Source organism: Oryzias latipes, chromosome 17, assembly GCF_053564925.1.
Source record: "Oryzias latipes strain Hd-rR chromosome 17, Olatipes_Hd-rR_3.1".
Lineage (NCBI taxonomy): Eukaryota > Metazoa > Chordata > Actinopteri > Beloniformes > Adrianichthyidae > Oryzias > Oryzias latipes.
The window spans coordinates 32,687,505-32,827,578 of record NC_136253.1 but is presented as its reverse complement, the minus strand read 5'-3'; the positions used below and the strand labels follow the sequence as shown (position 1 = coordinate 32,827,578).

General features: G+C 37.4%; 5 protein-coding genes, 1 long non-coding RNA gene and 1 other non-coding gene across 17 annotated transcripts; 3 read left to right on the top strand and 4 right to left on the bottom strand.

Annotated features, from left to right (window-relative positions):
• Positions 1-2,307: 2,307 nt before the first annotated feature.
• Positions 2,308-4,963, bottom strand: myl13 (myosin, light chain 13). Its single transcript, XM_004079413.5, has 5 exons — positions 4,788-4,963; positions 3,406-3,433; positions 3,002-3,151; positions 2,723-2,896; positions 2,308-2,636 (listed from the first exon to the last, which is right to left on the bottom strand). The coding sequence occupies exons 1-5, from the start codon at positions 4,893-4,895 to the stop codon at positions 2,530-2,532; spliced, it is 567 nt and encodes a 188-aa protein (XP_004079461.1). The 5' UTR covers positions 4,896-4,963; the 3' UTR covers positions 2,308-2,529.
• Positions 4,964-20,150: 15,187 nt separating this feature from the next.
• Positions 20,151-91,064, top strand: pth1r (parathyroid hormone 1 receptor). The gene is made up of 13 exons (XM_023965192.2): positions 20,151-21,259; positions 53,642-53,744; positions 69,291-69,401; positions 69,550-69,671; positions 73,929-74,023; positions 75,297-75,483; positions 78,213-78,366; positions 78,696-78,756; positions 80,531-80,597; positions 80,731-80,825; positions 82,114-82,255; positions 82,523-82,564; positions 87,278-91,064. Exons 1-13 carry the CDS (start codon positions 21,191-21,193, stop codon positions 87,638-87,640), a joined length of 1,611 nt encoding a protein of 536 aa, XP_023820960.1. The 5' UTR covers positions 20,151-21,190; the 3' UTR covers positions 87,641-91,064.
• On the top strand, positions 78,518-78,602 carry mir460 (microRNA mir-460). Its single transcript, NR_107187.1, has one exon. It is a non-coding gene; the product is annotated as a microRNA mir-460 (primary transcript).
• On the bottom strand, positions 84,734-85,962 carry LOC144986644 (uncharacterized). Its single transcript, XR_013650475.1, has 2 exons — positions 85,730-85,962; positions 84,734-85,104 (listed from the first exon to the last, which is right to left on the bottom strand). It is a non-coding gene; the product is annotated as an uncharacterized LOC144986644 (long non-coding RNA).
• A 5-nt stretch (positions 91,065-91,069) lies between the features above and the next one.
• On the bottom strand, positions 91,070-123,641 carry ccdc13 (coiled-coil domain containing 13). Of its 11 annotated transcripts, none has more exons than XM_078934231.1 (17): positions 123,485-123,641; positions 121,654-121,820; positions 121,394-121,542; positions 121,131-121,273; positions 120,962-121,033; positions 120,766-120,882; positions 120,130-120,234; positions 119,860-120,030; positions 119,583-119,759; positions 119,068-119,265; positions 118,880-118,986; positions 118,331-118,393; positions 118,129-118,237; positions 116,947-117,057; positions 100,733-100,850; positions 98,284-98,433; positions 91,070-91,470 (listed from the first exon to the last, which is right to left on the bottom strand). In XM_078934231.1, the coding sequence occupies exons 1-17, from the start codon at positions 123,527-123,529 to the stop codon at positions 91,202-91,204; spliced, it is 2,271 nt and encodes a 756-aa protein (XP_078790357.1). In that variant the 5' UTR covers positions 123,530-123,641; the 3' UTR covers positions 91,070-91,201. The 11 variants fall into 11 exon arrangements, 9 of the variants coding, with proteins under 9 accessions (XP_078790357.1, XP_078790358.1, XP_078790361.1 ...); XM_078934232.1 differs by having other exon boundaries at positions 120,766-120,879; XM_078934235.1 differs by having other exon boundaries at positions 91,331-91,470; positions 118,106-118,237.
• A 4,123-nt stretch (positions 123,642-127,764) lies between these two features.
• On the bottom strand, positions 127,765-130,210 carry higd1a (HIG1 hypoxia inducible domain family, member 1A). The gene is made up of 4 exons (XM_011487009.3): positions 130,053-130,210; positions 129,500-129,577; positions 129,223-129,357; positions 127,765-128,799 (listed from the first exon to the last, which is right to left on the bottom strand). Exons 2-4 carry the CDS (start codon positions 129,570-129,572, stop codon positions 128,732-128,734), a joined length of 276 nt encoding a protein of 91 aa, XP_011485311.1. The 5' UTR covers positions 129,573-129,577; positions 130,053-130,210; the 3' UTR covers positions 127,765-128,731.
• Positions 130,211-133,343: 3,133 nt separating this feature from the next.
• Positions 133,344-136,928, top strand: LOC101157008 (5-beta-cholestane-3-alpha,7-alpha-diol 12-alpha-hydroxylase). The gene has a single exon (XM_004079412.5). The coding sequence runs from the start codon at positions 134,829-134,831 to the stop codon at positions 136,362-136,364; it is 1,536 nt and encodes a 511-aa protein (XP_004079460.1). The 5' UTR covers positions 133,344-134,828; the 3' UTR covers positions 136,365-136,928.
• Positions 136,929-140,074: the final 3,146 nt, after the last annotated feature.

Here is a 140,074-nt window from a genome sequence, read left to right as displayed (position 1 = left end):
TTGACAAGTTGTATATTCCTGAACAATGCGCAGAGACTCCGATGCAGCTTAATGAAAGCTCATATTACTGAGTAATCCTCTTAATTGTTCTGTGCAGCATGAAGAGCAGATGTCTTCCACGCTTTCCTTCACTGTGAGGTTTTTCACTGCCTGAATCTCCCAACGATCACACCTCAAACACTTCCAGGGTGACTCCTGGATTGAAAATGCGCAGCGTAAAGGCGGCTTGTTACTTTAAAAAGTCTTTTTGGCATCTTCTGCAGGGCTTCCTTACCTTTCCACCTAATATTTTGATTCAGCCAGAGAACTTTACAGATTTCATGTCAGGGGTGTCCAAACTTTATGCAAAGGGGGCTGATTTGGTGAAGTGATAATGTGGGAGGGCCAACCATTGACTGTAGAACTTGACAAAGTGACCCCTCCCCCCTAGCGTTCCAAACAAGAAGTACCTGCTGGCTCCAAGAAGCCAAAATCGACTTCTATAGAGAAATAAACAGCTGTTGCTCAGTCATTTCATTGGTCAGATTAGTTTGTTTTTTGCTCTGATACCTTTTTCTTCACATGTTCTTGCATGTTCGTGATATTTTGTTGTATTGCAAGTCACTCAAGTTATAAACTGACCAATCAGATGCCTCAGTAAAAGCATCTGGTGCTCGCTGGCCCCCAACTCGAACGTTTAAATGACAGAGTACCCTGAGCCTACTTTCAGCGGAAGGTGTGTGGACCTCAAACAAGCTCACTCCTGATGGGTGACAGTAGTTGCCATAGAAACATTGATTCAGACTAATCAGTGTCGTCTGGCTCCAACATGGCGACGTCCGTAGTGCGGAAAAATGGCGACTGGAGCCAGAGGCAAGGTGTGACGTCACACAGTATTAAATCTGGATACATGTGAAATGTTGCATGTTATTTATTATTAAATGCTCACAGTAAACTTCTAAATCACGTGAGCGGGAAAAAAACTCTAATAGCTTTTCGATACAGAGACCAATGGGGTTTCTTTAAATCATTTCTTTTGTTTGTCCCTGATGATTGGAGTTGGATTTTTGTTTGTCTTGACATCAAGTTGCCACATGTTCACAACATCTTAGAAGATTTTTGCCAATCACAATCTAGGAATTGTAATACTTACAAAGTGCTGGGGGCACATACTGACTTTATCCCAGGAATGTGGACAACATTTGACCCACGGTACGGACTTTGGACATTCGTATTTGCTAATAAACTGCTAACACATAGGCTAAAAAACAAAAAAGACATTTGTATATTTAGAGGATTTTAGAGTTTTTAAAAAATGTGTTTCAATTAAAACCAATAGTCTAATAGTCTTTCCACAATTTAATTATTTCTAAAAGAAACTGCAGTTTTCAGCCTTAAAAATATTGGGATAAATTCTCTGTCAGCCAACATCTGGGGAAATATATTCAGGTTAATTCCTGAAACAATTATCTTTGAGTATAAAGAGAGATAAAAAAAAAGCAACAATACAATAATTGCGTGCACACGTGGAGTCAGGAGTTTTGTAAACCTAACTTTGGGACTGTCATCAAAAATGCAATTAGTTTCTGCATTGGCCCCTAATGAACTGTCATCCTGGCAGGGGTGTTCTCTATCTGCTGCTCAATGACAGCAGGGGCGACTCTGTCTGAATCTGAACAGAACAAAGTGAATGAGTAGATTATAACACGTTCAGTGACAGCATGGCACAACTGGGATGTTGGATTGTGGCACCTTGGGGGTCAGTAAGGCCTCATTTGTGAGCTGGAAATAGGACTGAAGCTTTGAAACTGCATCTGCTGCGAAGCAAAGACCACAATCATGCTTTGAGGTTTTTCCATTCATTCCGCAAAGGAAGGGCATTTTACCTTAATCCTGCAGTATTTACAGAGTCGCTGTGGTTAGAATCAAACAGAGAAATTGTGAATCAACACCCCCCTCTGCTGGTTTAATAAGGGAAGTACCACTATTTTTGTCCTCAGTCTTGATCAGGAAAAAAAAACGGTAAAATTGAAAATCAATTAATCATTTGAAATTAGTAGAAAATGCTTAAAAAATGTGCTGCTTTTCACTCTTTGAGTTTATTTCAACATTTTCAAAATAAAATGTTAAATTTGATCAAATGAATTAACATCTCTGATTTCTATTTAACATGTGTGCTTAACTTGACAATTTTTAACAAAGTTCTTCAGAAAAAATAAAAAGCGAGTCTGTTTTTTTGTTCCTCCTCCTTTTAAATTACAACCTTAAACATTTATTTGGTATGGAGCATTTATCTGTTAAGCGTCAGAACATCAACCCAGCACACTATCTCAATAAATGTGTTTATTTTTCAGGATCAGCACGTGGATGGTCAGCACAAAGAGAATGAAGTGGCAATTTTTATGAGTTCATGATTTAAGATAAAAATCAACATGATGGGTTTTTACAGAATGAGATGAAAAAAATAGACTTTTTATCTCACCCTTGTTGGTTTTAAAATGTCCTGTCATGAAGCACCTGAATGTCAATCAGCTGGAAATTGACTCATTTTTAGGTTGCCATAATGTATTTTACAAAAGCTTCATAATTTATGCACCCGTTAGTATCCTCTTGGTTTTGCATCAGTTGCTCCACTTCATCCTCCCTCATCTTTTCACCTGAAAAGCAAGAGAAGCGTCAGCTCAGGCAGATTAGTTTTATGTAACTCAAGTAAACCGGCTTCCTTTAGAAATGAAGAACCTACCCAGTGTTGCCAGAACATGCCTGAGCTCTGCTCCCATGACGGTGCCATTCCCTTCCTTATCAAAAACCCTTAAGCCCTCCACAAAGTCTTCAAATGTACCGCGATCTTTGGCTTTGCAAATGTGCTGGTGAATGGGTAAGAACTGGTCAAAGTCCAGCATCTTGGTTTGCATGTCTGTGGTAAAAATGAAAACACAGATTAAAAAAAAAAGATAATTTCTCATAGCAGGTTTGCAGCTATCACTTAATTTCTTTTTTGTTCCTTCCTTTTGTAACCAACCTTCAGCTTTGGGCTTTCCAAGGACGTGCATGATCTCTGCGTTGGTTGGGTTCTGGCCCAAAGCTCTAATTAGGTCTCCGCACTGGGCATACGTGATCTTCATCTCGCTGGTTGGTGTTCGGTCAAACAGCTGGAAGGCATCTTTGAAGTCTGCAAGCAAAAAAAAAAGGGAAAATCTCTTCAACTCTAAGCACAGAAGAGTCAGCTTTCATTTAATGCACTTCAGGAGTTTTAAGGGATGGGGTCACTTCAAAATAAAATTCCCCTGATGTCATACATCACCAGCTGTTACAGGCTGTTTATGTCAGACGCAGAATGATGACATAAACGTTTCATTACCTCTATAAATAACCCACAGTCCATGCAACACAAATGACACATTTTAAGAGCCCTCCAAGCCTCACCCTCGATTTGTTCCGGGGTAAATTCCAGCTGAGGAAAGACGAAGCAAACAAAGCAGTTAGAGAGTGCCGATCATTCGTTTCAGCAGAGGAATATCAGAAATAAACACTCAAATCCAGGAGCTTTAAAAATAGAAAGATAGTCTTTCTGCAAAAAGCTTTAAAATCCTTTACTGTTTAAGACGTTTTTTTTTTTTAATTATTAAATCTGACAGTGCATACATTTGTTGATGGACTGTAAGTCAAAGCTGCGAGTGCTCTAAACTCTAAACTCTGGCAGCCCCTTAGTACAAAATAGTTTAATTGATGGGTGACTTACAATATAAATTAACTAAGTTATGCATTTACATTTTAAATATTAACAGAAAAAATACCAAACAGAAACATTGAAAATTTAATTTAAAAAAAGTTGGATGTATGAAGTGTTCTCCTTCAAGAAAACGTTTAGAATCTCTAGAAAAGTGGAATTTTTGTGCAAGTTCAATTGAAAAAAGCCTAAAAACAAATCTTTCTACAGTAAATGTGTGTGCTCCACACAGTCTGACTGCTCTCAAGTTTCTCCCAAATATCTGGTCATCAGCAAAACCCCAGATTGAAGTTTTGTGAAAACATTTCCCATGCTGTTTAAGCATGTTTAAAGATGGACGGAGATGCTGTAATTATCCATATTTTTCTTCCTTGAGGTTTTATATTTTTACCTCATTTTTTTCTGCCCTCTAAAGAACTTTGTGGGTGGTCCACTCTTCTCAGTCATAATGGAAATCATAATTCGTGGCTTCGTTCTAATCTAGCTGCTCGCTCAACCGTAGACACTTTTATCGACGGAGAGGGGTGCCGAGTCAGCAGAAGACGGGCTTTCCATGCTTTCCAGCGGCTAACTGGTCTGCTTGTGGACCGTCTCTAACGCAGACAGACTTCCTCTTTCACAGTTTAGTTTATGAAGACGCTGATGAGGATCACTCGGTGTTCAGTCAGCTGACAGGCTCTGTCAGGACTGCACTGCCAGCTTTAGGTCACTTGAGGTCTCTCGTGATCTGTAAAATCAGAGCTGAGCGTTTCCTATTGAATCCTCTCTAAATGTACCATCAACTGCATTTACTGAAAACACATATATGTATAACCCTTGTGCTATCTTAGATGACCCCACCCTTGCATTGACGTGTTCTCCTTACCACGACAAAGGTGGATAAAGGTGGAAAGATTACATGTAATCCATGGACATCAGTGAAGATCACAAACCATTGAAGAAAAAAGGTTCAGAGCTCTGTCTAGTGGGTCTAGATGACCCAACTCCCAATGTTAAAGTACCTAGGATAGCACAAGGGTTACACTAGATTGAAATCTCTGGTAAGCTTGGGCTGCAGTTTGTCTGGGAGCTGATTTACCGTCACTGATGTCGGGTCAAACTCGGGGGTCTTGGGGCGCTCGGGCTCTGGGGGTTTGGGCGCCGGCGCAGCAGCTGGTTTTGGCTCTTCCTTCTTCTTGGGGGCCATAGCAGGAGGCTCTGAGGACGGAGGCGGCAGAAGGGATCCTGCAACTGCCAGCAGAGGTGGGCAATTAAAGCCCCTTTATCCACTGTCCACAGGTGTCCCCTCCCACCCAGACTGCCAACAACAGAAGGACACTATAAAAGGAGATGCCTTTGTGCTTCTATTTAAGACAAAGGCCGTTGTTGCCGACTGCACGTGTGAGGGACAGTTTATGGACAATGGAAAGTGCGTGAGCTAAAGTCCCAGGCCTGGGACCTTCCTTCGATTAAAGCTATTTTAATCAGCTCAAGTGAGACCACCAGTGACCTCACCAATCTTCCACCGGTGACCTCCCTCTGTGAAGTGTGGACTTTGCTGAGTGGAGACTGAGGGAAACGGTGATTGCTGAATAAGAGGGGAGGTGTCTTACCTCTAGGGTCACAATGCGGTGTGATGAACTGCAATTATCCTTGATTATTATTAAAAGTTGCTAAAGTAAACTCACATCATGTGCCATAGGATTATCTCTCATCTAGCCTCATCATAGGGATTTGCAGCTCTCACACTAAAATCCGGCCCATAATAAAATGCCTGCCCCGTAATCTGGAGTGTCAACAAACTTCACTCATAGGTGGGTGACTGCACAAAAAAAAGTCTGTTCAAATCCATTCAATTTTATTTTATTTACATAGTCCAATATCACAATACAGTTGTCCCAATGGGCTTCACACCAATAATTGATCTAGAACAGGGGCGGGAACCTATGGCTCGCGAGCCATATATGGCTCTTTTGATGGTCACATGTGGCTCGCAGACAAATCTTTAATTATACTTTTTTTTCATTAGACCAGTCCTTCTCGGGCGCGATGCGATGCCAGAGGCGCGCAGTAGTAGCAGTACTTAGAGAGAGAAATCTGCGCCAGCGCTATCAGTTACTATTATCTATTATTTCACAGAGTTTGTACCAGCTGGAAACCTGTGAATTGACGTGCCTAAAACTACGCGCTCCCGTCTCTGAGAAAGAGCGCGCAGATGCGGGGACGGGATGTGTGAGGAAGAAAGCAGAGGGTGGGGGTGAGGGGTTGTGGGGACCGGCAGCAGGTGAATCGCGCAGGGATTGTAAAAACGTAAAACCCGCTTCCCGTCACTCACTGCAGCGTGTGAGTGTGTGTTTGGCTCCCCGTCTGCATGTGATCAGTCTTTGTCACATCTACAGAACATTCAGACCTACGATGACGTTTAAAGTCTCAACGCCTGCATGAAGCAGAAACTCACCACGTATCAACCAGACTAGACCATCAGCAAAACTACCACGAGAAATACTCATCATTTATTAGCAACAGAATAACAATGTTATTAAAAATAATCCACAGACTTATTGTACTTTAAAAATGTTGAAATTAAATCAAATGCACACATTCATTTGTATATTTAGTTTTAAACAAATTGTCGCGGACCGAGTTGGATGGCTGTTGGGCCGCGTTAAAAGTTCTGGAGTTCATTGATCGCATCAAGCAGAGATCTGATTGGCTCTCAGTTCTGTCGCTCAGCCTGTTGTTAGGTAGTTTGGACCAATGGGGTTCAGCTATGGGCCGAATAAGGGAAATGGGAGGGCTGCAGCGGGAGCAGGGGAATATAAAGTTGGGAGAAGCGCTCTCGTGTCGGCGGCAGTGTTGCCAGATTGGGCGGGTTTCCGCCCAATTGGGCTTCTTTTGGTTATGTTGGGCGGGTAAAATTGGCATTGGGCGGGTCTATAAAATTTGGGCTGCTTTTCAAAATATTTAGCGGTTTTATTGTCATTATTATTATTTTTCTTATTATTTAAAATATTAAGTAAAAGTATACTAATTAATATATAGCCTAAAAAAAGCATTGTGAATATATGAAACATTACAGTGGTCCAGCAACTGGCAGTGGCAGAAAGAGGGGGGCGCCATCAAAAGCCATCTAGAGTACACGATACGAGAAACCTATAACTGGATTTTCTGTACTTATTTTATAAAAAAATTTATTATAACAGACTTATTATATAATAATTTATTATTATTGCGTCATTTTTTATTAGGCTACGGCTATACTTTTACGTTCAACATTAGGTTTTTGCTAGGTTGAGATTTGGGCTTGCTTTTATTGAGGTGGGCGGGTTTTACGATGAGTTTGGGCTGGAAACTGTCACTCAGATCTGGCAACACTGGTCGGCGGGAGAGATTCAGGAGCTGCTGAATTAATTTACGGCATTTGTTGCGGTCTGCAGTAATCGGAATAAAGAACTTTAAAAGAGGTTAAGTCTCCGTGCCTCAGTGTGGGGAAGGGACACTACATTATTGTATGGCTCTTTCGAAATTACATTTCAAAATATGTGGCATTTATGGCTCTCTTGGCCAAAAAGGTTCCCGACCCCTGATCTAGAACATAGAATTAGTCACAAAATTTGAACAATAGCTGATTGCAAAATTAAACTATATAGACATCTCAACCTCTCACGCTACATTGCTTTTAAAATGTACGCATACATTTAACAGTTTTCTTACAAACACAGCAGTTTGTACGCATACTTCAAACTGCTTCACTGTTTTGTGTGAAACTTTATGAACGAGCCCTCAGATGAGCAGGAAAACACTTTATTAAACTGCAAAAGACTCATCTTGACCCAGACGTACTCTTCCCAGCTCCAGTGAATTTTTTAAAAAGCTAAATCCACGTAAAGAGGATCCTTTAATCCCTGAACAAAAACACTTAAAATTTGAAAACGCTTGTCTTGTCACCCGTAATCTGTCCATAACTGCAACTTTAAAAAGCAGTTATTCATTTAGTTATTTATACTTTGAGGACATCTCCATTCTCATTTTTACCATAATGCATGTTATTTGCTAGCTGCACGTTAGCATGTGTTCATCACTCCATTGTTAATTTTGTGTCTTTCAAAATCCCCAAAAGATGGGAGACAAAAAACGTTTAAAAAATGCTTTAAAACACTTTGGTCACCCAATAAAGAAGATCACAAACAGGAAATGATGATTGAAATGGTTTTGAATGATTTAAACGGTAGAAGTGAAAGTAGTGACATCAATTATTTCTGAAATAAGCTATTAAAAACTTCCAAAATAAAAAAGGATTGTTCTGAGTTTAGTTGATATTAGAATTTCTTAATATGTAACTGCTGTATTTAATAAAATAGAAGTGTTTTTTCTGATTATTTAAGGTTTAGTTCATTGTTTATTGTTGCCAGCAAAGACAAGTGACCAAATATTGTGCTAGCATGTTCTAATAATGTTCCCTTTGGATTATTTTGATGTTTGTACAAATATTTTATTTACTCTTGATTATCTTGCAGGAAATTCAAGGAATCCGGAAAATGTCACCTGCACTGTTCAGTACTCAGGTATTTATCTCTGAGTCACACTGGTTTTGGCTAAAGATGTCCTGGATCAATTTTAGGTGAGTCATATCGAAACAGCAACTGCAAATTATGATATGAACAGAATTGTTTTTAAATTTAATTGTTAGTGATCATGCAACCAAATAGCTAAAACCTGCTTAGACACTGCAGCTAAATATGTTTTAATATAAAAAACTCATAACTTATGGTCTTACATGAACCTAAAGTGCATCACTTGGAGCAACTCAGCTCTCAGAAACAGGATTTTTCTCTGGGATGCAAACAGACTTTTTTTTTAACCATTGCATGGTTGTCGTTGCAAACACATTTCCAAAAATATTCAGTGACAAATAAAAACCGAATGAGGAAAAGCAAACACACTAAATATTGAGGTCTGCTGTGACTCTCCTGTCAGACTGGGACCGTAAAGTCTCACATTAATTATCACATTGAAGAAATACTAAGTCACAGCTCCAGTTTGATCCTGTTGTTTTACCACATGAATAAGGATAAGCCACACAGAGTCACAAACAGAGACAGTCTATCTAAATGGGTATAAATGGCTGTGACCCGGTGTAGGTCATTCCCATCCCCCCTCTTTACATCCTGCCAGGTGACCGTCATTGATAGACAGCGGTAACAATCTGCGACATGACCGGCCGCAAACAGTCAGGAGCTTAAGCCATTCGAGACCTGTCCAGTTTGCTATTTTGGAGGGCGTCTGTCGTCCGGCTGGTATGTGGCTTGGACAGCCTCCAATCAGAGGACAAAGCCAATTGTTATTTGGACGGATCGGACGACCTTCAGTGCAGCTGTAGCCTTCGCCGAGTGGTGCCTGGATGAAAGCGAGGCTGCACTTAAAAAAAGAAAGTGGGTTGAATCAAAAGTGTGAATAGAGTCGTGCAAATAATAGGAGAAGTAATTCTGAGGCAATACTTTATCATCCCTGCATGGGTGCAATACTGGGGAAGAAGAATGAAATCCAGTCACATTCAGATGGTGAAGTATAATTGAAAGACACATGACTGGAGTTCTCAATGTGGCTTCTGTCCAAACAAACACTAATCCTGAATATAACCGCCCTGGGCACTTTTTATTTTTATTTTTTTAATTCAGTGCATGCATTTGCTTTGATTTGACAACTGTTGGCGATATGTTTTGTTAGTTTCATTAAAAATAAAAAGACTGCAAATGACTGTTTTAATCTTTTGCAGGTTTCAGCCTTCAGTGTGCACCAGGACATTATGGAGAAAATATGACAATGTGTAAAGTTTGTGCTGCAGCTGCGTGGCACCACGGCAACACTGCATGACTGCGCTCATTTATGAGCGTTGATGATACAGGTGTCTGTGCAAATATTAATACTAATGAGGTGGTTAAGACTCCAGCTGGATACCTGGAAGATGTGGGGGAACTGATTTTCAAGAGCATATGGTAATTAATGAAGGGAAATATGCATAGATGTAATAGAAGAAACAAGATCAAAGTTATATCTTGTTTGAGAAGTTTGAATATTTTCCAATCTGTCATTAAAAGTCCTACATAATTACTTTAATTTAAATTCAGATTTAAAAGAACAATAATACATTTTTTTTTTGTTGAAAATAATGGTCACAGGAGATGGTTGAAATCTGTGCTAAATGTATGAAGTCAATCGATAAATTTTTTTATTTTTATTTTAACGTTTTTTTCATACATGAAGTTGTCAGATTTCTGTAGAGCAGCTTCTGTGTTCAGATAAAAACATCAGGCTGGTGTACTAAGCTGTACTGCCCTCTAGAGGTCAAAGCTGGAACAAACTACAGTTGTTATTTTTCTAGTTTTATCCAGAAGGACTTGACAAGGATGTCAGCTCAAAAACATGTGTGATTTTCTTGTTAAAGACACTTAACACAAGTGAAAAACAACTCATACACCATAAGGATAATTAATATTAATAATAAAATACTTTCCTGAGTCAGCTTGCAGAAATAACTGTTGTTTTATTCTTTAATTTCCCTCCCTTTACGACAGCAGCAGGCTCTGTTAGTTGGTGAGTGTTATGGCCTTTCTGAAAGCTGACAGCGGCAGACTTAGTGTGACAGACCCTCATTTATTTTCAATAGAGGCACAGTGCAGAGACAGCATTGATGCACAAACAGACCTCTTAGCTCAGCTTTGCTGCTTGCAGTTGATCAGCTAAATGTCCTACTCTGCTCTGGCGTGATTAGGTTTGGTGACCAGAGACAGAAGATTGAAGCATTAGAGTCGATTATTTTGTTTTTTTCAAAAACATCAACATTTTTTTATTTTGAAGCTAGAAAACAAAATATTTTTTCAATATAACTAGATTTTAAATGATAAATGTTTGCATCTCTTAGACAATAAGTATTTTATGATGATTGTTAAGCGTTATGTCTATCCATACAGCCATCAAAGCTATTACAGGAGCTAAGGTCATAGGAGGGTTAAACTGCAGTCAAATGTTCACAGATCATAGACGTCATGTTTTAGCCAAATCTTTCCAGCGGCCGTGAAGAATTCAGTTTTAAATCAACTTATCTTTTTGCCTGTTATGGTGTCTACCAGCAGCTGAAAAAATATTCTCTCTGTGACGAAAATGGTGTTTTGGGTGTTTTTTCAATATGTTCTTGTGGCAGTTTTCTGATGATGGAGGACATATTTAAAGACAATTTAGCTTAAAATTGCATTTCTGAGTATTTCTTTATTTAAATTGTTGTGAAAGAGAAGCAAAGATGTTGTTTGAAAATATGTAGAAATTATGCCACAAGCTCCTTGCTCTGAGCTTTTGGCAAAGAGGAAGGGAATGGGGGCGGAGTTGTTTCATGCCAACGGTCCCGCCCATAACTCAGAGGTGAATTTCTAGTAAACCACAGCTGCTCTGCAGAAACTATGCATTTTTATTTATTTTTTTGGGCTAAAACAAAGGCATAATCATACTTAAAAGAGCACTGGGAATGCATTGAAAATAAAAAATAAAAAAATGACAGTGGGACCTTAAAGGATTTTTTGGTAAATTACTATTTTTGTTTTTGTCCATATTTTTGATTGATGGTCCTTCTTTAGTTTAGTCAACATCCAAAAGAGCTAAAATATGTGATTTATTCTGACACATTTTACCCACAAAAATGCTGTAGAAGATTTTAGTTTTCACCACTCACTGGAGATAAAAACACAGACTACTATGTTTCCCTTTAGGCTAATCAAACATATTTATACACAAACTCAAACTTTGTTTACTTTGTTAAATCAGCTTTAATTTCTGTGTTTTTTAATGTGTTCTGGCATAAGTGTCTTGGGGTTTTTTGCGAGTTTTTGTCAACAGTGTTGTCCTCTGGTGAAATGAATTGGTTCAATGTGCAGCATATGATGAAGAAATGAAAATGCCACAACAGATAACTTCAGGTCAGCCTGCAGCTCTTTTGGTTAGTGTATATTGGGTTTATTTTTATTTTTTTCACTCAAACCATCACTACCTTATGAACATTTTGCCCCTGAAGCTTCAGTTTTTATTTTTAGTTGAAGAAAGTTCCTCCCAGCAGATCAGGCTTGTCAAATTAGAATGCAATGTTGAGAGTAGCACGAATATTTGGGTTTTACCAAAAAGGTTTGCTTTCATAGTATGTGTGAGGATCTGCTTGATAAACATGGACCTAAATATAACTAAGCCCTAAGAAAATTAAAGCTTTACTAGTTGTCAAAGCGTTCCAAGTGTTTTTTTAATCATGATTATTCGCTCAAATAAAAAAAAAAAATCTGTCGTTTTCTGGGACATGGTTTCTGCAGAGCGGCAGGATTAGAAATTCACCTCTGAGTAAGCCCACCCCCCCTTCTTGTTTCTGAGAGCTCTCTGTTTACAAGCTCTCCTCCTAACTTACAGCCCCATCCTAATATACCAGTGCAACAAAACTGGCAAGCAGTTGTAGCATTACCACCATAGTTGAAGAGAATACACAACTAAATGACAGTTGAAATACTAATTTGAATAAAATCCACATTTGTTTGAAAACCATTGCTTTATTGTTTATATAAAAAGTGAGTATTTTGTGTCAGGTCACGTGATTACTGGAAGAAGTGGAAGGAGTCATCAGTTCGTGCATGGGTGTCAAACTCCAGGCCTCGAGAGCCGGACTTGACCAGAAACCCTGCCTTATCTGCTGCTGGTTACCTGGATCAGGTGTGTTTAGCCAACATGAGGCTTCAATGGCAGGTTGGTTGAAAGACATGTTGGCCACTGGCCCTCGAGACCTGGCTTCTTTCTGGCTGTCAACAAGGAGGAAATAAGCCGAAAAGTGTGGGGAAGGCGACGAAGAAATAAAAAGGATGACCTGAGCAAGAAATACAGATCAAGGGCGGAAACCGCCAGCACCCAAAGTCCACTTTTAATGAGATCATTCCATTTTTTGGGGGGACTTATGCTTCTTTGTGGAGTTACAGTTTTTGGAAATTGGAATTATGTTTGAATGCTGGAAAAGGACCAAGGAGAATGAAAACAATTAGTGGACATTTTTTAGTTTGTTTAAGGAATTTAGAAAAGATTTCGCTCACATGTTTGTCTTTAGTTTGTATTGATTAAAAAGAAAAATTAGTTGAACCTTAATCTCTGTAAAGAGTTTATTTCTTATAATTTGTTATGTTGGAGCAATCCAGTTGTACAATTTTAAACCAGATTCCAGCACAGACGAGGAAAACAAAGACGTAGATTGATCCATATGTCTGCAAGTGGATGCTTCAGATTGGAGCAGAGCTTGGTGCTTGTAGCTCGCCCAGCGTATTTTCTACGTCACAAATTGTTTTCAAATGGCATTTGTTCATCTGCTCCTTCCTCAAAAATATTCAAATAAAGAAATACTCAGAAATGCAGTTTAAAGCTGAATTTTCTTAAAATACGTTTCATCAGAAAAACGCCAGAAGAACATGTCAATAGAATCAAAAAACTGCATTTCCATCAGAATGGGTTTTAGGGAAAACATGCGACTCTGTGGGAATCTGATGACCTTTAGCCTTTAGCAATGTGAGGCTCATCTCTGTCTGGGTCAGTCTTACTTTAGTCCATGATTTGAACTGAATCTTTTAGATTTGGACTGTATTCATTACCAACGTTGAGTGTCATTAAAGCTATCTTTTTGAGCAAACCTCCATTGAGCAAACCTCTGAGTGGCAAAACTGTCAAGACAAAAAAACAAAAAACAGAGTTGCTTAAAGGAAGATGAGCGGACCCCAATCCAACTGGAAATAACTTCCCTGGAGGGGTAACTTTGAGACAAAAAAGAAGGTTATTGACTGTATGGAACGTGACATTTTCTGACTTGGAAAAAAAGTAAAGCAGGAAAAACAAAGTCAGCCCGATTGTGATGGGCTGCATGAAAAGGTGAAAACAAAACTGAGTTTAATGGGAATGAACATGCACCTGAGTGGACGCTTCCACCTGAAACTGTGAGCAGGTTTATCATTTTGGTGCTGCCGATGCTCTACCCACTGTGCTTTAAACACAGTTGTTAAACCAAAATCAAATGGATTATACCGTCTATGGTTACAATCTGTCCTTGGAGGGTTTTTTTGCTGGTGGTCATTAATCATGTCACAAGCAGTTAAGACTCATCTCTTCAAACAATCATACAGTTAATCCATTCAGTTGACATAACTTCATTTGTCTGTTTTCTATCCTGTTTTATGTTTTTATGTCTTTATGTTTTTTTATGTTTAACTCTGCTGATTTCTTATTGATGTTTGATTCTGTTTTTCTTATTTTTAACCATTGGGTGGCCTGAAAGGCGCTAGAAATAAAATGTACTATTATTATTATTATTATCATTTAAGGTGGTGTGTTCCTACATTTGGTGTAATTGTAGTTACACCTAGTTGTTTTTATAAAACAGAGCAAGACAAACAAACAGAGCCCTGACATGAAAATTGGAAATTAAGTGGAGATGTCATGAGATGTCAGCGTTTTTCAGTCTATTTTACCATTTCTCAGATTCCAATTCATAAATAATTATTAGGTTCTTCTAAAGTACAAAAATGTGTCGGTACAAAAATGGAAAACAATTTTACGAACTTACGTACACAGTCGGAATAAAACTAAAAAATAGAATAAAAAACAAGAAAAATGTTATTATGTTGCCTTTTTTCTTAACTGTCAGAGAGAAGAAGATATAAAAATAACCAAATTCTATCAGATAATCACTTTTAATCAATACCAGTCCTCAGACCCAGACCAGCCAGTAATTCATCACACAAGTCAGTTGTCTCATGCTGTGTTCACACCGGCATCGACAGCACACACTCAAGCAAGCCCTTCCAATGAAAAGTCTATGAAAATGCGCATAAATTCTGGGCTACGTAAACTTTTAAGTCTGTTTTCAAGCTCTTCTTACAAAACACAAGGCTTTTGAAACCGCGTTGAAAGTTAAAGAGGCTGAACTCTGACCAATCAGGGACTCCGATTTGGTGGCCATGTATGGCTGGTGTCCTTGTTATTTCCTGGAAGTCACAACCTACTCATTGAGGAGTAATTTCTGATGGCGGTTTGTGTTCAGTCAGAATTATTTGACACCAAGTCTTTCATTTTTCGGAATAGAGCCGAGAAAGAAAACGACAGAAACAAGATTATCATCACATGTCCGCTAGATACGTAGCTTTGTACCCAGTTACAACTTGTGTGTGATTCAAGAACCCGTGTTCAGTGTGTTCTTGAAGGTTGGTTCAATGCCAGCCGTGTACGTAGCTTTTCAGGAAGAAAAGCCAGTGCAGTAAACAGGGTTCCAACAAATGGCAGCAGTTTAGTGCAAAAGAAAAACTTGGCCAAGCAAAGGATTTTCTAACTTACAAAGATGTTTTATTTTCTTTCATTTCACAAATATTTAATCAAATATTTGCATAGTGGACTTCTAACTTTGTCGTCAAAGGTTTGGAAAAGCTTGAAAAAAATTGAACAAATCCCAGATCCATATCCCTGCTGGTCTGTATTAAACAGTAAATGGAAGCTTTCATGACATTATAACCATGTTAAGCTATAAAATTCTTTATTTTAACTTACCATGATTACATTTCCTTTCACACTCTTAGAGCAAAATGCAATTATAGGTTCAGTTGGATGCATTTGAGCAAACTTGGTTTCCTTGAACGATGTTCTTCAGATGCATTTTTTTAAGATCTGCAAATAATTATTTCTAAACTCTTGATGCACACATTTTTCATTTTCTTATTCACATCAACTTATATTGCACGTCTGCATATGTTTTTATACTTTCAAATAAAGAGTTTGGCTCAGATTTGGACAAAATACATTCTCAAAATGATATAAAAGCCACACAAATATGATAATGTTTGTCTTATTGAATGTTTGTAAGAGGACATGTATTGCTGTGAGGGTTTGTCTTTTTTTAACCCTGTCTTGCTAAAGTTCCTAAAGCCGCTGTCCATGCCAGGAGCAGTTTTATATCTGGGAAGACAGAGCTCCTGGGCTCCCTGCGACTCTGGCTTTTCTTCTGTCACAACCACCATGAAATTCATTTACATGAAGCCCGCTCCGTGGCATGCCTCAAGCATTGAGTTAACAACTTCCTCGCAGTGCCGCTTCTTCGACCAACAAGGCAGGACAGACTGCATCTTTTTTGGAAGTTGGGGTCTTAAAGTCCACTCAGAACTTACTGCGCATTCCCGACAGAGGCAGAGAGGTTCAGAAGGAGATTATTGAAATTATTTTGCCTTTGAAAGATTATCTTAATAACGCAATATCAACACAGCGAACGATTACGCAGCATAAGTCTTGGATGCCAAGGACCAGATTGTTTTCACAATTCTAATTTCTGATTGCACCAAACTCGCAAAAGTGGTGTTCCTCTGTTAGTTGCACATTTTTTACCGGAACATTGTGAACATTTAATGCATGTATTTTTCCCGCAGGCGTAAGGAAATGATATGACATACAATATGAATGTACTAAGAATGAAGGCGTGGTTAACAAAAAACAAACGGTTGCTACCGAGCTAAAACCAAAAAAAAAAAGTGTTCTTTTATGAAATTGTCGGGGCCCGGAGAGAGGGAGAGTCAGGGCCTGGAAGAAGCCACTCAGCCAATGAGGGCAGATGGTGCTGATGCTGGAAGGTGGCAAGGGCAGGTAGGGCTTTATTTATTATGATCTATTTAGCACTATAGTCAAAAATCCTCAGAGGAACACAGAAAGTGGTAAACGTAGTTTTGCAGCAGTCTGTAGGCTCAGACTGCTGGTAACAAATTCAAACAGTAACTGTAACATTTTATCTGTTTGCAATGAATCTGGACTGTTTTAAACAGCTTTACACATTTGAAGCATTTGAATAATAACCAGGTATTGTGGGATAAGGTCATTTTCTTTTTCACCAAGTCCACACTGCTTTTATGAATTCCCATTCAAATGCCGGTAAGTACAATTTGATTGAATGTTCTTTAGGTTCCATGTCACGTGTTGACATGATCACCGTAAAAACTGAGACTGCAGTGCTTTTGTTTAAACCCAGTGTGAGCGGCACGAGCAGATGGCCTTCAGGGACTTTCATGCTGAAATGTTATTCTCTTTAATAAAAAATGCAGCTGTTTCATTTCACAATAGTTGTTAATCTGTGTGTCAACAGTGAGGAAACTTGCTGTTTTCAGCGTGTGCCTGTTTGCTGATTGTTTAAGATGAATTCTAAACAGTAAACAAGAACCACAAACGCTGGATCGCACCACTTTTCTGCTCACTTGCACAGTTATAAATCTTCACATCTACTTGTTGTTTTTTTCTCTTCGTAGAAAGCTTCCATGTGTTAATTGTGTTCTCCACTGCTGATGAGCAGTCCTGATTATGGAAGGGGTTTAATATTTTGAAAAAGCTATAACAAGTGTAAATAAGCATGCATGATTCATCTGAGAGTTTACACACACCATAACAGCTTTGTCGGACAGATTTTACGGTCACAAAAATGAGGTATGTGGGTTTTTTTTAATCACCCGAGGTGTATATTTATAAACCATTATGGTGAGGCCAATACTTTATTTTTAACAACTGATGTTATTGTACTTTATGTTCCTTATATGGACAAGACAGTGGAGAGGTAGAGTGGAGGTGGCATATGGGTACAGAGAAAGACGGGGAATCACAGAAACACCAAATAGATGTGAAAAAAGAGCAACAAGTTGCATTATCAATTGCAACTGACCAGGTAAAAATTGTGCTCAAACACATGTGTACAAATGTAAACATTTTAGCAGAAATATTCCTTCTGATATCACTGGCCTTCATTGTCATGTTTCAAAAAACATGCAAAATCCAAAAAGATCTCACACGAATAAGCATGCATACATGCAAATGCATATCATTCAAATGTGTCATGCATGTAGATGATTGTATGTACCGTATTTTCCGGACTATAAGTCGCACTTTTTTTCATAGTTTGGCAAGGGGTGCGACTTATACTCCGCAGCGACTTATATTAGAAATAAATTGAAATGCAATAAAAGTGAAAACTGTTTCTACAAATACAGGATGAAAACAGAGTATTAGTTGGCCAATGATGCTTCATGAAAGGAATAAATAATTAAGTAAGAGAAAGAATTACTGTGAAATTATGAGATAAACAGTCTGCTATGATTGTGTCATATAAGGTTGTGAAAGTTAAAATGCGACTTATAGTCCAGTGCGACTTATCTGTGTTTTTTTCTACTTTATAATGCATTTTTGGGCTGGTGCGACTTATACTCCGGTGCGACTTATAGTCCGGAAAATACGGTATGTGCATGTGCAGTGAGTGTATGTTTATTGATACTACAGGCGGGTGCTCACATAGCCCTGCATTGAGCCAGCAGCACATTGTGTAACCCTTGTGCTATCCTACATACTTTAACATTGGGATTGGGGTCATCTAGACCCACCAGACAGTGCGTTGAACCTTTTTTCTTCAATGATTTGTGATCTTCACTGGTGTCCATGGATTACGTGAAATCTTTCCACCTTTATCCACCTTTGTCATGGTAGGAATTACACGTCAACGTAAGGGTGGGGTCATCTAAGATAGCACAAGGGTTAAAGGCAGTGGCAGTCTGGGCAAGCATGCAGGAACAGCCCGAGACGCTTCCACAACAGAAAAAACGAAACCAGGCACCCAGTCCAGGGCTTGGAGAATCACCACCGGAGCCCCCAGAACCAAACACACATAAGCACTAAGAGTCTACACCTGGGACCCACCTCCCACCACCCCCGGGGTCCAGTAAAAGCCCCATCCACTTGAAAGCCTGATGTTTACAAGGGATATTTATAACCAGTGTGATATCCTCACTGTGTTCTAAAAGTGTGACGCCGTGCTACAGACTACAGGGTATACTGTTCAGAGTACCCTGCCTTGGATACAGTGGCGGTTCTACACCAACTTACTCCCTGGGCGAGTATTGCATCGAATTTTTTGACTTGTCATGTTCCAAAGACCACCGCAAAGAGGTGTGGGCGCAAGTGTCTTGCAGCAGAGGGCGGTGGTCATGAGCACGTGGGGTCTGCTGTGTCGGAGCAGGGAATTGTGGGAAATAATCCTCATTGCCTGCTCTGGTCGAAATTGGGCTGAGAACGGGTTTTTCTTCTGCCTAATTCCTCTTCATGTGGCTGTTTTACGTTGTTTCACTCTTAGTTATTTCATCCTTTTATTTTTTTTTGCACCATAAGTGTGGAGAGGATAAAGAGATGGGTGCGATGTTCAGTGTCAGATGTGTCAAAAATTAAAGCACAAAGTGCTGGCTGTAGCAGGCATAGTTTAAGCCAATAGTCTCCTCTTAGACTGATTTACTTCCTTGTGCGTAATACTGTGGGTACGGAAAATGCAGCACCCTTTTGTGTGCTGGGCCACCGCCCACCTTGCCCAAATCAAAGACCGCCACTGCTAGGATGGACCTTGTTGAAGTATCTAGATTGCAAGCTTTTGCCAATAGGCCTATAGGTAAATGCTCTTTAGCTGTCAACAGCAGCTGTCATCTATTTTCAAAACCTCCCCAGTGGTCTTTCAATTATGATCATGCTGTTTTTAACCAAAATTTTAAAGAAAGAAAAATCAATGGGGTCATCTAAGATCGCACAAGGGTTAAATAAAAAAATTCTCAGAAATACAATTTTTAGCTTGCTTTTCTTCATAAATGTCCTCCATCATGAGAAATTGCCACAAGAACATGTTAAAAGCAGCAAATTGGATTGGGTTTTTAAAAAATTCCTTTTAAACTTACTATCCATGACTAAAATTTTTGTATTTAGTTTTACCTGAGATCACAGAATGACTGTGAATGTTTACCTGATCCCTTTTGGAGGTTAATATTATAAAGTTCTCATTTTTGTAATTTTTTTAATATCTTATGATGTTATAAATTAACTTGGTTTCAAGTTTTAACCTTTTGGTTTCAGCAGGTTGGAATAAGATTTCATACTTTGAATTGAACATCAGCTCTCGTTGCTCTATAGTGAGCGTCCTCCGCCTTGTGTTCGTGGAAACCTCCGAAACATTCATGGGACTTCACTGAAAGCAGGCCATTCATTCAATAAAACACTGTATAATCTTTTACTTCAGAGTTTTCTGAAGAAAACAGTCCCCTTCTGATGGTTAAATGCAAATGCTCGTTACGCACAAATACAGAGCCTCAGATAAATACGACATCTCCTGCATTATGTCTCGGAAATCCAATCCAACTAGATGTAACTTTTTGAGAGACTGCAGGGGGAAAAAGTGGTTTGGCACCGGCCCTGCGATCCGTTGAATGTGGAGTTTGTTTGAGGGGTGAGAAAATATGTCATTTCAGAGTCGTGGTTTGGTCCAACGTAAGAGGGGGCGCACCAATGAGAGGCTTTTACGCACCGCCCTACCTGCCTCCTTTCCGCCCCCCTTTTCCATCCACGGAGCCTCCTCACTACAGAACACGACCTGCTGCTTTCCACAAGCTGGGGACGCTTCCCAACACGACTAAACTCCAACATTTTGATTGACTTTGCACAAAAAACACTCGGGCGTTTGCGAGTTTTCTGTTCCCCTTCGGTTGTAAGTAGACAGTTTTTTTCCCCTATGTGTCCTCAGAGCGTTTTTGCATCCCCATTAGTAAACAAACCCCGTTTGACATCATCCATTCAGTAGCTGTTAGACTGCCACGCTCCAGCCCCACTTATGGAAACAAGTCAAGATTTCTGCTCACGGTTTCTGGAAAGACTCCAAGCCAGAGGAAGCGACGCGCGTTCGTGCGTAAATTGATTCGAATCACGCAAATCATACGAACACTTGTGTGAAAACAAAGTTTCAGGGCTCTGCTCTGTCACAAGGTTGCTATGTATGATTTATTTTGCTTCTAAATGCGAAAAGTAAACCCCGCGTGAGAGGGCTGCCGGTGCGCCGCCGTCCTGGGGGAGCCAACTTGCGAAATTCAACAACGCCCGGTGATGGAGTGACACGGTTTCTCCTTGACTCTCCTGAATCTACTCCTCTGCTCTCGCCCAGCTCTGATCTGACGTTTGGATGAGAGGAAACCAAGAGGCGCACAGCTCCATGCTGAAGTGTTTAAGTCAGTCTGAGGGGAAATTTAAAAGACCTAAAAATACAGCGTTGGTTTCTTCCCTGCAAAGAATCATTTGAACTTCCCACCGCAGAGGGAGCGCGCGACATAAATAGTTCTGACATGTGGATGTAATTTCAGAAGAGGAAAAAAGACAGATGCAGGGAAATAAAGCGCGCGGGCTGAGCTCGAGCATATAGTAGATTATAGGAAATTAAATCGAGGGCAGATTACAGAGTTATGATTTCACAAGCCGCCAGCAGCGTGGAGATGCCAGATGGAGTAAAAAGTCAGATCTCAGTCCTCTTTGAAGAGAGTTTAGCAGATTAAATAATTGCATCCGAGCTCCACCGTTACTTTGAGTCCTGCCAGGATTCTTGGAGGTAAGAGTTGCCTCACCTCAGGGATGGGATCCTCTCAGCTGCTCTACACTCTGGACTTTCTGCTCATCTCGCTGCTCAGCGTTTTTTGTCTGGTGAGTCATTTAATGATATCTTAAAAAATAAAATAAAAACCACTTACAGGCATTTATTCACAAGGTCATGGAAAGCAGTTCCTGTGAGCTGCTTTGGTCCAGAGGGACAGACTCTGTAAAGCGGCTATCAGCTGTTGCTGTTTTTAATTGGATTCCTTTCATTACAATTAAAAATGACCTTTTAGATGCATCTTTAAATGTTTACATCTTCTTTCTCATCATTTCCTTGCATCCTCACTTAACCCTTCGTTGTCCATTTTTTGAGCTTTTTTGTTTTACACTTTACAATTTAATTTATGTTTACACCTGGAGTTTTTGGTGGCAATTCTTGATAACAATTTTTAGCTACAACCCCAGCTTCTTTGTTTTTACAGCTATTTTCATTATATTACACAATAATTCCATACTGAACCTGAAATTGTCCCAAAAGCTCAACTTAAAGTTGTCAGTTTCGTCTTTTTTTTTACTGCAAACATCACAAAAATTGAGATCAAACTGTTTTAATGTTTTTTAGAGACAAACTAAAAATGCAAAATTCCAAAAAGAAAGCAAAGATAAGGTCAAAACTATGTAAAAAATCAGTTCCAAGGATTTACTCCAAGGGGCTAACACAATTATTTCTCATGTTTGTAACCAAAACCTTTGAAGCTAATTTTTTTGGGAACTTCATGTTGAATTTTTAATGAAACTATACTAATGGGGGAGTCTATGTCTTTCTTATGTCATTGTAAACATAGGAAGTGATTGGCAAACTGAATTCAGATACTATGTGGGTTAAAGTATTTCAGGCTACTGCTCCATCTAAGCTAAGGATACAATTGGAGGCTTAATTTTTCTTTTCTTTATTTTAGTTTCCTTGCTTAGCTGCATGCCACAAAACGATTAAATGAGCTGAGTTCCCATGACAGCCTTGAGGTCAAAACGAATCATTGCATTAATAACTTTGTAAATAAACAAGCAGGCGGCAAAAAGCTGGATTTTTCTCCGTTAAGTGCATCATCTCAACAAGAGTTTGTTTTCCTGCAATAGAGAGCCTATTATGTTCACCACAGAGGGATTTAGACCTGCAAAGCTGCTTGAAGTGAAGGAAAAACACAGCAAAACAATAATAATCTAACACTATTTTAATGATTTCTGCAGCCTTCAAACACTCCTGTTTTTCTTTTACCAGATATAGTAATTACACATTTTCAAATATTGTCATAGCTGTTGTGGGTGAGCCTTCTGAACACACACATGTGGATGGGCACACACACGCTCACACATCAAGCTGGTTCTGTGTGTTTTGGCTGAAGCTGTTGTGCATTCAACAGGCATTTCGCCCGGGCTCAGAGGTACTGAGCTTTTTCCCAGTGATGTGGTCCATCGCTGTACCGCAGTGGACCTCGAAGCTTAGTGGTTTCGATGGCAGAGGAATACAATTATGATATAGCGGTGTATACATAGCTGGATCAACATTTAGTCATTAACAACGCCTCTGTCTGTGAATCAAGTTTTTCTGAGTTTTGGTGTTCGCCTAGTTTTCCTGCAGATGTTGGCTTAATGGAGAGCTGCATTTACAAAAACTATAGGGAGATTGGAAACTCTTGTGTTTGTGTTGAAAGAGAAATATGAGGCTTTTAAACTTGAAACATCCAGGTTTTTTTTTTTAAACTGCAGGATCATTGTTTCCAGATGTTCTTCATTAAACTGGAAAAGCCCCATGCAACACAAACACAAACATAAACATCAGGAAACATTCTGGATGCGTTGAAGCCTGTGCATTAGCTGGATGGCCTGACACAAGCCAGGGAACACCTCCATTGTGTCTTGAAACGTTTGAGCCGGTGAGCTGCAGTGGCAAAAACAATCGACAGTAGCTCAGTGTGACGGGCTGCCTCGCTTATTCAGTTATTACATTTATGAAGAGGAAGCAGTTCTTCCAGGGGAAACTTCTGCAGGACTTAATTTCCACCTCATGACTGTGTTTTTGTCCGTCATGTCTCCTCATGTGCATCTGGCCGCTAGAGCCAAGGCTTGGTCATGTTTGTGGTGCACGTTAGGGATGCCACAATTCCTGGTCTGAAACTGAATTGTACGCTACGCCATTGAACTGAATCGTGGGGAAACTGACTTTTTGCATCGCTGCTTCATATTTTTGCATGTGTTTATGTTGAAAGTGTCAAACTCATGCGTTGTTAAATTTAGGAAGGATCTATTCAAGTTGAGTCATGGCAACTGGACTTTAAAAATCGATAGACTGGACATGAAACAACTTCAAGCAACACCACCCGGATGAATGAGAACCATTCTGACAATGGTTGTGTTATGTTTTTTGCTTACGAAATTACACCACACTGCAAAAACAGGCTGCCTAGAAATAAGTCAAACATTCCTAAAATTTGATAGAAAAACAAACGGAGAAAAATGGCATTGCCAATCATTAAAGATGTTTTCTTAAACTAAGATTATTTTGCTGTTGAAAGACTGTCTTGGTAAGATTCATTTTCTTACAAGACAGACAGTTTTCCTAAAAATAACGGTCTTTTTACTTTCTTAAGATTCAGTTTTTGCACTGGCTGGCTTAGTCTAAGCCAGCCAAAAGGGTTTTCTTCATTCTTCAGACTTGTTTATTATTACATTAAATCTAGATGTTTTGTATTTTCAGTTTTTGTATTGTAATACATAAATCATATATTGAACTGAGACAAAACTGTTGCATCCCTAATGCGCAAGGCAGTTTTTCTTTTCATACACTGAAAAAAATGATCCTTCTCAAACCAAGAGGCAAAATGCAAAATACAAGATTTTTTTTTTTCTTTTTATAAGTGAAAGAGATGTCATTGTAAAGAAAACTGCCAATATAAATAGCAGAATTTGTCTTATCTTAAAATAAGTTTTTGATGTCCTGATCTTATAAATTAAATGAGCTATAAACATTGATATCATGTTCTAAAATAAGCTTGTGTTGTTAATAAGGTTTTTTTTTTAAAGTAGGTACATTTATATACAAGTTAATACTCTTTCCCTGGAATAAATCCTATTTTAGCGCTAAACACAGTTCAACTATCCTTATTTATAAACCAATTCACATTTGACTAGAATTGCACATTTAAATAAAAAAGTTCTCAAAATTATATGTAAATCACAATTCATAAAATTGTTTGTTTAGAAATTGTACTCTAAAAGAGATTTTTTCTAGATGAAATGGATTAAAATGATACTCAAGGTACTGGAAATTTACTGCACTGAAAAAAACTGCATCTTAACTCTTTAACATCAGGTGATGTCGCTGGCGACATCTAAATAAAAATCTCTCTCTGAGATTCTGTAATTCTACGATCAATGTGAATCAGCTGATTTTTGATGTGGAGAAAAGCGGCTATTCTTATTGGTTTTGATGCAAGGTGTTGTATATTAGCACAAGCCTCCTTTCTCCTTAAGAGAATCAGCTGATTTACGTTAAATACGTAAGCACTTCACTACTGTAAAGTGTCACATTTCAGCACAAAGCTGCTTCTTTGCACTTTAGAATCTGCTAGAGTTTACTTAATTGCGTTACGGTAGTTAAAAGAATGTGAACACTTGAGCGAAAGCTCTGATTTGTTCAAAAGTTTAGAAAAAAAACCCTGCTTCAAGAAAAAAAAAGTCTAAATTTTTTGTCTTGCAAGAAAAATAATTTTAATAGGAAAGTTTTTCAACAATGCAGCAGTAATAATTATATTAAAAGGAAAACTTTTTTCTTACCCCTACCGCAGATTTGTATTTATTCTTTAAAGAAAGTTTTATATAATAAATATTTTTGACTTATTTCTAGGGCGCCTTTTTTTGCGATGTAGTAAGTTAGTTTTGTATCAGGTGTAAACAGATATTTAAGCTAAAAACTAGACAAAAAATGTTGGTGAGATTGTGTTTTTTCACTGTATTTCTGAAAATCGTCAGTTTGGAAACAAGCAGTTATCCAGGAGAATGGATCATAATACGACAGAACTGAAGATTTTATAACACTTCCATTGGTGGAGAATCTTTTTGACACCTCAGGATCACTCGGCTTAAACATATATGTTTCCAAATGCACAGACGCTTGCCCATAAGGATAACCGTGCTTTTTATTCCTCTGTCAGATTATCTTCTGTAGATTCTGCAGATTACAAAGCAGGATATTCTCTTCTCAATCTGTTCCAGGTAACTAGAGGCAAATATTGCCTTGTTAAAGTGGAAAACTGGTCGTCATTTGTCAACAGGCTGTAATATTGAAATTCAAATTCTGCTGTCCTCTTTGACTGAGATGTGATGCGACAGTATGATAATGTTTCTCCCACTTGCTCGTGCTTCTGGAGGGTGAGAAGTGTGGCACAGTAATGAATTTTACTATCGTAACTCTCACTCTGTGACTCCAGCTGAATGCCTAAAACTACAGTGGGTTTGATTACCTCTTTGCAGTATTTAGTTTGCATCTTCAGGCAGAGCTCATTAACAAACTCTTTGTAATGAGATATGGAGCAGTCTGCATGTTTAAATGAAATTCCGCACTGTTATTCGGTCGTGTCACCAATCAGAAAATATCATTATTTTTAATTCATATCATCATCTATAATAGAGTTCAATACATGTAAAGCATATTTTTTTAATGCAATCATGTCTGCATGATTAGTGATTTGCATCAAAACGGAAAATAATGAATGGAAATTTTGCTCTAATGTTCTGAATTTCTGCAGATTGAGCAGCTGCACATTTTCTTTGGACGTATGTTAGGGAATAACTTTGATTGGATAAAATCAATCAATTATTTTATGAAATGAATAAAGAGGCTTTAATTGCATTATAGTGATTAATTACATACTTTGATTCACCATCCCTTCTTGGACCCAGCAACAGCACATAGCAGTAAAATGTAATCTGGCTCTGATTTGATTTGCCACAACAGTTTGTGCTTCATTGCCTGTCATTTTCTACTAAACCGTATTTTTATCCCTCATCCAACAGCAGTGCTGTGTGCAGCAGGATAACATTTCTTATGCTGGTAATTTAATTTTCTGATGTAAATAGTTTGTGGAGACCTAAAACTGAGGATGGAGAGGAATCGTGCAGAGAGCTGCACCAGGAGGAGGGGCACACTTAGGGATGCACAATACGAGGAAAACTCCTGACATTACTGATCAATATTGCCATGAAGATATAACTTGTGATGCACAAACAAATAGCAAAACCACCAAAAACATAATTTTCGTTTTGCTGCAACAGTTTAATTTAAAAAAAAGAGTCAACATACCTTAGATAATTCTTTAAATGACACTAGTCTACTTAGGAGGCTAGCATCCAACACTAAAATTGGGCTTTTGGTAAAAAGTAAAAACACAAATAATAGACGGTACTTGATATGGAGTATTTTTAGGTTTTAACACAACAGCTGAGACCACAATAATATCTTAATGCATTTCTGCTGCTGAATATTAACAGATTTTGCTTTTCTTATAATTAACTAAACTAATTTGTTGCTTATTTTGGTTAATCAGAAGCACTTTGACATAAACTTAAATCCCCGTCAGCAGTTTCTTCTTTTTCTTACATCTCTAAGTCAAACAAGTCAATTACTGTAGAGTTTGTATGAACTACACATGAGCATTTATAAATATCTGAATTTATGCCTCAAAAGTAAAACAGGAACTATGTTCAGCATGTTTTGAACTCAAAATTGTTAGTTTATGCAAAGCTTTGTCTCTTTAAAGATCAATTTAAACAATTGCACATTTGAAATACATGGGTTGGATCAAAATATAACACATTTTCAGACTAATACAATGTTCAACCTGTTGGAAAACAGATTCTGTTTGCGTAGTCTGATCAAAACCGAGCATCTTTTGCGTTCCCAGTGGTCATTTATTATATTTGTGCAATGTTTAGCCCCTTTCCCCCCAGTTGCTGTGGGCTCTTTGTTTACACACTCTCCGGCTAGCTTACAGCCCCTCACGCCTTCAACCTAAAATTAGCAGTGCAACAAAAATGGAGAACAGTTTTGATCCAGATTCCAGCTCGGACGAAGAAAACCAAGACGTTCATGGATCTATTTGTCTACAAGTGGATACATCAGAATGAAGCAGAGCAGGGAGCTTGTGACCCACCCAGCGCATTTTCTGCATAACAAATACAATCTTTTTGCTCCTCATTTAAAAGGATTTGAATAAAGAAATACTCATAACAGCATTTTTTAGCTTAATTTTATTTATATGTGTCCTCCATTATCAGAAAAATGGTTGGAATACATGTTAAAGCACCATTCTAATTAAGGTGGGTCTTTGAATGGCTCTACTGTGTGTTCAGGTAGAATACTAATGTCGTTTTTCTTTAGAATTACCCCCCTTTTTCTGACAGCTTTCCATCAGAACTATTTCTCCACAAGTAATCCTTGTAATTGTTTGTCTTATTCCGTCAGAACAGGGAAATTCTGCCTTGAATGAGGGTCTAAGGACAGGGATGTGTAGGATCCGTCCAGTCTAGTTTAGCAATTAGCTACTGTTAGTATAATATAACTGATTTTTGTACAATTATAATGTAAAACCTGGGTTGTTTTGTTGAATTGAATTATTTTTGGGCTATAAAAGTAAAAAAAAAAAATGCAGTTTTGACTCATCCTGCTAACAAAAAGTCTTTTTATTCTTTAACAAACAACAGCCTTAAACTTTTATCAGAAATTCTATATGTCTTTATATCTTTGCCTTTGTTGTTCTGAATTGGATGTGTTTTATAAAGGTCAGGAGTAGAAGCTTAGTGTCTAATAGATATCTCCACAAAGACATCAAATATTCTTTGCTTGATGAATGGCCAGACTTCATTTTAAGATGTGAACTTTTATCAGCCAAAGTTTGTGTCAAGAATTTCTGACTCTTAATTCCCATTTTAACAGACTAAAAAAATGACTGGAAATGGGAAATGTGCTTCAGGTTTTCCACACAAAAACAGCTTTTATTTGAGAGAATTCCTAGCAGTTCCTTATTTTTGCCTTTTGCTCGACTAAACAGGATTTTCTCTGACTTGTGGTTATCCCAATAACTCTAACTGTGGCAGCATTTCAGTAATTGGACTGTTAATTTTTTTATTTAGCATGCAAAGCGCAGACAAAAGGGGACTATAATGGCTTCCACATTCTTAAGAGATTTTATATCCTTCTTGATCCTTTCAGCTTGACTTTGGCAGCGGTGGATCTGCGGAGCAGCAGATTGGTATTAATTGCAAACCTTGTGAAATTCTCATAAAGGGAACTTTAGGCCAGACCATCTGGCTGTGTCAGTCCCCCAAAATCCACACCAAGGAAAACAAACAGGCTTTAATAGTTATGCACTTGAGTCACCAACAGCATTATAAGCAATGCTGTCATAACTAAAGAGTTTTCTGTAAATATTGAGAATTTACACACCTGGACAAAACGATTTGTACCCCTCAGTTAATTAAAAAAAACCTTAGTAGTCACAGAAAAAAAGCAATAATAAAAATAAAAAATCCAGCAATAAAAATTACTCATACACAAACACTTTAGATGTTATGTCTGATTTCACCAAATAAATTCAATACATTTTAATTTCTTATTATTGAAAAAAAAAAACATGACTGTTTGGTCTTATTTTATGATCATTGTGTGTTTTTGGCCTTAAGAAAAATCTTAACAATTTGAGTAAATATTAAATTTGTTAAGTTAAGCACATATATTAATCAATGCTGCACAACAGCATCTAGTTGTCATAATGAAAGGAAATGCCATTTTTGACTTGTTCTTTTTTTTTCTTTTTGCAGCAGGAAGATCTAGTTTGAAACAGGATGTACTTTATTTTGAAAGGAACTTGTATGTGATACTGTTTAAAATAGTCTAAAAAGTTATTTATAGAAAATTTTAACACTAGTAACTTATTATAGTGAATATTTAACAGTCAAATCTACCAATGAATGTCTTAACTGCCACATAAACACAAATGAAGTGTATTTTCCTGGAAAGTTAAGTGAAACCAGGCCGCTGGGTTTTTGTCAGTAAGGAACTCAACCAAATGTGTTTTTAGTGTTAAAGGCTGCAGATCCCTGACTTAGAGGAAACAAATAAGTAAAAATAAAAAGATTACTAAAGTCATTCAAAAGAAAAATACATGTATGCAAGTTTAGGATTATTAATCCTGACTTGACTGGGGGGAAAAAATTTAGAGCAAAAAAAACCAAACTTGTCCATACATACATTCTTATACTCATACAAGTGATACTACTATAATTACTCTTAATCATAAAAAAACATATTTGCACTTATACATACAGTACATGACTCACTAAATTGCAATAAATATGAAGTTTGTCAAAAAAAGAGTCTGATTGCTTGAAAATGATAGGGAAGAAGCAGTTTTATTTAATCTCACCTCTGTTACGCTTTACTTAACTGTATTTTTTTTCACCGGTTCATAACTTCTGATTTAAGTTATTTATATTTTACCAGTCCAAGTACATTACAAATGTTATTTCTTTTTCTTTCGGCTTTATTTTGGTGTGCATCTCCATCTGAAACTGATGAGTTTATGAAAAAAAAGAAGACTGAAATGAAAGAAAAAAGTAGTTGTAGATAATAAATATTATGTCATATATTAATATATAATAATTCATTTGAGAGAGAAAAATCAAAACAAATATTTGAAATGCTTGAATTATTATTTATACATTCATTCAAAACTATCCTCTACAAGTATAGTGCCAGTGCAGCTTATAGTTTTTGCTGTCGCTGCGGTGAGACATCCGTATAATTACGACACATGTCAGCAGGTAAATGAACCAATTAAAGTTATTTATGGACTCTGAAAAAGGTCAGCCTGTGATGGGTGGAAACAGCATGTTCAGTTCATGATGGGGGACTCAGACCCCTAAAGTTCAGTGTCTTATGTTCAGCTGACAGTCCATCACAGGCTCTTCATGATGAGCCGCTAATGGAACCTAAAGCATTCGCTGCTTTCATCATGTTGCACAAAAACACAGAAATCCTTCAAATTTGCAGATGGAAAATGATGTTATAAAAATAAAAGTAAAAATAAAAGAAACTAGTTTATTGCTACTTTTAGTTTAGGAAATAAAAATTCATGCTGGCTAAATTACCTATAGATTTTTATTTAGTCCTTACAATTTCTTTGTTTTCATAATTATTTAAAAAAAGGCAATTTTTAAGTTGACTTAAGAGTTTTTATAAAACTTGTAAATTAAATTTGGCTCTAGGTGTTCATGTTGAAAGAGAACAACAACAATAAGTTATTTACACAGGTATTGCATTGTTATGTATGTGGAACTTGACGAACATGTAAAAGCATCTCTGTCAACGTTAGTGTTTGTCTGAACACCTGCCAGGGCTGCAGCTCCAATTAAACCTTTTCACCTTTTCCTTCCCCTGTTGAGTTGGAGAACATGCTGGCTTGAGCAACACATGTTTTTCTTCCAGTCATTGTTATGATCAGAGTGAGAAGGGGGCGTGGCTGACCTATTCCCCGGTGCCTCTCTACACTGCACACCTGATCCTCATCTCATCACATCACCATGTCTTTAAAAGCCTCCACCTTTCTCTTTCTCCCTGCCGGATTATTACTATTCAGTGGCTCTTAGCATCTGTCCTGTTTATTGGTCTAGCTCTGTGAATTTAGCATCCTGTCTGATTTAGTTTTTGTTCCTGAGGATTAAATTGTCAACCTGCGCTCGGCTTCAGTCTTCAGTCTCAGCTTTGGGATCCTTCCACTCAACCTAACAGTCATGTCAAGTTGTTTTCATTTCACTCACTACAGATGACTTTCACAGCATCACGCGTTTGTCCTGCACTTGGCTTTGGTGCTTTAGGCTTTACGGCATCTCCTTTTATGTTATTTAACAGCGTATCAGTTAGATAATTTTACACACATCAAGTGCAAAGTTTAAAACATGTTTTTTATTTTTATTTTAGAAAATAAATTCTATTTAAAAATGGAATCTGCGGACTTTGACACATCATTATTCTGTTCAAAGACTCACTCTGATGAAAGTTGTGTTTTTGGTGTTGGCTCTTGTTACATTTTCCTCATAATCCAGGACATAAATACAGTAAAGTTATCTGAAAAATGGCATTTCTGAGTGCAAACATTGTTGACTCAGAACAGCAGGTTGGGGCTGTACGCTAGCGGGAGAGCGTATAAACAGAGAGCTCTCAGTGACAGGGAGAGGAAGAGGGTGGGGTTGCTCTCTGACTATGTCCCACCAAAAATTCATAGGTGAATTTCTAATGAACTACTACCGCTCTGCAGAAACTATGTCCTACAAAATGACAGATTTCTTAACATTATTTTGGCTAAAAGTGGCATAAATATTATTTAAAGACCACTGGGAACGTTTTGAAAATATATTAAAAGATAAAAGTAGGGGGTCTTTAAAACAGTGACATAAAACTGTAAAACTTAAGTAATGCTACTTACAAAAGGATGATACATCTTTAAATTGGTTGCCCTAAATTCAGACAAAATTCAGTAACATTTGCAAGATTTTAGGGATATATTTTTCTCTCATATGTTGGTATCAAACCCTTACTATTTAAAAATGGAATCTGCAGACTTTGACACATATGAGAGAAAAAAATATCCATAAAATCTTGCAAATGTTACTGAATTTTGTCTGAATTTAAGGCAACCAATTTAAAGATGTACCATAGTGTAGTGAATTCTGATTATTGTGCCACAGTAAACAGAAGTTTTTCCTGTCTTTCTTCAGAATGCAGTTGTTCATGTCCTATTTCTGGTGTGCAAAATGTTACAAAAAAAGTGAAGTGCAATTGTGAATTAAACAAACATCCACTTAGTTAAACGGGTGAACTTGCATAAAAACGTGTTGTGGCAAACCGAAAGGACTAGCAGAAGGTCAAAGAAGCTTTTGACATTATATTTGGTCTTTGCATGGTGCTTCATCCAGAAGAAGCTCAGTGGTGATTATCCAAATGTCACATCGTGCTATCACTGAAAAAAACACAGCAGAAATGACATGTTTACATTCTCAGCCTTGAAAGGGTCATTTAAATGCGCTGCGAGGAAATGGAAACCATCAGAAGAGCAGAAAACGGAGCGATCCGAGAAGCATACGCAGTGATTATGCTCACCTTGGTTTAGATGAAGTTTCTCCATCCTAATAGGATTATGGGGCTGGCAGAGTTAAGACATCCACTTTTATCAGGTGCTGTCAAGTTAAGCCTCATGAAAGTGTGAACTTACAGCTGCTGTGCACGGTTGTTGCCTCAGATTGTGTGTCAACATCGGTTGCTTTAAATGTTTGCCAGAGTTTTTCAAGCCTTTGCGTGAGAGTCTTTTGACAAGAGGCGACTTCATACATATGCAGAAGTTCAGTTTTCCCCCGGAAACTCAGAAGCTGCTGAGACAATTCCTGAGATACCTGAACTGCAATCACATGTTTGGAATATTTTCAGAGACATCCCTGCTGCTGCTTGTTTATCTTCTTTTTTTTTTTCTCCCACCCATGTGCATCAGCCGACACATTGCTCTGTTTTTATGGGGCCTGTGAGTCAGATTCGTAACGCATGTGTTAAAAATGGAGACTTCAGTTTCAGCCGCGGAGTAAAGTTACACTATGGCTGTGTTTGACTCAGGAAAAGAGATGTTTTCTTGACTTACCGTGACCTCTGCCTTTTTTTTTTTCTTTTTTTCAGTTTTCCACTTGAAGAATGTGTAACTTGATGCCACTTTACACATCAGTGCAATTCAGACATTCGGAAGATGTCCTCTTGCTCTGGAAAATTAAGAACAAATATAAATAAAAATTCACAGTTTACTTATGAAACAGTAATTGTTTATTTTTTCCCTTTTTTGTCATACTATTTGAGCCACATTTTCTCAAGGATAAATAGAGTTCTAGCATTGAAATAAGACAATAGAACATCCAATTTAAAATGTGATAATGCATTACAGAAAAGTAGGAATTTGTGCAACAGAAACCAAGAAGTCACGAGCACACCAGTTGATATCCGTCAGGCTTTTGTCATTGTACCACTTCTGCTGATGTCTTGCTGCAGATTTCCTCACAAGATTTGAGGTTAGGAATCCCAGAGTTGCTCAGCTGGAGTTGACGCACACATTCCCAGCTATGCGGAGGCCTTCATCCTTTACGAACCGTTCAGCTCAGCCTCTCTCCTCACTGTTGGGTTTGAGCTTGAGGTGCAGAAGTTTGAGGTTTTAGATTAGTCCGAGTGAATTCCTTAATTATGAAGGGCAGGAAGAAAAGGATTTCACACATGTGATGTAGGTGTTTACGTAATTTGGAAGCAGCTCAAATTCTGGGCCGTATTGCTCCCCCGACACATGGCTTATGCCTGAGAGAAGGCCGGATTTGTTGAAAGGACCTTTATTAGTTTCGTAGCAAAACTCAGAGGCTTACGAGTTTGTGCAGCTTCAAACTTTCCAGCAATAAGTCAGAAACACTCTTAACTGCAGTGAAAATGCGGGCTAGTTTCAATTCAAAAAACCAGTGCAAACATTGGCTACACTTCACTGCATTTAGTTCTGAGCATTTAAAGTCAGGGATGGGGTGTACCATGGCTGTAACGTGACAGTTAGTCATTCCAGTCAACTGAGATTCCAAGTTTTGCATGAAAACTGCATTTTTCATTGTGTTTGTTCAGCTCGATATAGTGTCTCTAGTTTGTTACCCGTATACAACTAAAAACATCTTTAGTTATGATGAAACAATTAAGTTTTGAATGCACACAGTAAGATGTTTTACCCTGCTTTTAAATCTAATTTATGTTTTGCTCTAACTTGAGTTCATGATAAACAAAAAACTGGGATTTAGCTCATGTCTCCACTAACCTGATTGACAGCTCACACTGATCATGTGATCATGGAGTCTTCAGCACCAACATTTACTATGCAGGCTTTTCTTCAAGGCTCTTAATAAATGATATAAACGACATCAAAGGTTGGGATGTGGAGCAACATCTGTTTGCTCCACAAAAACAGGGCAACTTGCAATTAGGAAAAATAGTGAACTGTTAAAAGTAGATGATCATTAGTAATGAGAGAAACGTTGGTGACTGTAGTATCTTAAGAACCTTTTAAAATATGTAAAAATTGTTAAAAATTAAAAAGGATTTTCTTCCAAAATTACTAGTGTAGCATCAATGTTATGATGAGATGTCATGACTAGCTCATATCAATGTAACCCTTTATTAGTTTTGGTTGGTTTTGTGATATTATTGATCGTTTTTTCCACTGAGCTTGCATTTGGAGACGGTCCCTTTGCAACCATCTCACTTCCATCTCTTTGTAGGATTCTCATTGAAAAATAATCTAAAAAAAAGATTATTTCTTTTAAATTCCTTTAGAAGGTTGTTGTTGTCGTTAAGACAAATCAATAAATACACTGACTGTCATGACCGAACTGTTTTTGTGCGCTTCCTTCTCAAACTAGAGCTGTAATCTGCTGCGTTTTACGACCATAGAATATCATGATCTGTTTAAAATATGCAGACTTCTGTTAGGCCATTTATCTTTAATATTAAGCTTGTATGATGATCGGGATGCAACATCCAATTTCGATCCAATTGGAAAGTACGTGATCGGATCGGGACATCTTTCCCTCTTTTACCTCGCTGTATGCAGAGGTTCTGCTATCATAGAAGACTCAGAAAATGTTGATTCCTTTAACATTCAGTTAGTTTAACAGGGTCAGACTTTTTGTGTGAAGAGATGAGGCGCTTTAGGCGGTCCCAAACCTTGTGCCCTGTGCTAAATGTGTTTAAAGGTTTAATCTCCTTTCCTGTAATTGATTCAGAAATATATTCATGGTTTTCTTGTTTTCTTATTTTTTCAGTTGTTTAAGGAGTTTGACCTGCACTATTCTTTCTCATCTATTTCTGCCTCTTTTTTCTCTGCAGTCGTTTTTTCTTTTTTTCTTTTTTCTGTATGCTATTCTTTATAGACCTGGACTTCATTCCTTTAAAATATGGTTCAGAGACCGGTGCTCCACTGACCTTGAAGAAAGTGGAAACTGGAAGGTTTACGCTGACATTTCAGCCGCAGTTTTTCCAAATGCAGTTCACTGCGACCAGCGGACATGTCTGTTTGCATTTCCTTCATTCACGAGAACACTTAAACATCTTCCTCCTTGTCTGGATGCATTAACATTTGCTCATTGGACATAAAGTAAATCCCTTAAAGTATTAAAAATGTGATGTGTCTTTAGGCGTAATCCAGAATTATCTCTGGATGTCTTTGAGACGATTTACGGATCAATTTTGTGCAAATAATAAATAAATAAAGGATTGACTATTTCCTGGATCAACACGGAAAAAGAGCCCGCCTCATAACAGAAGCAGGAGTGGTTCGTCCTTAAAATCATGTTAAAACTCATACAATAACTCAAAGCAAGGAAAATAGTAAAAGAAATCCGTGGTATCTAAAATTCATTTCACCTCTTGTTGGATGTTATTATGTAAAACAGCAGCCTTCCTGGAGGACATTTTGTAAAAGAGCTTTGAAGGTATTCAGAAATGGGGATTTTTTTTTTTTTGAAGTTGTGGTATTTTGCAGTTCATTTTCTGCCCCGGGAGGATTGAACAGAGGCAACATTTTATCAAGCCCAGAGTGCGCTCTGGAGACAGCTGAAATAATTATAAATTCTCAATCTAGCACAACGCAGGGCGCTGCGACAGAGTCCAGGGCTCCAGGTTTACTGTGGGCTATCAAAAAGCCGTGGCAGACATGCAGTAGGGAGTGCAACTCTGCGTTCCCACAGATGGATACGTGGCTTCCTTTGCAGCATCCTCTTTTTTTTTTTTTTAAGAAGGGAAGATGAGTGCATACAAATCCCATCATCATTGTATAATGCTGATAAAAAAATAAGCTTTACAGCAAATTCATTGAAGATATAACAGGGCAGCCTTATCAAGAGAAAACAAAAGCCCATTTTTGAGCTAAGCTCTTTGCACAGATTATCAATATAGATACTAAAAGCATTTTTGTCTATTGCAAAGTCATTTGTGAGAAATGACTTCAAATGAATACTTTTTGAAATCAGCATAATAGGTTGAGCGTCAAAATGCCTCACTGTTATTTTTATATTTTAAGAATAAGTGTTTGGGTAAAATCATGTTTTCCTATGGTTCCTCATAGTCACCCTGACAACATTTAGAGTTTATTTTAATTAGGTAACTCAAATGTTAAAAACACTGTTTTCATCAGAGTAGGTCTTTAAAGATTCGACTTTCAAACCTCTTGTTATTTCAAAACTGTCTCTTAATCAAAACTCCAACACTGGCACCATGTATTATTAGCTTTAATTAAATGGGATCTAACATGTCAACAAAATAGTCAGGCAGTCCTTTCATTAATCTCCTTAAGGAGGAACGCCTTGCATACACAACGTTCCCATGAGTCTAATTTCCAGTTCCTTCATTTTGTTATGAAGGATTGATTTTATCTATTGGTGCATATCTGGAAATATCAGCTTTTGGGGGAGAAGTCTTTGCGTGTTAATCTGATATGTCATTGTTAATGTTATTTGAGAAAATACGTTGAATTATCCTGTTTACGTGGTCAATTGAAAATCCATTAACTACAGAAATCTGATAAGGGTCAGGATGTAAAGGAGGCTCAGTGTGGGTTCTAATTTGAAAATCTTAAAAGGTGTTTGAGATGTTAAAGCTGGTCACAGCTGTTTAGTAAAAGGACACATATGTTAAATATCAGGATAGAAATTTTTATACTGAATCATAGATAGAAAACAGAAAAAGTCACGTGTCTTAACTTTGGATCTCTTTTATCTTAAAATCAAAAAAATATATAGTATATATTATCATATTCATATATATTATTAGGGCGACTATTATGGCTCAGGTGGTTGAGCGGGTCGTCCAATGATCAAAGGGTTGGCGGTTCGATCCCCGCTCCCACCAGCCAAAATGTCATTGTGTCCTTGGGCAAGACACTTCACCCTCCTTGCCTCCAGTGTGGCTCCACTGGTGTGTGGATGTGTATGAATGATCCCGGTGATGGTCAGAGGGGCCGTAGGCGCGAAATGGCAGCCACGCCTCTGTCAGTCTGCCCCAGGGCAGCTGTGGCTACAACCATAGCTTACCATCACCAAGCATGAATGAGGAGTGAATGAATAATGGACACAATGTAAGCGCTTTGGGTGTCTTGAAAAGCGCAGATAAATCCAATCCATTATTATTATTATTATTATTATCATTGGTTTATTATAATATGAATGGCTGAAGCACTGAACTGTTGATATGTTTTAATAGGTTTTATTATTGCTTGTTGCATGCAATGCTTTTATTTTGCACTTTCCCTGAGAAATAAAATGTAAAATACTGGTACCACTTTTTACTAAAGAAGGACCATTATGGTATGATTTTTCTAACTTTTGTGATTCCAAAACATTGCTTTTGCAAAGCTCACATATTTTGGGGAAAAACATTTGGTTTTCATAAGAAAATGGGCCATGAAAACCTTTTTCCAAAATGATGTAAATGTTGACAGATGCCTTAATAAAAACAGCCAAAGGGATTTTAATGTGAAATGCTGACACAATAGATTTTAAACTGTCAGTTACTTTAAGTGTTGCATAAAACAGTATTTGAAAGGTATTGTGCACCAACTAGTAATTTGCAGAGGACTCTGATTCTGTATTTTTGCTACGTTCAGGCATTCACATAATTTTTTTCCCTCAATTATAAAGTGAATTCCTCAGGACGTCCTGTTTGCTGAAGCACAAACAGTTGCTTTTTTCAGGTGGCATAAAGAAAGTTTGCACAGTTTTATTTATTTTATGACGTAAACTGTGGATCCGGTTTTTCTTTTATGAAGAAGGAACTTTGGATTTAAAATATAATTCAAGATTGTTCTGGCAACAGCTAGAAGACAAAATTTGACATGAAAACAGTTTCTTGAGCAGAGCAGCCCGTTTACCTCTTACTTCTTATTGTAACATAGGGTTTTTTTTGTTCCCTTTTTCTCCGTTTGTTGCATGTTGGAATTTTGTTAATGGAGCTCTGCTGAAAACAAAATTTTCCCCTGGGAAATAACGTGTCGGGTTTAGAATAAAACTGTGTCGAGGTTTTATAAAACATCCAAAAACTTGATTTTATAAGACTTGTTTAAGCATTTCTTTTATATAATTGTCCAATTTTAAAGTAATTTATTGTAGGGCTTTAGCCAGCAATGCTGAATGAAGATCTTTCACTATGATACAGAACATGTGTAATCACACGTCATAAAAGTCGAGTTGAACTACAGTTCTACATGGGGTTTAAACATAATTTTCAGTTACAGTTACTACTGCTGTGTAACTGTGTATACCGCTCCAATGAAAATTGTGTTTTTAACATATTACTGCATTTTCTGATGGAGGAAATACAAAAGAATTTAAGATTAAAGCTACATTTCTGACTTTTTCTTTATTCAAATAGTGATGCATCAGGAGCAGAGAAAAACCCGCCATAATCATGAAAAATGAACTTTCTTTGAGCTTTTAGGTCTATAATAATGTTCCTCACTATAAACAACCCAAAGCTACATTTTGATCCATCCTTGCATCTCCGAGCATTTCTCTAAAACCCCGCTCTTTGAGCACCAGCCCCTCCCAATCCAGGAAAACAAGTGGGTTCTCACATTCATAATTATTAAAGTGAGGAAAAGCCCCTTCCAGGAAGAGTCTGCGCTGCCAGCACCACCCATAGGCGAACACACACTTTCTCTGCACGGCTAGCAGTGATTGGCAAAAAGATTTCCTTTTATATGCACAATATGCACATCTGTCTTTTCAAAAGTTCGGATTTTCCTTGGTGAAGCGCAGACGCGGCGCCGAGGCCGACTCTAGGTTGACAACATTAAATGGGCAGCGCCCACACAGAGCAAAAGGTGGAGCCACAGAGGTCAAGCCTTCTTACTTCCAGGTAGGAAAAAGGTAAAATTTGTACTTTAGAGCGTCACAGGTAATATATGATCATATATATTAGGGCTGCACGATATGAGGAAAACTCGCGATATGCGATATTGGTGATTAATAATGCGATAACGATATAATTTGCAGTATATAAACAAATAGCAAAACAAACAAAAACATAATTTCCATTTCACTGCAACAGTTTAAAAATTATACTCCAAATGACCCTTGTCGACGTAGGAGGCAAACATCAAACATAAAATGCCTCATCTGAATGATCATCAACGTAAACGGGTCCTTCCGATTGGTTAAATGCATAAAGGGATTTATTTCATTTGCTCAATATTTCAAGCTGCCATGAGTTTGTTTTAGCACATTTAAGGTAACCACTTATTGCGATTTTGATATTGCACAGCTTGATGTCGCGATAACGATACATTTGCGGTATATTGTGCAGGCCTAATATATATGTGTATAGCTTACTCTAAAACGCTTAGGAGATGCCTGATATAGGCCCTTTAAGATTTTTTTTTGAGTATTAAGTGTTTCTATGAAACTTTGCCTCTTTCTAAAACCTGAGACAAACGTTTTCGATTCTATTGGGGTTAGACAGGCTTCACTTAAGATGACCAAAGTTAACTCTAAGGAGCCTCTTAAATAAGCAAAAAAAAAGGGTGAGGAATGTAAGGGGCCACTAAGAAGCTGTTTGAGTAATTAGGCTGTGCCTAATTAGTCTACAATTTCCTGCTTTATTGGGAAAGAAGACACAATTAAGGCCCTTGTCCTTGTCCTGGTTCTTGGCAAACAGCAGAGTTTATGTGCCCCCTTTGGTTTACAGCAGAGAAGCTGATTGGAGTGTTCCTCTCTTCAAGTGTCAATTAACACTCGACTTTATCTTCACTTAAAGGTTGGACTGTTTTCAAGGCGCTGATTGCGATACATTAAGCGCGGCTCTCAGTGCTTGTAGCTCCAAGTATACAAATGTGAATGCTAATTGCTTATTTAAAACGGTTGGCCTAAGGTTATGTTGAAGATGTGATTTGAGTTAACCCTTGGTTGTTTATCAGTTAGCAAAGGTGACAAAGATGTGTCACATGGGTTTTGCATGAGAGTTTTGCTGAAAATAGCCATGTAGGATCCCTGCATTCTGGGTCACTATTTTTTCTGTGAACTACATTTTACTACATACATTTTGTGTGAGAAAATCATCACTTTCTATCCGGCAAAGGCGGATCGTGCATTTCACACCTGGGCCTTGAGTAGTGCTACGTCTGAATCACTCAAGCCCTCATTAATCAATTTTATGCCTCTAAATAAACTGAATAAACAAAATTGTAAACAATTCCCCCTATGCAATTACAGCTAGCACAAAACATTGAAAACAATTGCATAAATTTGTGATATAATTTATTATGATATTTATCATTTCACTCATCAGAACGTCGGATTATTTGAAGACAAAATCCATCCTCCTCGCTTTCCTCAAAAACATTTTTATCACCATGTCATGTAGATTATCGCGCTTCAGTTCAGTCAAGAAGTTCTTTTATATTGCCATCAAAGGCAGTACTGAGAGCCGAGTCTGTGCAGTTGTGTTTCTGCGTTGGTTTTAATTCGCTTTAGAGCCGAAAATGTCCGCTCGACAGAAGCAGTAGACACGGGGATGGTCAGAGCCAAACACACAAATCGGTACTGTGATTGGGAAACAGCTAATGTAATATTCAGTGTTAAAAACATGTTTTAAGTTGTGGGCATGTGTCTTAATTGCATTAAAATCCAGGACACTGGATGGTCCTGCACTATATGATGTAGTCTTTTAGGGGTTAGGGAGTAGTGGGTATATTTGGACAAAGCTATAGTCTTTGTCTCTGCAGTCTTTAAAGAAGTTTTTCCTCTCAGTTTCATGAAAGCTTTACCATAATGGCTAAATGCTCAAACCGTCTAGACTAGTTCCATTCTAGGAATGGGACCTCTACTTTTAAAAAAACATTTTGGTCTCACTGGCATTGTACCAGTCTACTAATGATCAGATCCTTCACTTAGTATCAAACTGTTTTTTTCAACTTAGTTTTGTTTTAGACTGTGACTGAGAATAATAATGATAAAAAGTTATACATTTGTCAACATCAGAAACACATACAGACCCACAATGCAGATCTGAACAAGCCTCTCCTGGTTTTTCCAAATAGTAACTCTTTTTGGTGGCAGCTGGCCACATGTTTGAACTCTGTAGTGCGGAGCATGTGGTTTATCACTGGCAGCACTTCTTGGTACTGACCCACTTTGTCCTCTGCTTCAACATCCTGGCTTTTTGTGGCAGCTCTTCATCTGTGGTTCGTCCTTATTCCCAGCTTTTGAAGTAGTCTCGTTTCAAAGACATGCGGGACCTTTTTGATCTTTTTCTTTTTATTATTCTTTACAATTTGCCCTGTTCATTTTTAATTTGAATTCAATTTTTTTGTGGAAGTGCTAGATATCCATTTTTTGTACAACCTCATCTTCTCTTTTTTTTATTATATTACACAATAATTCCACAATGAACACGAAACTGTCCAAAAGACCCAATTCAAAGTGTTAAATTTAGTCTTTGTTTTACTGTAAAAAAACAAAACAAAAAACCCAAAAAAAATTCAGATCTAACTGTTTTTAGGTTATATAGCAAAGATCAAACATGCAGAGACAAAATAAAATGTATAAATCATAAAACAAAGCAAATACAAGTTCAAAACAATGGGAAACATTTCTATAAATAGAGGCAAAGCTCAACTAAAATGTATACGACGTTCTATGGATTTATTCAAAAATGTATCTCAATGAGTAAAAATTTAGTTATGTTTGTTGTAAATCCCAAAATTCAGTGCTAAAAACTTTTTTAAAATTTAAATATATATAGTATTTATTAATCTAAAAATGATTTAAAGGCAATAAAAAGTCTGATGCATGAAGTTTAGCTTTGTGGTTCTTTTGTCTAACTGCACTTTATTGTCAGCACATGCTTAAGCACACACATCTGCCAGCCAAGAAAGCTGTTTGAAATTAAGTCAGGGTCAGTTCAAGAAGAAAAACTGTTTGCGCTCAGGTAATTTTTGCGCTGACAGCGCAGCACGCCGGGATGGTGGAACAAGGTGCTGCAAATAACAGAGGCCTGCTTTTAATTACAGGCTAGAAGAGAAACATTTGTAGCTGTGGTAAGCTTGTTGATACAACTGAAATCAAACTGCAGAGTGGACACTTCACCTGAACCGCTAAAGCCGCAGGACCTCACATGTGCTTCGCTGTCATTCATTCATGAGATCTTCTGTGTATAATAAAAAGATGCGTTAAGAGAGCTTTCAGAGGCTCACCACGTGATGGATAACAGCTACCTTTCCTTTTACAACCATCAATATGAAGACAACTGTCCCTTCAGAGTGAAGTTCAGACTGCTTTAGCTCAGGGGCTGCAAAAATTAAGCTTTGTGAGAAAACTTCTGAAACTAGGAGCGACGAGCCCTCGTCGGAAGAGAACAGCTCGACTCACCTTTTGGCATCCTCCTGCTGTTTCTGCCTGGATCGGGACACTCTCTTTGTGCATGGCCGGTTAGCCAGCGTCTAACTTCAGTGAGTGAAGTCTAGCGGCTTCGCCGGTGCAGCTTCCTTAGCCATCTCTCCACGGACCCTCTTGGAGTTTACTGCTGCTATGCCTCCTATGCTGGGGATTTATTCTGTTGTCTCACTGCTTTTCATCTAGACAACTTCTCCACAGACTGTTGGGATTTTATATGGGCTCGTTAATCTACCCGCTTCCATAGCTAGCGTCAGCCCAGTGCTAGCTACAGCCTGCCAGAACATGTTTCTGCAGCAAAATACTTGAACGTGTGGTGACCTCCCAGCTTAAATGTCATCTAAACTCAAATTATCAGTTTAAACCCTGGTTTTCGGCAACAACACAGCACTGAAAAAGCTCTGCTCAAAGTCTCCAATGACATCCTTCTCTCCTCCGACTCTGGACCGCTCTCTATCCTCATTCTCCTGGACCTCACTGCATCATTTAACACCATCAGTCACTCCACCCTGCTCTCCCGCCTCAAGAAGTCTCTCAATATTACCGGCTCTGCTCTGTCCTGGCTTCATTCCTACCTCACCAGCCGTCAACAGTTTATCAAGGGAAACAACTGCTCATCCACCACTGCTCCTCTGTTGCAAGGTGTTCCCCAAGGTTCGGTGCTTGGTCCACTCCTGTTCATCCCTTACCTTATTTCCCTTGGCAACATCATCCGTCAACATGGTCTAAATTTTCACTGTTATGCTGATGACATACAACTGTACATCACTAAATCCATCAGCTCCACAACTCACTTCACACTCAACCGCTGTCTAACAGACATCCAAACATGGCTTGAACACAATTGAACACAACTATGATAAGACAGACATAGTCTTAATTGGCCCCAACACCATCACAAAATCAATTCCAAATTTTCCGTTAAATTTCATCACCACCACACTTTCTCCATCCTCAGTAATCCGTAACCTTGGGTTTCTCTCAGACACCAATCTATCATTTGAACAACATGTTAACCAAAAAAACCCGTTCTGCCTTTTTCCACCAGAAAAACATTGCCCGCCCCCGCTCATCCCTCTCTTTTTCTGCTGCTGAAACCCTCATTCATGCCTTTATTACCTCTCGGTTAGATAACTGCAACAGCGTACTTTATGGTACATCCTCCAACAGACTGGACTGGTCCATCAACATGGATGCTCTGTAGACGAAGGGCCAGAGTCGCCTCCACCTGCTGAGGAGACTGATGTCCTTGGGGTGTGCAGACAGCTGCTAAGGACCTTTTATGACACTGTGGTGGCCTCAGTATCCTTTATGGAGTTGTGCGCTGGGCGGGGGGCAGTGCAGGCAGAGACATGAAGAGGCTTAACAAACTGGTTAGGAAGGCCGGCTCTGTCCTGGGCTGCACATTGGAGTCCATCGAGGAGGTGGCAGACAAGAGGACATCCATCATGGATAACCCCTCACACTCCCTGCACCAAACTGAGGCGCTGATCCGCTCCTTCAGCACGAGACAGTGCAAGAAGGAGCGCTACCGCAGGTCATTGCTCCCCACAGCCATCAGACTGTACAACACGGTGCTGCAGTGATACACTATGCAGCCATGCTGTGTTCCTTTTTTATTAATTTATTCTTTTATGTATATACTTTATTGCAGTTGTTGTTTCTCTGTTGTTTTTTTGTTCTTATGACTGCTGTTTTTTTGGTGTTTACTTTATCTTGTCACTTATTTTATCTAATTTAACTTGAAAACTGCACTGTTAAACCGAAAAACTTTTGGTCACTTTATTACTGGTCACTTTACTTTACCTGGTCACTTTACACTACTTGCTGTATGTCACTTTGCTGTTTTTCGGATGTCTTTTTTTCTGGCCTGCCGCTGACAAAAGGAATTTCCCCATCGTGGGATTGATAAAGTCTTCTAATATATACAAAATATAAATAAGCTGAAATACATTAGAACTCTGCTGCCTGTCTGCTCACACACACCTGTTCTCGTGAACACATCACCTCCGTCCTCCAGAACCGTCCCTGGCCCCCCATCGCTGAGCGTATCAAGTTCAAAGTTCTCCTCATCAAAGCCCTTCATAACCTGGCCCCACTCTACCTCACCTATCTGCTCCAGCGTCACACTCCATCCCGCTCTGTGCACTCATCTGATGCAAACCTTTTGTCCCTCCCCTGTCAGACAGAGCCTTCTCCATTGCTGCCCCGACCCTCTGGAACACTCTGCCTCAACATCTCAGAGACTACACTGACCTCCCAATTAAAAAAAATAAAATAAAATATTACTCAAACTCATCTTTTTAAAATTGCTTCTAATCTTTAATCTGTCATTTTTGTGTTTTGTACTCACATGTTGTAAAGAGTCTTTGTGAGCCATTTAAAGCGCGATACAGCGCTATAAAGTTTATTATTATTAGACATTTTAAAGCTCATCGTTTGCTCCTTACACTGCGAGTATATGCAAGTCTGATTTAAAAATGAATGAGTCCATTAGAATGTGTTAATAAATATTGCATTCACACCTATTTAGTGTCCTTGGTTACCATAGGTCAGCATTGTTTGGAGAGCTAGCGTAAGACAAAGCCAGAGCTTAAGCCTTTGATTTATGAGATTAAAGGTCATACATTGGTTATTCACAGAAGTCATAATTTGAGATTAAATGAATCTGTATCAACCTCAATAAAGGATTAAAAAATTAATTTTAAACTTTAATTCAAATTCTGACATAAAATCTACTGTTTTAGCCGTTTTATCCTACTGTTTAAGTCTGTTGCATTAAAGAAAAAACAAAACAAAAAACCCAACAATTTGTGGATCACATGTTTGTCTGAAAATATGGATTATTTACTTTAATTCCTCTAATCCGGGTATGAAATTACATTTATCTAAACTCCTTTTCATGGTATTGAAACCCAGAAACCCACAAACACCTTGCATCCGCTTCATTAAATGTTTTGTGACACCCATACATTTATAATGAAATGCTGAAAGCATCTGATTGTTACATAACTGTTGGTAGTTTTAAGCCTTTGATGGAAATTCAGACGGTGCATTTGCATTAATGTTCAGGAGCATCAGCCTTTACTCGCAGCATTAAATGCACTTACATAATGCCAGAGTCTTTTTTAATTTGAGAAAAGAAAACAATCAGAGCGATCTTATTTGTGAGCTACCTCACAGAGAACACATAATGTTTCCATCTGGAACAGAAGTGCTGTTCTTCAGGCTTATGACCAGACTAGGGTATAATTAGGATCTAAATGCTGCTTTAAGTCAGAATGTGGTCTGGAGGCATTTCCAAAGGACAACCAGTCTTGTGGTTTGTGGTTTTTATCATCAAATGTAAATTGCACAGTCGAAAAGGAGTGGCACTGACTCATAGAGTTTAGAATATCCAGGAACCTCATCCGCTAAAACACTCATGTGGTGCAATATGTCAAGAGAAACATATTCCTGCTTTTTTTCCAGATAGCGGACAGGCCGTTAAAACACTAGATTTGGTGAAGTTGTAATTTTCTAGACCCCACTGTTTGGCTAAAAACCTATAGGAAAGTCCTGTAGCCCCCCTCAGGAAAAATTCTGAAAATGTTCCAAAAAACAAGGAAGTGAGTGTTAGCCTTTGGTGTAAAGAATGGCAAATGACCAAGAAAAATACATAAAACAAACATTGCTCTGCATTCCCATAATAGAGGGGCTTTAGCTGCCACCAGAGTAAATATTATCCGTGTATTATTTATCATGCATGTGATGAAGTGTGATCTGGAAAGCTAAATTTCACTTTATGGCAGAAAGTTGTGTCCCCACTGGCATGTTCCTGAAGCAATAGATCCAAAAAATGTAAAAAAGACCCTGTGTTTTCAGTCAAACCTTATGAATAACTGCAGTTTTGCTTCGGTCAGTTTTGGGCGTCTAAATTCTGAATTACATGTTAACTGTAGTAATTTCAGGTTAACCTTTTAAAGGACATCACTTAATTCCAAATAATAATTAACCCTGGAAAACCAAGAACAAATTTCCTCTGGGCTTTTTACAGTAAATTTTAAAATTTTTAAAATTGATGGTTTATTTTGGGTAGCAGCAATTAACAGCAGCCAAAAAATAAATAAATATCTAAAATAAAAAACAGAAAAAAAACCACTGCGGACAAAATTGACCCTGTGGGTTGTCCAGGGTTAAAATACGTTGGTTGGAAAAGTACTTAAATATGTACCATTTGAAAGTTACAATACTATATTTGGGTAAACTTAATCATGTGTTTTTCTTTTTGGTTGAATTTTTTATCAGGAATTTATTCATTTTAAGCAGGTAAAAAAATACAAAACAATATCTCTCTCCCTCTTGCCATCTCCCTCTCTCTCTCTCTCTCAATAATTACTCATTATTTCATTGTAAGATAAATAATTTAAGTAAAAGAGACACATATCCATATACATCCACATACATATAAATTATGTCATTGTATTGACTCTTGATCATAAATAGATATTCTTATACATATACATGTAATCCAAAACACATCTAATATACATATCACATCTTAAGTATCAAAATGGATTGCTTTATAATCCCTTAATAAAGATTATTATTTGACATACTGTTATTACTCATCACAGTTCCCGTACGTAACCTGACATGACAGAACAGAAATATTGAACAAATTATCGTTAAGGTAGAGGAGACAATGACATTGAAGAGTCAACTTCATCTTGTTCCATTACGTTAAAATTGGAGCAGCTTTGTAAAGCCTAGCTGTTCTTTTATCAGTTATCAATATGAAAAGGTTTGTGACGATTTGCTGCTTTCATTTATTGTTTTTTGTTATTTGTTTGTGTGAATATGATTTGCACTTTGTGCTTCCACATGATAACTCTGCCAGAGTTTAACCTTTCTCTGTCATAACATTTTGTTTTAGCAATATAGGTCATAATCCTGCTGCAGAAGGGGAAAAAAACGTAGAATAGGAACATCAATTCCAGGTATTGATTTTTATAATAGATTTGCCAGTGTTCCGAGTTCAAATCTGTTTGTTTGTGAAGGGCTTAGCTAACCCCGTTCAGAGGGGTAACTGGAGGGTGGTGTTTATAGTGGACTGCTCAAAACAGGTTTTCCTGTTGCTTTAGAACTGGAATTATGAAGTTGGACCCAATATTTTAATTCTGGGATTTAATTTTCTAAAAGTAGAGTGAAAAAAAAGTTGAGCCCCTAAAGGGTTTTTTAAAACCACATCGTCAAGAACTGGTGGTGTGGGACCCAATATGCAGGAGACCAGGCAAGAAATGTAAATACCCAGGCCAATCATTTTGTAAATCTATTTTCATATTTTCATGGCGTCTTTTACATATGATTATGCCTTTTTTTTTCATTTGCAAAGATAATTTGTCATTTTGTAGGACATAGTTTCTGCAGAGCGGCAAAAGCTCATTAGAATTTTGCCTCCGAGTTGTTTATTTGAGCTATCCAGTTGTACAGTTTGGATCCAGATTTCAGCTCAGACGAGGAAAATAAAGGACTTTCATGGGGGGGGGGTGGGGGGTTGTCTGTGAGTGGACGCAATCAGAATGGAGCAGAGCAGGAAGCTTGTGGCCTGCCGATTGTAGCACTTACATCACAGCTACAAGCATTTTTTTCAATTTGCTCCAGATTCACAACAATTTGAAGAAAGAAATATGATTTTAATTATATTGATGTCCCTCCATTAGAGAGAACATGTTAAAAACAAAGTTTTCATCAGAGTGGGTCTTTAAACATTTAATAAATGAACAACAAGAAACCACATGGAGAAACCAAATAGATGACAAAGCAGACAAGCCGAAGAGCTGAACACCAGACACTTAAATACCCTAGGGGTAATTAACTCAAATGAGGACAGCTGTGGATGATCATCAACCTTTACCTGGTGTGACTGACGAAGGGACGGTTCAAAACCAAGAAAGAAAACTAAAAAGAATCTAATCCTGGAGAACAACTCTCACATGGATTCACTTTAGATGCAGACTGAACAGTTTTTTGTTTGTTTGTTTTATGATTTCTCATTTGTTCACAAAGACCACTCTGGGTTATTGCATGATTAATCAAAAATAGCTTTTATTTTATCAACAAAAAAAGCTATAAAAAAAAACCTGTTGTGTCGTCTTGGTGCTAGAAATTATAATATCCCATCTAAATATTTTTAAATCCAGGGGTGAAGTCATTTTTAAATGTACCTGTTTTACATGAGCTGTTATTTGTATTTATTTTTATGTTTTAAATGTTTACATTTTTAATGTAATTGTAATTTATTGTTTCCTGCTAGCCAAAACCCCCTTGAAAAAAAGATTCTTAATCTCAGTGGGCCATTTCCTGGGTAAATAAAGGTTAAATAAAAACAACAATAAATTAAAAAAAATAGAAAAATAAATCTTGGGCTTCTTAAAAAAAAAATTTTTTTTGCTATAATATTAATGAACAAAAAATATAAATATTAGTGCGAGAAAGTCATACAAAAATCAATTTGATCCAGAGGAAAAAATAACTAGATGCCAGATAAAAACTCAAGCCTATGAGTACATGCAGTTTTCCTCACACACTGTATAGTGTTAGTGTGAGCGGCTATGCACCGGTTTGACAGAGCGGGCTAAATGCAGTTGTCTCAATATTGGTTCTATATTCTTGTAGAGCGCTGCCGTTTTAGCCGTCAAGCCGCAGTTTGCAAAGACAAATACAAACTTGTGGTTTGTCCAAGTGGAGTTTGCATTCGAGCGAGCGGTGATGCAAACACACAAATACAGTAGAGGGTTGTGTATTTTTCTAATTTTCCTTTTGGCACACACTCAACAGCGTTTGACAAAAGGAATACTGTTTTTGAATGAAACGAAGTAAATAAGAATGTCCATGTGAGCGCTCCTCGTGAGCCTCGTGTTTACTTTGGAGGCTTGGCCTCTGGCCCGTGGACGTGGAATCGTTTTCAGGAATAATCAGGAGGCACCGTTATTTGGTTAGTATTCTCTGCTTCAAAACGGTGAATGATGCTAAACTTTGTCCCTGCTGGAGGTTTGCAGTCACTAACATGTCTCTTCTTTTTGCCTAAAATATTTTTTGCGTATGTCTGAAAACCAAAACCCCTTCAATGCAATCAGTTGGTCACTAAGTTACAGTTTTCTGGCGATACTCCCATCAAAAAAAGCGTGTCAAATTTGTGTTTTTTTTTATGTTTTTGTTTTTTTTAAAGAAAGGTGTTTCCTATCCCAGGACTAACAATGAAGCATTTTTATGCATATTAAAAAAACATTCCTGTTTTAAAATGTAAATGTGCACAAAATGTACTTGTGCAAACCCTGTAAACTGTTGGGCCCTGAATTATCAAATTCAAAACAAGCCTCAGGGGTAAAGAGCTTGCTTTTGCTTTCAGAAAATTTCCATAGAATAGTTGTTGTGTCATCATGTTGCTACTGAAATGAAATCTGTTATTTACCGGTATATACAGTGAGAGAAAAGGTCAGTTTATACCTATTCTGTTGTTTTTGTCTTTGGGATAAAATGAATTTAACACCAAAATCAGCAAGCCGTACAGCTTTTGAGAAACGAAGATTTGACCATACGGTTTTAAGAAATGTAAAAATCTTTTTTTTCTTCTGTAAATGTTGTTTATGTTTACATTATTGGCAGAGCCAGTCAAGAAAATTAGTTAATGTGCTGTTGAGACACCCCAATGAAACGTGACATTTCAGAGAGTCAGAGATGGATGATTGTGATCATTTTTTTAATTCAAATGTACGTTCTGCATCTCTTCCAATGTTCTTATTTCTTTTGGTTGAGCCTGAAGGAACACCAAGCAGTTATTCAGATGAAAATGGTGTGAACGTCTCAAGAGCTGTCAGTGGAATATTCTGTATTGGCATAGCTGGTAAAGTAAACAGGTAGTATCTATCCTTGTTCACCTGTGGTCAAATGTTGTTCCATCTGTGGTTGTTTACTGTGCAGAGCCATAAATGTCTTCATTCTGTGACTCTATTCAGCTCTCAGACTGGACATCCTTATTTCAGTTCTGAAAGTAATGAAAATATTGATGGATTGAGGTATTGTGGGCACACATGCAGCAAACCCACAACTACTTGGTATTTGCAGTTTATTTTTGAGCTCACTAAATGTCACACTTGGCATCAGAGACAATGTGTAGATGTCTCTGTTGCCCAGATACCCATGCCCTCTGCAGAAATGACATACACATATATATATATATATATATATATATATATATATATATATATATATATATATATATATATATATATATATATATATATATATATATATATATATATATATATTATCACCATGAGGCCGTAGCTAAAGAAACGATAAAAGAAGGAAGTGCACAGTCGCGGCAGCCACAAAAATGCACAACAGAGAAGAATAACATCATATATAAGTCGCACTGGAGTACAAGTTGTCCTTTTTTTGAGAAATGTATTTAACAAAGCACCGCAGACCAAGAACTGAAATTTCATTTTGACAGGCAAATCATAATAATGGAATAGATAACAAGAATAAACAATACATGCTTCACTACCGTAGTGCTATACACACTGGAGATGTGGTGTGCGTTTAAGGCTGTACTGAACACAGATTGTTTAATGCACTTTTAGCATATGGTGTTTACACTGGACTGGCACCACCTGATATTAGCGTATTCACTTACCGTCGGAAGAGGCTTGGTGCCAAATGTCAACGTGGTGCAAATCTGGCAAATCTTGCTCTGGGCTTTTTCTTTTACAGCTTGATTGCAATACATGAAAGACTTGGTGTCACACATTTCCAGCCGGGGACAAACCGCAATTAGTACATTTCTCCTCCATGATCAATTTTCAAACGGTTGGCATTTCCGCCAATTAAAAGGGACACCATCCACACGTCACTACCAAACCAGAGTCTCTGTTTGGTTAAAGTTCAACTGGTTTAACTTAAAAATGCATGTTCAATGGCTTCACGTTTTATAGGTAAAGCCAAAAAATGGTCTTGCAAAGCCATGAGTGAACACGAGAGTTTAGAAGGCAGAAGCCTGAAATGGACATGTATGTGTGTTTACTGTTCATTGGAAGTGATCGCTGGAGCACGCGTTTCCGTGGTCTGAGTATAGCATCAAACATTGGTTCATGAAACATAGGGAGGAATTTAGTATATTGGCACAACATATGAACACTTATTCAGACTTGCTAACAAGTCAACTAAACTCTTTAAATCACTCCAGATCACTAAATCCGTTGAATTCTTCATTCTTTGTGTCACTTTTGAACAACTCCGCCAAGTCCAGTGTCCTTAGTGGCGCCTCTTCTTCTGCGTGGCTGTCAGTAGCAAATACCGCGAATTATACTCCAAAAAACACGGTACTAACAATCATTTTTACTGCTGATTAGTGGAGTTAACATGTTAGCATCCCATTAACTGCTCTTTTTCGTATATCTGCATCGTTCAGTTGTTTACAAAATAAATATTTTTGATGGATCTGGAGCTCATGTTAAGAATTTTGGCTGTGTGTATCTGTGGTTACATTAAGCTTTCCTGTTATTGAGTTATGGGGAAAGTTGGTCTTGACATGCTTTCTCAAGAGTAAATGAAATAACCCAGTAAAATCCTAAACAAATTTAATTTCCGAAACATTTAGAACCACAATTTGTGTCTAAAAATGATTTACGCAGCTTTTGCCAACAAAGCAGAAGTCGTTTGTGTTCAATTTCTTTTGTGTAGCTTTTATGAGTGTCAAGTTGTTAAATTGCATAGAAATATGTTGTTCTGTTTATTTTTATCCTTTGAAATACTGGTGCCACGAACGAATTTAAGTCAAAATACAAAAAATTATTTTTAAAAATTGAAACAAATGAGTCAATAAATCCTTTTTTCTACTATTTAAAACGAGTTGCCATGTCCACCTGGAAAACCACAGTTTTATGGTTAGTTCAAAGTTGTTTTAAATGTGTGTCATTGTAAAAACAAGTGGACTTTCAGATGCTCTGGTGATTTTGGCATTGAGAAACACTGCAGTCAATTAAAGCCAAAAATTGGATTGAAAACAATCCTGGGATAGAAAATTAGGCATTGGGACATGCACACTCATAGTGCAGTGATTTGCTGCCAGCGCTTTGACAAACACACTGCTGGGCTTTGTAAGTTAGGAAGACCTCTGAGAGGCAACATGAAGAACTCTGATGCTCAGCACAAGTTTTACGCTTTCATTTCCACCTTTGTTGTGAAATCAATACAGTCGCATTTGCCATTGGTTTAAAGTGATCCATGCTTTTGGAACGAGCCGGCCAATGTGACCTACCAGAACAAGGAGCAGCGCCTGAGGGCTTCATGTCAGTCCCAAACCCAAACACAGAAAATCCTTTTTCTGTAAAAAGTAATACATTAAATAAAATCACTCCTTTAGATCCCCTTTTGTTTTAATTTTAATTTTAAACCCATGCTTTGACGAGTGCGTCAATGTGGTCAAAGCATGTTATTGTCTGAACTCCAACATCGGGAACAAGCTGTCTAACATCCCAGGCCACCATGTTATTCCGACTCTTTTTCCCTGGAAGAAAATTTTGGCATTTCAGCTCATGCTTCTCTGAGGACCAGGATCTTGATTGTTCTCCCGACAGCACTCAGAAGAGCAATGCATGGAGCTGCCACAGAGCTTTCATGCAGCTTTGAAAAACCATATATGGAGATCAGCCAATGAATTCATTTCATAGTGTGAAGGAAATTGTTTTATTATTATTATCAAATGTATTTGTTTAAATGTTTGTTTAAATGTTAACTCAGATTGACCTTTTTACCTTTTCTGAAAACAGCATGCTAATGCTGATGTCAAAAAAGGGTTTTTTTATGCGTTCATTCTGACATGGGTTGTGAATTTCACTTTTGCACAGCCATCAGTGTAAACATCTCCTTCGTATTTTTCCTGTTTTAAAGGTTCATTCTGATGATGTGCTGACAAAGGAGGAGCAGATTACCCAGTTGGTCATAGCCAAACATACCTGTGAAAATAACATCGCATCAAGGAGCAAAATCCCAAGTAAGTAAGCAAGTAAGCAGCTGCTCATAGAGGGATCAGCAAAAAGACTGGATTGTGTGCCAACGTGACCTTGTTTTGAGCACTCTACCGACTTTTAAGTAGTTCCCCCAATCCAATTTCAGAAGAGTGAAACATCCCTTAACCATGTTAAGTCAGAGTTAAGATGCTTCTAAGCACAGTTTGTCTAGCCACCCCTGTGTTGAGTACTTCCTCCAAAACTTTGGCAATGAGCGCCTGTGCCTTCCACATCCTCACTGAGTCCTTGTAAAATGCAAGTTTTTTGTCATAAATTATAGGTTTTTGTACCTCCAAAATTTAACTTTAGCCGTCCATAGTGAAAATGAACGCTGGTGTTTTTGGCAGTGTTAACATGCGTTATCACGTGGGTACCTCACCTTACATTTAAAATAAAATTGTATACATTTTTTATTTTAAGGGGACAATGGAAGTTTTTATTTTGAAACCTGCACCTATTTCCAGTTTTTCTGGATTTTTGCTGTGAAATTGATGCATCAAAGGACTGAAAATGCGTTGCAGAAGAACAGACATCAGACGTGACAGAGGCGATGTAAACCTTTAGACCGATTAATAAACGTTCTATTTTTATTTTTTATTTTTGGTGCCAATGCAACTCAACGGGGGCGCACCTGCCCTCACAACTGCCCTCATGGGCTGGTAAAAGGCACTCCATCAAAAAAATTGCACTGTAATTTCGTTGTACATGTACAATGACAAATAAAGATATTTCTATTTCTATTTATATTTCTATCAAAAACCGTTACAGGCCCTTGTAATTTGGTGCACCCTGTTATGGGAAAATACTTCAATACACTTACCACACACACACACACAACAATGGTACGTTCCCTTTTCACGATGTCCCTTGAGGTGGCCGTACGAGACTCAAGGGAACTGCCAGACACACTTGAGATACGTCTGCTCCTCTCTAAGACCCTCCACGTACAACCCAAAAACCAGCAGCACCCATGCGAGTGTATGTGACCTAAGCTGCTTTCACACCGAATGGATTTGCGCAGTAGAGGCTTCCAGGTCCTATGGTGCGATTTGAGCAACAGATTTGAGCATCACGGCACACCAGAATCTGAACTTTGGCGAGGGCAACGTGTCGCGTCAACCAATCAGAGACTCAGCTTTTGGCATGTGACGTGTTCAGTGACACAATCAGTGAGAGGAGTCCAAATCCATCAAGGGAGAGAATCTGATCATTCTTGTCCTGAACTTTATGATTTTTATTTTATTTCCTTCCAATTAATAAGCATGATCTCTCAACGCCATCAGTTTCTTCCATGTATCGTAAATGAGATGTACACAGACACCGCTCCTTGTAGCGATCAGACTAAAAACCTTTGGCAGTAGCTCCTCCCACACACATCTGGGGCGAAACTTATGAGGGTGTTTTTGGATGTCGAGGATGTCGAGCAGCGAATTTGCTGCGCACCAATGCAAATATGACACGCAAATCATGGTTGGGTGTGAACACAACATTAGTAGTTCACACGGTTCAGCATCAGTAGTCTGAAACATCCCATGATCCACGTCAAGTTATACTCGCCAAACCCACTCAGGGTTAAGATGCTTTCCAAGCTCAGGATCCCCAACACATCAGTAAATTATAATCACTAAATAAATGTCTTTGTTGACCTTAAAAAGACATTTGTTTATTGCTTGCACATAAAAAAAGTCCTCACACAGTTCTCAGCTGAAGCTGCTCCTTTTTTTTAATCTTCTGTGCCTTGACTGTAAACTGTTAAAAGGACAACAGCATAAATACAGTCGCATAATTGAAGGGAAGCTGCTTTGTTTTGCAACTTCCTGGTAAACAGAAACAATGGAATGAAAGAGTCGTTTTGCGGCAAAGTCCCCTTTTTTTTGTTGCCATTATTGGGTTACTAGACAGACTGTAGAGGACTATGTGAAAAATGAGCTTTTTACCGCATAACAATCATTTAATTTTTCAAAACAGGCTTTGCTGCTGAGGAAACCCTGTAATCCTCAATTAAATTAGTAGAATTGGCAGAGCAGATCTCATTGGGGGTGCAATAAATGCCCCCCAGGATTATGCCACACATGTGTATTTGAAATTTTTTGCATACAGACTCAGAATGCCATCCAACAAGAGAGATGTTTTCTAAAGAAGGAGGGAGAAAGATCAGTGTTCCCAGAGGGGTTGACTAAGTTCTCTGCAGATGGAAACTCAATAACAAACAGCAGCACATACTCAGACTGAAACACCACAAAACAACAACAAAAAAAACAGTATTACACTTAAAAACCGCTTTGTTTCTTTAAGAAAATGTGTTAGCTCAATTGAATAGCATCTCTCCTTTCGTTTTATTTAAGTATTAGGAAATAATAGAAGATGTGTTTTTTGCAGTCAGCACCTCATTTTGTCAATCATTTTTATAAATGTTGCTGATTTGACGGAATCGGCTTCACCATGATGGATACATTTAAAAATAGTTTTTTGTTTTTTTTTGTTTTCTGCCCCTCCATGTGGCTTTTCTGGGGCTGAGATTGAAGGGAAAGCTGATTCTCTGGTGTATTTCTGTATTTTTGGGACTACAAAGGGCTCTCAATTTTCCAGTTGGCCCCAGATTTCGCCGTATTTGTGGTTATTCCAGTTTTCCCGGATGATTGTGAAGGAAGGGGTTTTGGATTCCACAGCCAAACCCGTTGTGATTTCTTCTCTGCAGGCCCACTGTAATGTGGTTGCCTTGGATTCTTGGACCCTCAAAACCCATGCCATTCGTAAATTAAGCCTATAATTAAAGCAATTGTTAACTATTCCCTGCTGTCACATTCCTTGTGTGGTATTTTCCAACTTTTTATATGTTTTTTCTTTTTTTTAAAAGTTCATAAATTTTCAATTAAAGTAAGAAAAAAAGAGAAATTTCCTACCAGTGAGAATTCAAAGAGCTGAACTGCATCCATTGGTTGCTTATGTACCAACTCTGCGCGTTTCTCAACGTGTGCTTAACGAGATGCCCAAAGGTGCTAACGCACAGCAGAGCAATAAGTCCAACATGAGCAGCCCTCTCATATTAGAGAGTGCTGCTCATTCGACCAGCATCACCCGAGTACCTCGTCTCTGCTCCTGCTCCTACACCTGGCTGTGGTTCCTGTCTCCGGCTCGACTCGCGCCTTTGACTGTCCCCACAACCACGGCTGGATGAAGCTCGTCTGCTGGACTTTTATATTTGTAGTTGTAGATTTAGATAAGTTAATTCTTCTCTAAGAGTTCTGGTAAATCGCCTGTCCGTCCTGGGGGAGGATCCCTCCTTCATGTGGGCACCCCTGAGGTTTCTTCGTTTTTTCCGGAATCCGTTTTTTTTGGGAGTTTTTCCTTACCGCGAAGGGGGGTCTAAGGGCAGGGATGCCAGTATAGCTTAGTCAGTTTGTTAGTTCATTTTAGTATTTTTCTATTGAACTCTTTGTATTCGTGATCCTTTTGATTTCATGTTTTACTTCGAAGCCCATCGAGACAACTGTTGTTGTGATTTTGGGCTATACAAATAAAATTGAATTGAATTGAATTGAATTAATCCATTCTGGCACATCGAAGTGACTGAAACTTTGCATGTCACCTTACAACATGCACTGCTAAAAGCCTACAAGCCCTGCTTGTTTTTTATCCACAAGATCAGCCCCTGTTCAACTTTTTAAACCCCCGCTCCAATCATATTTTGATCTATTTCCACAGTGTTTCCAGTGGTCTTTTAAAAAAAATAAAAGTGTGTTATTTTTTCTAGGACATAGTTTCTGCAGAGTGGCAGGGGTTCATTAGAAATTCACCTCTGAGTTGTGGGCGGGACTGTTGGTGCTTAGTAGCCCCGCCCACCCTTCCTTCCCTGTTGCTATTCACATGCTCTCCCTCTAGCTTACAGCCGCACACGCCCTGTTATACCCATGTCTAAGGACTTAAAGAAGTAACATAAAGGTAGAAAAAAAAGTAATTAAATGCCCCAATGACCCAAAAACTCCCCCAAACAAGCCCAGGCTGCAAATAAGCTGGGATTTTTTTTTTTTTTTTACAGAAAAATGAGAACTATACAAAAAACAACCAAAATACAGGTACCAAAGTCAGCTGTTTGATAAAGATAGCAAACAGCTGGAGGTCCTGGTCCAATCAGCTGCCTGGACAATTTAGGCATCAATCTGCCAGTGGAGAAGAAAGAAAAAGACGGAGAACTGCCCAGTCCAGCAGAAAGAAAAAGAAACAGACTGAAAAATACTTGAAAAGTACACAAAAATAACAAAATTACAACCTCAGCCTTTACACATTTAACCTAGTTAAAGTCCATTAACTAAATAAATAAATACACGTCACATTACCTTAAATCAGGGATGTCCAAGGTCCTCAAGATGTAGCACCATGCCTGTTTTCCTGCTCTTCCTGCACTTCTTTCTGCTGTTTACCTGGATCAGAATAAAAATAAGAAGACACCTGAGTCAGGTGATCAGCAGAAAGCCGAGAGAAGTGGAAAACAGGCAGGATAATGGAGCTCGGGATTGGGCCTTAAATCGTCCTAAATCAATCAAAACTTTTGCTCTGATCCATTTGTTAATCATAAATAAAAACATATTTCTCATCATTGAATTTTGCTCTTGCTCATTTAGCAAAGAATCCCACAAGTGTACTTTATATTACTGCTGCATGTTAGTGTGTGAATGATGTTTGAGTGGATGTGAGGCATGCAGCTGTAAACGGTTTACAGCAACCAATGCTCTCCTTCTGCAACTGGACCATGTGAACGAGGTTCAACACCTTCTCACTGATATCTTCGGATATGAGCTCCAAATAGACCAGGTTCAATGCAGACAGTGGAGGAAAATACAGCATGGACCAAATTTATCAATTATTTACAGCCCAATGTACAACTCTTTTGTTGAACCCTACGGCCTTTGCCCTCTTTTCTTGTCGTTCTGCCATCTCCTCTTAGCTTAAGATGTGAGCAGAGGAGGCAAAGTTAAGGAAATTACAAGACAAAATAACAAGAGACGGGCAGCAACAGGAATAAGACATAATCTCTGGAGTTCTTATTGGAAAATACCATTAATATTTATGATGCTCTGCAAAACTTTTCTGTCCCTGGTGGTTTTACATTGGGCCTTTGAATAATTGTTGTAAGATCAGCATATGATAAGACATCTCATATGTTCAGCTCAGAATAGTGAATGATGTGTCACAGTTGTCGCTTGGGGTTCTCTCGTTGGTCACTTTTGTTTTCGCTTCTCTTTTTTTCCACCTTCTTGTGATTTCTGAGTCCCAGACAGACGACACAAAGTAGATCACAGGCAAACAGCCTTCTGACAGCCTGCTTAAAAAAAAACATGACTTTACTGAATTTCTAGGTCCATGCATGAAGGTAGACACAAACACTCCCTCCTTTCGCAGTCCCTGCTGAGTTAAATCAAAGCTTAGTAAACAAATCCCAACATTTGACAGACGTGTTTGTAAAAGCTATATTTTTACATTTCAAACGTCCCAAAAAGAACCAAATCGTCTAGATGAAATCTGTTTGGTGACAAAAATTGACAAGGATAACACATGACCAATTATTATTAAGGTTTCCAAAAACAAACACGTTTTTTCTTGCTCAGCCTATTTCCTATTTCTCGTAGTCTTTCTCCATCAGTTAGGGGGTGGAAGGTGTGAAAGAGGGGGGTTTGCAAATGATTAGCAACTCAGCACTTGTAAATCAGAAAATTAAAGCTCCAAAGTAATAAAAAATTAAACATTTAGGCAAGAACTAAGTTCCAGCTGTGTTTTCCATTATCTTTCTAACCTCTCTTAGCCAAATGAATAAGATCTGCATTAAAGCAGAAACACTTTCAACATTTATGGTTTACAGTTTGTAGTTTCAATAGTGAAAGCAGCAGCCATATCAGACAGGTTAAAAAAAATAACTCCAATCTTCCTTTTATAATAAGGTAATTCCTGCGTTGTCCTCATCCATGAAGAATGACAATTAACTGCTCATCTGAACTGATGAAAATAATTAAAACATTTTACATTTTCATACAAGATTGTCCCCACTAATGTAAAATTAAAAAAAGGTTAGATTCAGCACTTGTGCAGGGCACCATATTTGAATTTTTATTGGACTTTTTCTTTTTTTCCTGCCTCTACATCACATAAAGATCTGGACTTTTCTGTGCCCCAGGCAAGCATTATCAGAGTCTGCATTGCATGCAAAGAGACATTCTCATCAAGCCTCTAAGGTCATTTAAAAGCTTTAAAATATTGTTAGAAAAACAAGAACCATATACTAGCACAAAAGAGAACAAATGTTGCCCCTTCATAGAAAATTAATTATCTGAAAAGCTGAGTTAGGGTTTCTCAAAATAGAAAACTACAAACTAGTTCACTAAGTTCAATGGTGTTTATTTTTGTGCAACTTTTCAATTCTTGATTTTCTTTTTGCAAGAAATAAATGTAAAAAGCTAAAACAAAACTTGCCCACTTTACACTCTTTTATTCTCCTCTTCTACGTGGAAAATTAGAGATCACAAATTAGAGCTCACCCTAAAGAATTCGTACCCAAACTTTAGCCCAACAACAAAACACAAAAAAAAAATACGCTAAAACAAAAGATTTATTTTAATTAATGATATAAGCAACAATGACTGATGGAGGTGAAGCAAAAAAGCTTCTGGGTGAACCTTAAGGCCTGTTCACACCGGGACGAATTTCGCCCCCGATTTTCGCCGACGTTTAACGCCTCGTGACTAAACAAAGGGCACCAATGAGAGTGTGCACACCGACGCGAAAAAACGCCACGCGTCAAAGCGTCAAAAAAAAAACGCCTCGGGTTCGTTTTTTTTTTTTTTTTGACGCGTCACGTCGAAATCTATTCGACCAATGAGAATGGCGCTTTTGCACACGTGTCTGGAGCTTCTAAAGTTACAGTAAAACACAACTTGGGGGCGCTCAAACATAAAACTGCCTTGCTGAGCACACATACCAGCGAAGAAGATAGACGCCAAGTTGCATCTACACAGCCACGAAGAAATAATGACAGACATTCTAAAATATCCCCGAACCAAGCACCAGTTGGAGCTACTGGTGCTTGAAATATTAATGTTTTCTTTGTATGATTCTGACAAGTGCGTAAATACTTGCTCTCTTCTTCTGAGTGAAAAGCGACTTTAAGAAGCGTAAAGTTGCGCAGCGCCACCTTGTGTACAGGAGGATTTCTGTTTTACATTAAGCGCCATCTAATGTCAGGGAATGAAATTGCATGTTCGCTCGGCTCATCGTCAGCGAAAATCGCCTGGGTGTGAACACAAAAAACGTGGCGAAAAACGCTGGCGAACAACGCCTGGCGAATATTCGTCCCGGTGTGTACGGGCCTTAAGGCTAAAACAAACGTCCCCAAACCCGAAAAACAAACCTGAAAATGAGCATAAAGGTGAAAATAATGATAAAGATTTAACTCCATGTACTAACATGAGTAGAAGAAAAACAGTAGGAAAGAAAATGACAGTTCACCAGCTGCTGAAGATGATATTAAAATAAATCAAAAAGAACTGAACAGAGCTACAGCACAAAACACAACACTGTACCACACAACAGCACAGAAGGCATTTCAAAGTGGATTGGCGAGCTGAGCTGAAGGCAACTTGTAGCTGTTCTCCCTCCTCAGAGAGTGTCACATGGGGTCACATGGAGATTTATGGCTCCCTCAATCACCAGGCACCCGCATTTGGCACACCAATAACTCGTTTCCACAGAGTGGTACGGTACGGTCAGGTTCTGACGAGTCCGGTATTTTGAGCATTTCGATTATAAAATGGATCCATTAAGCCGGGCCGAATCGTACCATTTTTGGGGCCCCGTTGGTCGCAGGTCCATAGGAGCTACTGTTGAAACCAGTTGATTGGCTGAAGGTCATTACGACAAAATAAAGCGCCGAGAAAGCGGCTGTATTCCTCTTTGCAGCCCGCAACCTTCTCTCAAACAGCATTAAATGCCTTGTGCATACAAAGTACCAAATGCCAAGCGGGAAAAAATGAGCACCATTGTTGTTGTTGATAGCTTCACCCCGCATACGGCGTGACGGTCCAACTTTAAGGGGAAAACGCTCACTTGAATTGCCTGCACCATTCTAAACAGGACCAGACCGGACCGCTCAGTGAAGACGAGGCTCACTCTATAATTGATGAACACACAAAGTCACAAAGAAAAATGCAAGATCCCACTCTGTCGGAGAAATAAGGCACACACACAAATCGAATACTGCCACAGCTGTAACACAAAAGAAAGAGTCCAATCAAAATATCTCAAGACTTTGAAAAGAATATTTTCTTTACTAATCATCTCTCTTGGAAAAAAAAAACTTAGTTGACTGATTTGGACATGATAGTGAGGACTTCGCCGTTACATAAACTCATTATTTTTATTGGTAACACCCATAAGCAGGTAATATTATGCAATGTTGTGGTTCTCTTGCCTCCAGAATTCTTTTTTTCTTCATATGGATTTTTATTTTTTATCACCGCAGCTAGACAGAAAACACAAAAATAAAGGACATTAAGCAGAGTAGCGAGCTTCCTCCACATGAATCCTTATTATCCCCTTAACAAAACATGCAACATTAACTCCCATGATGCATCTCACCCACTGCTTACCTTACAGTACTGTAGTTATTATATATTTTTTACTATGAATTGTAGTGGTGAGCTTTTCACTCTAGCAGAGCAGTACAATATACTCCATGTTTTGTTTTGTTTACCTCAACAACTCTACATCGTAATCACCTTAAAACTAAGCGCCAAGGTCTTCAATAAATGATTCAACTTATTGATGAATATTAGTACTGACTGGACCAGAATTAGTCTTGTTTACAGCGAAGGATGCTCTGTAGCCACAGACCCTTACGGAATAGCTGCAGTTTTTAAGCCCTTTAAGGTTCTGTTCTGAGGCTCATGGGTGGATCAGAATGTGGCAGATGACCTGCTGAGGTCACGCACTGCAGCCGTACTCCGTGATGCCTCTCTTGGTGTGCATGGTGGCTGTTTCCTTACCTCTTTTGGAAGGTTACACGTGTCTATTCAATCTTGTTACAGCTGAAGAAATCAGAGTAAACATATTACCTTTTTTTTTTTTTTTTTTTTTTTTTTTTTTAACTTGTCCTGTCCAACAGCTAGGCAAACAGATGAGAGCTGAGGGCCTCTTGTGTTGGACATATTTTATTTTAACAAGAGGGGTTATTCATCTTCAGACAAACCAAAGGTATGTCTGAATAAACCCCTTTTGTAATTGAGGCCAAACTTTATTAATTTCAATCATGTTTGAAAATCTTTGGTGTTGGACCGGACGGAAAAGGAAAGAGGGGAAGAAGAGAGAGAGACGTTAGAGAGAGGGGGGGTAGGAGGGTGATAATAGGAGGGGAAGGGGGATAAGACCATGAAGCAGCATAAAGCAACAAGTTTACTGGTTGTTAATCATTATGGTACGGTTCAAATGTAGTACAAAAAGGGCGGGGCCTGTTCACACACACTCAAATATTATCAACACACCTGCTAGCCGCAAAAATGTCCACATGTCAACATGCACACAAAACAGATAGTGTTCACGAACGCATACCTATGCCTTTAAACCAACTAGTGTGAAATCTTTCATTCATTCAATCATGCAAACTATTAGTGCAAAGGTGAGCTAACACCTGTGCTCAGGTGAGTGTTTATGTTCTTCTAAAATGGATGGTGGAATGTGAAAAGAAGGAGGAGGAGCGCCCAGCCACCCCCACACCCATACCCCCGCCGCAGCAGCAGCGGCAGCCGGAATTCCCCCAACGCCACACGGGAACAGGCAGGGAACAACCGCCCCCCGGGCGACCAAGACCGCCACCCAGGCCAGGGCCAGCATATTACCTTAATAAAGACAGAAATGTCTCTGCGACTTGGTTGCATTACATGCTTGGGTGAAGATAGGCCAACTGTGGTCTTTTTTGTGGCAGATTTAAATTATTGAAATATATTTTAGCTAATGAGTATTTGAGAGTCACATCTGGCTGTTTGTAATTTCGCTTTGCAGAACAAAAATCACATTTCCGACGGTAAAAATGCACGCTATTTAGATTGCAAAATAAAGTTAAGGGGAAAGATTTCGGTGAGCAGTTAGACATGTGAACATAAACTGACTTTCAAGTCTGAATGCAGCAAAAATAAATACTGTCATGTAATAGCTGTTGGGCAGATGATTTAAAAACTCTATCAAATCAATTTTTCCACAGAGAAAATGAACACATGATTGACTGTTCCAGAAGAATTACATGAGTGGAAATATCTTTTTATCGAGGCCAAACTGCTCTTAGATTTGAAATTACAAGCACAAATCACAAGCGCACACTGAGAATTTTTACATTTTCTGGTCCCTTTCCAGCTCAGAATAAAGTTAACACTCATACATTTTGAAACTTATACTCCTGGGGTGTTGGCATCTGCTGCCAAAGATGCAGCCAAGTGTCAGCGCAGTGTGGACATTAGCTGGGGGTGTGGAGCCAACTCGTCTTTGGTAAACTGGAACAGCTGTGTGATGTTCACAGGTGAAAGTTTGGAAAACTATCAGGTGAAAAAGAGGCAGCTCCTGGCTATAATCATTAACTCACCACAGTAAATATGAACCAATCCAGAGAATTGCTTACTTTTGGATTTCTCAGTGAGTTTAATCCCTAAAAACCTTTTACTACACAAAATAAATCCACTTTTTTGGGACAAAACTTCTGGAATTAAAGCAGACAGCCTAAATTCTGCCACTTTCAGCATCTGGAGCGGCGGTACTGGTCCATGGGATAGCTGGTACCGGGCTGCAGAGTAATAAAAAACACGGCCAACAGTTTTCCGGTTTTGTTCCCAATCGGATTCTGAAGAAAGTTTTATTATGAAAAACTACTGGATTCTCCACCACATCTGACTCATTCTTCACACAAGTTGTTCGGTCATATTTCCAAAATCCATCTTGATGACGACCCGTGAGGGGCCACAAAGTCTTACTTTACCCTCTAGAAAAAAAGAGACACTTATTTCTATTTATGTTGTTGCATTTATAATAAATATAAAAAAACAGTTGTTTTTGGGTATAAATAAAACATAAACATAAAGAAATTACAGCCATTTTAAAATATGATATAGTTGATAGCTTTTGACAGGTTCACATGACTTCCTTTCAAAATAAAAGACATTCTGTACCATTTCAGATCATCTCAGTGCAGCAGACTTTGTAGTAAGTAGTGTGATGTCAACAGTGATAAAAAATATATATACTTTATTAGTTATTTTGTGGTTTTAGCATGACTTTGGTAAACTATGAAGCCGCACTGCTTAATGGATTGTTGGTGCATTATGGGTACTGTGTGCTGATTTACTATACTGATATATCCTAAAGCAGGGAGGCTGATTGCATCGATCATGTTGGTAGATTGCGGGCCATCAAGAATATATAAACAGAAATAATAAAAATATATATTTTTAAAATCCAGCCGTCAGTGAGTATTCCTCTTAACCTTTTGATTGAAATGCATAAGTGTACACATCTAGCTTAAAGCAGCCGTAGATATTTTACAGAGGATGAAAATAAACTTTACCCTTAGACTTAGAAAGTTAGAAAGAAACTGGAGAGAGAAAAAAAAAATCAGACGCCCACTTTAGCCTCAAACAGGCCCGTGTGTGAAAATATTGTTGGGTTTTAAACCAGGCTGTGGCCTTAAGAAGGTTGGGGACCACTGTTGCAGAGGTCTGAAAGTCTATACATTGAATCTCAGTTTGAATTTGCATCACTCAGACTCACTCAGACTCTCAGAATTTGCTCGTAACTCTGTGAACATGAAGCCCAGCCTTCGCCTTCACGCTCTGTTGTGGTCTGACCTTGAAGCTGGAGGCAGAGTTTAACCACTCGCACACATTTTTTAGATCTTTGGCTTCTTGTCTATTTTTCTTGCCTTTCTGACCACCCTAAACTCTTTTTTTAAGGGGGGGGACTCTGTAACCCAAAACTTGTGGTTTTCAGAACTTTTGTTAAAAGATGAGGATTGATTACAAACCTTCTTCAAAATAAAAGCAGTGTGTAATGAAAAACTCATTAAAAGTCGACCGCTCCATCAGACACAGACCATCTGAAGCTGAAATGTTCTTTTTTTGGACTATTTTTCTTCGTGTTTGTTCTTTAAATACATACAAGTTTGGTTGCCTTTGCCGAGACAAGGCTTTCTTTGAAGGGAAACACCGAGGTCTGCCTGGAGGGGACAGCGCCGGGATGTGGGTTCAAATCCCAAGACCTTGCAGTGTGAAAATAGCTCAACCCTGGAGCTTGTGGTTCTGGTGCAGAATAACATTAGCCATCATTATAAAAGATTGCATGTATCAGGGGGGAAGAAAAAAATGACATCTGCAGGTCAGAATCAAATGAGTCTGGGGGGAAAGAAAACTTTCTGAAAACCCCAATGACATCACTAATACAAAACTCTCCTCAAAGTCACGTTTATATTTAAATTGTGGTCAAAGAATTTGCTGGAAATGATGGACTGTGATGACTGTGTGTGTTTAGTTTAATTCCAGCCTGTTTGTAGGTGGTCCTTTGGTAATAAAATCCATTGCAATGAGCTGCACTTTAACAACTTTAACAGTTTTTTTTCATTAGAAAACTGTTGGAGTCAGTGACCTCCACTCAGTCTGTAATTAAAAAGTTGCTACAAATAAAACAAATGTCGCCTCACCGTCCAAATTGTCTCTGATTAAAGAAAGGAGAAAATAATACATTTGCCACAAGAAGTGCTCAGTGTATCGGTTCCGTCTTTTGCTGTTTGTTGGTGTCCGGAGAGGGACACATGTTTCCAATAATGGGATAAAAATGTGAGGCCTAAAAAAAAGGGGGATTGTTGCCAGGATTTTGGGGAGAAAGGGACTTTCTCTCACAATTAGAGAACTCAGATCCAAAGTTCAGCTGACAACTGAGCAGCTTTTTTAGTTTGTAGCCTTGGAAGACCATTCAGTGGTCTGGTGGAAAAAATTGCACTTTCTTTTTTTCTTTATTTCTTTGGTCAATCTGACCACCATCAAACATATAAATGTGATTCTGACAGATTTTATTAACCTTGTGAGTGTAAAACAATAACATATAATGGATAATAATTGGTCGTTTGGATTTATAAATTGGATTTTACACATTATTTCTCTGTATCAGTTCTTTCAGTTTTTTCGAGTTTTTATGTATTTTGGACTAAATGTCAACCATAAATTCTGCTAAAATAAAATTGTTTGTCCTTTACAAAACAAAAAATACACACATCTAAAACAAGATGTGTATATTTCTAATATTAAGTCAAACATTCTTGCCCGATTGGCAGATTTTCTTCAAATAAGAAAAAGAAAGTCTGCAAAAGGGATACAGACAAAATGGTTTTACCAAGAAATAAAATTCTAGTCACTAAGAAATGTTTTCTTAAATTAAGATTATTTTTTTCTGAAAAACGGTTTTGAAAAGATTGTTGTTTTTTGCAAGACAGAAAGAATAAGACAAAGATTCTTTAAAAAACAAAGGTTGTTTTTACTTTCTTAAATTTCATTTTTTGCAGTGCAGAACACATTTTATCAGTTACAAAACTGTTTGGTGGTTCAAGCTGACCTCAACATGTGTGAATCAATGCTCTTAAACTTGGAATTTGATAGATATTTAGATCAATTTTTAAATACAACACTGTATTGTATCATTAATAACCTTCCACAAAACCATCAGTATTGACGGGAATTTTGAAAATGAGATTCATGAGGAAACAATTTCCACACAGGATAAAAGCTGCATAATTCTGTCAACAATGGAGCATCTATGGAAATGTGTTCTGCTTCCGAGTAACTCTTAACAAATCCACTGAACTCAAAGAAAAGCTTGTCGTAAGCGTACAAGAAAATGCAACGATTGCAAATCTCGAATGTGTTGCAACAGCCTTGTTTTGGAATATGTGAGCACTTTTCCAGATAATCGGTAACCGTAAATGACTGAACTGCTTTGAAATGCAAACTCGGGTCATGAATGAGGCCTGTTCTGCAGCTTTTCTGTCTGCTTGAATGGCAAAAAAGGGTATCATAAAACAGGAAAAGAATGATGATTCTAAAAAAGAAAATCACTAAAACGATCACTCCATCCAGCAAGTCATTTTTACTTAAGAAATCTCAAAACAAAATATCCAAATGTAGAAACAAGGAGCTCCACACATCAATCCAAAAAGATAAAAAATAAGCTTAAAAGCTGTTAAATAGAATTAATAGAATTAATGGTAGAATTAGAATTAGAGTATTTGTTGTTCATTTTGATCACACTGACAAATAACTATTGTAAAAAGTGGAAATGACTCATTTTTGAACATAATATGAACAAAATAAGCATCTTAGGACAAGTTGGCCCAACTTAATAAATCCTCATAAAATCAAAATTATTCCTTATTCTAAGAATGTTAATTTAAATTTTTGTTTTCCAAATAATGACAATGAATGTCAGTCGAACATTTATTGAACTATAAAACAACATCCTAATGATTAAACCAAAAATCAAGTAACTTTTAAGTTTTTCTGAGTCTAAAATCAACTTTTTCTATTGTCAAGATATGGAGAAAAGGATTTTAGCAAATCTAATAATGGTTTTCTTATTTCTAGATTCTAGCTCATAAAGAGACAAAAAATATTTGCTGTACTGATTTTGACAAAAGCTTGGAAAGATATAGAGCGAAGAAAAATGGTGAAGTATCTACAAACGGGCTTTGAATGGATCAAAACGCGGTGTATGTGCTGTAAAAACAAAAAATCTCATTAAGTAGTTGTAATCCAGATTCTAGTTTAAATATCTTATTACATTTGATATAAGATGAAACTAACTTAGTAGTAACATTTTACTGTAAATTGCAGTGACTTGTTCTAAGACAAGAAGTCTTCAAAATATTGTTTGTTTTGTTTTGTTAATCCACAAATATATCAATTACTTCACAACAATTAAGTTTTTATCTGTGAATGGTGAGGGATATTTTTTTCAAGGAGCTGATATAATTGATTTGGGCAAACTAGAAAGTTTTATTTATTTCACTTCTTCTGAATTCCAAAAAATTTTTAAGACAAAATTATGTCAAAATGTGTAATTGTAGTCCTAAGAAGATAAAAATCTAGAAATAAGGACACTTGGACAAGCATTTAAATATATCTACTTTTTGGGGGGCAAGTAAAACATATTTTCAGACATAATGTCTCCAATTACCAGAATATTTTACATAAGTTTAAGTGTTTATATTTGGAATTCATTATTTAGTCTTAAAAGGGCAGGACATCACACCTTATTTTAGGAAATCTTACTATGACAAATATAGAACTTTTAGTGGCATATTTTTTTCACTTAAACATGGGAAAAACATCTTAAATCTATATTTTCTTTTTGAAAATGACTTATTTTCCCCCCAGTGTACAGAGATTGACTGATGCTGGACCCAAGTGAGAACAGCTGTTTTTTATTTTTAAAAGTCAATATCACGTTTGTCTCTGCAGATGGTTTCTGCTCAGCAGAGTGGGACGGTATTGTTTGCTGGCCTGAAGGACCTCCTGGAAAGCTGGTATCCACCGCCTGTCCAGAGTATATCTATGATTTCAATCATAAAGGTGGGCACAGTCAGGCGTTTGGGGAACAATCAAAGGCTTCTGTCCTGAGCGGAAGCCCCTGTGAAACCTCCTTGATGATTACTACCATTATAATTCAGTCTCAAATCTGTAACTTAACCCTTCTCTTTCTCCCCCTCCCGGTGACCAGGACTAGCATACCGTCGGTGTGACAACAATGGAACATGGGAGCAGGCATCAGCAAACAAGACATGGGCCAATTATAACGAATGCGCAAAATTCCTTTACCATTACAACCATAGCCACGAAAAGGTGAGATGCTCCTCATTTCCATCTATATGCTCACCACCTCAGCGGTATGCCTTCCCTCCAAATTAATTAGGAGCGATTAGCATAAATGAATGCATCACCTGGGCTGACCTGTCCCACTCAAAACATTAGAGCCATTAAGCGTGTCACCATTCTCACCCGCTAATTACAATTCCTTAGAAATGAGTAACACAGTTGCAAGAAGCCGATTGTATGCAATGTGAATTACCCCTATGCATGACATGTTGAGATAAATATGCAACCATGAAGACGGCGTAGAAATGGGATTATTTTGTTAAAGTTTTAGCTCCAGAGTGTGATTTTCTTAACAGAAATTGAATAACCAGAAAGTTTTTTTTTTTTTAAAAGTCATGCCATCATATAAAAAAAATATGACCAAAAGAAAGAAAACAAAAAAAACTTTATAACATCAGCCAACAGAGCATAATTCCAGCAGTGTCTGCTATGCGGTTAGATTTTTTTCAAGAGTTTTATTTTCCCTTTTTAGCCACAGACCATCAAAAGAGGTCGGATGTGATGATGGGTGATGTGTTCTGGCTGCAGCTCCTGCCGGGGGTCCTAAAAATGTTCGATGGGGTTGGAGTTGGGGCATTGCACACATCTGTTAAACTCAGACTCCTCTTTTGCTCTTGGACCCTCATCTAACTTTCACAGTGAAACAGACTCCACCTTTAATGGTGTCAAACCTGATGGTTGAAGGGCAACCACTGAAAACTGTAATGTCAGAAATGTTTCTGCATTTTGTATGTGTTTAGACAGAATTGTAGCCTCATTTTTATCAGAATAGAATAGAATAGAATAGAATAGAACAGCTATAACAGGTATTACCAAGTATTTACAGGGTGCATTAGATTGACTTCTTAAAATTTAACAGATAAAGTGCAGGTATTCAGTCACAATAATATAATTATAATGATATAATATAATAATAATAATTATAATAATGATAAAATGATAAAGAAGTAGATATACATTTAAGGGGGATGGATTATTTAATCTGCGCTAATTAGAATTCCTCACATAATCCTGTTTATAGCAGAAAAAGTGAAAAATAAATCTTTATTTGGATTTCATTTTTTCTATTAAAGAAATTTCTTGTCTTATCCAAGAGGCGTTCTTTATCCAGAATTGTCAGAAAGACGCTGCTGTTTGATTCTAGTTTATTTTGAAAACGTACAAAAATCTGCCCCCAGTTATAATTTACTATTTATTGCCAGGCTCCCCCATGGGGAGGTGCCTCCATGGTTAATGACAAAAACATGAGGACAGACCAAAGCACACGGCAAAGCTGCTAAACCGCAGACTATCACTACTGAGGCACAGGTTTTTCTGGCAAACTGATGTTAAATGACACCAGCAGTGAAGGGAACATCAAAAGTGGCTCTTGGGTCCCTCGCGTGGATCTACAGAGTTTGGTTTTTCTGTCCTCACAGTTCCTTCACGCTGCCAGCCTGCTGCAGGATTAGGATCCTTCCAGCTAATCCAACCTCTGCTGCTAAACTCTGGACCTGATCTCAGGTTTTTAGCAAACATTAGAGCTACAAATTCTCCAAAGAATTTCTGGGATTAATGCAATTATCTTTTTGTTTTTTGTAAAACTTTATTGTTGAACAACTAAAATATCAATTACTTAGCAACAATTAAATTCTTCAAACTGTTGGGCCCTGATTTCCCTTTTTTTCTTTTTTGCTTAGCCTGTTATGTTTAACTTCTGATAATAAACATTTCAAAATAAAACTGAAAGAAAAATGAAACATTTATAAGCACACACATTTTAAAACTTGGTTAAAAATTATCATTGATGTTGCATAATATTTCTGATAACAAAGACCCCTAGATAGAAAAATAAAATAAGTTATGGGTACTTTTGATAAAGAGCATTACAGCTAAACAAAAGACAATATTTTCAATTCATGCATTTTTTAGTATCGTTCGTTTTACAAGAAGTTTGGGATTGATTATTTATTGTCATTGTCAATGGTACATTTAAACAGTGCTCTTTGGTCAGTGCATCATTTATTCATTAAAACAATAATTTACCGTTATAACATTTACAACTAAAAAAATAAATAAAAATTAGTCATCAGTCATTTAAAACAAGGAAATAAAATTTAGGAATGTTACAATTGGTAAAACCAGAATGTTTCAAATAAATTCAATTCAATTTTATTTATATAGCCCAATATTTCAACAATAGTCGTCTCTATGGGCTTCATAAATAAATAATAAAGAATAAATTAAAGTATCACAAGACCTCAGTTCAATTCATTTTAAAAACATCCTCCATTGCACAGCTCAAACAGGTGCAGATTTTGCAGGTTTTCTAGCAATTTTTAAAATATTTGTTGCAAACGGGTGAAAACTGTTGTGGAGTCTTTTTGTCCTTATGCTTGACCTGTAGCGTCTGCCTGAAGGCAACAGATCAAACGGAGGGCGCCGCTGCGTTAAGTGTCTGTGATGTTCTGTTGAGGCAGCAGGAGCTGGGTAGGTTTCCCAGAGTGGGGAGAGGGCAGCCAACAATGTTTAATGGGGGGGTCAATTGTAAAGTAAAAAATGTTTACAGTTAAATCTGGATTTTCTTCTTTTCTTTTTTTTAACATACATTTATAACTAAGTTAAATAGCTTTTAAGTGCTTGAAGTCTGAAATTGAATGAGTCCTTCGTGATTAGAAACCAGTTGTCACTAGAAAGATGGTTTGGACCAAGCGCTGGTTTCTATGTCTGTTTAACATAAACCTCGAAGGAGGACGAAACTGTTTCATGGAGAGTATTTGCACACTGTTAGAAAAGACTGTTAAATAATTTTAGTTATTGTGCTTTATGGCAGCTAACAGTAGAGATGCTGTCCCATTAACTCAATGAATCATGGGAGATTTAGTAAACAAACTGTAGAGGTGATCTTGGACAGACTCACGTCTGTTATTTTTTTTAAAGGGACTTTATAAGGCATGTCGGCACAAGGAAGTGAGGACGTTAACCACGTCTGATTGGTTAGACTGTTGACGTATGTGATTAAGCCTCCAAGAATGATCGGTGGAGACAGTTTAAGGGGTTAAACCTTTTCCAAAATTGGAGCAATTGGAAAAAGTTGTAGTGAAGTCCCGGTATACTCATTCTTAAGGCCATGTCACAGAACCAAATATGGACATATTGCACGGATAAAAAAATCGGTCATATGTGAATAAATGTGGAAAAAGTAAGAAAAGTTAGTCTTTCACGTGGAATTTCACACATGAACCACAAAAAAAGTATGAATAAAGCATGCAAGGAACACGTAAATTATCGTAAAAGCCAAATCTGGTCCAACTTTTCTGCGTCAATTACGTAATTTTAATGCGCCGGATAGGTGATATAAAAGTTATACATACATTGGTCCGTTAGACATATGTGGAACTGTCGTGCAAAGCCACAAATTTGCCTATGCATCTCTTAGAAATCACGCACAATTGCAAAGATACGTAAATTTTGCGCATGCATTGCTTAGGAAATGAGTTGATCTAAACTGTGTGATTCTCAAATGACCAAAAATTTTGAACAGCTCCAAACGGAATTCACATAAAGACACGCCGGTTGAAACCTTCGGCAGACATCTGCGTACAACGAGGAATGACGAATACAAGAAACACTTATGAATTACATGTATCACGCATGTATCATGAAAGACCAATATTGCTACATGGAAAATGCGCAAAATGAACGTAGTGGCCGTGTGACCTGGGCTTTACCAAAGTAGTCTTGAATAGCAAAGAAAAAGTATTTTATAAGCTTTCATATTCCTGACTGCTCTGCGTGAATTCGGTCTGTTTGGACGAACTCAGAGCTGATATCCTGACGATGGTAAAAAATGTTTGGTCAATTAGATGAAATTGAATAATTTCCTACCTGGTACACTGATTGAAAAACACCAGATTAGTTATTCAGGGATGGACAACTCCAGGCCTCTAGGCCTGGTGTGCCTGCATGGTGTTAAATATCCAAGCTCTACTCATGAATGATTACCTGGTGCAGGTGTGTCCAGCCAATTAGAACATGCCAGAGCAGGTTATGTTGGAAAACATGCAGGGATGTGGCCCTCGAGGCCTGGAGTTGCCCATCCCTGAAAGACTTTTGTCCATCATTTACTGCATGGAAACTATTATGCAAACGCACAAAGTTGGTGCAATTTCTTGAACGTGTTTCTTTTGGGAGTTTGTTTTGCTGCTCTGTCGGTTTTTCTAACAAACTTGCGCTCTCCAACAGGAGGTCTTTCACCGCCTGTATCTCATCTACACTGTTGGGTACTCCGTCTCTCTGGGATCACTCATGGTTGCTGTTGTCATCCTAGGATATTTCCGGTGAGTTTGTATTCTGAGTGAAATATTTCCGTCACCCCTTTAAGTCTCAGATTTTCCTGAGTTAGATATTTGAGTTTGCTGCTGGGTCAGAAATTGAGGTTGTGGAAGAGATGAGCAGGGAGTCCATAGAATTATTGATGACATGTCAGCACGGAGGGAAATTTTATCAGCTACAAACAATAAAGCTGATAGTTACAGCAAGCTTCATAATAATAATATTAATATTATATTAATAATAATAATAGTGGATCAAGGCAGAATTGTGTTCATGTTAAACCTAATAATAATAATTAATAGTATTATAGATGTTTTTGTTCATGTTTTCTTCTAATTTCAGATTACATTTATTACAAAACCTATCATTGTGATATATTTTTGGTTTTACAGAGCTTGTCCTAAAAAAAGAGCATAATTTGGTAATGGAGAGGTTTGGTTTTTAGTTGTATGAGTTATTCTTATTACACTCAAAGCTTTATTTGTAATCCTGCTACACCTGTAAAATCTGCGTCTTAAATAAAGGTAAAATCAATAACATTATTGAATTTTGACTAACATGGTTAATGCCTAGCCGATGCGTCTATATTTGCTTATTTTATGGGGCTCAGGGAGTTTCAGGAATCAATCTGAAAGTAATGTTTACAAATGCTCCCTCCCGGTGGGACTTACTGTACAGCCAGTAAGTCAGGAAGTTTTAGGAATGCTCCCAACTGGCATCAGGAAATTTACGGGCCAAATGAGTTTAATAAGTTATCCCAGGGGCCCATCTGACATTCTGGCACCGGCATCCGAAGCCACGTTTCCCCGTCAACACATCGGCTTCTAGAAAGGAGAGTTCATAAATGTTTTCCAGAGAGAGCAAAGGGATATTTTACATTAGCACATTTGTTCCGTTTCTTGTCATCTGGGAAATCAGTTTTCCTAAATCGATTGTTTTATCTTCAGAACTGCAAAAAGAGCAAACGATTTAATGCACAGCAACTGACTTTAAGTTGAATGCTTTTGACTGTAAATGGTGAAAGTGTGACCGAGCCTTTACCTTTCCTTGGCAAAACAAGGTGACTTTAGCTTTTCATCATGTCAAAACAAATTCAGCATCGTATAAATGAACTCAGCAAAAGCTTTTTTTTGGTTTCTCCAAAATGTGTTAGCCTTCGATGCAACAAAGCAGTTTTTAATTAATATTTGTATAGTGTTTCTGTAGCAAAACTGCAATAAAGTTTTTATCTGACCATTAATCTGAGCCATCTGCTGCTGTGTTCTGTTTTGTCCCCAGACGGCTGCACTGCACCAGGAACTACATTCACATGCACCTATTTGTGTCCTACATGCTAAGAGCCATAAGCATCTTTGTGAAAGATGTTGTCCTCTACTCTGAATCTCCATTAGAGAACATGGAAAGAGTCACTCTGGATGACCTCAAGTCCATTACTATAGCTCCACCAGTCAACAAAACACAGTTCGTAAGTGGCCATGGCTGCATTTGGGAAAAACTTTGAGGATCAATTTATGTTCTTTTAATAAATGCACACAGAAAGAATTAATCAGTTCAATTCTTTTTTTTTTTTAAAACAATAACAGACAAATATAAATGTGAAAAACGTTAAAACCTGGTGATTTGTAGTTAAAAACAACCAATTTAGATCTCATATTTGTAAAAAATAATAAGAAAAATCAATAAAAATGCATGTTAATAAATTAAGTAAGTCTGCTAAACCATAAATGAGATATTGCAGATGTTTTGCCATCATTCCAGTCAGACGTCCATAAAGCAACACAACCCTTTTTCATTAGGTCCAAAAAAGTAATGCATGCAAATACAGTTGAAATAAATAATGTTTAACCTCAAATACAAAAGGGGTTTATACACATAAACACCCTGTGTGTCAGAAGATTCATAACAGCCTATTGTAAATTTAAAAGCTGTCCAATGCAAAATGCTTTTACCTGTTATCTGTTTGCCCAGCAGCTGGGTTATAAAAGTTAAATAACTAAAAAACATAAATAAATTAGTAATAAAAAAAACAAAACATAACTTTCGGTGTTAAAAACGACCGTGTTTTTTTAGGAAGATTTATTTGCCTTTTTCTAAAATTTGTCATTTTATTTGTCTAAATGTTGCTTTAAAGGCATTACCTATTACAGATTAGATACATGTCACAATCATTTTCATAAAATAGGTGACGATATTTTAGTATTTTTCTTTTTTGCACAGTGTTTTTAGTAGCACCTAAACAGCCAGTAATGTCAGGAAGTCCACAAAGGTTTCCAGAAAACAAGGCAAACGCATTGCTTAGGCAGTCGGGGCTGCAAAATCACCCACTGATTAGAAGTAGAGGAGATAGAGGAAATAAAGTGGCACTCAAAGGATGAGGTCCTCGAATGGCTTCTATTAATCACGGCGGGACCTTACCTGCTGCCAAATCAATGGATGAGTTAATCAGAGTCTGCTCCAGGGACGGCTAAAAATCCAGTCAATATGTCAGCGTTTAACTGGATTGTTATGAACCTCAGGTCAGGTTTTTCTGCAAAAAAACAGGCTGTTTGGGATAAACAGTGATTAAATAAGAACATTAGGGTTAAAAAACGAAATCTATCCTACTATAACTAAAGGAAAAAACATAGAACACAAGATTTTTTTTTACCTTGTTATAAGTTTTAAAAAAAATTCTGCCAATGCTGCCAATGCAACAAGTAGACTTTGTTTTGGTAAGAGTTCTTAAAATAAGTTGTGAGATTCTGCTCAGAAATGAAATCTATAAATTAGCAATACACACTGATATTTTGCTTTGGTAATTGGAAATATTATGTGTTAAAGTGGTATTGCTTGAAAGAAGTGTTGAAGTGTGTGCAACACACATGTTTACCCCCCCCCCCCCCCATCCAATTTAAAGCACTAAACCATCTTAAAATAATAACATTACTCATTTAAAGATAAATAAGTTAAACAAAACTTTTAGTTTTAATCAAGAAGTTCTGTTTCTTAAAACAAGAATAAAACCTCTGCTTAAAAAAAGTATTTCAATTAAGAAACTTGTTTCAACAGAGATTATGCAAAAAATACAATTTTTTTTCAAGATCAAGTTGTTAACCTACTGAAAATAACTACTAGTTTTGTCGTATTTTACTGCACTACTCATCTGAAATAAGTATTTTTTAATTTGAACTTTTCTCTTATGACAAGTAGTAATAAGAAACCTGAAACCTGACAAAAATACCTGTTTTTTGCAGTGAATGAACAGAGACGCTTAATTAACAAAAATATTCTTGTTTAAAGTAGGCTGAGCCAGAAAAAGAGCACGTCCTTCTTACTTATTATTTACTAAAGGCTTTCCGAAAAAGCAAGTTAAGCTTTTCTCATAAATGTATTTATAGTAACTCCAAAATTTAAGCTGCTAATAAGTGTCAGAACAGAGAGCATGTTCAAACATGATTAAAAAAATGTTCCTGCACCAAAGTGCATTGCTGACTTTTTGCACATTTAAAATTATGAGATTAAAAAAACGTTAATATAATTAGATTACATTTACTAGTCTAGTCATTTGAGGTATGCAGTAGCTTTGTAATTACATTAAAACACTACATCGAACATATGTAGAATTTAAATTAGGATAAAGGGAAAAAAACTGATTTTATTTCATTAAAAATGAAACTATCTTTTTATATGCATGTTTAAGGTTTTTATAAAGTAAACAAAAGATCAAAAACATGAGAATGTTTCACCTCAGTAAGCAGCAAACAAAAGCTGTCTTCTCAGCTTTTGTATTCTAAATCTTCTTCCCTGGAGAATAAAAGGGGTCCAACACTGGAAAAAAACAGATTGGTCCTTATCATATAAATTTATAACAACTCCGGCTCAGAATCTGCTGCATCTCTTTTGTTCAAGGGAATGGGGAATTGCAAATAATACTACCTTTGTGAAGTTATTTTTTTTTATTAGGCGGCATTTGTTCAGCTGCCAGAGAGGACAAATCTTTGGGGAATCTTCACAACACTTTCATTGTGTTTATTTGATTGGTCCATTTGTTCTGTTTTCTCTGGAGTCAAAAAAAAATAGTAGATAAATGAATATATGAACTTTATGGATTTATATTAGAATTACATGAAATTACATTTGTAGAAAAGATGTGATACGTTTGTTAGTGGAAATATTGATTATTTGTCCATCTTTTTCTCTCTGCTGTTCTTATAGATTGCCTGCAAGGTGGTGGTCACCTTGTTCATGTACTTTCTAGCAACTAATTATTACTGGATCCTTGTGGAGGGTCTTTACCTCCACAGCCTCATCTTCATGACCTTTTTCTCAGACAGAAAGTACCTCTGGGGATTCACTCTGATTGGATGGGGTGAGTTCTTTGTGGTTTACATTGTACTTAGTTGATTGCCATATTTAACACTTGAAACATGGTTTGCATTAATTCCAATATAAGTTAATAATTTGTAATTGTGAATTCAGCATGCAGCAACGAAATAGATTTTTTTAAATTAATTTGATTGTGGGCTTTACAGTTCCTGCATTGTACACACTGTGCATATATGTTACATAAGCACAGCGCATACAATGTGGATGCTGTGCTACCCAGGTTCTACTCATAAGATGTGAGAACATTTTAAAAAGTCCCCGCCTTATAAGGAATCTGTGTAATCTTAGACACTTTTACATTGAATTTTACAGGCGTGCCCGCGGTGTTCGTATCCATCTGGGCGACGGTTAGAGCCACATTTGCTGACACAGAGTAAGTAATCCCAGTGACTAATATTACGCAAATCTAGTCTACACTAGTGTCTCTCAACCTTGTTTGAGACAAGGTTCCCTTTTTCCTTCACAAAAATCACAAGGCAACCGAAAATGTCACAAAAGAGAGACAACCGTACTAATGGTGTACCAGTCCCTCTTGGATCTCACAGGCTTTTTTTTGTAATCCTTGCAGCACAAAAAGTTTGAAGTTGTAACTGTTTTTCCTAAAAGTTGCATTAAAATGCTATTTTATGTAACCTCACAAATAAAAAACCTTGAATAAAGACTATAAAGATTTGCCGTTTTAAAAAGTGATTTGTTTTAAATTTTTGTTTTGTTTGTGCAAGAGCAGCTGTAAATTTTGAATATTTAAATAATTGCAGCATGATTCGCAGCGTTTCCATCACACAGATGCGCAAAACTTTATCAAAATTCTAAAAATGTTGAAAAAACCCGTTTTCCAATTATACTGTTTCCATTAAATCACCTGGATCCTTTTCATAATTCAGATGGTCAACAACCCAAAACATACAGCCAAAGCAACTTAGGAGTTTATTAAAGCAAAGAAGTGGAATATTCTTGAACGGCCAAGTCAGTCACCTGATCTTAACCCAATTGAGCAGCATTTCACTTGTTGAAGACTATCTTCAGACAGAAAGGCCCACAAACAAACAGCAACTGAAAGCCGCTGCAGTAAAGGCCTGGCAGAGCATTCAGAAGGAGAAAACCCAGCATCTGGTGATGTCCATGAGTTCAAGACTTCAGGCTGTTATTGCCAAAAAAGAGTTTTGTAATGTACAGAAACTAAATTAGAAAGAATGTGTCTCTGTCCAAATATTTATGGTCCTGACTGTAGATTTTAGATTCTGGGCCTGTTAGGATGAACACAGAGTTAATATCCTGTCAATAGTAAATGTTTTTAGACCACTGGGGTAAAAATGAATAATTTCCCACTATAAATCTGACCATCTCTCACTAGTATGCTGCAGAATGCTGGTTAAAAAACAGAAATGTTTATAAGAAACCCAGTTCAGGAGATAAATGTCATCATGTGTCTTAATTTATTCCTTGTAAACCATAGAAAACAAATACAAATCCAAAAATAGTCAATAAAAGCTGCTTTCAGTTATTCTAAAAAGGATTAAATATTTATAAATTCAAATCAAGTAAAGTAGTGATAAAGTAAAGTAGTATTAGCAAAAGCTGAGAAACTTGTGTGGTTTTTAAATTCCACATTCCCACACAAACATCTCCAGTAGCTGCAGATATTCTTTACACCCCCATGTGAGCAAAAGTCTGCCATGATTTACATAGTAAAGTATGAGGACAAGTTTGACAGCAAACTGCAATAATTGACTAATCTTCCATGACTTCAATGGCCAGAATCATCTGGTGGAAAGTTGCCAGGAGGTAACTTGAAATCCCTCCGACTTTTCTCGTTGCCCAGAGCTGCGGTTGATCTTGCAACTCAGCTGATGTTGTGTTCAGAACCTGCAGAAAAAAAAACTAATCAAGTCAGTAAAAGGAGCAGGAGAGCATTCCTGCCTGCTGTTTAGCTCGTTTTGGACTAAAACAATACATCGGTTAAAGCTACTTTATGTCAGACGTAAGTCTGCAAATCTCTGGAGAGAATATGTCGATGTGACATTATTGGTTTTTTCAAAAGGCTAGTATTCTGATGCAGAAAAACGACATCCTTCAAAAAACTGGAATTAATGTGAGTTGAGTATAAATTGGTATCAAAAACCCCATTTGTTGTTTGTTTAATGCAGGTGTTGGGACTTAAGTGCAGGCAATTTGAAATGGATATATCAGGTTCCCATCCTGATGGCTGTGGTGGTGAGTACATACTTACAGTGTGTACTTTTCCTTCACAGTAAAGTAAATTCTCTGGCATATTTGAGATCTTAATAATACATATTTATTTTTTCAACTGCATGGGATCATATAAACCTCTTTTTTTTCTCCTCAGGTTAACTTCATCCTGTTTCTCAATATCATCAGAGTCTTGGCAACAAAACTACGAGAAACAAACGCTGGAAGATGTGACACCCGGCAACAGTACAGGTACTCACTGCTTTTGGATTTACCAATCATTTCTTAGTGAGTTTAAGTGACATAGGCCAACACAAATGACCCAAGTATTCTCCATCAAAGCAAATGTATTTCAATACTGTTATAATTTCACACATGATTAAATAGTTTACCAGATTAGTGATTATCAGAATGGAGTCACTCAGGTTTGTTCAAAAAAGTGAAAATAAATCCTAAAAAAATATGGATCCATGATTTTTTTAGCTCACTGTTTGACTTTCTGTCACATTTCTAGTTCAGTGAGATTTTTGGATCATCTGTCTGTTCAGAGTTGGTCAGCTGATTAGAGACGTTGTTCATGTTTTTGATGGTCAGGCTGCTCTTGAGGTTGATTTTCAGCATCAGTTTGAACTTATGGTTAAAAAAAAAAGGTCTGTACACAAAAACATTGTGCAGTGAGATAAGAGATTGAGTGAAGGATACGAGAGGCACAGACCAACTTTAGGCTTTATAAATAAAAAAAAAGGTTAAAAGTCTGGCCTCAACAATAGAGAGGATGTTTGTCTTCTGAAATGAAAAGGGAGCTTGTTCTTTCAGAGGTGAGTCTCCCTGATAAAGGCTCAGCTTCACATTCCAGTATTTGTAATTCTAGCTCTAGTTTGCAAGCAAAGTGCTCAATTTGATTGTTTTAACGTACATAAGTAGTAATAAAAGAACTAAAAGTTATAACTTATTGAGATATGGGTATCTCCTGTATCATTAGAATATTACCACGCAGCATAAATGTGTACCCCATTGCCAGATTTTCTTTAAATAGGCATAAACTATATATATATATATATATATATAACCGTACTTTTAGAAAACAAAAATTAGTCACTAAGACATGTTTTCCTTAAACTACATTGGAATTGTATTCTTGGAAATAAGAAGAAAAAGGACAATTTTCTTGAAACAAGGTGGTCTTTTTTACTTTCTTAAGATTCAGTTTTTTACAGTGTGGAAATAAAAGCTATAAGATTAGTCTTTCCTGAAGAAGGTAAAGCTGAGGGCCGCCTCTTTACAGTCTGCTAACTCCTTCTATCTCATGAGGGATTTCAGAGACATTTTAATTCATCAGTAATCCAATGAGAAGTCCTTTCTAAAAACGTGTGATCTTCCAGGCCCCAGATCTCCACCACTCCAATTAACAGCCAGTTCTCACTCACATTACACAGCGAGGGGAAAATAATGTTTTGTTACTTTATTCTGTTTCATGAGTTTTATTTGTGAGTCATGGTTGCTCGTTTGAGTTTAAAAACAGAAACATTTTCTTCTGCAGGAAACTGCTGAAGTCCACCTTGGTGTTGATGCCGCTGTTCGGTGTCCACTACATCATCTTCAACGCCATGCCGTACACAGAGGTGTCTGGAATCCCATGGTTGATCCAGATGCACTACGAGATGCTTTTCAACTCCTTCCAGGTAAAACTGTTGATGCAGAAATACTAGATTTGATCATTAGTTTCTGAGAGACATCCATGTCCTTTCATTCTAAAGACATGTGGTTTATCTAAAGGGGATTTGACATACCCTCAGTTAGTGGTAAGATCCTAATTAAGATGAGCAAAATGGCAGGGATAACTGTGATTAAAATGATCAGAAGTAATGCTAAATTATACTGCTGAAAAGTTACATAAGTTGCTGGAATTTTCTACGGCTCTAGTAAAACAGCTGTTTTCTCTATTTCAGGGATTCTTAGTTGCTATCATCTACTGCTTTTGCAATGGCGAGGTAAGAAGTCAGAAAAGTTGTTCCGTTTGTGCTTTTTTTATCAATAGTATCTTGAAAACGAATTGTGGGCACAGTGAATGACCCCCCCCCATCCCGAAATGATGACATCACAGCAGGTGAGATGGTTAAAAAAAAAGAATGGGGCCACATTTTCTCATGGGGCTCAAATATGGACAAAAATGTCATCCACTAACAAAATAAAAACACAAGTGTCGGGGATATCTGAAGAAAGTTTTAAAATTATTATGGGATGGCCACAGGGCTTGGCAAAGTGTGAAATTTGGCAATTTTCATATTTTCCTAAATGGGATAAGAAAACTTTTGTTCCAGAGCAATCTTCGCACAATTTCACAGCCACTGCACCAAAACAGGTCTACAACCACAACCAAAGTTTCTTTGACCTTTGACCTCAGGAAGATACGGTGGCCCTGAAGTGCAAAGCATTCAACAAATCACTCGATACAAAAACATTTTTAAGATCACAACAACAATTAAAAAAAAAAAAATTTTAAAAAGCAGCATTACATTTTAGAAAACAAAACAAAATTTCAGAAACCAAACTTGAAAAACAAAAATGACAAAAAAAAAAAAAAACATTTCAGAAAACAAAATTAATTTCCAGGAAAAAAAAGAAATAAAAAATGAAAACATTTCAGAAAAAAAAAATCCAGAAAAAAAATGAAATATTAAAAAATGAAAAACATTTCAGAAAAAAAAAATTTCCAGAAAAAAAATGAAATATTAAAAAATGAAAAACATTTCAGAAAAAAAATGAAATATTAAAAAATGAAAAACATTTCAGAACACAGAATGAATTTCCAGAAAACAAAACGAAATCTTCAAAAATGAAAAACATTTCCAAACCGGAAGAGGCAGGTACTATGGGACAACGCTGATTGGATGATGATTTTTGTCAATCATTTGAACTGAAAAGTATTTTAAAAGAAGCGATGACGGATTTTATCGTCCAAACAACAATGTACTATAATAATCCACGTATTTCCCATTTATATATCAAATAAAAAATGCAGCAAACTGTTAATGAACTTTAAAATTATTTTTTTTAACATTTCGCCTGACACACGGTCACCCGGAAGTAGTTTGTGAGCACTTTTACTTTGAACGCTGTGCGCTAATGTCTACGGCTGCGAGGTTCACGCTGTCAATCATCTTTAGGTAAGTATCAATTCTGTGATCTTTTCTTTTGTCAGTCACATGTCTCTAAGGATGTTAATTTTAGGATGTTAAAGTGCTGCTTTGAAAAGATAATTTCTTTTTATCTTGCGCATGCGCAAAAAGAACCCGATGGAGACGAACCGTCTTCACATGATAGCCGTTCCCGTTTTCGGTGACAACATGAGAGAAAAAGCTCCGAGCCAGCCTGATTCTAGGATTTATACAGTAATTATATGGCATCAGTGTTGCTAAAAATCGACTTTAAGACTGAAATCAGTAAACAAGTTCTTATGGGAAATAATATTAAAGTGCATTGTATATTTTTAAACCATGCATATACATATACTGACACTTAAAAATGAACTTTAAAAGTTTATAAAATACTTAATTGAATTAACATGTGACATTTCTGCAGGTGAAGTTACTCAAAGCGAAGTTCCAGAAAGGTTTGTGCTGCAGAAGAACAGATGGCAGCTCTACATGGGAATACAAAAAGACTAAAGTCATTCATATCATTGTGCAGTGTACAGGCAAGTCACCATGATTTATGTGCAATGTAATCAATAAATATTATTTAACCTTAATATCTAATTTTTTTTTTTTTTAAGTTGCAGGTCCTGTAAAAAAAAGTCTTTAACCTGCTGCATAAGCCTGATTAGTTGTAAATGATGCAGTGGAGAGTGAAAAACGAAGCACAATTCCTGGCTTTAGCGTCGGGCTGATGATCTGGAAATCACATCTGAGGAATCGCATCAAACACTTGTACAACTCCAAACAACTTAATGTTCCTTTAAGCAAAACTCTAGTTTAAAATGTTCATATTAGGCTTGCTTCATTTAGGAGTTTTTCCATGTTTACCATTTTAGGTTTTAAAGCTTTATTAACAAAGATGATGTTTGATTTTCAAAGCTGTTGTATAGAAATGTTTCTTTGTCAATGAAAAAACTGAATGCTGACGTGAGGATTGTAATAATGGATATGAAAATAAACAAATTTGTTTCATAGCAAATGCAGTATATTTATTGAAAACTTAACATGAATACGTTATTCAATAACAGAAACAAAGAAACAGTTGTGGATTTTCCTTTATGGGCTTCTTCATGCAGTCAATCAAATGTTGCGCTTACAATCAGCATTTACTCAGCGTACCTGTCAGTCACATTTATTAGAGGAAAAAATGCATCTGGGAAAGTCTGTTTGTGCTTAACAACTATATCAAAAAGAGTCATGTCAGGGAAGTTTTGTCCACATTGCTGCTCAGCATCACATCCAGAGGAAGATGCACAGGTAAGGGACCCCAGTTCCTGCTCGTACATGCTTGCAGCTTCCTCTGCACTGGACTCCAGCTCCAGCTCTTGAAATCCCTGACAGAGATAAATTAATAAATTAAAAATCCCTGACAGAAAAACATCGGCTACCGTTCATCTTTCATTCAGGAAAAAGTTGAGTTCATCAAAATGAGGAGAAAATGGGTTAAACCAGAAATTCATTAGGGAAGGGTCAAAACACCAAACTCAGAATAAAATACATTATTTCAGTCTTATAAAAAATACATTCTAAAACAATTTGGTATTCCTCCTCTGCCTGAAAGACTAAAACGTTTTTTTTTAAAGATTTATTTTACACTACAGACTTTTCACCTTTAGTTACACACCTGGACGTGTCTGATGATGTGCACATCCAGTCATTTACTGTCATGTTTCTGTGCACTGACACACTCTAAAGTCACAGATCTTAATAGTGTGAATAAGAAGCATTCATAAATGTTATTCTGAGACACAAACTGCTGCAGTTTACCAGACAGCTTTGCTGATTTATGCTGCTGGTAAACCTGTCTGAGAATCCTGCCCACATGACCCCCCCTCTCCAGCTGATGAGGTAACCTGTCATTAACGTATGACTGAAGGATCTTGGATCTGTCTGTAAACAGCCACCTAGAAATCACGTTTAACGCTACATTTATTAGATCAAACAAATGTGCCTCCATACCTTATCTGTGGATGGCGGGACTGCATTTCCTGATGTGCGCCGTCTTTAACACCCGTTTCTTCGCAGCTGCTGCTTTAGACAGAATCCTCTCACGACATTTTGAAACATTTGTAAACCTGGTTGGTGTTGATATTTCTGCGTGCGTTCTGTCATCACATCCGCTAAATATTCAAAGATTAACGTTTATGTTAACGTTTTACCGTCCCTTTCTTTGTTTACCTGCAGAACGGACGTCATCCACACAAACTACTTCCGGGTGACCGTTCTGCTTCAGACGAAATATTCAAAAAATAATTTAAACATTCATTATCTGTTTGCTGCATTTTTGATTTAATATGTAAATGGGAAATACGGGAATTATCATGGTACATTGTTGTTTGGACGATAAAATCCGTCGTCGCTTCATTTAAAATACTTTTCAGTTCAAATGATCGACAAACATCATCATCCAATCAGCGTTGTCCCATAGTAGCTGCCTCTTCCGGTTTGGAAATGTTTTTCATTTTTGAAGATTTCGTTTTGTTTTCTGGAAATTCATTCTGTGTTCTGAAATGTTTTTCATTTTTTAATATTTCATTTTTTTTCTGAAATGTTTTTCAATTTTTAATATTTCATTTTGTTTTTCTGAAATGTTTTTCAATTTTTAATATTTCATTTTGTTTTTCTGAAATGTTTTCATTTTTTTTATTTCATTTTGTTTTCTGGAAATTAATTTTTTTTTCTGAAATGTTTTCATTTTGTAATATTTCTTTTTTTTTCTGGAAATTAATTTTGTTTTCTGAAATCTTTTTTTCTTTTTTTTCTTTTTTCTTTTTTATGTTTTGGTTTCTGAAATTTTGTTTTGTTCTCTAAAATGTAATACGCTTTTTAAATTGTTGCTGTGATCTTAAAAATGTTTTTGTATCGAGTGATTTGTTGAATGGTTTGCACTTCAGGGCCACCGTAGGAAGAGGCTGCCATCTTGAATTTAAAAACAAAAAATTGATCTATCACCACCAAACTCCAAACATCCCTGGGAAGCTACTGGGGAAAAAAAATGTTGGAATTAGAAGTTGTGGATTTTAAAGGGCGTTACCAAGTCAAGCTTGCAAGGTGGAGTTCCCTCATTGCTTGCACCTATTTTAAAAATGTAATGTATGAATCGCTGGCTTAAAATAAATGTAATATCACATGTGATGTGACCAAATTAGGAACGTGGGCGTGGTTAACAAAAACCTTGGTTCTCGATTAAATCCAAACATTTACTTTTGCAGATTCTTTTAAAAATTACATAGACCTTTTTGTCATCTCCAGGGGACCAAAACATAAAACGGTTGCTGTGGAGAAAAACCAACAGAAAAGCTGCCAATTTGAAAAAAAAGTGTTGCTGATTTTTTTTAAATGAATTTGTCACATGCTGCTCTGACCAGGGTTGCAGGGGTAGAAGAGAAGGAGCCACTCATCAGGTGTGGACGGGCCAAATGGGGGCAACAAGGGCAGAGAAGGGTAGCGCCCACGGGCCATACAACGCCACTCGCAGCTTTAATTGTGTCTTGCTTTTCATTTAAGGTGCAAGCTGAGATAAAAAAATCCTGGAACAGGAGGACTCTGGCTCTGGACTTCAAAAGAAAAGCTAGAAGCGGCAGTAACACCTACAGCTATGGACCTATGGTATCGCACACCAGTGTTACCAATGTCACTGCCAGAGGACCACTGGCCCTCCACCTCACCACCAGGCTGGGACCAGCTCCTGTAAACGGACACAGGAGCCTCCCCGGCTATGTGAAGAACGGTTCAGTCTCTGAGAACTCGATACCTTCGTCGGGACAGGAGCTACACATTCCCAAAGAGGAGCCATGTGCTCGCGCTCGGCCCGGCGAGGACAACAAACCCTCGCCTGTAGTTGAGGAGGAGCGGGAGACAGTCATGTGAATTCCAGAGAGCTGTAGAAGTGAAAAGACAAGTCATGAAACGCTCCCAGGATGAACTGAAGGTGAAGGGGATGACTGCACGCAGCCACACTGCCAGCTTCTTCTCCTGTGAAACGAGCCGCCGCCGCCCGATGAGGCTCTGGAGAAAGAGCTCGTTAGCATTTTTGTGAGTTTATCTGAAGGATTCCCAGACTTTTCATCAGCCACCTGCTACGGAGAATGTGTTAGAATCAGACTGCCAATCTTTTTTTAATTATTTTTTCACAGCCTGGTACAAAGTTTCCTGTTCGCTTATGTAGCAAGTGTCTCGTATCTGTGTTTTGTGGATGATTTATCCAGGACAGCAGAATCAGCCTTAATTAGCCGCCATTGATTTAGTGGCACAAAAGCAAAACACGCTGTCCATAAGATTCAGTGCAAGTGCAGTTTTGTCTTAAAAAAAGAGTCATTTTTGGACCTCTGTTCCAGCTTTGTGTCAAAGTGTGTATTTTTTTCTGCAAATACTTAGGTTTACTTAAGGGAAATTACTCAGGTAAGTAAAGTCCTATGTTGTTGCACACCTGTTTTTATACTTTAACTGGTGCTTCAGCAGTTCTCTCCAGGGGAATCTGGTGTGCTATTTAAGGTTTTTCATTGCTCTTTGTTTTAGTCTGATGTCAAACCAGTTTTGTTTTTCTTACTGACCCATTTTCCCCAACCTTTATTCTGTTAGATTTCATTGGCTTGAATGCATCATTCAAATTTTCTGCAAAAAGAAAATCTAACAAACACGTGACCAAAGTGAGAATGCCAAAGGAGGAGCACAACTTTTGAAACAACAATTAACAACCCGCAACACACTTTTGAGTTTCATCCTCCACTAATTCATCCAAAAAGGATTGATTTAGATTGAATTTAAAATTGACAGTTGTGCAAATTCAGAGCAATTTTTCTTTAAATCAAAGATCCAATCATTTGCTGCTTTGTCATGTAAATATCCAAGTCACAATGTTTACATAAACCAGAAAATCATTATATTTGTGAGCTAATATGCATACTGATATGTACGTTATAAAGCCGCTGTAATCCACTTTTGCTTCTGTCTTTGTAGATAGTTTGCTATATTTGATTCTGTGTGCAGAACTGTTGAATAGATTTGCAGCGGACAGAGGGCATCCATGCTGTTTTTCACTGAAACATTCCTTTTTTTTTCTGAAACGTTCCGTACTTAACCTGCACGGCTTGCAATAGGTTCCATGTATGTTTACCAAAGAGAAAAGGCTATGCCTTCAGAGTGGAGACATTGCAGAGGATCAGTACCTGCTTTGGCTTTTCCCGCCAGTTTTTCTGGCAAAAACTTCAAACGAAAATATACAGCAATTTGACTTATAGTCAGAGTGAATTTATAAATCAGTCAACACAAATGGGGTGTTTTTAAAAGAATTTGATCTTTGAAGAGATGTTCTCATACTGCAAAAATTTTCAATCTTCCAACTAATGTTTTTTTCTATTTAGTTTTTCTCTCAGAAAATATTTGTTTTTTGCTGTCGTTTTTCATTGGTTAATTGGTGAAAAGTTTCTCCTTGAGTGTAAATATGAATATGCGACTGACTGGCGAACCGTCCAGGATGAACCCTGCCTTTGCCCATCAGTTGCTGGTTAAGCTCCAGCATCCCTGTGACCTTGAGCCGGAGGAGTAAGCGCATATAGAAAAGGATGGATGGAATAGCAAAATATGCAATTATACTTAGTAAAGCCGTGTCACACAGCCACTACGAATATTTTGCGCATGTTGAATGGATGAAAATTGGTCAATATACTGTACATGAAAAACTGAGAAAGGTTGTGGTTTTAATGTGAAATCTTCACAGATGTATCACAAATGAACCATGTAAAAATCACGGAAGAAGTACGAATTAACCACGCAAAGAACACGTAAACCAACATGAACTGTGCGTGATTATTGCGCAGTTTATAAGCAATTCATTAGTGACTGATGCGTCAATTACGTAAATTTAACGTGAAATGTGCGCTGTATCCGCGATATAAAAGCTATAGATCGGTGGTACATGCGTGAAAAGTCTGTTAGACAGACGTGGAACAAACGGAGAAAGCCACAAATTGGCGTATGCATGTCAAAAAAAGGACACACATTTGCGTAATATTTATGTAATAATTGCGTATAAACTACATAAAATACGCGAAATTCTCAACTGATCCAAAATTTTGAACGGCTCGAAAGCGAATTTTCCATAAAGACCCATCGGTCAAAACCCTTGATGGACGTCTAAGCACATGAATTATGAGCTCAAGAAAGACATATGAATTACGTATATCACGCATGTATTATGAAACACAGAAAGTGTGGAAAATGAGCAATATGTACATCGTGGCTGGGTGACACGGCCTTCAGATTAATCTTTCTTTTTTTAGAGTATCACACCTGTAATCATTTGTAGTCATGCAGAATTTACCATCACTTAAAAACTGCAGTTTTTTTAACAGTGTCATTGGGTTAGTATTTTTGTTGCATAATTTTTATGCACCTATGAAGTCTAGTAATTCTTTGTCACTTTATATGTGACCTGAATTAAAAATATGAAACTTCAAACAAAGCTAGGTTTTTATAAAAGTTACTCACAAGTAAAAATACCGCATGAACAACTTCACGAACTGCCTTCAGCTAACATTATAAACATGTGTCTTTTAAACCTGTTGTTGATTATGAAGTTATGTCATAATAATTTTATTAATAAATTATTGCAGGAGATTTTTCCGCTAAGAAAATAAACTAGCTCTTTGGCTGCAAAATACATATACATTTCTATCAGTCTACATCACCATCTGGATCCATCATTTCTATTACTATGCTTGAATTTAAATCACAGTGATAAAAGAAACAGTTGAGGTTGAGGGAGGACTGTTATTAGGTGAAATGCTATTTTTCATTTAAATGGAAATATCCCGGTATAAAACCTTATTTTGTCAGCCCTTAAGGAGCCATAAATGCTTGTACTGCAAGATTTGACAGTATTAGAGCGAGAAACACTTTAAAATTTTCATTCGAGCACTTTAATTTCCCATCAAACAGTTGTCTACTCTGATTGTATCGTATACAATGATTGTGTTCAAGACTTAAGTGTTTAGTATGGCCAATTTTTCAGACAGCTAACGTATTTTTATTGTCACAAATACCTCTGATAGAAGTTTGAAAATGTTTTTGTTTATTTATCTTGTGCTGAAATGTACTCAGTGGAGCTCATGTTAGCCGCCATGCTTTGTAGAGGTCACAGTGTGTTTGTCAAAACTTGTCTCACCTCCAGCTCACTCCATTGTGATGCGAGCATGTTGTAGATATCAATGTAAACTTTGCATAAAATGTTTTCTGATCACTTACTGGTAAATTGTGAAAAAGACAATAAACCTGTAATTCTACTGGAATCAAGCACCCTTCAACTCAATATTTTTATTCATTTTTTATACAATAATAATATAATAATGTACATTTTTGAAAAAGTGCTTTGCATGTTTTTCATGTTAAAAAAAGTGGTATATAAAACCATAGTTCACAGAATGGCAGAGTTCACTTCTGAGCTTTCCTTCCTGCACCTTTAGCCCCGGCATTCCCCCCTTTTTCACCCTTCTTCCCTTTTCCTTCACCAGCTTCTTTTTTGGAGGCTCCTTTTTCACTTTTCTCTTCCCTCTTTTTTGTCGGCGCTTCCTTTTCTTCTCCTTTCCCTTCTTTGGCATCCTTGCCCTCCTTCTTGCCCCCTTTGCTCTTCTTTTCTCCCTTATCGGCGTCCACTTTCCCAGACACAGTGGGGACCTCCTCTTTAGCTTCTGGCTTTGCAGCTGCAGAAAGGAGGGGAAATGAGGATATGAGATCTGCAGCATCATCGGGCATCAACCTCAAACCTGCTAAATGGAACAGTAAAGGTACAGTATATGGATGACAGACAGCCTGTATCTGGGTTAGGCTGTTTCAGCAAAAAGACCTTAAAGGACTAAATTGCTTTTCTGGCTTTTTCTGAAGCATTCTTCCTTCTTAAACCTGTCGAGTCTGAAACCGTGATGCTATTTTCGGTTCACATTTGGTACGTTTAGCATTTTTAGAAATGCACGAGTGACAATTATGTTAAAGATCACCTGAGGGCCTGCTTTATGTTCTGCATATTGACCACTTGAAGCCCATTTTTATTTATGGTAACACTTATGAGGCAGTGGGGTCGCTGTGTTGCAGCTTAGATATCAAATGGGGGGTAAACTTTATCTTCTAGTTAATAACTCAGACTGCTATTTTACAACATAACATGCATTTGTGACCCTTATCTCAAATTTTCTGAATGTTTCTGATTGTTTATCGAAACCCTGCATCTCCATGGAGTCATGTGACACACAGCGGAGACACATTGCTTTTTCCCTTTTGGGAAGAATATGGGCTAAATTTTGCAACATTTATTACAACTAAATCCGGAAAAAAAAGAAGTCATACGATGTTTAGATTTCTCATTTCCATAATCAGTTCACGTTTGCGCTGCTGAACATTTATTTTACTTTCAGAAAAATAGCATTTAAAGTAAATAAAAGGACAAACCAGTTTCATTTTGCTGATAGCTAATTGAATATAACATTTTAAAACTCTAATATGTCTTAAGTTGCATGTTATTTAACATGCAGTCACTCTTTATATAGCAATTTTTAGTAAAAACAAACAAAAACATTTAAAACAAAAACTGTAGTTTTCCAGCATCCAGTTTCTGCAGAGTTCATCAGAAATTCACCTCTGAGTTGAAGGCTGTTTAGTGGGGGGCAAAGAAATACTCAGAATTGTCTTTTTGAGCTTAGATTTCTCTGCGTATTTCCTCTATCATCAGAAAAACACCACAAAAACATGCTAAAAACACAATTTTCATGGTAGGAGGTCTTCAAAAACATAACATTTTTCCTCTGGATCAGGGATATTTCTGAATTTCTATGTCTGGAGTTCAGACATGTGAAGCAGATGTATAGATAATGATGTAAACAGCATCCTTAAATAAAACATCCTGAAAAATGTGGCACATTATTGTTTTTATTTTTTTTATTTTTTGGACATGCCAGCTGGTTGGGAAACAGACAAACAAGCAGCGGGTCTTGAAAATGCCAGTTAATTGTTATAATCTGTCAAAGTCTGAGGAAACTCATTGGGCAGATTTATTTTTACAGCTATGAGCTTAAAGTGTTGCAGATGATATATTTTAGTTGAGCGTGTAAATAGCATGCATTAAAACTTTACAGATTTTAACATGATTTTCTTTGGTAGCTCATAATTCCTTTAGTGATGTGAGAAATGATCTAATATACATTTTCCTATCTAAGCTGTTTGGCCTACAAAGTCCAATCAATAAAGGGGACATTATTGATGTTCACATGACAGCTTTTTATTGTCACATAAGTTTCAACAGTCCAAAATGGCATGTTTTTATTTCATTAAATAATGTAAGCTTATTGCTTACCAAGTCCTAATTAATATGAAAATAAATGAATTTGAAATTTGAATTATTCTTCTCGTGAACGTCTACTTAAGATTTTAGATGAAGACAAATACACAGAGTTCATAGACATCAGAGGGATGCAGCATGCTTGGCACGACTAACACAAAGGTCAATCTTTGCCTTGAAATAGCAAAATACATGTTAGCTTTTATAATAATATCTGTCCAACAGACGAGCAGCATCAGATTATTATACAACATATAAGGAAGATCAAACCTCCACAAAACGTCACACGTCAGCAGATTTGGGACACCGTTGCAGTAAACGCAAGCGTTTCATTAATTTTGTTGTTTATTTTAAATTGTTTATGAGGAGCTGCCAGACATCACAAATAGTTTTAAAAAAAATTCAAGGATGTTAGAATTATTCTTCCTTTTAAATGTTAAAGCACTTTATTTTTTTAAACATTCATTAATATTGATAGATTGAGAAATTAGAGATGCACAATGTAATCTGTGTAATAAAATCTATATCACTGTAAAGTATAATCTGTGCATTGTAGCTTTGATCTTAAAGACAGACACCTAAATGATGCATACATGTAAAATACATGCTATTTTAAAACTTTATCCATAATAGGGAAAAAAACGTTAACGATTTACATAAACTTATTAGCATAAAAACCAAGTATCATGCAATTCTCCACAACAGAACATTCACCAATGTTTTTTTTTTTTTTTTATCTGAAAGCAGATTCATGGATTTGCACAGCAGCACAATATTTTTATGACATTGCCTTTTTTTGTTTTTGTTGTGATTTTGATTTTACAAGAGTCAGAGGCAAAACTGAAAATGCAGCGTAACCTTTACTGCTAATACTGTAATATTTTAAACTAGCCTCCATTAATCCTTTGCTTTAGTGTCAATTCAGGTAAATGTGTTACAGAGTGAAGAGCAGATGTTTCTTTCTTTTTTTTTACATTGCAGAGAAAACAAAAAGCCTAAAAAGATAAAACAATCAAATTAACATTGGCTGAGTTGAGCCTGATGGTCGTAACCAAATGCATATCAGAAAAACAGAGCAGAGTTTTAGGGCTGCATTATTTTTAAACATTTTTCAAAAGCCGATTTTTTAAACTCGTCAGTTAAAGCAGTAAATAAAGTGCAGGGTTAGCACTTTCCCTCGTGTGAAATTTCAGTCTATTGTGATACACACACAAATTCACAAGTGTTTCTTGCGTTTGTCATTCGTTGATGTGTCCAAAATGTTCAGAGAAAGAATCTGTAGAGAAACTCCTTATGGAAGCACATGAAGAGATGTCATCTCAGTAAGGAAAGCAAAGATTTCAATCCTGGAAAACCCGAGTTCAGGCCCTTTAAGCCCATGCTCAGCCTGTGCCTGACAGTGTCGGTGCACAGTTTTGGTTGACGGTACTTGAAATGCATAAAGATAAAGTATCTGAAGCTGTCCAGAAAGAGCCTGTTGAAGTTTGGGGAACACCTCTATGGTAAACATGGATATGACACAAAAAACACGAATACATCGGACAAAAACCTCTGAGACAGGCCGGCTTGTTCTACAGGCAAAGAGATGTGGCAAGCTGAAGAGGATTTCAGACTTCTTTCTACCAGTTAATTGTCCTCAAGTCATTGAAGCAGTTCACATGGTGGCAGGCTTCAATCAGGAAGCCGGCACTTTCAAAACAACATCTTTGGCACTTACATTAGGACACAGCTTGAAGAAAATCGCAAATATAGTCGAATATGAAGCCATGCTTGCAGGAGATGAAGAAACTATTAACAGTGTTCAAATGTTTAAGCATATCTGTGAGACAAAATGGAGTGAACTTGTATCTTCACAAGCCATCAGGAATAGGAGTGTGTGTGCAGATGTGCATCGAGGGTCTTTACGTGTGTTCGGTGTCAAGCTGTTAGGAATTCCTTGGTTGACAATTACACAGTTTACGCATAATTTACATAGTTTTCTACACAATCATTAAGCAAAATGTGTGCAATTGTGCGTGGTTTTTTATGAGATGCATCTGCAAATTTATGGCTTTCCACAACTGTTTGATGGACAGTGGGCTAAAGAAGTATTTAGTCAGCCGTCAATTGTGCCAGTTCTCCTACTGATAAGAGAGGCCTGTTATTTTCATCATAGGCATAACTCAGCTATGAGAGACAAAATGAAAGAAAAAAAAATGATTGATGTATGATTTTTAAAGAATGTGTTTGTAAATTGTGGTGGAAAAATACCCTATATTATACTATATTATACTATACTATATTATATTATATACCCTTTGTTGGCAATGACAGAAGTCAAATGTTTTCTGTAAGTCTTCAAGGTTTCCACAAACTGTTGCTGGTATTTTGGTCCATTCCTCCATGAAGATCTCCACCAGATCTCCACCAGATCTGTACACAGACTTTCAACTCCCTCCAAAGATTTTCTAAAGGGTTGAGATCTGGAGACTGACTGGGCCACTTCGGGACCTTGAAGTGCTTCTTATGAAGCCACCCCTTCATTACCGGGGCAGTGTGTTTGGGATGGTTGTCATGCTGAAAGGCCCACCCACGTTTCAACTTTAATGCCCTTGCTGAAGGAGGTTTTTCTCTCAAAATCTGACCATGCATGGCTCCATTCATTCTTTTTTTTACACGGATCAGTCGTACTCGTCCCTTTGCTGAAAAATAACCTCAAAGCATGATGCTTCCACCTCGATGCTTTACAGTAGGTCTGGTGTTCTTTGGATGCTGCTCAGCATTCTTTCTCCTCCAAACACGATGAGTAGAATTCTAACCAATAAGTTCCATTATGGTTTCATCCGACCACAGGACATTCTCCCAATCATCTTCAGGATCATCCAAATGCTCTCTAGCTAACTTTAGACGGGCCTGCACATGTACTGGCTTAAGCAGGGGGACACGTCTGGCCCTGCAGGGTTTGAGTCCCTGGTGGTGTAGTGTGTTACTGATGGTAGCCTTTGTTACTTTGGTCCCAGCAGGTCATTCATTAGGTCCCCCGTGTGGTTCTGGTATTTTTGCTCACCGTTCTTGTGATCATTTTGACCCCACGGGGTGAGATCTAGCAGGGAGCCCCAGATGGAGGGAGATCATCAGTGGTCTTGTACGTCTTCCATTTCCTAATAATTGATCCCACAGTTGATTTCTTCACACCAAGCTGCTTAACTGTTGCAGATTCAGTCTTCCTAGCCTGGTGCAGGTCAACAATTTGGTTTCTGGTGTCTTTTGACAGCTCTTTGGTCTTGGCCATAGTGGGGTTTGGAGTGTGACTGTTTGAGGTTGTGAACAGGTGTCATGAATAGACAACCAGTTCAAACAGGTGTCATCAATACAGGTAACGAGTGGAGGACAAAGTATCCTCTTACAGAAGACGTTACAGGTCTGTGAGAGCCACAAATCGTGCTTGTTGGTAGGCGACCAAATATTTCTTTTCCACCATAATTTACAAATACATTCTTTAAAAATTAGACAATGTGATTTTCTGGATTTTCTCTCGCACTTTGTCTGCCATCGTTGTGGCATAACTATGATGAAAATAACAGGCCTCTCTCCTATTTTTAAGAGGGAGAACTTGCACAATTGGACACAACAAACTTTTCACGCATGTACCACAAATGGATAACTTTTACATTGCACATACAGCACACATGTCAGATTAGAATTACGTAATCAACGCACCAATAAGTAATCAGTTGCATATAAACACAGCTAAATAATCACACCGTTCATGTTCTATGTTGATTTACGTGTTCTTTGCGTGGTTTATTCGTACTTCTTTCGGGATTTTAACGTGATTTATTCGTAATACATCACATTTCCATGTAGAGACCACAATTTTTTCCTTTTTCCATACATATTCACGTGTGACCAATTTTCCTCAGTGCAATATGCACAAAATGTATGTATTGTGTGCCTTAAACCTTTGTTCGCAGAAAAACATGGTTGTTAATTTGTTTCTTTTTCACTTGATTTAAAGAGCTGTGCAAAATATTTTAATGAATCATAAGCACTGGACATGTATTTGGACCCCAAAACATGTTTTTTTTTTTCTAACATCTGGGGAAACAGATGACTGCTGTCAGAAAAGGTTGTAAGATCACAGCAAGTGTGAAATTTGCACAGCAGTGACAGATAATACCCATGACTCTATTCTGTCTTTTCTGGAATAGGAGTTTGTGCAGGTCTGTGCATGGTTTCTGCGTTAAGTCATCATTCATGCATCTGGTCCCGAGTGGACTGAATGCTAGACGAGATGAAAGCATGTGTGATAAATGCACAAAGGGGACTTTAGGGAGGGACTGTCACCGCAAAGCCCATGTTTTCTAAAGCGGCTTAGTCAGAGAGGAATGTTTGAAGGAAGATAAGAGAAGGTGGAAAAGAGGAAAATATCATTCTGTTTCTGGCAAAGACAGCGAGCTGGGCTGCTCCTCGCCGACACTAAGTACTGAAGGCGGGCTGCTGTGAGCACTCTGAGCCTGAACCTGCTCAGACACAGTTGGCACTGCAGAGGCATCTGGCACCGCTGGAGGAGAGGAAAAGGAAAAGAGGAGGATAGAGGAGGAAAGGAAGTTTAGATCAGCAGTTTCAAAGACTGCAGAAGAACTTAAAGGTTGTTTTATGAGATAAAAGAACAAACACTGAGATACAAGGCAGGAAATCTGCCCTAAACATTTGATAGGTCCTCTGGACCTTATTAGAGGAAAGAAACACTTGTTTGTGGTCAAGTATTAAAATAAACACGTGTAAAGAAAAAAAAACATTATATCTAGACTTTGATTCAGATAGGTTTTTGTTGTCCTTCAATGTAAATAAAAAGGTTAACCGTGGAGAGCTCAGGAAGAGTTTTCTTCAGGTTCAAGTTATTTAGAGTTAACTTAGAGTTAACAATGGCCAAAAAAAAGTACATATGTATATATATATTTACAAAAACTAAAAAAAGCACAAAAATGAAATCTCCTCAAATCCATGGTGTGGACAAAAGTGATGAATGTTTTTTCTATTTTCTCCATTAAAAAAAAAAAAAAAAAAAAACAAATACTAAAGGGTGTAAAGAAGGACAAAAGAGAAGATCCTTGTTTCAAAAGTCACCATGAGGTTAAATCTAGTATTTCCAGTCCAGTTTAGACATATGAGGTTGTGAAGGATATCAGTGTGAGTTACTTACATCCTGGGATCTCCGTCAGCTCGTTGAGAGGTGGCACTGTCTCTAATGTGTTGGCATATTTCTTGGCAGCTTGTCTTTGAGCGTGCCGCGCCTCAATTTCCTTTTTAGTCCTCGGGATGCGGCACTTAAAAATACAGCAGAGCGTGATAACTAAGAGAAGCAGAAAGAAAATGAACAGCTGGTTAGTTTACTTCAACGTGAAATAGATGAATCCTTTAATGATTTGGTCATTTGTCAGAAAGTCATTTTGCATTGATTAAAACCAATTTAAAATTGATTAGGCTTTTTCTATCAAGTCGTTACATGTACAGTCAAGGCAAGAAAAATATTCATCTGTTTGTTATTTTTCTATGTTTCTTTAAAAGAAAACCAATTTAAAAAAAGTTGCATTGCTATTTACACATCCAACATGTGGTCATTTAATTTGTCAATAATTTATAAAGCTTTTAAAATATTAATAATGTAAATTTATTGCATAATTGAAAAGGATTGCATTAAATATTACCATGTAAAATTGTGTGAATTTCTTTCTATCATTCTATTACCTGTTAGAATGATTTATCGCTTAAATGTTTTTCTTCTTTGAAAAAATATATTTGTAACTACTAACAAGATAGTGGTCATAGAAACTTCTTTTAGATAAAAAGTCCTCTTAAGGTTCTTGGCATTAGACTGATCCTATCTGACTTAATGTGACGGAAGTTCAAGTCTTAGACTGGTAAAGGAAATTCTTCATCATGCTGAAGTTAAAATGTAAAAATTACCACTTGTATTTGATTTGAATACTTCATGTAAAACAAATGCATTTAGATAATTCAAAGATGAATCAAAGAAACGTTTTGACCCAATATAACCATATATATTATATTTGATGCAGGTGTTCCGCAAACCCCTGTCTTATTTGAATTAACCACAGGTTTAGCTCCAATGTCGACATTCTTTTAACGACTGGTACACTTCAACCCAATTAACGTAATTCCAGCGGATTCTGAAGCACAGAAAAACCGCCTTGCGCTGTTATTCAACACTTCACAGTAGTAACGTTTTTACACAATCTATGTAAATCAGCTGATTGTGTCACAGAGAAAAGCAGCTTTGTGCTTCGCGTCAGATTTATGTCAAATAGCGTTCATTATTTAGATGTCACTGTCTCTTTTGTTAAAGGGTTAAAAACCCACAGTAGTTTCTGCCCTGCAGTTCATCGTCACTCCACTAGAGGCAGTAGAAGGGTTTATCCGGCTCATTTGAAACGGCTGCTTGCATGAAATCTCAAATTTGACAAGAAAAGTTTTGCTCATTTTTTTTCTTCTTCTAACTTGTCCTGTTCAACAGCTGAGCAAACAGAGATGAAGGCCTCTTGTTGGCCTTTGGTTCATTTTTAGTCAAACTCCTCTGTGTTATTTTGATGACTACTTGCTGTACTGAAAGAATGCAAAATGCAATATTCCTTACTATACCGTTAAACCAAATTAAAAATGTGTGCAACAAGTTGTAGAAAATGCATATGTAATGTCTTACAGTGGGTAAATAAGGTACTTTTTTCTTACACTATCATTGCTTCAAGCAACACTTACCAAACAACCCAAATGTTTCGCAAATTGATACTATCTACATCTCATAAAAAAATGATACTGCAAAATATTATTGTGGATTTCATCAAAGGGTTTATATTATTCCCAAATAATTTGAATCTTCTGTCAATTCTTTGATGCAGTGGGCTTTACAGGTTAATTTATTAAAATGTCTGATGGGCCTGTAAGTGATCAATATGGAAATAATTACTTTTTCAATGTTAGGGTTGGTAAAAAACAAACAAACAAACAGAGATCACATTCATTTTGATCTGATAAGGCTGCTGGTCACCACCTGGTGTTAACTGTGCAAACAGGTTCTTCAGCGTTAAGCACTCATTCGTTATGTGAAGCCTCAGGGGCGACTGAAACACGAGCGCTGATTCCATCGGACAAGAAACAATCTGCTGACTGTGAAACTTAGACTTTGCATCAACACTGAAGTTTGCTTCTGTCTCTCAGTGAAAACCTTCAGGTGCTGACCTTTCACCTCCAGCAGACTCAACATTTACCCGCTGTTTGGGGGAAAACCAGCAGCATGAGTGGACATTTATGCTATAGGAATGAAGGAATCATGTCAATTATGTTTGCTTTATCAAACCTTTAATCGGAATTTGTATCTTTTGAACAAGGATTTTACTGACAAATAAAACAAAATTTTCTTTAGTGCCACAAATTTTGCTGCATTGTGATTCCATCTCACAAAATGAACAAATTTTTTTCTACAAGTCGGAACTTTTTTTAATCTTGGATTTCTGTGTATTTATTTCAATTTTTAGGCTAAAATGTGAAAATCGGTGTTTTTTGGACGAAATGTTTGATTTCTGTTTATACTATCATCAGTATAAAACACATTTTCTTCCAGTGAACATACTAACCGATTGCCAAAGCAAACATTGCAAAGATGCCAATGACCTGCCATAATCGCAGCCCCCAGAAAACGACTGACTCTGAAGTGATGGGGTCCGGCTTCTTCGGGGGATCTGTGGGTAAAAGCTGCAGAGGAGAAAGGAAAATGTTAGACATGCAATGGTTCCTCCTTTTACAATGGAGTTTAAGGCCCGTTTACAAACATAATTATTTTGATTACAATTATTAAGTCGTAAATTTACGAGAAAAAGTCATAGATTAACAAGGAAAAACACCAAAGTTGTCTGTTTATCGGAGCCTAGCTTGAAGATGAAAGATGTTGAGCATTTTGTGAAGCTTAAGCTGTTTTTCAATAGGACCTGGTCTTAGGCAGTGTCAGTGCGTAAAATGCGCTAAAATCGTCCAATTACACATTTTCACGAATCGGATGACGGTTTCACGAGTCAGAAACTGTGTTTAATGTATTCTTTACTTTCTAAATCATAAATGATTCCTGGTTTGAGCAGTCCAGGTTTGGTGGTTTTTGAACAGGACCCAGTCCTAGTTGGTCTTGGTGTCAAAAATGCAGTGGATTGTTTCGTTCAGTTCCCTCGCCAATTGGAAGCTGTGAACAGGAAGCCAACTTCAGCGTTGCTGCTTACTTCGGCTTTAATCTCGTAAATTTACACGATTTTTTTCACACAAATTTACGACTTTAAATCTCATAATTTTACTTTTTTGGTGGCCCTAAAACTCTGTTGTATTCCTTTAGAGGCATTTCATTTAATGTAAATAAATGGTTATGTCCTTCTGTTACTCTGGTTTTTCTGTACTTTCTTTACAACTGTGGGAACTAATTTGTTTTTATGGACACATATTTCAGAATCTTTAAAAAACTGAAGAGTGGAAGTCTTTGGACTCATGCGTCCTTTTCACTCCTCCCAAAGCCAGAAGGGCATGAGATGGAGCCATCAATAGGATTTTTTTTCCCCCTGCTGGATATTGATCACTTGATTGCATAACACAAGATTGTTGTTGAAACTCTAGACTTGAGCCCATAAACCAATCAGAAATGCTTCCAAAAATGGACACTAATCACATTTGTTGCATCTACAGATAAAGTTGTTTTTGCAGAAAAATTGAATGAAAGCTCATTTGGGAATAAATCGATGTGGTGTTTTCAATGCTATGAATGGGAATCTTGTGTAAAATTGGAAAACAAAAGGATCAAAAGCAGCTTAAGAGGAAACAATCAAAGATTTAGTTTTCCCTGAAGATTTCCATTATGGTTTAAAGACATTAAAACACCAATAATGACTTCTGCAAACCATTTGGGTGCAACTTTTCTTTTGTGCAAGCCTCTTAAGATTCTTAAATATAGATTTGTTTATTCATTAATTGATTTTTCAATATAGGTTTATATGAAAAAGCTAAATAAATGTGATTTGGTGCACTGTGCAAATAGGTAATTTTCCCTTTAGGAGGATTATTAACACCTCACAGAAAAGCATTTCTTTCATTTCAACACCTTTTATGTAATTTGTAGTTTTCTTCTCTGAAAGGGCAATTAGAGGAGGATTAATGTTTAAAAGTCTATTTGTTTTTCTTCACTTTGCAGGAAGCAATAAGAACTCAGAGACGTACTTACCACAGGTTCCCTCGTGTATTCCATTTTACATCATGAAATGATAATAATGGGCATTTTTTTAGTGAGTTAGTTAGTGGCTAAGTGGCTGAGTGTCTGTTCTGACATTTGGATTGTGTCTCAAATTCCCTCCTTACTCAGACCACTACATAAAGTGATAAGCCTTTTTTTTAGGGTGTTCAAATCTTTTATTACGATACTCGGTAGCCTGGAAATTTCCCAGAAGTCTCTGCGAAAAACCAGTTTGCATGATGCTCACTAGATTGGCAAATATAGACCATAATGCATTGTGATTTAGCAATTATAAACAATTTTTTATATATCATCCAAATTTTCATTATCAGAACACAGTGGATTCACAAAAAATCTTCGTAAAATTTTCATACTTTTTTTTTTTTTTTGGGTTAACATGATATTTAACATTCCAAAAACAATAGTGAGTATGTGTATTAAAATGCAGGACACTATGTTGTCTTTTGGGGGTTAATGAGTATTGAGGGGATTCAGACAATGGGAGGTTGTGGGTTCAAATCCACTGCTGAATCATATCAAGAAAAAAAAAAGGTTGAATTGAGAGGCGAAACAGTCAAATAGACGCGTGGCTGTCAGTCGCCACTCCCTCAGGGGATGCGTTAAATGCAGAGAAAAAACTTTACACGATGTGTGTCACAACCAATAGAAGTTGAACTTTCCTTCATAGCAAGCATAGTCTTCTCTTTAATTGACCCCCCACGGAGGAATCAATAGATCAGCATTACCGGTACTTTGATACATAAAATCCAAATTAAGAAAAACATTCAGAGTTTGTGGTCCCTGCACACAGTTTACCACATTAAAATAGCATGTCATGCCTGCAGGATGCAGAATGCCTAAACATTTTAGTTCACAAACTGTTTTTAATCAAACATAAATTGATGACATCTGCAATACATTTGGACTAAAAACAGATAATTTCTTGTGTCTGCTTCATCACACGCTGAAGCTTCCACAGTTCCCTTTTGAGGAGTCGACATGTGAGCAGTCATGGTGGTGTCTCCAGACGTTTCTCGGGCTTTCTGTTATCTTCTACAAAGAGCTTTTTTTTTGCCACACAAGCTCGGTGGGTGTGGATAACCCCTTGGCAAACAAGGTTATGTATGCATTAATATTATTCCTCATCTGGTGCCTTATTCTTATAGGCGTTAGCAATTTACTTTTCTAGTCTTTTTCCCAATGTGATGGCTGTTTTTTTATTTTTTTATATTCTATCATGATATGGTAAATGCTCGTCAGCTAACTCTAGCCACTATAATAAACTTCCTCAGGTCAGAAGGAAAAAAAAAGAGTAAAGCTGAGTTTTTTTAGGTTTATGTCTATTCATTTGGTCCCAAAAGTACGAAATAAAAGAGGAGGGGGAAAAAAACGGCCGATTGTGGCTTCTTTGTCCATAAAACATTACATAATCCATCAGGTAACAACACAGAGTCTTCACAGAAAGGAGAGCCACAATTCTCACAACTAGATATCAAACTGTCACTGGGTCCCTTCAAGAGATCAAAACCTCTGCATCCATCATGGAGAAACCTTCAAGGTGTTTCTGAGAGCAACCTGTGGAGGACATGACGCGCTCTTACCTCAGGATCCGGGATCTGGGAGAAGACGGAGGGCAAGCACTGGGACAGCAGCACTGTTCCCCAGCCCCGAAGCAGAAGCTGAGGTGGGCACACGGGCTGCTCCCCAACCATTCTCTCACAGCACCCTGTCCCGTCTCCTCCTCTTCCTCCTTCTTCTTCGTTCTCTGCTTGTGTGTCTGCTTGCACTGGCGCCGTATGCAGGACAAGACCACAATGGCCCTTCAGGTGATTAATGGTGGGAGCAGTGCCGCCGCTTTCCTCCAATCCAAAGCTATCTGCTTCTTTATCTGTTGCCTTTTCTGCTACAACACCGCAGGAACCAAACCCCCAGAATTCACCCCTGTAGCTCGTCGAGAACTGCTCCTCCACAAAGGAGGGAGCCAGCCTTGCAGTTAGGGTACATTAATTAATTAATAGACCTGGTGTGGTTTACAGCCAGCTCATTCTGGTGTGGACAGGCAGTTAACTCAAGGATGAGGGGGAAGGGCGGTGGAGCTGACCATGATGAGGTTGGCCCTTTGCAGGGACAGTAAAGCAAATGGCTGTAAGTCATCTTTTTTTACTGCCCCAGGAGGCTGAAGTGTAAAAACCTCACAGCCTCCTCCTTTCAGCGTGGCAAAATATGATAAGCCAGCTGCTGCTGAGTCTTTCCTTTTTTTTCCTTTTTTTTTCCCGCAGAAAAGAATAAAACACAATGAAGTCAAACCACTGCAGTCACATATTTACAGCCCGGTAAAATCGACTGCAGGTTTACTTGAATGTCTTCATTCTAGATATGTTTTATCTGCAAATTTTTCCGTTGATAAAGTTTGTATTTAACTGAAAATCTACAAAATTAAAAAAAAAGTAAAAGCATTGCTTAAAAAAAAAATTTGAAGTCAGCTGCTTTTTAATTGAATTTCACAGCTGGTTATTAAGTGGATGTATACTTTTGCACCACTATCTGCTGCCTCATAAACCTTCAAATTACTCAGATGTATAAACGAACCAAATAAAAAAAAACTGTTGGTGCTTAATTGTGCAGCCAGTAATAACTAAATGCCTTAATTTTCTGCTGCACACAAATCAGCTCATCAGCTGTTGAAGACATTTCAGGAAAACTCACTTTAAATTTTTTTTTAATGCATGTAATAAAATATTTTAAGGAGTTGTTTGTTGAAGACACTCTGGTGAAAATGGTGCCTTTAACATGTTCGTGTAGCCTTTTCTGATGATGGAGGACATATTTTAAAGGCAATTAGGATCAAAATTCCATTTCTTTGTATTTTTTATGCAAAATGTTGTGAATCTAGAGCAAACAAAAAAATACCGTTTGAAAAAAGATTGTATTTGTGATGTAGTAAATAGGCTGGGCGGAGCCACTGGCTTCCTGCTGTGCTCCAGTCTGATGCATCCACTTGCAGACACATAGATGAAAGTCTTTGTTTTCCTCATTTAAGTTGGAATCTGGATTGAAACTGTACGGCTGGATAGCTCCAATATTGCTCGCCATTTTTGTTTCACCAGTAATAGGTTGGGGGTGTCAGTGTGTAAACAGAGAGCTCTCAGCAATGGGGTGGGGGCAGCGGCAGGGTTACCCCATGATCGGAGAGGGACTTCAAATACAGCAAGTCAGGGTCATACTTGCAGTTAAAAACGTTTGTTTCAAAATTAATTAATTAATCTGATTCTGCTTCTTCTGGGTTTAAATCACACAAAGCTACATAATCAAAATCCCCACAAAAACAATTTCTTTGTTTTGCTTTTATTCCAGCTTTATAAATGTCTTTTTTTTTAGTACAGGCATTCCAAAAGTCCTGTCCAGCGTTTCAGTGATAACTTATCTGAGCCAACAGCTCCGGAACCCAAACAAAGCCCGCTTGAAGTGAGCGCCTGTCCTTCTGCTTCAGCAAAATTGGACCAACCGTGCATTAAACAGCCAGTTAAACATATTCAAGCTGCCTGCATGGCTGAGTTTTAATAGCCAGCTCGAAAACCCTTGAGGCTATTTGAAGGAAGCGGCCGATTCCATGTGCAAACTAAATTTTCCACAAATGAGCGCTCTCTGTACGTGATAACAGAGGGGTGAATCTGACTTATTTCTGGATGGAGCCTGTATCCTTGCTCACCAGAAAGGGACTAGTTCATCATATTATCTGAGAATTGTTCACTCCATTTACACTAGACACAAATTTGGCAGAAAATGTAAAAGCACATTTTTAATTTTCAACAATGCTGCTTAAAAGGTGTCAAAATATCTTTAAATGAAGATTTTCCTAGTAGCTCATGAATTACAGAGTAATCAGCAAAGAACTTGGGGCTTTATTTATTATTCATAACAGATAGAAATAGATATAGTGCGCTGAACATTTGAAAATGACATTTCTGATTCCAAATAATGAGGACGGCATTAAATTCTTGCAGCCTGGAGGAGTAGCAGGTCCAGCCTGGAGGATTTTTGCAAAAATCAGAATTTATTTAGAATAGCTCTAGTTAGTTTTTAGCTTTTTGTGCTGGATCTTCTTTTTGACTTTAGTCGTTTCACTCATAATAAGCCAGTAAACAGCTTAAACTAAATGTGTCGTATCAATAAACAATACTTTTAGGAGTGAATGATTGACCAATCGAAATGTGTCAGTCAGTATAAAACAATTTTGTAATGCGACAATACAGATGGTTTTATTTTAACATGTTACTTTTCTACCATGTAAACTTACTGAGCACAATCGTGACAATTGACTCAGCAGCCTGTAATTTAAAATTCTTTGTGACTGACACTCCTTACAAAAGGCCTAATGTGGTCAGTGTCTCACAACACAAGCATGACATTGTCAGTACAATTCAAACACATCCGTGAATTCCTGTTGTGAGGAATTTGTGGCTTTGACCTGATTGTGGAGTTTGGGTGAAGAAAGTCTGTCTACGAGGCTGCATTATTAGTTTCTTATTGCTTAAAATGCCTCCGATTTTAAACTCACCCTCAGTCTGGGGTTGCTGTGTTTTAGCAGTGCAGGAATCAGCGATTTGGCTTTTCATTAGGAAACAAATTTGAACATGAAGAGTATCTTTTTTCTATTAATGAAAATGGCATCATAAATTACTCTTAATGCATTCCCCCCCAAGCAAAACTCCCATAAGTAGATGTAGTTGAGTAGTGTAGTTGAGTAGATGTCCAAATTCTCCGCTGATTGGTCCTTCACAAAATAAATGAAGTTGTTCTTTTAATTTATTCCTTCAGTTTTCTGTACAGGTATAAGTCGACAATTTAAACTCTGGCTATCAGAGGATTTGTGTTCATAATAAAGACAAAGACAAGTATGCAGCCAGATCCCCTTTGTGCAATAAATAAAGTTCTATTCTATTTTATTCTATGTGGTCAATTGGTTAAAATCTTAAACTATTCAGCAAATCAACTAGCAAAACCACACAGTTACTCCGCAAAAGCACAGCGAACTTAAAGTCCAACTCAGATCATTGTTTATGAATTTTGCCGTTTTCTGCCAAAAACCTGTGTTGTTTCCTAGGACATAGTTTCTGCAGAGTGGCAGGAGTTCATTAGAAATGAAACCTCTGAGTTACGGGTGGGACCGCTGGCAGGGAGTAAGCCCGCCCAATTCCCATCATCCATCTGGTTATGTGCTCTCCCGCTAGCTTACAGCCCCTCACAACCCCAACCTAATATTGGCAGTCCAACAAAAATGGCGAGCAGTTTCAGAGCTGTCCAGCCGTACAGTTTTAGAGCCAGATGTCGGCTCAGATGAGGAAAATGGAGTCTGCAAATGCAGTTGCAGTACAACTGTTAAACTAGTACTTTAATACTTTATCTGTGTTTGTAGCTAGTTTTTTGCCCCTGAAATTGCTTTTGTCAAGCTAACAGCGAGAAATGTTCTTGATGTGAACATGGATGGATTAAAAAAAAGGTTCAGATTTTTGTGGGATGCTTTCAGAAACTGATTTTATAACCAAATAAATCAGAAAGAAAAGCAGCTGGCTGAAAAATAAAGGCAATGTCTATTTAACTGATGAGGCCGTTGATGAATAATAAAACACTTTGGACTTAATGGGGAAATTCAAAGGACATATTCCTTTTGCCTTTCTTGTGGTTTCCCAATCTTTGTCTGCAGTTGCACTCCACATGGCTACATACACAAATGTAAATAGAGATTGTAAACTTCCAGAAATCTATGCATTATTATCTGCAGATTTGACTCTTGCGTCAAAACAAATATTCCTACATTTTATATTTCTTCAACAGACTGTGCGAAAAAAACAAAGCGAGTCCGGGTGTTATGCCTCCTTTTCTTTTTTTCTACTTCAGTTTTTTCTGCTTCTCTCGACTGAAAACTAAGTAGCCTTTTTTTAAGGATGCCCTAAAAAGGCTTATAATCTGCAAGCTATGATCATATCTGTGAGCCAAATGTCAATGCCACTGTGTCTGCATGGGCCGAGGGATTTGTTAAATGAATGTTTGTGAAGGGACACCCCCCCCCCCCACACACACACACACACACACTGCCACACTGCCTTCCAGCAGTAATTACAGTTCCTGCAGACAGTATCAGCTTTCTTCTGCAAGATAAATGAGCAAATATGAAACTGTCATAGGTTCTTGTACAGATATATTGTACAGGTTATGAATGCATTATTACTTTCCAGCATGTATGTCGCTTTTTCTTTTCTATCATGGCCATGAGGACGAAGCCACAGAAAGAAATGTGTCCAGAGCGACAGAACAACAACTAGGGGGGGGTTCAGGCTGAGTGTGCAGCGAGACCATAGTGAGGACCTGCAGCGTGTCAAAAGATAGCATTTTTTAAAGATGTGGCCTTGGCAGAGTCCATTTGTTTTACTGTCAATTTATGCCCTTCAACTGCTGCACTGAATAAAAAATAAGAAAGAAAAACAGAAAAGATGAAATGATGCAGATTCCCTAAAGTTGTGTTATGTATGAATGTATTTTTATTCAAAATATTTCTATATCCATTCTTTACAGAGAAATCAAGGAGAGCCCAAAAACAATTTTTCTTCTGGGCTTTTTAAAATTAATTTGATCATTTGTTTGTTGTCTGTTCATTTTCAGTTGCACCAGCAGCTCAAAAAAAGATGGACGGACGGACGGACGGACGGACGGACGGACAGACAGACAGACAGATAGATAGTAAAAATAACAGTAAAATTATTATAATAATAAATGTCCCCTGCACACATACGCATTATATGAAAAACAAAAACAGTCCATTAAAACCATGAGGAAGTGGACCTAATGCAAAGCCTACAAAGGTAAGTTTTTCATTAAAACCCTCCACAGAACATGAGACCCTCTCATCCTCAGGTGAGCAGTTCCACATGCAGGTCAGCTCCACGGTGCTGGACTGAGGCTTCGCTGTGGGTTTTTGTTCGGACTCAGCAGCAGAACTGCCCCTCATGACCTGAGCTCAGACTCTGGGAGGGTCAGGAGCAAAAATGTAATTCCGATAAAAAAGAAGAAGAAGAAAAAAATCCAATTCTAGTAAGTTTTTATTGACATATAGAAGAATCTTGAAATCAGCATAATATTTCTGCACATACTCTTTTCATTGCCTATATTTAAATGGAATGTTTACCAGCTAAAATGGTTTTAATGAATGTGCCAAAAAATGAAACAAGAAAATAAAACAAGTCAAAAGCCAAAACATTGTTAAATATAATTTAAAGGAGGTAGTTTTCACAAAGTGTTTTTTTTCTAACTCACTAGAACAAGGTAGATCGGCACTTTATGGCATCACCCTCTTTGAACAACTTTCTATTCATGTTAAGGTTTCTTTTTTTGGTGTTAAAAATGATGTGTTTTCCTATTCCTGCCTGACGTCTGATGTGAGATATTTCAGTGCTGCCCTTTGTTCAAGTGTTGTCATCAATATTTTATAAATTTAATATAATCATTTACTTCTAATATTTCTTTTTATACGTTAAAAAAAGTTTCACATTATTTGCCAAAGAAAGAATTTACTTTAAAAACACAAGTGAAAGGCAGCACATGTGGTTCCAGAGGTGAAATGCAAAATGTGACAGTTGTTCAAGTGTGCCTGCAAACTATTGCACCATCATAACATCATTATTGCTGGAGTTTTTTTTAAGTGATCTTATATGAAACTGGAAGGGCCCCTTATTTTTTTTTACTTTTTTGTAGGTTAGTGATGAGATTGATGATCTCTTAATAAGGTTTGTGGTATTCAAATTTATTTTTATGTGTAAGATTTTTCATTCCTTTCATTCCGATAAATTAAAACTATTTTAATCAAGCTCCCATTTCCTAGTTTTTAGGTATTTTTTTTCTTAAAATACCGCTTAAAGTAAATGTTTCTGCCCACTTCCAGGATTTATCCAATTTACTAAGGCCTATATATTTGTTCTTAAAGTGCCACTCTGACCATCTTTTGATCTATTATCAAGGTGTTCCCAGCGGTCTTTTCATTAGGATGATGCCGTTTTTAGCCAAAATCAAAAATCCTGTGTCGTTCTCTATAGGACATAGTTTCTGCAGAGCGACAGGAGTTCATTAGTAATGTACCCCTGAGTTGTGGGTGGGACCACTGTAGCATTCTGTCTACTCGCTCTCCCGCTAGCTTACAGCCCCTCACAACCCCAACCTAACATTACAGAGGCAAAAAAATGTCAAGCAACATTGATGCTATTTTTGATCCAGATTCCAGCTCAGATACGTCCTCCGCCATCAGAAAATTGCCACAAGAATGTGTTTAAAACACCAAAAACACAGTTTTCATTGAAGTGGGTCTTTAAATCAGGGCATCTTGTCCACTATCTTCAAGGGCAGATAATTTGACTGGTTTACAGTCAATTTAAACTAAAAAGGCATGTTTTTTCCCGAATTAAGATGGTGAATTTTTGCAGTGCATTTGTAGACACAAGCCAAACAAAAACACAATAAATGACTTCCAGAGTTGCAACGACTGAGGAGCCTGGATGTTATCTGCTCTGGTGAAGCATCGTTTTTTTTTTTTTACTCCACCCATGGACACCAACTTCATCAACATCTCTCTTCTTAACGCATGTGAAAAGAAACGCTGCTACAAGAATCACCAGCCTGTGATGAACCCTGATAAAAAAAACTGAAACAGTAAAGGGAATCTTTTTTTTCTCTCATTGCAGTTTCTCTTTAAAAGTTGCTCAAAGGCATAATTAGGGGCTGCCACTCTGTGCATGAGGCTAACTGCAGTTTAGACTTGTGTCATGTTGGAAGAGATGCAGAACATTTACGCATCACTTGTTGTCACTCACTCTAATGCGATGCTGCCACTTTCACTCCTTGTCAGACTGATGAAAAGAATTGCATGTCTGATAATGCCTGTCATCCATTTTTAATTTCTGCAGAGCCAGAGACAGCCGTGGAGGCTTTGGGTCTTGTTTACTTGCAGCTTTTTTGTTATCCTGGGAGAAGGGTTTACATCAATTCCTTTTTCTTACAGACAACAGTTTTTTCAAGGCTGTTTTATTTTATGTCCCCATGCAGCAGTTTTGACTCTGAATTGTTTCTGATTGTAATGCAGTTCTGCCTGAGAGCTTGACCAGCACTTTTCCATGTGTTACATATTTTTTATCATACACGTTCCATATTTACCTGACTACCAGCAATGGAAATTTGTCCTTTAAAGTTTTCTTATTACTTTTGAACCTGAATATTTCTGAACCACTGCATTCTACCGAAAAAAAAAAAAAAAAAACTCCTTTTGGTATCTTCTAAGGACATTTGTGGCTTTTCAATGACACCAATAAGGGCTTGGTAATGTTTGCATTAATTCTTCTATGTGTTCAAGAGTCTGTTTAAAAGGAGTATTTATAACCATTCGCAGGGAGAGGGCTCTAGGATTTGTAGTTTATGGTGAATTAAAAAAATTGGACAGGACATTTTTTCCCTTCTGGTAGCCTAAAATGCAAAAAGAGGCAGCCCAAAAATTAGAAAAAAACACAAATCTTAAGAAGAAAATCACTGCAAAGTGATACAATTTTCTGTTCGTGCAGCAAGGCATTTTGCCTGACTAGAGGTCTTATTAAATATCAAAATTTAGTTCCAGACAAGCATTGAAAAAGGGAAACGTTAGCTAAAAAAGCTAAGATAGAATGACTTTATATTGAATGTTATACAGCCTGTTTGCAGTTTTTTGTTGTTGTTTTTTTGCTATTCCTAAGCAAATGGTTTGTGTTTTTTGAGTTTTTATGAACCCAATTGTGGTTTATTTTGATTACAGTGACAAAATAAACTAGAGTAATCATTGGAAATGACTCATTTTAGAATAAAATGGGAATAAAATGAGAATCCTAACGCAAGTTGGTCTATCATAATAAATCTAAATCTAAATTTTTGAAACTTGTTCTTTGCATTTGACCAAATGGGGAAGCAGTGAGCTGCAGACAAAGCTTTGCTCGGGAACCATTTGGTGGATTAACAACAATAATGTATGTCAGGCTAACTTGTCAACATTGTCAAACAAAAAATTACAGTGAAATCGCAACTTGAGTTTTTTTTAGTCTTAAATGACATTTTTCTACTGTTAAGAATATCAAGAAAAATGATTTTAACTCATTTTAATAATCATTTATTTATTTCTAAATCTTGGCTCTTGATGAGACATAAAAATTCTAAACTGTGCTCATTGGAGGAAAGAGAAGTTAAAAATGTCATGAATGTCTAAATAATAAAATAAGGTTTTAAATCTTTGCAAGAATCAAAAAGTTTATTGTTTTGGCTTCTCTCAGAATGACTTACTTTTTTTTAATCATCCTTTTTCAAAAAAATAAAATATATAATTAAAAACAAATAAAAATGAAACCAATCATTCAAGGAGTGGGGAAACTCTCTACATCCTCTTTTATAAACATTGTCCCAAAATGTTACGACACATCATTTGTTACAAAACTTTCTAAAGCTTCTGCACTCCTTTTAAAATGGCAAAGTTTATGTTTAGTATTCTTCAATAAGTAATCAAAGCTGGTGAGCAGTCTTTTGTAAATTACATCCATGTGTCATCATTTTATTTTTGGAAAACGTTTGAGAATCGACATTTCTGTTTCCAGAAGAAGAAATGTTAAACTACTGCCAGAATACTTATATAAATGAAAATCACCCAGCTTAAGGACAGAAAACAGAAACATTGTGCCATACTGTGATAAACAGATTTTAGCTATTTTTACTCAAATAAAACTAACTAGCATCTTGTGTTTATTGGCTGTTAATTTATCCGGGTTCTCCTTTTTTCCCTTTGGCCTACATATTTCAATTGTTTCCTTGTTCCATTCCATCTGATTTAACTCATCTTATTTCAAATAGCCAAGCAAATATATGATTGTTTTCTAAATAAGTATTTTGGGGGCAAAGACATGCAAAAAGAGACAGACCCAGAGGTTTGGGGACCAGGAAAGTAGCAGAAATGCTCAAATCTGAGACGGAAAAGGCACAGCTAAATGAGTCATGAAAAGACATAAACCAAATGCAGCTGTTGTGTTGATTGCTTGTATAATCCAAGCTTCCTATAAAATGCGGTTAACTTCAGTAAAAAACCTACACATGTCATTATCAGCGTCTTTCTGTTCACTTTGATCCGAGAGATAAAACCGGAGCGCTCCCGGAGAGTTTGCCACATCTTAGAGAAGACAACAAGTAATTACTTTATTTCTACTTACTGTAAATGAGCACATTAGGGCTCAGCTGTTTATTTTTCTACCATTACATGTAAATGAGAGGTGCGGGGAGATGAATAAACTCATAGATGCACAAACCGTTCCTGGCCTGCAGAGCGGTTCACAGATCCCTCATGCACTGATGGCTAACTTTAACCTCTGCGTTCGCAGCTCCGCTGTTTACTTTAGTTTCTGGATGCAGTCAATGGTCTGCAGGAAGCATTGGTCCAGAACGTGGGAATACCTCTGAGGAGGAGGATGGATAAAGGAGTCATTCAAAGCTGGAATGACAAATAGCCGAAGCTGTTTACGTATGCTGTGTTTACATAAGGTTGTGTTTGGTTTGGTGGGTTATTGGGCATTTTGGAATAAATTGCACCTTTCTGCGTAATACAGCTAGATTAAACAATAATAAAATTGTTTGGCGAGGTGTAATTTATTTGAAGGTGATGACACTCCTAAATATCTGAAGTCAACAAGGCTAGTCATAATGATCTGTTTAATTAGTTTCACTGAAAATACTCTGTAAACTCGACTGCTGGACAGTGAGCTTTACTTGAAAGCCAACTGAAAGGGGCCCATGTTCCTATCAACTACCATAAATCAAAAAAAGAAAGTTGGCATTTTAGGTAAAAACAAACTATAAGTGCAAACATTTCCGAGCAATTAAGTCAGGTTTGTGGATAATAACAAATATTCCCATTAATTCCTGATACTGAGCAGCTCTGCATGGTTTCAGATGGGAGGCTCACCGTATCTTTGCCGCACAAAATGACACAACATCTCACTTTGTCACATAAAAGGGTGCCACAGTGTCTATCCAGGAGTTTTTCCACACAGGCTGTTTTCTGTTTCTACAGGCATAAAGGCTTCTTCATCATAGCCAAACTGATATTTTTGTCTTGTGGCGGTTACTAGTTTGGCCCAGAGGGGACCTGCCAATCTCCCCCGGGCTTCTGGAAGACATAGAGCAGCGTTTGAATCAGCACACTAAGTCAGCCATGGTTTTAAATTAAGCGTGATGTTGGGAAGGCAGAAAAGAGGAGTGGGGGTCTGCGGTAACTGTTTTGGCCGCGTGGAAAGAAAATAACTCGGATGTTGGTGTGACAGTTTAGCCTGAATGTCAGGGTAGCCCCCCTCGTCCCGTCAGCCATTTCCAGTCAAGGTCTGAACGATATTACTTGCCCTGGGGAACATGTGGAGGACTGCAGCAGAAGCTCAGATTAACATTCGTTATTAACCACAACTCCCACACAGTTGATTCTAAGTCCGAAACGATTAGCGCTATTTTTCAAAAAGCAAGAGTGAACATGTTTGTAATTTGAGTTAGACTGCAGTTTAGCCTGGTCTTTTACCCAGTTTAAGACTTACTTCAATGACTATCCTGTTTTTGGTGTTTTTATCACAATCTTGTCTCGTTTTTCTGATTATGGAGGACTTACAGAAAGAAAATTAAGATTAAAATTGCATTTCGGAGTATTTCTTTATTCAAACTGTGCGGAATCAGGAGCAGATCAAGAAGAAGATATCACGCTATCAAGTGTACAACATAGCGTCGCGCTAGAAGCATCTTCCCTCGGGTAGTGAGAGGAACTCACCATTTAGAGTTACACTTTTATTACTGTGGATGGCTGAGCAGCCAATTCATTTTTTCTACCGTTTAGAGCATTTTACAGAACTGGTTTTATAAAATTGCCTCTAATCTAATGTATTCCATGTATTATTATGTATTTTTCCTTTTTGTCTTGGTGTTTCTTGTTGTCTTGTGTGGAGAAAACCCTGCAGTTGTTGTTCCGATGTTATTGAACTATTACAAATGTTAAATAAACCATCCATTCTGATGCATCCACTGTCAGACAAATAGATCCATGAACGTCTTTGTTTTCCTCGTCTGAGCTGCAATCCGGATCTAACTGTTCGGCTGGATGGCTCCGACATTCCTCGCCATTTTTGTTGCACCAGTAATAGGTTGGAGATGTGAAGGGCTGTAAGCTAGCGGGAGAGTGTGTAAACAGATGGATGACGGTAAGTGGAGGTGGGGTTATACCACACCAACAGTCTCGCCCACAACTCAGAGGCTGAGTCTGAGTCATCAGTTTCTGATGACATAAATGAATACATTAGAGTAGAGGTATTTTATAAAACCAGTTATGTAAAATGCTCTAAACGGTAGGAAAAATGAATTGGCTGCTCAGCCATCCACAGCAATAAAAGTGTAACTCTAAATGGTGAGTTCCTCTCACTACCCGAGGGAAGATGCTTCTAGCGCGACGCTATGTTGTACACTTGATAGCGTGATATCTTCTTCTTGATCTGCTCCTGATTTCTCACAATTTGAATAAAGAAATACTCAGAAATGCAATTTTAATCTTAATTTTCCTTATATTTGTCCTAGACTACACAGTTTTTTTTTAATTTTGGTTAAAAACGGCATAATCTAACTAAGGGATCACTGGGAACACTTTGAAAAAAGATCAAATATGATCTGAGTGGGACTTTAAGTACAGAAATCTTGCATATCTGTGTTTTTTTTTCTCTACATTTGTTTAATTTCCTGAGAATTTTCACAAATTTAAATCACATAAAAGTAGATAAGAAACCGTTTGATGGAGTTTGAGAAGCTCACCAATGAGAAACTTTTCTGCTGCCATCAGGGCCAAACTGAAGGTTTTGTCATAGTATTACAAACTGGAAAACCATCCATGAGGTTTAGTGGCCGTAGAAGAGAACTTCTTCCCTGCGGGCTGCTGTTTGTCACTTGTGACAGGAGAAGGTAGCGCTCAGCTGGAAGTGAAGCTGAGCAGGGACCAGCGAGTCCTGCTGGTTAGTGTCGTGTCATTGCTGTCACTGAGCCTCCGGGAAGACATGCTCCACTCGTCTCATCGTGTCACTTTTATCCTGCAGGTCTCAGTGAGGAGTGCTCTTTAGCAACGCCTTCCGTGCAACTGCTCTCCTCCGGGTGTTTAATCGGCCGGGAGACGACGACAGACAGTTCAGTCCAGTTTACATATGATGGACAGAAACGGCGTCCCCGCCGCAGCACACGATCATTCATGTTACCTGGTTTTGGTTCAAACGATGACATTTTAGGGCCAGCTCAAGATGTCCACACTTGTGTCAAAGTTGGAAAACAAACATTTCAAGCAAACTGTCAAACAGTCTGTTTACCTGAAGTGGACTTCTCCAGACTCCTGACACCCTAAGTGACAAAGTCATGCTAACTACAAGTAATAGGGGTATGCAGTAAGAGTTCAGGAGTTAGGAAAAAGTGCAAGAAGTGAAATTGTCTCGACTTTGTCCGGTCATGCGGCGAATCCGCTCTGCTCCTTACTTTGGATGGATTTTTGCTCTTTCCAGTTCCTGCTCCAGAATCACAGCTTTGCGCCGCTCCTCCTGATACTTCTGCTGAACCTCCAGACAGATTCTGCTCATCTCTTTCTCTCTGAAAGTTTCAAGCAACGAAAGACTTTTAGTTAGAATCACTAAATAAAAGGACATGATGGGCTTTCAAACAAGTGTGCTGTAAATGTATTTAACTCTTAGAGTTATTGCCCCAAGTTTGTCAAAACACAACATTTAACTTGCATGACTTTAAAATGTGCAGCATCGGAAACGTTTGAAGAAATGTTCTGTTTGTTTAAGAGCACTTTGGGGATCAACATGAAACTACATTTATGCTTTAGAAACATGGTAAATACTGATTTGACCTTCAGTTCAAATGTATGATGGAGTTTTAAGGCCAGTTTACAAACAATTTTTTTTTTGTATTATGACTTTAAAGTCATAAATTAACGAGAAAAAACAGAAAAGTTGTCTTTTCATCAATTTATCAAAGATGAAAGATGTGGAGCATTTTGTGAAGCTTTATTTCCGGGTATAGTTTAAAAAAAAAAAAACTTCTGAACCTTTGGCGACTAATAATCAGATTCTTGTTAAGCCGGCTTTCCTGGGGTTGGGTGTCGGTAAAGCAGAGTTTCATGTGTAAAATAAGGAGCTCAGAGACACGTTTGGCATCAGAATGCTGAAAATGCCAAAAAGTGCATCTCCTTAGACGAAAATGTCACACAGACTTAGAGATTTTGTGTTTGGTGGAGGAAGAAAGGATGGAAGTGGACAGCTTCATCAACGGGCTGCAGAGATCCCCATCAATGAATAAAACTTTAATAAATCGTAAATCAAACAAAAGAGCTTCCAAACAGTTGTAGCCTTAACCACAAACACTCAGCTCACCTGTTCAACTAAGTTTAGTCGGCCTTAAGTGGCGTTCACTTGCTGCTCTGTATGCCCACTTTCATCTCGTAAATTTACAAGAAAAAAGTCGTAAATTCACGAGATTTAAAGTCTTAAATTTAAATACTACCTTTTTTTCTTTTCTTTGGTGGCCCTAAAACTCCATTGTACAAACTGATTCGAGGTTCCGTTAATTAATTTTTTCCACATGTCCACTCGGATGAAATCAACAAATCGATTGTAAAAAGATGAAAATGTACTTTTTCTGCAGGACGTCAACCACCTGGAGGAGTCTGTCCCTCTCCACACTGAGGACTCTGTATTCACTGGTCTGAGTCAGCCATTCGCCCACATCAGCAGAACATCGAGGACACTTTGAGGAACTGGGACTTCTGAGACAAACATGTACTAGTACCTTCAGCTTTCATCGTTTGATGAATATCTACATTAGTGCAGTGATCATAAGACATGTGCTGACAACACACCTGGATTCGGGACCACTGCCCAAAGCGGGGAGCACCAGTTTATGACCAAACTTTGTAACTGAACTGGAAACATAAAGAAAACAAAATTAAAAAGCTACAATAAACACGTTTTTTTTTTTTTTTATCAATTCCCTTTTTAAATAAATGTCTGTCAGAGAGAAACCTACAAATATTTACCAATGCCATAGTTTGTCCTGATAACCAACTAAATAAACCAACATTTTATCAAAGAAATGCCACGAAATAGTTAGTATTTGTACCATCAGCTCTCACTACATAAAAAAAACTTTTTTTAAAAATTAAACCACTTTTAACACTTTTCATAAGAAGATCTACTCATATTTGACCAAATTTTAAGTAATGAAAAATAAAAATGCACACCTACTTTCCACCTTTGTTCATGACAATAAGTTATATCAGTTGGTATTTTGTTTGATTTTGTGGCTTTTCTTTTTCTTTTTCTTTTTTTGGTTCATTCTGATGTTTAAGGTTGTTGTGTAACGTTACAATTCTGAAGTTCAAAAAAGAAAAATCCATCAGCTCTCATACCCTGAAGAGAGGATTTCTTTGGTAATAGCTCCACCTTCTGGAGAGAAACCTGGACTGCATTTCTTCTGCTTGGCGTCTGACTGCTTCTCCTCACAATCTTCCTTTAACTGATACAAACAAATATTTGACGCAAGAAATCTGTGTTTCAAGTCCATAACAGGATACACGTTTGTTTTTTGTTTTTTTACCTTGATGGATTGTCGCTGAATTTCCTGTAGTTCTCTAATTTTCGCTTCTTTCTCAGCAACCACCTGCTTCAGTTTCTGGACCAGAGTCGTGTTCTCGCTGCTCAGCTGTTGCTTCAAGCTCTTTGGGAGCTCCCTGATTGGTCCACTCTGCTGTCCGCAGAGGTGTTTCATTGCTGTCTGCATCTGGACCTGCTGCTTCTGCCGGAGGTGTAACAAACATAGTTTAACAAAGTCCCAGATTCTTCCAGTTTCATCTAAGTTTTTTAGATGTAATGTAAAAAGTAGTCTTTGTAAGATCTTCCATTTTTACATTTTAGGAAAGCTTTATGTATAAAAATCCCACAAAAAACACAATAAGCACAAGTCTCATTTCTTGATAAATATATGTCTTCAACTGATTTATTGCTTTGAAGATTATGCACAAAATAAGCATTTAGGTAAAGCTTTCTGGTCAAACAGAGACTGAACAATAACCACATTTCAATAATAACACCTATTTGCTTCTAAGGTCCTACCAGCAAGGCATCCATGAGCTCCTCGTCATGTTTCCCCTTCTCCTGCAGGGTGGAGAGCTGGGCTCTCAATGTTATAATTTCATTGGACTGACATGCATTTCTAGCTTTTGCAGCATCCATCTTTTTCTTCATCTCCTTGTTTTCTTTCAACAGGGCTTCATAATCTGCAGATATTTTCTGTACAGAGTCAGAAGCATAACAGAGGTTTGGTAAAATGTCAGTTGTGTGTTGTTGTTTTTTTTACTTTTTTATGTTTTTACTGTTTTGGTTTCCACACCTCAAAGGCTTCCCTCTTCCTTTTCTCCATGGTGCGGATGTAGCTGAGGTTCTTGTTGGGTGGAGGGGTTTTCTGAAAGACACCCACCCCCTGAAACTCTTCATCTAAACTGAAGACACTGGACTGGCCGAGTTGGATCGCCTGCTTCAGTTGCTGCTCAAGGTCCCGCACCTGTTAAACGAAAAAAATACCTTTTTATGTGAAATTCAGCTAAAAGTTTTAATGTGACTTGAATGTTTGTGCTAATAAATCATGATCATGTTGTGTCACCTTTGTCTGAAGAGCCAGTATCTGCTGTGACCGACCTCGGAAGCTTCCAGGGCTGCTGAGTACTTGCTGAAGGTTGACTTCCTCTCCAACTTCGCTGATCAATACCTTTAACAGATTTATCATCCAATCCTGAAGTCACAATTCAATTTTCAATCATATACCTGAAGAACCGAAGCGCTTTACAGTCACAGTCCCATTTGCCCACGGACACACACATTCACACACTGATGGCGCCAACCTACAACCACCAGTGTGGGGTTCAGTGTCTTGCCAAAGGACACTCCCACACATGAGCGGGCAGAGGCGGGATCAGAGGTCGACCGCTCTCCCTCAGCTGACCCGTAAATATAAAACATACCCATCTTAAAACAGCCTTAAATGACCTCGTCCAGATTTTTAAATAGAAAGTGTTATTTTTTCCACGGTGAGCAAATGCTTCTAAACACGTTTATGAAAAACAGGAACTTTTATTTTGTTACCCAAATGCACAAAATTCAAGCAACAGAGTCAAAAATTTGAACTGTTTTTATTATGAATAATACTAAAATGATTTACTTGGAATGTGTGATACAGGATTTATAAATATGAGTGTATGAGAGAGCATGAAGAGAATTCTTTTAGGAAAACATTGTTTACCTTCTGAGCTACTTTCAGCTCCTGCTTTGCAGACTGAACCTGGTTGCGATATTCAGTCATTTTCAGTTCTGCAGCTGCTAATTTCTTCTGCAGAGATTTGACGCCTGGGTTTTCCTGCTATTAGAGGAAAGGAGCATGAGATTAATGTCAGTCTAAAAAAAACTATCCTTCAATTTGGATCGGTTTTATGGTGTACCTCACAATCCTCAGATGAGCTCTTCTCCAGTGGTTTGCTGTCAGTCTTTTCCCCAGAAAGAGCAACTTGAAGCTAAAAAAATGAGTAAAACATAATGCATATCATTGAAATTGTTCCATTTTTTCCAAAAAAAATGAAAGTCCATAAATGTAAATTGAATGTAAACTACCTCTCTTTCGAGCTCCTTAATTCGGTTGGCGCTTTGCTTTGATTTCACCTTTTCCTGCTCAATTGTAACATTTAGTTCTCTATTTTTCTTGGATAACTCAATAATCTTGGTGGCAGCAACAGCTCCTTCCAAGCCAGCTGTGCCTAAATAACATTTTTTTTTAAACGTCAATCATTCACAAAGGATTTGCAGAGACAAAGCTGATGAATACATGCGTGAAAGTGTGTAAAACAGCTGTAAATTGGTTTTAATAAAGCTTGTACCTGCCAAAGCTAATCTTTCTTCATCTCTTTTCTTCTTCAAGTGTTTAATCTCAAACTCCTTTTCGCTCAGAAGTTTGACGAGTCGTCCGTTGACGTCTTCCAGCTCTCTTAGCTGCTCTAAAAGTTTCTGATTTTCATGCTGCAATGGCCTGAAAGAACATCAAATCCCCAAACTTCAGACTTTTATTACACATAAATATTGTATTACAAATAAAAGAAAAAGCTCGACATTAAAATGCAAACATGGTCGGTTCACATGCCTGTCATTTGTACCCGGAGGACTTTCCAAAGACAAATCTGAATCTTCATTGGCGACAGACGCTGCTTCTTTGTCCTTTTTCCTCTCCAGTTTTCTTTTCTCCTGCTGTTTTTGAAGCGCTTCAAACTGAAGCCGCAAGTTGTTTAGTTGAGCGTCCTGGTCCATCGTCTAAAAGAAAGTAAATATGAAATTAAACAGAAGAAACACGGTAAAAACCAATGGGAAACATTTAACTACCGTATTTTCCGGACTATAAGTCGCACCGGAGTATAAGTCGCACCAGCCCAAAAATGCATTATAAAGTAGAAAAAAACACAGATAAGTCGCACTGGACTATAAGTCGCATTTTAACTTTCACAACCTTATATGACACAATCATAGCAGACTGTTTATCTAATAATTTCACAGTAATTCTTTCTCTTACTTAATTATTTATTCCTTTCATGAAGCATCATTGGCCAACTAATACTCTGTTTTCATCCTGTTTTTGTAGAAACAGTTTTCACTTTTATTGCATTTCTGAATCTATGAAATCATTGGAAAATAGAATATTATGTTGTTAGCCTTCAAGATCTTACTGTAAAAAAAAGTTTGCTGATTCTCTGAGTCACTTAACATCCTCTTAACACTTAACATACCTCATACATCAAATTGACCCAGAAACATCATCTCTGTTCCTCACAAATGAACATAACAGGAGGGTTAACAATGTATTTATTTCAATTTATTTCTAATATAAGTCGCTGCGGAGTATAAGTCGCACCCCTTGCCAAACTATGAAAAAAAGTGCGACTTATAGTCCGGAAAATACGGTAGTTTGAACTGTTTTGTCAGACTTTACAGAAATTCGCAGAAAATTATTTTTAAAATAAAGATATAATAAATAAAAGTATATATTGAAATATACTGTTTATTTTGATCATATTTAAATAATATTTCACTATATTTAAATGAACAAATCTCTGATTCTGATGGAATTCATTTTTTTTAAACAGGAAGTACTTATCTTTATTTGAGATGCATTATTTTTTTTCAGGACCAAAAAAATAAATAAAAAAAAGATTTGATTTAAATTTCATTACAAATCTTAGAGGTATTTAACAACAGCTCCTCATAATAAATACAGATGAATTACACAATTAAAAAAATCAAATTGAAATATTGCAAAATTACAAAAATGTCAAAATCCCTGTTTTTTAAGATATTTTTTAATTTTTTATATTGTTTTTTTTTTTTTTTTATACAAATTCGCACATCGTACTGTTTACTCTTTTACTATATAAAATATTGAGGAAGATTGTCCCCTTTTTAAAAAATTATTATCAATCATTTTATCTGCTATACAATGATAGTTGATTGTTTGTTCTGTTTAAAAGATCAAATGTCTATTTATTTATTTTTTATTGGTGGATGTGCCAATTATTATTTTATTTTGAAAAACAACACTGTAAATGTGCACATTTCTGTACTTAAAAAAACCATTTGTGCTCAAATTATAAATATGATTTGTTTGAGGAAAAAAACGTTTTTTTTACTAAAAAAATATATTACTAATTAAATTACATTATAATTTTATCTAAATAGGTATATCTGTGAACTCGTCATAATGTTAGAAAAAGTAATGAAAGAGTTGTTTTGCAAACAAAACTTTCTCCCTTTATCTGTCTTAAATAAATCATTTTGACACGGCTAACCCCTCTAGCGTTAGCATTAGTTTGATGACATCACCAGAGTAACTAACGTGATGGTGACGGTAACTAAGGGAGTAACATTCGGATTTACAAACAAATTCCTCTTCTCGTGTCAGAATTATCAAATAAAAAAAAACTCACCTGCACTTTTAGTCCTGCTGTGTCCTTAAACAAATGAATTGACATTTACTGCGAGGAAACTGGCGTCTGCGATAGGAGCGCTGTATCCATGACAACGGGCTGGTGTGGCTGAAAGCAAGCTGTCGCGAGAGTATAAATTGTTTCAGAAAAACAGGAAGAGTTGAACCGGAGCAACTCATTACTTCCCAATTATCCTTGGGGTAATACTCACGGCTTTTTTTTTTTTATCTAAATATGATCTATTCAAGTAGGAATTGTTCTTGTATTCTCTACAAAGAATGTAATTAATTTTATTGAACCACAATATAAGCACCTTATTTTATTCAGCGCATATATACGGGTAATACATACAGCTTCATTTGCTGCTTCATATAGCCCCTTGACTCCGTAGTAATTATTTTAAAGAGTGCTTTTTAGTCAGTACATCATTTTTTTATTTTGTCAATTTTCACAAATTAAAGACAGAAATAAATTATTTGAAGCGTCGTGGGCGCACTACACGTTTACGCCACAAGATGGCGCGTTGAATGGCCCACTGTTCAGAATAATTTGTGATTGCTACTACTTTAATGGTTTTTTTCTATTTGATTTTTGTTGTAAGTGTAAGCCTAAGTGATAATTTAGTCACGTATATATTACAGATCCATACATTTATAATTATTTTCAATGCTTTGTGTTTAATTACTGTTGTTTACTTATTTTTTACAGGCTGCTTAAAGCCAAGTGTTATACAACAATAAAGGATCAATTAACCGATAGACACAAAAGGCTGAATTCTCATCCTTCTTACATACTGACCATTTGTTTACTGATGAATATACAATAAATTGATTCAGAGCCTCCCTCTTCCCCCATTGTGTACATTAGTGTAATTTTTAATTAAAAAAGGTTTATGGGGCCAACAAAACCAAACAACAAATCGTTTTGTTTTTGCACAATTAGTCATGTAAGAATATTTTGCACAGAGTGTGTGATAATCAGCAAAAAACAATGTTAAATTTCATCTACTATTGTATCCATTATACTTTGTGTAAATCTTCCCTTAATATATTGTCAGTTTTACGTTTACCTCGTTTTAAACATTTGGTTTTTCTTTTTAAATGTCAACTTTAAAACACCATAAACATCGTTTTTAGTGACAATAAAAAAAAACAATTCTAAATCTATTTTTATGTCCTTTTAGTAAAAACAAATGTTGTGAATTACTGTCCACCAGAAACCTTAAAACATGACATAAGCATTTACAAAGATGTAAGAATAAAGTTAACAGATTGTTAAATATTAATAGTAATCCATTTTATTTAAAGCACCTTTCACAAAACACAAGGACAGTTTACAAAACAAAAGTTAAAAATAAACATTAAAAGCACAATAAATATAAAAATACAAGCTTCCTCTTTCAGTCATAGCACAGGTGAATAATGAGCATTCTCTTAAATGTCATATTTAAGTCACATAAATATTTTAAGAAGCATTAACTCAATTTAATTTTGTCGCATTATCACACAACTTCACATTGTGAACTTTGAGTCTTTAGAGCCACCAAAACAGAGCGATCTTCCATCTGCTCCAGATCTCCTTGTCCCAAGGTGATCAGTAAAAGAAAAGACCTCCAAAAAGAAAACACTAAACAGATTATTAAGGATGTTTTACAATTCGCTTCTCACTCTGTCCTTATCTGCAGAGTACAGCATGTGAGCAGTGTAACAATTAGACAGCTGCTTAAATATTTGTGACGACCTCTGAAAGTTACTCTGAAAGCATCAAACCAACCAAATGCAGGATCAGCAGAGACAAAGTTTTAAAAAAAAAATTTGAGATGGAGCGGGCTGTTGCCAGCAGAGAATTTTTTGAAAGCTTTGAAAGTCCCCCGTGTCTGGTTCAGGTTTGTGAAGAAGCTTCTTTAGATTAAAGACACAAAACAAGACAGACATGAGATTCAGTGTTTATTGTCATTTAAAACAGGGAGACAAAGTTTTCTGTGCAATGAAACCTTGTCATCTACGACAGGCGGATTTATTTAAACAAATGCACAAAAAATACAAGTAATACATGTAAGTAATAAATCACAATATAAAGTCTAAAAAGATCTCAATTTTCCACATTTTATTTTATAATTATTACGGGGTGAGATCACTCGAGTGTCCTCACTTCAGCTTTTTACAGAGAAACACAAAGATACAGAAAATACAAATCTTATCTGTGTATATATACACAAAATGAACAATTCATCTAACCTTTTTTTTTTAAGTGTCTACTTTAGCAGCCGTGCCTCCACGGACTCAACAGTACCTCTGTATAATACATAATTAAAATATTTAATGCAACGTTTAACAGCAATGAACTATTTGGTCCATTTCCCTACAGACCAGCCAGAGCCACAAAGTCGCACTTAACCTTTTAGAAAAATATACTTTCTGTTTTTGGAAAATGTAGCTTTTAAATATTTATAATATTTTGTTTTTAAAAGTCTGGTATTTTTTCATGAATAACATATTTAACTGCTTTCCTTTGGACAGCAGCACATACATATTCGTTTCAAAATAAAGTGCACCGTGTCAAAGCAGATCCTCCTGCTGCTGCAGATTTACTTCAATGAAAAACAGAAAACCGAGTCAAACATTTCCTATCATTGTGGTGGTGTCCCATCATCCTTTTTCATTTTTTTAACTATCAAAATAAACATTTGTTTGGAGTACCGGTACTTTTTTTTTTTTATTAAATACATACAATTATATATTTTAAGAATTACGTTTCTGAGCAACAATTAGACTGTTGTGTTGCATGGATTACATTATATGCTTTTTTAACTAACTTAATTCTTGGAAAAATTCCCATTTTACAAGCTCTAACACACAGAGACAACAAAAACTTTGACATCTAAAGCAAAGAGCACGACAGAGATATAAAAATGAATCAATAAGCAGACAGGAATGTGGCGTTTCTGACCTCCAGAGACAGAAACAACCATCATTATGATTATCATGACCATTTCCAATGTCCTCAGCTACTACAGAGTAAAATGCTTTTTTATTCTTTAAAACATCCGACAAAAACTCTACATTATCGGAAAAAAAAACAACTGTTTTGACAATTTGAACTTAAAAACTAGCAATAATTTTCGCGGTGGCAGCTCAGAGCTTCCGTAGACATTGCTAGCGATTTGTTAAAAAACAAACAAACGACATTGAACGATAAAAAATGCACTTTAACCCATACTACATCAATGTTTAGTCTGTTAATAAACGGAAAGTTTGAGAAATAAATAGGTAAATCCTCACATTTTTTAACCTTCGACTCCGCGGCGACTTCCGCCAGCTGCGCATGCGTCCGCTGGTTATTTGACAGCAGCTGTGCTGCTCTTCGCGTTGCATTGTGGGACAGATCGAGCAATCTCCCACAGAAATGTCAAACACCCGAAAAAATGCATTTTATGGTATTTAAAGTAGAAAAAAAGTATTTTTATTCATTTATATTTACATTATTTCCTTTGCTGTACATTCAAGCGAATAGGAGCTCTTTGTAAAAAATATAATAAGCCGGCTCCAGTTTTTTTTTTTTTTTTTTTTGCAGAGAACATAGTAGGGCTGCTGTTTTTCTTGATAATTAATTGATGGAGTTTTGTTTGTGCATTATCTGGTTTCAGGAAAACCTCAGAGAAATCCTCTGAAGGCTGAAATATCAGGTTACCAAGAAACAAAAGCATTCATGTCAAACCAGACTCACTTCTGCAGTTTGACTTTAGGTTATTATCTAGCAATGTGAAGTATCTTTTTTTTTTTTTTATAATTGCATAAAACTAATTTAACCTTATTGGAAATAACTCAGGCTTTTATCAACGTTGATAATCTTCCCAGTTTAAAATCAGCTGCTTTGATTTAAATAAGCTCTTTGTTCTTACGGACAGAGTTTATTCTAAGTTATTCCCCTGTGTAAAGATGTTCCAGACCACAGTTTACTTTTGAGGCTTTAGGGACAATTTACTTTGGACGCTCCATAAAGAAAGCTGGAAGATGCCTAAAAAAAATAGTAAAAACATGTTGAACCCCTCAGGGAGATGATTTAGCACAATTTGTCACAGAGAAAGGCGAGTTAAGACAGCTCCCTGAAACGCAAAGTCATGCTGATGCGGACACGTCTGGTATTTTTGCTTTGGTACTTGACACCTTTGTTTTACGTGCTACAAACAGGAACAGAGCAGACCACGCTGTATTAGATGCAAACACTTAAGGGCAAATAAGGACATCCGGATGAAGCTTTAAGACACTATTTGACACAGACTCTTTAACCAAGACTTTATTATGTTTTTGGATTTCAAAGGCAAATCCATTTTACAAGATTTGGAGCATTGCACACCTTTAAAACAAGATAGAAGATAGATCATGTATATATACTATATCTTTCCTACTAGTTGACAAACAGGCAAAATAGGGGATTTGGTGCTGCATATAATTATTTATCTTTACAACCGTTTGATCATCTTTACAAAGACTCAGTCTTTACCATAATTTCTTAAAGTGGTCCAGATAAGGAATCTTTTTAAACTCTCATATATCAGAAAAAGAAAAAAAAACCTGAAAGTTCATCCATGACCTTTGAAAACGGTTGTGCTGGACCACTTTCAAATTACAAGAACCTCTGTGAAGCTAATAGAGCCCAACATATCTGCTAATATACAGTTATGTATATCATAATGGAACAAAAAAAAAGTGTAGTCCATCTTAAAACCTATGAAATATTTACACCAAAAAGTTATAGAATTTTCTCAATAAAGAAAATCATCTTAAATAATGCCCAACCCTGTATTTCAACCTTAAACCTTTTGCCAAGTCATCAATTTAAGAATAAAAATGATAATTTACTTTACAAATTGGCTTTAAGTATATGTTTCTATTCTCAACATAAGCTAAATCTTTGTTAAAAATTATGAAAAACATTAGCATTATGTTTTTGAATAACTGTGTACCATTTTAGCAGTTATAGTTTCAGTAAAGAAAAGGTTTTATTCCTATTTAATACATTTTTCGTGTGGATTAGTATGAGCTGCCATGTTCTGACTAAAACAACTCTTTGAAAGTTCAAGACAGAATCTGTTAATAATAATAAACACTACATTTTAACGTTTTTATTTTTAGTTGAACACACATTTTTTTTAGGATACCACTTTTTTTATATATATGTATATAATGTGTTATTTACACCCTTTAATATCAGGTTGAAAACTATTAAATATTAGTCCCATAAACTTCATTTTTCTTCCTTTGGCTTGTGTGCGGGATCCCAAATGTACTCTTTGTACATTGAATACAGGACGCCTACAAGACAGAAATGCATGATGGACATTTTAGACACAAGAAAACAGGGTTTGATTTGAAATATACATATATACTCATAATATGAAAAAACAAACTTAGCATGCATTTGGGCTGGTTAAAAAAACTTTGTGTTTTTTCGGTAAAACAAATGATGAAGATTAAAAATGGTTTGAAATAACATAACTTATGGGTGAAACTTTAAGAAAGAGGGATTATTTTTTATTGTCATTTTTAAAAACAACCTGACGGCAGTGGTTTTATATGAGCGACAGGTTTTTGAGGTAAAAAAAACAAACAAATAAAGCAGCCCCATAGTCCTTCAATTTTTGTTGTTTTTTTCAGTTTAGTTTTAAAGGATGTTGAATTTTAGTGCAGACTGCATCTCCGAGAAAAGCGGGAAAACTGGGAGATCCGGATAATTACCACAAGTCATGGCTCCAACCACGAATCCCTGGGCAGCCACACGCATGTGGATGAGGTGAACAGACATTTTTACGTTTCCTCTGTGCTTCATTTTCATCAGCTGGTAACCGACGATGCCAAAAAATCCAGCCAATCCTGCAGAAAGCACACACACACAAAAAAACATCTATTAGAATGAAGAGGGTTTAAAATCAGACACACCATGACAAAGGAAACGGTCGGCACAATAAGTAACTCCAAAAAAGAAAAACTGATGGTTGAGGATGGACTCACTCACCTGCTGGAACAAAAGGATTTTCTTTTGCTTTACGCATAAACTTGGATTGATTCTCATCATCATACGAGGCCATGTTGTCTGCAAAGTAAAAAACACACAAAATTATCAGGATTTTCTCTCCAGTCATTCACTCCAGAGCTGGCAGAACAATAAATAAAACTTTTAAATCAACCAATAACTATGTGGGGGTAACAGATGACTGACAAAATGCCTCATCAATAAGTTTCAAAGCAACGACTTCCTAAGGCAGAAGAGGCACGAGGGGACATCAAGTGGGCACCTGGTGTTACAGTCAGGGTCCAAGGGCAACAATGAAGGGCGTCCATCTATTCTAAGCTAATACCTAATGACTTTAAACATAAATATAAAGCCTGTGTTTAGTTTTTGTTTTCTTTAAAGCATGTTTTATGTGTTTGGTTAACTGAAATCCTGAATGGCTTAAATTCAAACACGAAACCAAATCAGTAAAACTGGAGAAACCGGCAGAATTAGCTCCACAGTCACAATATCTGATGAAAAGTTTGTGACTTTTAGCGACAGAATAGTTTCTTACCTGAAAAAAAATGGTTTCGCTTTGGGGAGAAAGAAAGTAAAGCGGCTTGGACAGCTGATGTGTTCTCTGTGCTGTGTGGAACAGAGGAAGTAGCAAACCGGCACGCTGTGATATAACACTCTACTACGCATGTCTGACGTTCCTCTGCTGCGTTCAATGGAGTCCGGAAAAAAATTAGACACACAACGGGTTTGTCAGCGGAAATGTCTTTTAAAATATTTGAACGGTAGAAATGCTTAAATACGGCCTTTAGTTTGTTATACTTCAGTTTTTGTAGTATCAATATTTTTGGAAAAAGCGTTAGATCTGTAAATGTGTAAGGAAATAATAGATACTCAAGCTTCAGGACTCATTTATGTGACCCAAACGTGACCCAAAACATGACATATTGTCATAGCAACGCTTTGACTAATGTGAAAACAACAGCTCCAACAATAAGCTCGTGTAGTCTTTTTCTGCTATCTGGTACACCTCCGACTTCAACGAAGGAAATTTAACTGGTGGGGAGTGAACCATCTTGCGCTACACCGGAGTCTCTGATGACGTAGTAAAAGAACCGGACTGTAACCAGTAACTGTATAAGAGCACTGGAGTGAGCGATCCTGTCTTCCTCCCTTTCCAAACAGGAAGTACCTGCAGGCTCCAGGAAGCCAAAATCCCTATAAAGTAATGAACAGCTAATAGTCATTCTATGCGTCAGAATAATTCCTGCTCTGATACTTATTTTTAGCATTTTTCGGCTAATCTTTTTTTCATCACAAGTTATTTAAGTTATGAACCGGCCCACCTGCTCGCTGGCCCCCACCTCAATGTTTGAATGACATATTCTCTTGAGCCCACTTTCAGCGAATGGGTTGTGGACTTCAAACAAATTTACTCCTGTTTGGGAACAGTAGTTGCCACATAAAAATTGATTCAGACCCACTTGGATAAATCACTGCTATCTGGCTCCAACATCGCAACGTCCAAAAAATGGCAACGGAATCGGCTTCATTTCGCTGGAGCCGTAAGGCATTTTCTACAGATAACGTCACACTCGCTCAGTCCAGTTCTCTTATACAGTCAATGGCCATGGCCCTCCCGGTTGACTGTAACCTTGTACCTTTTAGGCCCAGTTTAAGACAAAATTCATAACCACTGAAACCAAAAGCAAGCTTTTATTGTCGGTTTTTTTTTTTTTCAAAATCAGCCACTTTTAAGTGTTTGACGTGTTTATTTAAGTGTAAACAGTAGAAAGAATTGACCCAAGATATTGATTGAGACCAGCACTGTTAGCCTAGACGGGTAACAGCCTTCACACCACCTACACACAAAAAAAGGGGTAAAAAATAGTCCCCATAGGTTTAAGGGTTTTTACAATTATATTGAAGTGACAGCGTATAGTGGTGCTTAAAAGAAGGCTTTTGTTGTGTTCATCCGTCTGGTGGACATGAAAAGCATCTTTGAAGCCTTAATGAGCCAATGGCATTTCCTTTATGCAATTATGGACGCTGTTTACTCTAACCAGACCCTGAGATTATAACAAAGATGTACACACAGCAGAGCAACTATCACGTGTTATCTTCTTTGCAGAAAAGTAAATGTATGAATTCTGGGGTTTGCCGTCATTTCCAGAAGTGTCAACAATTTGGCTTAATTTCTATGTGTCCTGGTGGACTTTTCAAGTGAGGGAGGGTTCTTCAAAAACAGAACTCTAACATGGATCCCAGAACACAAGTATGGAGATGCTTTAAAAAATATCCCAGCTTTGAGTTGAATTCAAGGAAGAGTGAAAATGTCCAGGGGGACAGGTAAAGATCAGGTTTTATTAAAAAAAAATCTTTTTTTTTTATTAATTAAGTTTGTATTATAAGGCAGATTTTTTTTTTTGACCAAATTAAAAAAAGTCAATTGTGCTTTATGGTTGGAGAAGTACAGTAAAGGTCTCTTGATAAGCTCTTATTTATTTTTAGTTCATTAAACATTTCTGGCTGAGATGTACCACAATAGTAAAATAAATGGGTGTTATTTTCATTATGACTGCTGACATCAAACTATACTACTACATTGGCTGCATTAAGATGATCCTATGTGGTAAAAAGTGTGTCTTTTATTTTGAAAGGAAGTCATGCGAACCTGTCAAAAGTTACAAACTTTAAAATTTTATAAAGTTTGAAAAAAGGCTATCTATTCTCTAAGTGTTATTTTTGTCAAAGACCAAAAGTTCATTTGATTGAAAACATTTATGCAAATCGGTGTCTTTTTTTTAAAATGGTAAAATAAGGCTTTGTGGCTCCTGTGGGGTTGTTGTCCGTGAGAAATTGACCCCGACTGGCTCTTTAAGTGTTGAAAGTTGCAGACCCTGGCCTAGATGCTGATGGGGGATCAGGCCAGACCGCCTGAACCCCTGGGCCGGCAAAAAGTCTGGAATGCTAATAAACAATCATCTATAATTCTAAAGGCAGGAAGAAGAAATTGAGCACTTTAGATATTGGCTCAGAGTGAAGACTTTGATGTGTGGAGAGAAGAATCAGCCAAGAAGATGAGCTAGATCTTAATTGTGGAAATTTTGGGTTTTACATGAAAATTACAAAAAAATTAAAGTAGTTATACAAAAGTAATAGAAAAATAGTGGCATGAAATGAGATAGTAGTCTATCGGAGCTGTCTGTAGTTACAAACCACCTTTTTTTGTTCTTTTAAAACTGGAAACATATCTGTAAACACTGAAAAAGGACATTTATCTTAGTGATCTTACTTCCACCAACCAGGCTGACATTTTCTTTATGAAAAAATATGTGATACTTAAAACAGTTTTTGTGTTAAATTTTCTTGTTGTTTTAGAAGGATTATAACAAAATTGGTTATTTTGAGGAACCACTCCGGTGAAAATTGTGTTTTAAACTCCATTTCTGAAAATGTCTTTATTCAAATCATAGTGAATCAGGAGCAGATGAAAAAATGCAAAAAGCCTGTAGTTGTCACGTACAAACTACAATTAGCCACGGAAGCATATATGTCTCATATTTCAAAATAAAAGTCGAGACCGGAAATGATTTTTCATTTTCACAATAAAGCTGCATTTGTTGACTTAATGATAAAATGAAAAAATAAATGATTTTGAAATACGAGACACATATGCTTCCATAATCAACAACCCACAATCTCCCTGCTCTGCTCCTTTCTGATCAGGGGCAGAGCTTGGGGGCAAAGAGGGAGGCAGCAACAAAAAACCCTTGGGCAAGTGACTATTTTGTAGTTTGATTTTTATTTTTATTTTTATTTTTTGCTTTTTAATTATGGGTGCAAAGTGCCATATTAACCTGTTTCCCTTTGTTTAGTTTATTAACCCTTTAAATTTCCTGTAATTTTAGTCTCCTTTTTTAACCAAAGCAAAGATAAGTAAGTACAGTTGTTGTTGCCAGTAGGTGGCGTCATATGTCTATTTTTAAAGCACTGCTGGAGGAGAAGGTCCACACAGTAATCAACAGAACACCATGTGCTTTTGCCTTTCTAAGAAGATAAGAAAGTGTTGCTGCACATTATTGCAAAAGCCTGATCTAATCGGGATTGTTGTGTTTTCTACAAACCTCTTAAAGATGAAAACAATCCTTTGTCAAAAGACATGATGTCATCCCGGGTAAAAAAAAAAAGAAGTTTGATATAGATCTGAAAACTGCATAGTTCAAATTATTACTCTTTGAAATTCAAAAAGATAATGAGAGATAAAACAGGAGAGGTCATGGTCATCATGATAGCACAAGATGTTGCTCGTTCAGTGAAATCTCTGCCAGTCTGTCCGTGCGTTATCACTGGTGGTTCAGTTTCACAACTATAAATGAATCATTAATCTTAGATAAGATCAGCAGTTTTAGGTGGAGAAAATACAGTGGGGCTGGTTCGATCTGCAGATCAAGGTCACGTTTTTTTTCCTTGACCTTGTAACAGTAACCCTTCATCACTGATTTATTGCTATAAGTCTGTTATACTTTTACCAGTCAGTGAAAATTATTTTTATGTTGGATCGAACTTAAGTTGTTGCAAATTTTTACAGTACAAAAAAAAAATTTTTTGCATGCTAATTTTTTTCCATTCCATGTTGATGTTACTCCTGCAAATTAAATGCATTTTAATAATATTTGAATAATTGAAATCACAGTAACAAAGGACTAAGCACCCTACTTTCTATGGCAATTATTTCTCTGAACGCGTCTACAAATAGATTTTTAATGGTAGCCTATACTTTGTGAAAAATCACATTCACACTGCAAAAAGAGAATAGTAATATTAGGATGAAAATCAGCTGTAGTTGATTTTGATTACAGTGACACAAAACTAGTGGAATCACTGAAAATGACTCATGTTAAAACCAAAATGTGAACAAAGTAAGAATCTGTAAAGTAAATTGTCCCATTTGAATAAATCTTAGTAAAATCTACAACTAGCACTTATTCGTGGAACATAAATCAAAATTTTTGTTATTTCCAAAATAATTACAGTGAATGCCAGGCTAACATTTATTGGGGATGGGTCAAATGCGGTGACAGATAATGGGACTTTAACTTAATCTTTCCCACAAACGTACTCTGCCTTCAAACATGGAAAAAGCAAGCAGGCATTTTTGTTCTTCAGTAAATGTTTTTCTTTATTCCAATAATTTATCTCGTGTTTGGTATTTGCTCTACGTTTGGTCGGTCTGCAGGGAGAAGGGAGGAGTGTGTGTGTGGGGGTGTGTGTTTATCTTGCTCAGAGTGAACCGTAACTCCAAATACCTCCGTGGCTTAAAGCAGAAACAGTCATGGAGCTGCTGCTGCCTCTTCTTGCTGCCCTTTTTGCTGCTCTGATTGGAGGCCTGTACGTCCTCGGGGTTTTTCGACAGCGCAAACCTGGAGAACCCCCCCTGGATAAAGGTCTTATTCCATGGCTGGGTCACGTGCTGGAGTTTCGCAGGGACACGCTGAAGTTTTTGGAGAGAATGAAGCAAAAACACGGGGATGTGTTCACAATCCAGATAGCGGGATTTTACATTACATTCCTGCAGGATCCCCTGTCGTTTGGAGCGTTTGTGAAGGAGAGTCGGGAAAAGTTGGACTTCAACAACTTTGCTGCACAGCTGGTATACAGGGTGTTTGGCTACAAAGCTGTTGATGGTGACCATGAAACCCTTTACCTGTCAAGCAACAAACACCTGAAAGGAGAAGGTCTTGAAGTGATGACCCAAGCTATGATGAGCAACTTGCAGAACCTCATGCTGCACAGCATCGGTTCGGCATCAGGTCAGAAGACCTGGAAGGAGGATGGGCTGTTTATGTACAGCTACAATATTGTTTTCAGAGCTGGCTACTTAGCGTTGTATGGAAACTTCCCGCACAAGTCAGAGGGAAGTGCGGCGAAAGCCAAAGAGAAGGACAGATCTGAGTCCGAAGCTTTGTTTTATGAGTTTCGGAAATACGATCAACTCTTTCCCAACCTGGCATACGGGGTGCTTCTGCCGAGGGAGAAAAGGGAAGCCGACAGGTTGCAGTCGTTTTTCTGGGATGCCGTTTCGGTGCAGAAGCTCAAGAACAAGGACAACATCAGCCGCTGGGTGTGGGACATGCAGCAGGCCAAAGAGGAGATGGGCATGGAGGAGGCAATGATCAACAAATACATGTTTGTGCTCCTTTGGGCATCTCAGGGCAACACAGGGCCCTCCTCGTTCTGGCTGCTCCTCTTCCTCCTCAAACACCCTGAAGCTATGAAAGCGGTGAGGGACGAGGTGGACAAAGTCCTGAAAGAATCTGGACAGGAAGTGCGACCTGGCGGCCCCTTAATAGATCTGACCCGGGAGATGCTGATGAAAACACCAGTCATGGACAGCGCGGTGGAGGAGACCCTCAGACTCACAGCTGCACCCCTCCTCACCCGAGCCGTGCTCCAGGACATGACCCTGAAAATGGCCGACGGCCGAGAGTATTTCATTCGCAAAGATGACCGAATGGCAATATTTCCTTACAACGCAGTTCACCTGGACCCAGAAATCCACCCGGAGCCGCACTCGTTCAAATACAACCGTTTTCTGAACCCGGACGGAAGCAGGAAAACAGATTTTTACAAAGGAGGGAAGAAGGTGAAGTACTACAACATGCCCTGGGGCGCCGGAGTCTCCATGTGCCCCGGTCGTTTCTTTGCCACCAATGAGCTGAAACAGTTTGTCTTTCTCATGCTGGTATATTTTGAGTTTGAGCTGAAGAACCCGGATGTGGAGATTCCCCAGATCGACTTCAAGCGCTGGGGCTTCGGGTCCATGCAGCCCGTCAAAGATGTTCAGTTCCGGTACAGACTCAGATTTTAACCCGCTCACTTTGTTCATCGTGATCTGCTATCAGCAACTTTTAATTTGAAAAATAAACCATTGAATAGTTTATTATGTCATTTTTTTCTTTACATATTTTGGAAGTGGTTTAAACAGCTGCTTGCAACTATTCAGCAGCGTGTTCACAAAAATAAAACAAAGTATGTCATAGGAATGGCTCAAACTTCCTGCCAGGTCATCTGTACAACTTCCTCTGCTTGCTAATGTCGAATCAGCTTGATCCCATCTACAATCACAGTGACAATGTTTCTATGATAAACACAGAGTTTTATTGTGATTCCTGTGGACACTGTGACAGTTTGTGATCTTTTTTGTCTTTTTATATTCTGTAAATCAGGAAATATCTCTTTGACATCTTTCCCGTCCATCCTGAAACCGATGTTTAGGAATGTTTTTCAACATTTAGAGGCAAACTTTTAGTTGTATAAGATGTTTCACAAAAAGCATTAGAGAAAAAATATTTAAACAAACAGGATTGATAATGACTGTTTTCATCAAAATGTTCTTTTTGGAGAAAATTAAATAAATGTGTAGATGTTTGAATTTTCCTTTTTCTTGTGTTGTCTTCCTCTAACTGATAGCGGGTCAGAAAGGGTCAAAAGTGTAAAAATACACTGTTAAGGTGTCAGAGAGGAGCAAAAGGATTTGAGAGGAAACAGAACAATGAAATTACAAAGCGGTATAAAGCCAGAAGTTTTTTTTCTTTTATAAGAGAGTTTATAGAGCCACTCTAATGAAGATAATGTTCAAAACATGCTTTTGTGGCATTTTTCTGAAGATGGAAGATGTACGTAAAAAAAATGAAGCTTAAAATTGCATTTCTGAGTTGTTCTTTTAAAGAATGCAGACGCTGGTTTCACCATAAACTCCTTATTTATTCGGAAAAGCTCTGTTACTGTCGGCCCTAGCTAAGCCATACATTCAAGAGAACCTCCAAAAAAAGAACCACTTTCCCTCTAGTCTCACGGCTTTTCCCTCTTCCCTCCACGCCCACGGTTCTCCATAACCAACAGAGCAATTTAGCACTAAACAGAGCATTAACAAAGGAACAGAATACAGGGATGCTACAATATGCTGGGCGGGCCACAAGGTCCCTCACTGCTCTGCTCTGCAATGGAGAGAGGAAGGGGGTGGGGGGGGGGGGGGTTGCTTGGGGTTGCTTCGCTCCAACAACCCACAGCTCAGAGGTGAATTTCTGATGAACTCCTGCTGCTCTGCAGAAACTATGTCCTGGAAAACAACACGTAAAAAAGGCTAAAAACAGTATAACTGTAAGTAAAAGATCACTGGGAATTCTTTGAAAACGAATAAAAAAGCTATTGAAGTGGAAATGTAAGGATATTTCTGATTATTTTAATTGCAAAAGATTTCAAAAAGCGTTTGCTTTTGCAACGTGCACATAGAATCATTTGTACCTTCCATAATCACACCCTCATAACATCTGTAATTTTGATGAAAAAGGCCTCTTTAGAAAAAGAAACAACAACCACATGGGTTGTGTGAAGGTGGAGAGGCTCTCAGTGAAAGCTTTCAGCTTGATACGAATGAGCAAAGGTGATGACTAAGCTAAACTGAGTTCATACTCTGGGATACCAGCCTGTTTAATCATCTACATGCTTTGGTCCCCATGCAGTCCTCGGATGCTGTTAACACATTAAATGCTGGTTTCCATTTTTCAGGTTTTATCCTTCTGTGTTTAGCCATTTTAATGCCATTTTTTAGCTACCTTTTTATAAATAATATTAATTAAATGAAATCACTAATGAAATAAAAAGTGATAAATAACTTAAAAAAACTCGAAGTTACATTGATCTTTTTCCCTTTTCCTTTGTAGTTGTACGTAGGATAAAAGTAACCATCTGCAAACTTTGTGGAAAAAAAGTTTATTCCCCTTTGTTGTGAGAAGCTTACACATTAACAATGCTAATGCTGTTTAGTCAGAGCAAGGATTACTTCCTAAACACAAAATTCTAAAACACTGTCAACAATCAAATCCAAAAAAGTAAGTCTTTTGATATTATTTTTCAATTAATGAATGTATAATTATCATTACAGTCAGACAACTCACGCAGTAAAGAAGTTTTATTCCATATTTCTTTTAGTTTGGCATTTGGCTCCGTTCAGATACATGAAACAAAGATCTCCATAGAAAACTTTGGGTATTAAACTACCCCTAACAGACCTCACAGATGGAAGCCGGGGAGGCGGTTGGGGTGATGAACGCAGAGCTCGCGGAAATGGAAAAAGAGGGATTGGACCGCACACCTGGAACTCAAGGAGGACGCTGAACAGGTGAGTATATTAGACTGAACCGCCTGCGTGGAGGAGTAACCAGGTGAACGCACTGCTCAAGTTGCCTGCCTGAAATACTCCCAGGGTCGTTCACTTCAGTCAGACAACTCATGCAGTAAAGAAGATTTATTCCATATTTAATTATAAATTTCTGCATTTTCTTTTGTTTGTTTCTCGGTTGTTTTTTAAATCAGGCAGATCCTTCATCCTTGTGAAAAGAGTCAAACCCATTTAAAGTCTATTGATTATAAGCAGATGAAAATGTCACAATGTAATTTCAAAGAGAATAAAACTGGAGGAACTTTGAAGACTAACATCTAAGTATGGCCTTGTTTGTTGAACAGTGTGTGGCTACCACTTTAAATCTAATATGTATTAGTACAAGAGACGCAGTGGATCTAACATTGTGATAAATAAAGATTTAAGGCAGGATAGCTGAGGATTTTCTCACAGATCTTTGAGGGTGTGGATGAAACTGTGATAAAGATCTTTAGTTGCATTAAGATGCTCATGGAAGTGAGTAACAACTTCCACACAACAAACTAAAGAAACAATTGTTTTTAAGTCTGTTTCACTGCTCAAGTTGTGCAAGGCAAAAGTTTCCAGACAGGTTGTGATAAAGAGGTTTGAGTCAGAACGACATAGTTTCACCGTCAGAGAACAAAAACAACATTTGTGGTTGAGTTTGTATCCATCATGGATCTAAGGGTCTAAGGGCAGGGATGCCCAGTTTAGTTTAGTCTGTTTAGTTAAAGCTTAGTATGATACTATTCAATTCTATGCATTTATGATCCTTTTTGATTGTATGTTTACCTTACAATTACCGGTACGAAGCCCATTGAGATGACTGTTGTTGTTAATTTAGGCCATACAAATAAAATTGAATTGAATTGAATTGAATTGAATCCATCCATCCATCCATCCATCCATCCATCCATCCATCCATCCATCCATCCATCCATCCATCCATCCATCCATCCATCCATCCATCCATGCATCGTCCAACTCACAGGGTTGGGTAGACATGGGTACCCTTTATAAACGGACTTGTTTGATCTTTAGCCTAAGTCACAACTGCCCTTACGTGGTGGATATTTACCACCACAAAGTGAACAACCCTAAACCTGCCCCCAAACCTTTCTTAAATCTCTATCCCTGACAAAAACTATTCAACAAGGCCCACGATTTTTATTAAATTGGAGTCTGGGCCTTGACTGGACAACCCCAGAAAATTAAATTTTCCTGGGAATATTGGGAAATTCCTGGAAAAGATCGGAGCTTGAAATGATTATTAGTCAGAGATCTGTGACATCATTGCTAACCCTCAAGATGATTGTGCTGAACATAAGTGAATTTGGGTGTCCAATATCTATGGTGGCCCAGAAGGGTCACAACAC

What these genes read in the sequence shown, in the direction of transcription:
- myl13 (XM_004079413.5), bottom strand. Translation starts at nt 4,895, where the DNA reads ATGGCCCCCAAGAAGAAGGAAGAGCCAAAACCAGCTGCTGCGCCGGCG. An exon ending in TACCCCGGAACAAATCGAGG is followed by an intron (nt 3,152 to 3,405) that starts GTGAGGCTTGGA and finishes TTTTGCTTGCAG; the next exon opens with ACTTCAAAGATGCCTTCCAG. An exon ending in GCATGTTCTGGCAACACTGG is followed by an intron (nt 2,637 to 2,722) that starts GTAGGTTCTTCA and finishes CTTGCTTTTCAG; the next exon opens with GTGAAAAGATGAGGGAGGAT.
- pth1r (XM_023965192.2), top strand. Translation starts at nt 21,191, where the DNA reads ATGGGATCCTCTCAGCTGCTCTACACTCTGGACTTTCTGCTCATCTCG. An exon ending in GCCACATTTGCTGACACAGA is followed by an intron (nt 78,757 to 80,530) that starts GTAAGTAATCCC and finishes TGTTTAATGCAG; the next exon opens with GTGTTGGGACTTAAGTGCAG. An exon ending in ACTGCTTTTGCAATGGCGAG is followed by an intron (nt 82,565 to 87,277) that starts GTAAGAAGTCAG and finishes TTTTCATTTAAG; the next exon opens with GTGCAAGCTGAGATAAAAAA.
- ccdc13 (XM_078934231.1), bottom strand. Translation starts at nt 123,529, where the DNA reads ATGTCAATTCATTTGTTTAAGGACACAGCAGGACTAAAAGTGCAG. An exon ending in TTCAGCGACAATCCATCAAG is followed by an intron (nt 118,987 to 119,067) that starts GTAAAAAAACAA and finishes TGTTTGTATCAG; the next exon opens with TTAAAGGAAGATTGTGAGGA. An exon ending in AGAGCAAAAATCCATCCAAA is followed by an intron (nt 100,851 to 116,946) that starts GTAAGGAGCAGA and finishes TCTCCTCTGCAG; the next exon opens with CTTTTACCCACAGATCCCCC.
- higd1a (XM_011487009.3), bottom strand. Translation starts at nt 129,572, where the DNA reads ATGGCCTCGTATGATGATGAGAATCAATCCAAGTTTATGCGTAAAGCA. An exon ending in AAATCCTTTTGTTCCAGCAG is followed by an intron (nt 129,358 to 129,499) that starts GTGAGTGAGTCC and finishes TGCTTTCTGCAG; the next exon opens with GATTGGCTGGATTTTTTGGC. An exon ending in GGTTGGAGCCATGACTTGTG is followed by an intron (nt 128,800 to 129,222) that starts GTAATTATCCGG and finishes TCTGTCTTGTAG; the next exon opens with GCGTCCTGTATTCAATGTAC.
- LOC101157008 (XM_004079412.5), top strand. Translation starts at nt 134,829, where the DNA reads ATGGAGCTGCTGCTGCCTCTTCTTGCTGCCCTTTTTGCTGCTCTGATT.